This window comes from Colius striatus, chromosome 3 (genome assembly GCF_028858725.1).
Source record: "Colius striatus isolate bColStr4 chromosome 3, bColStr4.1.hap1, whole genome shotgun sequence".
NCBI lineage: Eukaryota > Metazoa > Chordata > Aves > Coliiformes > Coliidae > Colius > Colius striatus.
The window spans coordinates 14,842,298-14,969,070 of record NC_084761.1 but is presented as its reverse complement, the minus strand read 5'-3'; the positions used below and the strand labels follow the sequence as shown (position 1 = coordinate 14,969,070).

At 51.8% G+C, this 126,773-nt stretch overlaps 4 protein-coding genes across 10 annotated transcripts; 2 read left to right on the top strand and 2 right to left on the bottom strand.

The window, feature by feature from the left end:
* Positions 1-8,512: 8,512 nt before the first annotated feature.
* On the top strand, positions 8,513-22,210 carry DHRS7B (dehydrogenase/reductase 7B). Of its 3 annotated transcripts, none has more exons than XM_061993275.1 (7): positions 8,513-8,631; positions 14,844-15,019; positions 16,613-16,728; positions 17,386-17,596; positions 18,245-18,337; positions 19,718-19,870; positions 20,210-22,210. In XM_061993275.1, exons 2-7 carry the CDS (start codon positions 14,869-14,871, stop codon positions 20,413-20,415), a joined length of 930 nt encoding a protein of 309 aa, XP_061849259.1. In that variant the 5' UTR covers positions 8,513-8,631; positions 14,844-14,868; the 3' UTR covers positions 20,416-22,210. The 3 variants fall into 3 exon arrangements, with proteins under 3 accessions (XP_061849259.1, XP_061849257.1, XP_061849260.1); XM_061993273.1 differs by lacking the exon at positions 8,513-8,631 and adding an exon at positions 9,039-9,061; XM_061993276.1 differs by lacking the exon at positions 8,513-8,631 and adding an exon at positions 9,088-9,274.
* Positions 22,211-24,534: 2,324 nt separating this feature from the next.
* Positions 24,535-33,270, bottom strand: TMEM11 (transmembrane protein 11). The gene is made up of 2 exons (XM_061993277.1): positions 33,177-33,270; positions 24,535-25,436 (listed from the first exon to the last, which is right to left on the bottom strand). Exons 1-2 carry the CDS (start codon positions 33,239-33,241, stop codon positions 24,920-24,922), a joined length of 582 nt encoding a protein of 193 aa, XP_061849261.1. The 5' UTR covers positions 33,242-33,270; the 3' UTR covers positions 24,535-24,919.
* Positions 33,271-35,767: 2,497 nt separating this feature from the next.
* On the bottom strand, positions 35,768-49,091 carry NATD1 (N-acetyltransferase domain containing 1). The gene is made up of 3 exons (XM_061993802.1): positions 48,891-49,091; positions 39,948-40,066; positions 35,768-39,204 (listed from the first exon to the last, which is right to left on the bottom strand). Exons 1-3 carry the CDS (start codon positions 48,985-48,987, stop codon positions 39,088-39,090), a joined length of 333 nt encoding a protein of 110 aa, XP_061849786.1. The 5' UTR covers positions 48,988-49,091; the 3' UTR covers positions 35,768-39,087.
* A 3,779-nt stretch (positions 49,092-52,870) lies between these two features.
* On the top strand, positions 52,871-86,789 carry MAP2K3 (mitogen-activated protein kinase kinase 3). 5 transcript variants are annotated; one of them, XM_061993533.1, is made up of 13 exons: positions 52,871-52,952; positions 72,007-72,039; positions 72,983-73,052; positions 74,806-74,854; positions 77,651-77,764; positions 78,247-78,366; positions 78,820-78,936; positions 79,076-79,127; positions 79,928-80,055; positions 80,672-80,749; positions 82,836-82,975; positions 83,580-83,625; positions 84,107-86,789. In XM_061993533.1, exons 1-13 carry the CDS (start codon positions 52,937-52,939, stop codon positions 84,188-84,190), a joined length of 1,047 nt encoding a protein of 348 aa, XP_061849517.1. In that variant the 5' UTR covers positions 52,871-52,936; the 3' UTR covers positions 84,191-86,789. The 5 variants fall into 5 exon arrangements, with proteins under 5 accessions (XP_061849517.1, XP_061849520.1, XP_061849518.1 ...); XM_061993536.1 differs by lacking the exon at positions 52,871-52,952 and adding an exon at positions 53,322-53,605; XM_061993534.1 differs by lacking the exon at positions 52,871-52,952 and adding an exon at positions 53,614-54,177.
* Positions 86,790-126,773: the final 39,984 nt, after the last annotated feature.

The following is a 126,773-nucleotide window of genomic DNA, read 5'->3' as shown; positions in this document are numbered from 1 at the left end:
GATATAACTACAGCTATTCAACAAATGCAATCATGCAGCTTCTCAGCCAACGGGAGATGGAAAAAGTCTGCAGTGTTGGTTTCCTCAGATTCCTCAACCATGAAAAAGCCCTTCAATACTGGTCATTCTCCCCCACACACTAGTAGATTCAAATTAGTGGACTTGCACTCTGGATTTGGATTTGGGGCTAAATAGCTTCTTACACTGAGGTTCTTCTAACTTCAGTTAGAAGTACTGCAGTACCATCCATACACCTTCAAGCACATAACATCTGTCACACCCTGCTAAAGAAAAAAAACCTAACCCCAACCAAACCAAACCAAACCAAACCAAACTTTAGACCTCTGTAAGAAAAGCCTGAAATTGCAATGGAAACCCTGGGTTAATAAAAAAAACTCGGTGCAGACATGCAAGCAGGAGTTGAGATTAACGAGGAGATCCATGGAACTGTGATGGTTTACACTGCAAAATTTGTGCTTCTAGCCCAACTTTCAGAGATAGTGACCAAGGACACTAGAGACCTACAGATGTTTAAGGACCTCAACACATTCCTAGATAAGAAGCAGTTTTCTAGATGTGGCCATTCCAAATTAAGCAACTTTGAAAACACAGAGATGCTGCTTCTTATGTCAGGGCTTGTTGAACCACTGACTTCAGAGGAATTACACCCTGTGTAATTTAGCTGAAGCAATCAGGAAATGATTATGTACAGCGGAGAGTTAAGAGACAGTAATTAAACTGTACAAATAAATAACTGAAGTGACTAAAAAAGTCCACCCAAACCCTACTTTTGGAGCACTATTTAACATAAATGAATCACTTAACAGACAATGCAATGATCATCTGTTCAGCTTCTATTCATTATCAAAAACAATACAAAAGGATTGGCAGGGAATTGCCATGTGCCAAAGGGAGCCCTTTAGGAAATACCACAGAATCTGGACTGGCTTTTCTCTGTTCTTCTATTGTGTTCTGACAATGCTTTGCTAATGAATGTCATTTCGTTGTCCTTTTTTTTTTCCCTCCTCAAAACCAACTCAGTAGTAATGTTGACCTTTCAGAGTGAACTGAAATGCTTGTTCATGTTAGAATGACTTCCACACGTTAGGTATCAAGGTCTAAGAGGCTGAGGATGTGTGGTGTGGGGCAGCCTGGGAAATACCAAAGTAGACAATAAGGCAAAATCCTTTGATTCAGGCAAAAATCCATTCAGTTTGAAAGAAATAATTACTTATCTTTGAAACTTCAAATCTTGCTGAATTCCATACTTCACTGAGTTTTATGCTCCATAAATTTGTCTTTTGTTACTCAATTTATAATGACAGCTACCTCAGTGTAAGAAATAAGCTGCTTTTCTGTAGGGCACATTTCTACTGATCATGCCCAACATTATCTTGGGAGTCATCTGCAGGAAACTAAGCTAAAGGGAATCCCCCCGTTAGGGATCTGGGAAGGTAAATATGCCAGGCAGGTACCTACCCTAGAAGAAACAGAGGCTCAGAAGACAGTATCAAGCATTGAAATACTACCATTATGCTTCAGAACTGAAAATCCACTAGCATTCACATCTCTGAACCAGTTACTGGTTTGGAATATCTGACAGTTCAAACGATGGTGTAGCAGGGAACAGCAGGAGCACCTTTCCTTAGCTGCTGCCTTGGCTCATTCCTACCATCGCTGTCACAACTCCTGCAGTTTTGCTGGTTCAACTCTTTGCAGACTCACAATGTAACAACAGCCTGAGTTGAGAAAAAAGGGCAACAGTGATACACAAAAAGAGAGTCAGGCAGATAAGCAGGCTTTGCTGCTGAGGAAAAGGCATGTAACGGCACCCAGATTTAACTTCTCAAGGTTGTTTCTGAGGCCAAGAAGTACAGAGTTTGTTTTATTTTGTCTTGAAACTAATTCTTAGGCTCCGCAGCCAGATATTATTTTTGTCAAATCCTTGACAACAGAATGTGGGTTTCTAGTTAATGCTATCTAAAATTCAGGGCAGAAATGCACACTTCATAAAATCTTGCTACTAGCTCAGTCTTCCAAATAAAATAGACAGAGATGGCATCAAACCTCCCAGGGCTTATGCCTGCAAAATCCCCAAGTTAGCTGCATAGCTTGGCTTGCACTTTGGGAGTTTTACTCACAGCATGTATTGAGAGGGCCACTGAAAGTGGGACTGCCAGCCCCTACAGGGACTATTTATAAAGTTCCTATTTCCAGCCTCTTCCCATCTTTCAGCTGGAGAACATCACTGTTGAAGCAAATGCTGCAAGATGGGTAGCACGTTTTCTCTGTGGCCATCACAGTTCAGGCTTTGGCATAGTGGTACAACCTGAAACAGCTGGCAGTTCAGATGAATCCATGGGGCTGCAAATGGTGTCATACAGCCCAGCCTTCCAGCTCAGGCATCGGGCAGAGACCTCTGACAGCAGGCTGGAGCAGCAACATGGAAAATCAGCCTGCTTAGAACTGCCAGAGCTCTTTGGGAGATACTATTAGTATTGCAGCTACTGTGGTACTTCAAGAAACACAATTCCAAGTACCTACTAGGCTGAGCTGTTATGCAGAGTAATGAAAATGGGTGGTTATAACACCCTAGATGCACGTTGCCCTTTGACTAAACATTTTTACCACTGGACAGAGGTTGGGCAGGGAGAGACAACTATTCAAACAAGTTTATTTTGCAAGACTATTGCCACCATTTGCACTATTTGACACTTCTTTTATAGCAATCTGTTAAAAGACAAATGTCCTTTTAGAAGAAAACGGATTATGTTAACACACAGTGTGTCTAAAGGCATCATCCTAATACTGGAGTACACTGGGAAGAAACCAGCATAATTAACTCCCTGAAACATCCCCAAAAATGTATTCAGTAAAATTCTGTTCCTCCCTGCTCTGGTAAAGATTTTTTTTTGTTGTTAGTCCCTTGAGTGGCTGCTGAAGTCAGGTCTCACTGTAATTACATACCTCACAGCAGTGCAGGGAGACTTAATTAAGAGAGTCACTGTAGGTGTGTTGTCAGACAGACAGCCTATGGCTGCTGGAGGAGGCACCAGGATCCAGCTGCAGCGGGCATGTTATGGGAGAAGTTTGCAGAGCATTTTGAGATCTTCCTGCAAAAAAAAAAAAAAAGAAAGGCAGTGTGGACACACCCAGCAGCCTTTATTCAAAGCCCCTCAAGTCCATCATCAGGGAGTCTGTGGTTTTAAACATCTCTCTGTACTCACCAGGAGACGCTCTGCCACACCGCAACATTTCATAGTCTCTCTCCCGCCCCCCTCCCCCTTTCAAAAAGTGTGACTCACCAGTTTCAAACGGTGACATTTCATTCCCAAACTATTCCGGGAGCAGCTGGCTCTGTAAGCATGGGGATGTGGGGAAAAGGGAGGAGGGAGGGAAGAGCCAGATTGTAAAGTGAAAACCACTCGTTCTCTCCCCCACGCAGGTATGTTGCTTTTACATTTCAGAACCACATAACAAGGGACACACTGGCAAATTCTTCCATTGGAGGAAAACAGTGAAACAAGCACATTCCACAGAAAAAATAATCTCTACACACCAGTGATGCAATTCCCTCTCAGCCAGGAGGCACTGGGAGAGCAGCTTGCTGTCCAGATCTAACAGATAAGAGGCAATGCCCTGCCTCCAACTTCTCACTCTTCTAAGGAGTTTGAACCCTGTAGTTCTGAGCTGCTCCTTCAAACGGTTTCTCTGTGATGCAGACTCGGGGTTTAGTCAGAAGCAGTATCTCACTAATGATGAACAAACGTTATGTGCAGTGGGAAGATGACAACAGGGGAATGATAAAGCAATCACTGTCAGCTCCTGGGCCCGAGAGGAGTTTTGTGTCACACTGCAGGTCAGCAGAGCTCATGTCCCTGCTCTGGGAGCATCACTGCTGTAACATCCAGCACATGAAGATGGGGCTGCTGCAGGCACTGGCCTTATGGGTTTGTCAGCACACACAAGAAATTGCTGCCACTGGTGCAGTGCCAGAGGTAAAAGCATAATCTAGATTGTAAATGTGTGCGTGGCTGATTGGTGTCAGAGCAGCAATCCAGCCCCGTTCATTAATGTTTGCAAAGTTCCACGGGGAGGGAGGTGTAAGTGATGTAACCTCACAGCCTCCCCGATGGGAGTGTTCAGAGGCACGTCTGTGGAGTGCAAGGCAGTCTGGCACGAAGGCATGGGCACAGCAGGCGGCAGGTAGCCCTGCGAGTCCCTGCCTGTGAACAAACATCATGGCTGCAGGCGAGTGCCCGGGGGGCCTCAGAGCAGCCTCAGAAGGGGCCCAGCAGAGGACAGCTCTGGTCTGCCTGTGCTAGACTGAGGGGCTGGAGCCAGGCAGCTCGCTGTGCCCTGCCAGGGCCGTCATGGCTGGTGACAGCCCACCACCACACACCCCGCTGTGCCTCTTACCGCACCAGCTCCTCGCCCATCCCTGTGCGTGTCTGCACGGAAATGTTTGATTACAATGTCATTCATCTCTTCTGCTGCCTTCATAAAAGGGAAGGCTGTTCCTGTGGCTTCCCCCACCCAGCTGCCGCTTGGGACCTTGCACTGGCAGATTCCAGCCTGTTCCCATTCTTCACCTGTGGAAGCCTTCCTGAAATCAGTACTGACTCGTGGAAGAGGAGGCTGGCTCGCTGCTTGATACCAGCATGCAGCAGCAATGACCTTGGCTAGGTAACCATCTCCTGAATACAAAGATGGATATAAAAGCAGCAATTCCCTTTAAAAAAAAAAACCAACCAACCAATCTTCTGCTAAGGTAGGGAAGGGCCGGGGGGGGGTGTTAAATAAATGCGTCTGTCAGAGATGGATTTTTTTTTCCCAGCTTCCCTAAATACCCTTCAACCAGCAGAGAGGGGGAGGGGACCTGCTCTTTGAAGCCTTTTCCTTATGGGAATAGAAAACACGGAAAGAATTCAATTCTCTGCCACAGCCCAGCAGCACTGATACACGCTTCAAAAACCAAAGCCCAGAAGACAAGCTGGCTGGTGGGTGCGGGTGCTTGCAGCCTGTATTACCACCGGATCAGCCTTGCTCAATATCCAGCATCATTAAGTATCCCCCGTAGTGTTAAAGCACAGAAAGACGAGGGAAGGAATGGAGACCGAGGAAGAAAAATTGTGAAATTCTGTGCAGAAAGGAACTGCTGTTATTCAAATCTTTGATCAAAAGCACCATCTAGTGAAGAACGAGATCACTGCAGCTGGCATGGCTCTCGGGCAGCTGCAGCCACCACAAATGGAATCTGACTTTCACCACAGGTTTGCCTACCAAAAATACCCAAATATCACCATATGTGCAGCCCGCTGCGCAGTATCTCAGTGAACAAGAACACATCCCAAAATTGCTGCCCTCTGGGTAAATGTTTCTCTAGTGGAAGTGTTTTCTCCTCCCATTAGAGAATCTCAGCCACCCTGAAACCCGCAGGGAAAGAGGCACCACAGGAAGAGAAGGATTTCCATGCTATAGTCTGGGAGCTGAGGAAAAGAAAAGGTAAGTGACCGACCAAGGTCATGCAGGAAGCCAGAGGCAGATCCGGGAATAGAGATCAGCCACCCTGGACCCAGGGATGCCTGAACAATAGCACAGCCTCTCCCTCTGTTGTCATTTAACTCCTTCCTAACTCACCAAAAAGCAGAAGAGGGGTAGGCTACACGCTTTTCTGCATATGTGCCTGATGCCTTGAAGCTCTTAGGGTCCCAGCCCTCACACCTTCCCTGCCTTTACCACTCTAAAACAAAGAGGGAAGGCAGCAGGGAAAGATGGGGCTGGAGATCTTTAGATCAGCAGGTAGGAGACATTTCTATTCATCAGGCCTGAACTGTCCCCTCAGCAATTAAAGCAATGGAAATGGTACCTCTGTTCTGTATATGACAAAACTTCACTGTCTCTCTTGGAGGTAGGTGTTCAGCCTGGTTTAAATGGCTGTGGTCTATGTTTGAGGATCTTTAGCTGCAGGAGAAGAGGGTATTGCTCCCTCTTCCCCAGCTTTGGGTTAGCTGCAAAGATCAGGGATTTGCAGCACGATAATACATCACAAATGCAGTCCTACCAAGTCTATGCTGTTTTCATACTAAACTTGGAAATGCTGCAGTGCAGGGTCTGGAGAACACATTAATTATAAAACAACTGGAATCAAACCTCATAGAAACCAACAACAACAACAACAAAAAGACAAGACTCAGGTGAGTGCAGTGAACTGAACCTAGAGGAAGATTCTCCCAGAGAGAAGAGCTAAGAGACTAGTGACAAGGTGTCCAGCAACGGTTCTCCCAAAGGAGCTGGATGTCCTTGAATCAGAGCTCAGTTCCAAACCAGAACTATAACTGAAGCAAAAATCAAGACCATCTTCTTGGCTCCAGTGCCTGGGAGGTATACAGATGACTGATCTGCAGAGAGCTGCTGAGGCAAAGAATGGGAAAATCCCTACAAAGCCCTTCTTCCTCAGTTTTCTCTGTTTCTTCCCTGATTTCCTCCCCTAATGCTCTCATCTGTTTTAACTCACTCCCATAAACCCAATCTGTGCAAGCAGGGAAGGGAGGAGGAGAGTCTGCACTGTTACATCAGACCCTGAGACAAGAAAGTCTTTAATCATGCCACAGCTCTTTGAATATTTGCATCTTCCAGCCAAAGGCACTGTGAAATCAGGAGCTTTCAGTTCAGACTACTTCAAGGATGTTTTCCCTGAGGAAGGTTTTTGTTACCTTGTGGGGACTTCTCCACAGATCTTTGCTTTTGGGGTAAGCAACCAAAGCTTTTATTAAGAAAGAAGCTACATCTTATATTCCTTGAAAAAAAAAGAAAAAAAGGTGATAACTAAGAGTCTGGATGAACTAAAGCACAAAATTGTTGCCCCAGAGAATAGGGGTAAAAGCCTGTAGATCTGCAGTCAGTGATGCCTGCAGTAAAGCAGACCTAACCAAATACAAGTGCAAATAGTTCCTTGAGTTTGGAGACTGTCCTCTCAAAAAAGAGCTCCTGCACTTGAGGGGGGAGTGACAGAACTGCAGGATGTTTGTCAAGGAAGTGTTAAAATGCTAAAAGGATTCCAGGCCCTTGCAGTTCTGGCCTAAGACAGTGAGAAAGAGACAAGACTGAGTGCTAACAAAAACAACAGGCTAGTTTTAAGAGGACTGTACCAACATTTACCACTGGGGCCTGTGTGGTCTTCAAAACAAAAGCCCTAGATTCAGGAGAGATTCCACTTTGATGGAAAGGCACACACACATAAGTCACCTAACTGCCATCCAATGTGCAACATGTGAATGGGCAGGTTTATATCAAAGGTGAATTTGTTGCTAATTAGACTAGGTTAACCTAAGGAAAGAGGAAGTAACAAAGCCAAGCCTTAGTTCAGTGAATTTCCTTCTCTAATTCCAACTCCAGTCTGAGTGACTTGACTCACTACTCAATCACTGCAGGGCATTTGGCTTCAATCCCCCTTGTCAACACCTGCCAGTCTGGTGACAGACTATTCCCTGTTAGAATAAAATAGGCTGGCAGACAGCAGGTAAATGACCACAGGAGCTTGGGTGGAGCTGTGAGGGAACTGCTGTCCTGTAAAAAGGAGAATGCATTAAGCTACAGCTCATCCTACCCCTTTGGTGGGAAAGATGGTCTGAAATGGCTTTTTCCTGCTCTGATTTTGAGCAGACTGATCTGACTGCTGGTAAGGTTGCTGTGACATAAATGGCCTTCTTCTGTTTTTGTTTTTCACTCTAATTTGTGTAAACAAAGTTATTCTTTCCTTTCATTTTGCATAGGTCCTGAAGCCACAAAGTGCATTACCATCAGAGCTTTCAGCATGTGATGTTTGTTTTTTTTTTCCAGGAAGATCTCTAATTCTTTTCTCCTCTTTCCTGAAACATCAATCCCTTCATAATGGCAAATTTACTGAAATGAATTCACAGCTTCAATCTATTTTTCTTATTACAAAAGAGGAGCAGAACACTGTTATCATATGATAAAACTGTCTTTCAGTTGGAGGAGGAAAGGAAAAGAGGTGGAAAAGATCCCTGTGCTGGGATGAAGCCAGGCACCATTTCCTTTCTCAGGCCAAAAGCTCCTTACAGAGTCCAATTTGAGATCCCAGGGGCTTGGGTTTTCCAAAGACCTGGTCAGATTTGTGCTAGACTGGCTTTGTTTCCCTTTATCAGGGCCATTACCGCCAATGATAAGCTTTAAAGCTACAGAAGCTGTCACATACTCAGCCCCCCTTTCATCACAGACAAACCAAAGGCTCCTGTACCACAGCCCGTGAGCATCACTGCTCATATAAACACCGAGAAATCAGGTTTCCCCCGACCGCAGCTTTGAAAGGAACCCTGCAGGAATGCCTCTTTGTCTCCTCCTACAGAAATTCACCCACTGTTCCTCACAGCCACGCAATGCCCAGTCCTGTTGTGGGCAGCTTCTCAACTTTCACACGGAGACATACGAGAACGGAACTCGGGTTGGTGTAATCAGCAACGCGCTCATTAGCTAATGACTGATGCAAACGGGAAGTTCCAAGCCCAGCAGAGATCCCATCTGGAGGACGTACTGGTAATCACAGCAGACTCCTCTGGAAGAAGCCCCAGGCACTGCCCGCCCAGCTCAGAGTCTGTCTCGACCGTGACGGTAAGAACTAGCCTGGGCCGCAGGTTTGGGGAAGCCAAGCTGCCGCCACCTACTCCATCTCTCCCCTGTCCCCGTGCCTGGCTGTCCCTTACCCAAGGGCCAGCAGCTTGTGCAGTGCCGGCACTCCCGGCCGCGCCGGGGGCGGCCCCGGCAGGAGACACGGGGGAAGGGCTGCAGACCGGCGCCGGCGCTCCTGAGCCGCGGGCCCGAGGGCCGGCCGCGACCCCGCCTGCGGGAACCCCGGCCCGGGGGCGCCGCTGCTCATCCGGGCGGCACCCGGCGACGGACCGGCCCGGGACCGCACTTCCGGTCCGCGTCGCGGAGGAGCTGTCATTGGCCAGCCTGGCGGGAAGGCCCGCCTCCCCGGCGGCCGCTCCCGCGCATGCGCTATCGCACTTCCGGCGGTGGCCATGGTGACGACGGCAGCCAGGTGCGTGAGGGCCGCGGGCAGGCGGGTGAAGGCAGGCGCCAGGCGGCCCCCGCCCCTGCCTCACGAGGGGCTGCTGGCTCCCCGCGGGGCCCAGGCGCTGCCCGGGGCCTGCCCACGGGGAGGTGGCGGCGGTGCCGCGGGTGTGCTCGGACCCATGGGGTCTGGCAGGGGGAAGGTGGGCCCCACGCGTGCGGGGAACCCCTAGGCTCTCGGGTACGTACCTGGGCGCTGTTGCAGCCTTTAGATACGTAATTACACGTAAATTAGGGCGGGGAGAGCATTCATCCAACTGCCGTTGTCTCGCTCTTTTAGGCGATTCTGGATTTGGTAAATGTCCACAAACACTCTCTGACACGGGAAGTGCTTTAATTTTCCACTCGCAGCACTTCGATTTACTTTAGTTTCTGTCTCCAACAGTGGTAGAGGATTTTGCAGCGCGAGGATTAGAAATGAAGCGTGTAACTGACCAGAGTGGTGTGGAGGCTTATGAGGAGTGTGTAACTGACCACAAGTGATACGGAGGTTTTTGGGATGGTGATTTCTCACGTCCAGTCTGTCTTTTTTCACAATTACTTTTTTACATAGTTCCTCCAGCCCGGACTGTGGGCCGAGGTGGTTGTTTTGCGTAACAATTATGTAAAAATCTAAACAGGATGCTGCTGGAATGACTCCTAAAATGCAGCAGATGTTTTTCCTCAGGTGTTGAGTCAAGTGATGTTTGTGAGTCTGTAGCTTGTTTAAATTACACTGGAAAGTGTTGAAGACCTCCAAGGAAGGAGCCTCCACAGCCTCCCTGGGCAGCCTGTGCCAGGGCTCTCTTCACCCTCACAGTAAAATAGTTTTTTCTTATATTTAAGTGGAACTTTTTGTGTTCCAGCTTCATCCCATCACCCCTTGTCCTGTTGCTGGCTACAACAGAAAAAAGGGATGTCCCAATCTCTTGACACCCACCATTTAGATATTTGTAAGGTCTCAAGAATCTGAAGGAAAGACAGAAAACAGTCCTTTCTGGTTTAGAGTGTCCACTCTAGGATGTGCATTATAGAGTGTGCACTATGAAATCAGGATATGCCCCCAAACTAATTACAGTCATACAGCATTGCAGTTGATCCACAACTTGGCTTTGTATTTTTAGTGTGGATCAGTAAGGATGCTCTGGATTCAAGACTATAAATTGAGTTATTTAGTACTAGAAAGAATCAGAGTCATCCCAAGATTTGAATTTCACCCGTCTTTGCGATCTGGGGGTTAAATCTCCCCCCCCCTTGGAAGGTCACAGACCGTATTCCTGAGGTTTGTTTTTAGAGGCAGCCCTTGGCTGTGCTGGCATTGGACAGAGTGTGTTTGCTTGGACTGCTGCCAGTTCCAAATTTAAGTCAGGTCTGTCCTGTTGAAAGACCAAAGGGAGACACCACCTCACAGAGCCACTGGCAAGTGAGTTCTTTTCAAAGGTAGGATATTGCGCTTTCTTCAGACTAAAGTCAGTAGCTGATGAAGCTTAGAGCTGCTGTGCTGCTGGACATGGGCTTCCCTAGAAAAAAAACGACTTTTTTTTCCTTCCTTTTATCCCCCCACCTCTTAAATGACACCTTTTGATTTCTGAAAATAGCCTCCCAGTTGCTGCCATTTGTCATATAAAAGACAATGTGATTCTGAGTGGCTGGAAGCTAAAGGAGAATAGGTGGTGTTTAGGGAAACTATTATGCTTTTAGTTTCTTTTAGGACTTGACCTCATCTTTGCTGCCTTTAGTGCACTCCTGACCTTATTAACTAAGATCTTGTTCCTTCAGCAGTCACCATCCTGGCTGTTATGGGATAACATCCAGTTTTTGGTTAGGGGGAAAGTTTAGTTTTGTTTTTTTACCTGGATCTGTGTGATTTATGGTAAGCCTTTCAAAAAGTTTCCAGTCACCTGTATATGCTTATGTTATTGATGTTCTTATTTCTGCCCTCTGATACTCTGCATGTTCCAATCCTGCCTTTGGGGATGGAGAACTGAGACTTACTTGCCTTTATTTGAGCCAGTTATGAGCAGTGGCTTCTCTCCTGGCCATAAGCTGGTGTCATAACCATTGCCTGGTAAGAACTGTTAAGAGTTTTTTTCAGCATGAATATCCCAAATTTTTGAACAAAGGTGACAGTGGGGTCTCAGACCTTTGAGGAAGAGGTCTGAGGATACCCAGTTCAGCTCGCAGTAGGTGTGGAACCCCACGTGTTCCCCACCCTCGCCCGTGGTTTTAATGTGACGTGGCGTTACTTTCCCTGGGATGCCTTTAGCCTACTTCAGGGTGTTATCCATCTTAAGTTGGGCTTTATGCTTTTTATCTTCTTCTCCCAGCCTTTGTCTCACACCTTAGCATTTTTGTTGATGTGAATAGAGTCTTTTTTTTCTATTGCAGCAGTTTTTTCCCCTGGCTTTTGCAGCAAATAACCCTATTACTGAATACAATATAAATTCTCCTTCAGGTTGCAGAACTCTTTCCTTTGGTCTTTCTGCTAAATAACCCTGAAAACTGAATAGAACGTGACTGTCACTGTTGTGGCAGTAGCCTGGCACAGGGCTCTCTAAGATGGACACTGTTAAAACATACTGCTGTGTGCCTTGGGTCAATTTCCATGTTCTCTCTTTCATAGTGATTTTGCTCAGCATGTTCAATATGACAAGCTAGAATAATGACTCATAGGTTTGTCTTATAAGCTGTTCTACAAAATCAAAGCAAAACTTGTTGCTGTAGGTCTAAAGTGCTGTGGAAATTCCTTCTTCTTCCCAAAACAGTTTAGTTCAGCCAGGTTGTCCTCTTCCTCAAGTCTGACTGAACTGAGATTGTTCTGGGGCTCTTTTTAAGGGGCCATTTGAGTACCTTCCTTGGAAGAAGATACTGCAATTGTATGATTGCAGAATCACAGAATCTTAAGGGTTGGAAGGAACCTCGAAAGATCATCTAGGGCAGGACCATTTATGATCTAATAAAAAAGGATCTATGTCTCTGAACAGCTGCTACTTCTTTCTCTTGCTCTCCTCCTTCATCCAGTCTTTCTCTTCTCCTTCCCATATTTCCCCTCCCCATGTATCAGAGGTGGTTACCTGTTGATTTAAAATTCTAGCCTGGAAGCTGCAAAAATGCGTTGCTGCTGTTGACTGGGTTCTTGGCTTGCTGCAGCCTTTGGGCAGAGGTTGGGTAATTTGCCCAGCTCCTGTATCTAGTAAGGGAGAGAAGAAGGAGAGGAAAAAAAAGAGAGAGAGGAAGAAAAACAATCAAAAAATGGGAAAGATTTTTCAAATGAAAAAAGGATTAAAAGCAGACCTTCTTTGTTTAGAAAGTAGATGAATAAGTTCTGTGATTAAAGAATAAGATAAGCAGGTGTAACTGGCTCATACTGATGAGCAATGGATTCTCCCTGACCCAGACAGGGTTAGTGATAAGATGGAGGCTCTTTTCCACCAGCCTCTGTGGCAGAGTTCAGTGCTTTTTTTTTGCCAAAGGTTGTGAAAGATCCATGTTGTAATCAAACATGGAACTCCATCCCATCTCTTGGTGTGGTTTGGCTGGAATAGGTGTGAGAAAAGCACCGTCTTCCCAATCATCTTTTCACCTGCTATGCAGTCATCTCCATTTGACTGAAATCAGAAGTAAAGCTGGTCAGGGCCAGGTTTTTAAAATGCCTAAGCTTCAATGTGGTCTCATAAAGGAACTGCCACTCCACCTGTCAGCTCCCACTTCAGAAACAATGAAAGGTCCTAAATGGGAGCTGAAGATTTTGCATTTCAAAATGTCCTGCAAGCCACTCTGCTCCATGTCAGCACAGCACCTATTGTCCCTGCCCACACCTCATCTGCTGAATCTCAACACATCTTTGAGAGGAGAAAACAAAAAAAGGATAACATAAAGAGGGCAGCTGCTTCAAATGCCCAGCTGAATATGAACCAGCAAGGAGAACCTTCTTCTCCAGCCTAAAGAATGGCCTTCAGAGTGTCTCAACAGCTCTTGCCCAGGAATTATTTTAGGGATGATACACACTTTTACATTAAATCAACTCTACCAGTTCTCTGCTGTAAATCAGTTCAAAATACACACTCTGCCTGCTCTTGGCACAAAGAGGTGGAGGAATAAGATGCTGGTCTGAGCAGCCGAGTGCTGTGCTCATGCACTGCTTCACAATGGAATGGGTTTAATCCTCCTTCTGGGTTTCTTATTTCCTACTTTGGGCCTCCTCCCCATGCCTGGGGGAGCTTGTGCCCTGGATGTCTGACACCAGTGTGCCTGGTGTATTACACAGTAAAGTACTTTGTAGATACAGCTCAGGAAAGGGAAACTCCATGGTACCTTCAGAAGAGCCACAGGTTATCTTGATAGCTTTATTTGTAGATGTTGTCAAACTTATTTAGACATATGTCAGCTATTGTCATTTTGGTGTGTTTTTGTTATATTGAATAAGTAGGCACAGTTACTTCTGTTTCAGCAAGCTAGTATGACTAGCCACTGGAGGAATTCTGTCCAAGCCCTCAATGGAAATCTGGAAGAGCCTGACATTTTCCATATTAGCTTTGTTGTCATCCCCTCAGTTCCACATAAGCTCAGTCCTACTTCATGACACTGAATTCTGGATTGGCATTACTAGTTACCTCTTGTTTTCTGCCACTTGTGCACTTTTGTTTCAAGTAGTCTCTAAGTTTTGTGCCCAGATATTTCCTGTGTCTATCTTCCCAGTAGAGACCTACCTTGCAAGAGTTCAAACTCTGTCTGCACAACAGAGAAGCTACACTAATATTTGAGTTTGACTTTATGTGCACCTCAAAAGCTGTATAGATTCCAGGAAGGAGTTGTAGCTGACTTTACAGTGACATCAATCGTAAAAGCTTGGGGGTATATACAGTGGGAAAATTAGTGACCTTTTTTACAGCAGAAGTATCACTTACTCTTTGGCCACATAGTAAGCTGTAAGATAAACTACTCCCTTGAAGGCAAAGGCTTAGCAAGGAGATCAGGGCTGTGCCTTGGTATCAGAATCCAATTCCAGGATGAGCTAGGTCTCATAGATACCTTTAGCTTGGGTTTCATTCACAGGTTGAATTTCAGTATATCAGAACATAGGTTCATGATAAACTGCACAATTAATGCTGGCATAAAAGCAAAGAGCATGAGTGTAGACTTTAGTCTGCTAGATTGGACATGTGGTTCATTTAACCTCTCTCTGCTAATGAGTCTTGAAAGGCACTGGAGATGGAAGCACAGATTTCAGTGCACTAAGCAAATAATGTGCTCAGAGAGAACACTTATTCTGAGTTCCAGAAGATACTGGCTTATATCCACCTGGAATAATAGACAGTAACTGGCCTCTGGCATGTAGATAGTGGGTACTGGCTGTTCTAGAGAAGTCTTAAGAGGTTTTATTACAATCGGAAGAATGCAGAGACATATCCCAGCCCTGAGGAGCTTCTACTCTACATACACTTTGTATAAGAGAGTGAATCTAGAGCAAAATGGAAAAGCATGTGGGAACAGCATCTCTGAACACAAGTTTGTAAATGACAGCAGTTTCCAACACCAAGTGTCCTGCTGGAATGTTCAGATTAGCATTTAAATGCTTAGAATTGGGAACTGATGTGACCTTTGGAAGTCCAAATGAAGGGATGAGGAAACCTGTTGAATACACCTCTGCCTGGGATTCAGTTCATTGGTGGTCTAAGGCAGGATTCAGAAACAAGAGTTTTTTTCCCCTAGTTATCATGTCTCTTTTTTAATGATGAAATGGTCTGTTTCCTTTTATCTTGTGGCTCTAGGAAGGCTGCTCAGAAAGGAAAACTGATGGATCTCACCAGCACAGTCATCATCCCGCTGCTTTTCGGCAGCCTGGGCATCTTTGCCCTTTTTCGGCTCCTGCAGTGGATGCGGATGCGAACGTACCTGCAGGAAGCGGTGGTTGTCATCACAGGGGCTACCTCTGGCCTGGGAAAAGGTAGGCACGGAAAGAAGGGCAGCAAAGGCAGGACAAGCAGGGGGTTGTGGAACAGAGCAGCAATGAGCAGAAAGCTCCTCATTCTCTGAATGCTGAGACGTAGCTTGCACAGCCGTGTCGGTTATAACTACAGCCAGTGCAAGTTTTCGTGCAAGAAAGTCTCACAATTTGTGAGGAAAATTTTAATCATCCCTCATTAAAGCAAGGAACAAGTTTTGCTGCTCTTGTGCTATCTCAAAATCCTGAAAAAGTCAGGAGGTCAACTTGCTTCTCTTAAAGCTTCCCAGAAGTGGTGTTTCTGCATTCACGTTTGTTGTATTTCCAGGATACCCTGCCATGCCTTTCCCTTCTCCTCCCTGCCCCTTACCCTCAAGTTAAGGAACCTTTTCTCTGTAGTACAAATCCGTCCATTCTAAATTCAGACCTTGTGCAGCATGAACACCAGTGATATTTTTCCCTAAATAAACCCACAGTTGTTGGTTTGGGTTTTGGGTTTTTTTTTCCATATACAGTTTATTCTCTGAGTGGCTACACTCTAATTCTGCTTTCTATAATTGCTTTAAAAGCTTCTTGAAGAGAAGACAAGGTGCTTTCTGCTATCAAGGCACTTCATTAGGATGAGTACATTTATAGAGCAAATAGAGCTTAAATTGATGCTGCCTTTGCATGTGAGTTTGTCCTTAAGGGTAGGGGCATTCAGTATCTGAATGGCCTAAGGAGATTAACTGGTCCTCTCTGCCTGTCACAATCAAAATGCTGGGAGTGGTCACAGAACTTTTATTTCACATCCAGAAGAGCTAGAACTAATACCTCTGCAGAGACTTTCCAGTTGTGACAGGCTGGGCTGATGAAGTGCTGTGGGTTGTGGGTGTACAGATTTCTACCACCCTACAGTGAAGTTCCCTCCCTTACTGGCTCATTGCCAAGATCTTACACTATTCCACTCACTCCCAGTTATTAATACACTTGACCACTTCTAATGACTGTGTGTTCTGAAACACCCTTCGTTAGCGTCCGCTGTCACCTCCCGCACAAGTGAGCCATTTGTCTCCCTGGCTCACAGAGGGGTGGGGTAAAAGAACACACCATTGCCTCAGCAGCTGGTAGCACTGAAAGGAGAACAACAGCATAGGATCCTTTCTTCACCCTTTTCCCGATGAAGAGGGTCACCTTAATGAAGCCATTAGCTCCAAGGCTTCCAAAACCTTTGGAGGTGTTCACTAAAACTGAAACTCCCTGCTGCATCCAATGACCTACACAAGGTAGCTTTTTAACAACAACATATAGTCACAAATTAAAAGGCCCAACCAAATTTGACCACTTGATGAGGGAGGATACGTAAGCAGCACAATAACTGCATAACCAGCCCAGTAGCTGAGCACAGCAGCTGCCTCACTGCCCTCACGTGTTTGTCAAAGTCACAGGAAAATGGTATCTGTCTGCAACTTCACTGTGAATCAGCCCATCACTCGGGAGAAATAAAGCCACCTTAGACCCTTGCCAGCTGAAAGACGTCTTAGCCTGTCACCAGGTATGATGTGGATCTACTGTCTCCATCATTCAAACATCTACTTTTCTCCCTTCCTTCCAAAGAATGTGCCAAAGCTTTCCATGCAGCTGGCTCCAAGCTGGTGCTCTGTGGCAGAGACAGCAAGAAACTCAAAGAGGTGGTGCAGGAACTTTCCACCATGACCAACCACAGAAAGAATGTAAGTGAGGGAGGAGGAGAGGCTTCTTGTGTGGCTGGGATTTCTGTTCATGTTGTTACAGAATTGCTTGTGGGTTGTTCTCTTGAGCAATAGGAAAAAATGCAGCTCTGTGGTTAGGGATAGATACTGCTATAGGAACACACTGAGCTGGCACATTGTGTCCTGTAAAAACCCTACAGAAGTAAGCCATCTGAAAGAGTCCTTGCCCTGTAATGGAAGTGAAAGCACAAGAGTGCAGGGTGCTCAGACCCCTTCAATCTCTATGTCATATACTGAATCTGGAAATGTGACTTTCCTTCTGTTGGCTTTTATTTCTGATGTTTAGTTCTGCTGACAGTGGTTAAGAAAGGTGTTGCTGGCTTCTACAGAAGACACAAGTGAAGTTTTTGATTTCTTCAGATACATTTTCTTTAGTAAAATAATAGGCAACTTCAGTACTTGAGGAAGATCTCAGCTGCCCTTTCCTAGGCTCTGGTATTAAGAACAGGCTGTACAACCTGCTTGTCATGTGTTCCTACCAAATGGAACTGTGGCACTGCAACTGCACAAGGGTTGGATTGCTCTGCTTCTGTGCTTCCAGAGCAGGGAAATCCCATCATGAGCGTGAACACTCAGCACAGTCTGAACTGGTCTTTGCTAACTTTTGTGTATTGGCAGACCCACAAACCTCACACTGTGGTATTTGACCTCTCGGACACTAAAACTGTCCTAAATGCTGCTGAAGAGATTCTGAAGTACTTGGGTCACGTGGACATACTGATCAACAATGCAGGCATCAGTTTCCGCGGCACGATTGTGGACACGGGACTGGATGTGGATAAGAAAGTGATGGAAACAAACTACTTTGGTCCCATAGCCCTCACCAAAGGTACCCGTGATCCAGATTGTAGGGGGACAAGGGGTTTGGTTGGTCCATTCTGCATGCCAACACAACTAAACACAGCTTAACTTCTGCTTGTAATTGTGTTTGGTACAGTACCATATAAAAGGGGAGGAAGGCTGTGGTTTATGGGCAGGCCTATAGGAGATGCTTAGCTAAGACTGCATGGCAAGTACCTGATTTGAGATACCATCCTGTTTAAAACACCTCCTGACTCTAGTCTGGCTGAAGCTTATGACAAGAGATAGAACTAGCCTGTCTGAAAGGATAGAACACTAGAGAAGGCAGCCTGGATTCTAAGTGGAGCTGTAGCTTTCCTTTGGAAGCTTCTTCAGTCACACAGAAGGTTCAGCCTTGAAGATGTCAGCTGTAGGAAACTGCAAGTCCTGTTGACCGTGCCTGTGGGAGACCATAGCAACTGTCAGCCTTTGCTCAGCCTTGCTGGCACAAGGAATCTCCTCATAGGTGAATAGCCCAGACAGACTGCAGCTAAGCACCATCTCTTGCCCAGCCCCTCCTCTGAACAAGGACCCTGTAATTCACTTAGGCATCTTTGAATGTTCTGAGGGCACTGACTCTTCACAGCAGTAATGTCAGGACTGTTATTCTGAATGGGTCTTTTCTGTGTTTTGCTAGCACTTCTCCCGTCTATGATCAAGAGGAGACAAGGGCACATTGTGGCCATCAGCAGTATTCAAGGCAAAATAAGCATTCCTTTCAGATCTGCATGTAAGTACCTCCACAGAAGATGGGGAAGACATATTTGGGGCACCAGACTGAATGAATACTTGGCTACTGCCTCCATATTTAGCTCTCTGTAGAGCTGGCCATATGCAGGGAAGGCAGAGCTGGGCATCATTCTTAGTGTGGTCACAAAGCATTCACAACTGCTGAGCAAGGCACTCACCAATACAAAATCTTAGCCCTGTCCTGAAGTTGTTAAGGGATGGAGAAGGGGAATATGTTTTTGGTGTCTTCAAACCAGCCTGATATTCCTGTCTTAACATTTGAGAGACCCTATGAAATTTCTCAGGAATCCCACAGTGCTATTGCATTTATCCTTGCTGTTTGCCTCATGAGTCTCCTATAAGAAAGTGAAGTCTTTTTCATTTTAACAAGTTAAAACATGCCATAGCACAAGCAATACCAAAATAAGAGCCTAAACAGTTCTCTTGATCCAGCAAACTCTTCCTGCTAAAACAGTTATAACAAAAAATATTGGTGAGATTGCTGGAAAACGCCTTATGAAAGATGGAGGGACTAGAAGGAGAGTGTTTGGTGTACAAGCATCTGTGAATCACTGAAAAGAACCATAAAAGTGGAAAAGTACAGTGGTGGTGGCAGGGCATGATGCTGAGCGAAGGAGAGCCTGGAACACCGGGGCCTTGGGGTCCTGCACACGATGTAGGTACAATTGCACCGAGAAGCGTGTGCTGAGGAGCTGGCAGAGCACTTGCAACATGCCCAGAGCCACAGGGGTCTGGCAGCAGGAAGCTCAGCTCTTGCCTGGGCCCTCAGCCCCTTGCCCAGCTCTCTGCTGCTGCCCTCAGCTCTGCAGCCACACTCAGGTCACAGCAACCAGGGTGCAGCGACCGAGCACGTGGGGAAAGGGAAGGAGCATAAGCAGTACCTCAGCCATTTAACAGGGGGAATCCTGCCCTAGGCCACACTTCTCCTGTCTGCTCGTGTGATCAGGTTTTGACTTGTGTGCAGCCAAGCTCTGAGCCCGCTCTGCAAGTTCATAATGCTCAGCAGGGTACAGACATCACCTTCCTTCAGCCCCAGCCTGTCTTATCGAATGCTTCCCAAGATAGGCCTCATCTCCTTTATCACAAGTGGGAGGCAGCTTGGGTTCACTCCGTGGTGCTTTGGCACAGCTGTGATATTCATCTCAGGATCCCAGCCAGGTTCCAACTTGAGTGTTTACATTTTGCCTTCCTAAATTGCCTCTCACTCCCACTACCTGTTGCTGCCATTCACTAAAAAACCCCCAAAACAAACAAACCTAGAAGCTGGAGAACAGCTGCTGGGTACTTGCAGAGAAGTGGTTGCATTGCACTGAGAAGCCCATCCTTCTGCTTAGAGCATAGTCCTTTTCCTGTTTTCCAGATGCTGCCTCCAAGCACGCTACCCAGGCCTTCTTTGATTGCCTACGAGCAGAGGTTGAGCAGTATGACATCGATGTGACGGTTATAAGTCCTGGATACATTCAGACAAACCTCTCTCTCAACGCTGTAACAGCAGATGGATCTCGCTACGGAGGTGAGACAGGATTTTGTGCCCTGTATCTAAAGCATCTCCATGTCACTGAGCTACTCCAAAGCGTGCTTGCAGCACATGGCCTCTGGTGGGGCCACAGGATAGCCCTGAAGTATCAAAAGACAACTTTGCCCACAGGGTAGGAACAGTGACCCGCCAGCTTTAGCCTTCCTAGACAGCAAATATTGACCTCTAGCTCAACCATGAATTCCACCCGCCTGTGCTCCCATATACAATGGGTGTCAAAACCCCAACTGTACAGTCAGGACAGAGCATTCCTAGGAAAGCACTAAGTGTGGGCTCACCTGTGGCCTTGGTGCTGACTGGGCTTTCCCTTGGCAGTGATGGACAAGAACACGGCTGAGGGCCAGACGGCTGCGGAGGCGGCGCAGGTGGTTCTCAACGCGGTGGGACTGAAGAAGAAAGAAGTACTTGTAGCTGGTTTAACTCCCTCCCTGGCTGTCTACCTGCGAAACCTCTTCCCCAGGCTCTTCTTCACCTTAATGGCAACTAGAGCAAAGAAGGAGAGAAAAGCAAAGGACTCATAGAGCTCAGCTCATTCAAGCAGTCACTGTAGGGAGAGGCTAAGCCCCCACAGTTTGGCTGGGACATCAGTGGAGGTGCTCCTGAAGGAAAAACCTTTCTCAAAATGCTGCAGTTTACCATTGCATGGAGGGTGGGAAGTGGATTCCCTCACATCAGGGCAGGCCCACTTGCTGGAAGACAGCACCTAAACCTCACCTGAAGAAGGGTGCTTGGACAAAGGGACAGAGCTGAGGCTGCAGTGGGGGTTAACTCAAAAGAATGTGCTTTGCAGCAGGGGAAGCCCATGTTCTGGAAGACAGCACCTCACCTTACTCCAGGCATGCTCAGCTTTCCTGGCCTGCTACAAATAAACCCCACCTGTTTTGCCTTCACACAAGCAGATCTTATCCTTCCCCACCCCCAAGCCCCTGTGAAATACAGTCCTCAGCTGGAAGCTCTTGTCATCAGTGTCTCCTTCCCGTTCCACTTAGAACATGTTGCTTGAAGTGGGAAACTTCACAGAGCCTCTGGCTGTTAACATGCCCAATCATCTGCTACATGAAGACAAATCCAGTGCCACGTTGAAAGAAGTAGCTGATGTAAAATTTGAGTTTTATTGGGCAATTCTTTTCTCTTTCTGAGCCATTCCTTACTGATGTACAGGGACATTTAACCCTTGACAGCACAGTACTAACCCCAACACAAGTCACTGCAGGGGAGGCCCCAGCCAGTCAGAGGAGCAGGGGAAGGGGTGTAAATACCGAGCAGCTGCCAGCAGCGCTCCCAGTCCACCTGCAGGGCCAGAGCAGGTGCAATTCTTCAGATGCCAGGCATAGATGGCAAGCAGAGGATCTGTGTGCACAGGGTGGACAGGCCTCAGTTCTCTTCTACAACATCACAGATGCCAATGAGGATCACATCCAGTGGTGATCCATACCTGCCTGTTCATGTATCTGAAGCTTCAGGGAGCCTGACAGCCTGAGGAAGTGCCATATTCTATTGTTTGCCCCTTCTCCTCATGTGAGGGATACCAGCACCACTAGGAAAAAGGAGTGGCTGCACAGAGATAGTCCAGGAAGGACAGAAATCATATTTTTTAACTTACAACTGAAAGCAAGCCTGCTCTCAGGAACCAAGGTCGAGGCCCTGGCTGCTGCCTCCATGCACTTCCCAGCATTTTCCACGTGTACTGCCCTGTATGTCCTGCCCTTGAGCACACATCTGATGACAAATAAATTTCATTGCTATGAAATTAATCCTTTGTTCTACTTCAGCTCCTTGTGGCAGGTAATGTTAGAGGAAGGGAATACAGGAGGGGTTTGGGTTTATTTTCTTACATTCCTTCAAGGTGCTATTGTACCAGAAGTCTTTATATCATCTGCTAACTTACAGCATAGTGTGACTAAAACTCTGACACAGGTGTCCAGGCTCAGCAGGACATTCTCCTTCAAAAGGCTTTTTCTTGACCACTGCAGATCTGTAAAAAAATCTCTTGAGACTCCAGACCAGGATGTGTTTAATGATCACAGCACTGCTGCTTAGCTGGGACATCCTCTACCATTTTCACCCTGGCTGAGGTTGCAGGTTTGTGACATGAAGACCTTGGGTTGAAAGTACAAGTTGAAGCTTTCAGGAGCACGTACGTGTAATTTTTCCTGTTGAAACAGGAACTGGAGGCATTACCTTCTCTTCCTCTCCACAAGGCAAATTCCTGTTAAGTGTTACTTGTGCTTTTCCTTTTGTGTTTTGCACCTTCAGGTCCTCTGTTTCTTGGCAAAATACAGTATTCCTGCCAGTCTTGTCCAGCTGCTCCATCTTCTGGTGTTTCCAGAAAGGCCAAGGGGCTGCTTTGTGTGTTACCATCCAGGGTGCCAACACATCAGGCCTGAGGGGAAAAAAATGATGTGTGGGAGTTACTGCAGTTAGTTTGAACTAGAGCTCCAAGTCACAGGTTACTGAGAGGGTGCACATTCCTCTTTGACAGTAAATTTGCTCTCTGTGATGAGAGGAATGTAGCACACTGTTTCAGAGCAGCTCCAGATTTGTCAGGATGCAGCAAAGCGTTGGGGCCTCTGGAAGGGAAGCTGTCCCCAGTAACCCACAGCTACCATCACAAGAAGGCAGGTACAGCAACCAGCTTGTGCAACACACTGAAACATGGGACCTTTGACACCCCTTTTTGTTCTCCCAGGTCACCTTGCAGAGCCACAGCACTGACTTGGTAATAGCCAGGATGTCATCTGGCATTTTTAGCTAGATTCTCATTAATATTTCTTGGAAAGCAAGCCTCCCATTTTTAAAACATCTACCTGCTGTGACAGCTAAGCTGACTTTTCTCCTTTCTTCCTGCAATGAGAGACCACAGGAAAACTGCTCACTTTAAATTCCAGAGTCAATACAAGCCATGCACTTAGGGAGCCTACCAAGGGTTTGTCCTTCTGCCACAGTGATCATTCCAGGCAAGGGAAAGCTTAACACAGAGAAGTATCAGGACTCCAGGGGTCTGGTGAAGAAAAGGAACCAACAGCCCTGGCAAATATTCTGCACTGGTTGAAAAGGAATGTCTTCTGTGTGGCCAGCACAAGGATATTGCAAGGCCTTCTGCAGCAATACAGCACATATTGGCTACAGCACATCTGCCACTCGTTTAAAATTCATCAAGTAGATGTGATTTTGGAAGCAGACACTGCCAGGAGCCGGCTGCCTGCCCAGCAGCCACAGCCTAGCCACAGGCAGATGGAGGAGTTGCATTTCTTTCCCTCCTCTCTGCCAAGGCAACTGTACATTGTTGCTATAAATAGAGATGCTCCGGAGCACAGCTTCTTTTAACCTTGGAGGGAGACAACTCAGCCACTGTACCAGCAGAAGAGGCAAAGGGTTGTTGCTACCTAGAAATGTCTCAGTGCCCCTGGGGTTTCACCCAGGCCACGGCCCTGCTCAGGACCAGCTGCTTGTGCAGGTGATGAAAGCACCTGGCTGGGAGGTGGCGGCAGAGCCCATCTGCCCAGCACGCAGAGGGCTGGGAGTGTGCCCTGCCAACACAAAGCTGCCTCGGCACAACAACACAACTTGGAACCGTGGCCAGAAAAGCCTGCTGCAGGCTGGAGGTGAGGAGGAGTTCTTGCTGCCTGCTGTGGCAATTTAGAAAAGATAAAGATAGAACTACTGAATTTGGTTTCCAACTTCATGAGACTCCCTTCCAAGGTCAGTGCTTCAGCTGTGGAGGTCAGACTGCAGCTACCACCCAGGCCAGCAGCACACCTGTGTGCAGGCAGTTTTTATTACAGGGCTTTGCTGTTGTATTCAGCTCAGAACACTTGAAGCTGTGCCAAGCTGGCCTCATAAACATAAGCCACACCTGTTCTCCATCTGGGAGGAGGAGACCATAGAAGCAAGCCCCTATCTTTTAAAAGTAACTGGCAGATGAAGCAAAACAGTAAATCCTTCCCACTCTACGAACATGATTTTGACAGTTTGGAGGTCAAAATAAGAATTAATGCACAAGATTGAATTCAGAAGTTTCAGCTAACACAGATACAGTCACGTTGATGCCTTGCAGCAAGAGCAGGTAGCTCCAGCAGCCTATGTTCCAACCAAGAGCAGTGGGATCGTGTGGCACAGCCTCTGAGCAGCAGCAATGACACATACAGGTAAGAGCTCTCACCTCAGCAGTCCTCAGCTACTCCTGGTACAAGCCAAGTCAGTGGAGATGTACCCACCTTAGAATGAACTTGAACAAGAACTGTGCAGAATGTGTAACTGAAAACTTACAGCATTATCTCCATCGTGCAGAGAAGTAGTGGTGGGAGGTAGCAGGGCTGCAGAGGATTTAGACACTTTTAGCCCCAATCATCAATGTTTAAGTAATTACCAAAAAGATATAATCACAGCAATAAAAAGTAAGCCCTCTTCCAGGAAACTCAACTAGTCAAGTAAGAGGGGAAGCAACACTCTGCAGCTATTCCTTGAACAGATGGCTGCTGGGAACATGGATGCTGCTGCCATGGGCCGTGGACAAGAGGAATATCAGGTATGTGTGTGAACATACATAATTACCATCACTGGAGTTCCAGCAAAGCCTCCATCCCTGGAAGCACGCCATGAAAGGGAACTATGATCACAGCAACAAGAGAGCAAAAGCATTTGAAATTCTCATCCTTTAATGGTCAATGATAACTTCTGTCTGGTTCTGTGTAATACAATTAAACAATATACTTAAATGTTTCCCAAAAAAAAAGGCAGCTCTCACACCCCCTCTTTCTCTAGCTTTCTTTCATCAACATGTCGCTGCTGGATTGGACTCCCACGGCCTAACATACAGCTCTCAGGTCACCACACATCCACATCTTAAGTGTAACGAAGAACTGAAAAACCTTGGTGCACCAGTGATGTGTTATTTGAAAAATAACAGCTCTATTAAACCAAATCCTTCCCAGTCTCCACTGCTTCTCAAAGAGGAAAAACAAAATGTTACTGTGGGAGTCTCAATACACTTGTCTTTGTGGGCTTCTCTCTTCCCTGCCGCAGTCATACAGCGTAGAGTTCATAGATCTTCTTTACACAGTACACCAGGGCAGCGAGTGCTATCGTGTTGTGCAGTCTCTTTCTGTGCAGGTCGTCCTTCCTCACCAGCACCACCGGAGTGGAGGAGGTGAGCGTATGCAGGGGCAGGCGGGAAAGTTTATACGCGTCGTACTCCACTTGGTACTTGCAACAGGGATCAAACTGCCAGGAGATACCATAAAGGGTGCAGCAAGCCACGCTCAGCACACCAGCAGGCAGGGAGATGTAGTGAGAATAATCTACTGGAAGTGCCAGGGGGGTGAAGAGACAGGTGGTGCCCGCTAACACGGCGGTCTTGTGCAGGCAGTTCCCCACAGTGATCCAGCGGGCCGTCTCGTCCCCAATGCGGGTGGGCTCTATCACTATGTACTTGTACTGCGCTTCCAGGGCCTGCTCCAGCTCGTACTCAAACTGGTCCTGAGCATTCTCGCCGTTGTAGATCTCATGCACGATGTAGCAGTCTGTGGAGGACAAGGTGACCCTGGTAATGGGAAACAGAGAATTAAAACCACAGAGCTTCAAGACAGCCTTGTCACCCACCCTGCGAGGGCAGGAAAAACACCTGAAGCAGGGGCAGCCCCACAAGGTCAGTCACTGCCTCTGCTCAACTACAACTCACGACTCGTTTTGCATCAGCTCGTTATGCCTGCTCTACATTAAGTCATCCCAAAATGGGACAACATAATTTTTCTGGCTTTTTCCTAACGTGGAGGAATGGGGATGTTTTGAGAAAACAGGATCTTGTTAACAATCCCACAATGGTTCCTCACACTGATACCCGAGCAGCTTCCCTAGAGATACAAGAGGCTGCACACCTTAGAGACCAAACCACATCACAGTGTGAACCACACAGACCTCAGGAGTTTTCACAGAAAATAAGACTAGCGGCTCACCCCTCAGGAGGGCAAGTCACACCGGAAGCTTTTACGAGAGAAGCGTCTTCAGATGAATACGTTTGCTTTCTCCCCTCGACAGCTATCACCTTGCCACAGATGCAGCTTGCTATTTAGTCATCCACAGTAAATGCAACAAAGATGGCCAAAAAGCATTGCTGGAAGTGAAGGTGGAAAAGGTAGCAGTTAATTTATTACAGAAAGGTTCACTCCTCCTGAAATAGGAAGCAGCAAAGCAAGAAGGGGACATTTTTTTTAACAGTGAAGAGCAAGCTGCTCACTACCTTGAAGCAGCTCCCTACTGACAGGGCATTCATGAGGCTTGTACATCCTCCAGTTGAGCAGCAGCTTTTAAATACCTGGAGTCACATCAAATTTCACCTTCCCTCTACCCACACATCACCTTAGCTACAGCTACATTAATTAACAGACTACTAAGAAATAGGATTCTGACTGTTTACTTATCTGGAAAAGAGTAAAAACCTATCCATTAGAGCATGGCAAAATCCTCTCTTCCAAGCAGAAGAAATAACTGTTTCTGACATACTTGTGCTTAACCGGAGCAAAAGTGAGCACGTGGCCTCTAGAGGATAAAAATATCTAGATTCCTTTAGCAGGAGAACAAATCACACACATATTTGACCTAATCACAGCAGACAAAAACACTTCATCCCAACAGCATTTACACCTTCCCCAATACTGGGAGGCAAGTCACTGCTGAGGTGGAGGCTGAAGCCAGCACTTTTTGCACCACGAGTACAATGGTACCTATCTGCATGCACTGGACAACAGTGGAGATCACACGACTGCAAGCTGCTGCACTACCAGACATCACCCTTCCTGGGCAGCTCCACTTGTGCTGCATAGGGCATCAGTGGCCATCTGTAATCAAGAATATTGTTAAATCACAAGCTTTTGCCAGAAGTTGTGGCTTTTGTGAACGGCAGCGAATGTATCAAACAGCAGGACCCAAGATGCGCCAGCCTCTCTCAGAGCAAGTCTGGCTGGAATTTATATGAACTACAAGCAAAATTCAACTTACAAGCTAGTTATTGAGTCCTCTGCAGGGTGTTTCCCCCTTGGCCTGTTCACAGGGAAGAAGAAAAATACACATCCACCTGAATGCCGTGTATGCCGGGGCTCCTTTAAGGCCATCATCTTGTCAGATATTGCTTGGAAAATCAAGATTAAAGCTTTCAGCACAGGATGCAGTGGGCTCTGACATTCTGTAGAGATGTGGCAAGTATTAAAGGAAAAAAAATTGAAGGACAGCAGCTATATAAAAAGTTTACACCTCTGATATTACTAAGTGTATCAGCTAAAGTGAAGGAGTTTCAAACAAAGAACTCCAGGTTAGTTAACCAGGTGTTACACTGAGGACACAGCTGGTAATGGCTTCTGCCAAGGATTTTTTCCTTCATGACAACTATTCCAAGTGCAGCTTCTTCCAAATAAAAAGTTCCAGTTCTGTTACAGAAGATGTGCTGAGAGTTCAGGTAACTCTGTAAAACACCACCAATGACTACGTGAAACTACTTGCGAAGGCATAATGACTTCAGAGAGAAGCTATTGCAGAAAGGCATTTTCAAGCTGGAAGCTGACCCAGTGACAATATAATCCTTCAGATAAAATTAGTACTTCCTACCAAGGAGCATTTTCAGTGTTTTGTAACACATAAGAACATTCAGCATGGGTCTGCAAAGCAGAGAAGCAGAATCCGAGTTCAACTAAGCACTCCATGGAGGCTCAGGAACAGCGTAACAGCCTAGGCAGCCTAGGAACTCCCTGCCATCACTGAGGAAACAAGGGTGAATCAAACCCCTTTCCTCTCTGCCTGTGCAAGAACCATGGAGGGGGAACTGGGCTTCTACTACATTACATGTGACCTCTCCAGGCTCAGTATCAGAAGAGGCAGCACAAACTTATCAGCCTCATTTCTTCTTGCTCAGGTCTTGCCCGCACCTCCCTCTGAATATCCCTTTTTTTCCTTTCACCATCACATACACACACAGAGCCATGCCACGAACAACCTGTCAAAGGGTTCAGGAACCCAGCAGGCTTTTGCCAGAAGTAGTACTGCCCATCTTTTCTAGAATATTTTGGCTTGCCAGACTTTGGGATTTATAACAATAAAAAGAAAAAATCAAGAAAAATCCTCGTAAGCCAAAACAAGCAGATCTCAAAGATACAAAACCAAAATCACTGGGAAATAAAGTGCACAAAGGCTCCATCCCAGGTCGAGTCTGGCCCCTTAATTATGCTCTTTCTCTAGATCGGTCCTGTAACGTGGGAATGAATCCCTTATCACAGTGCTGAAGCTGCAAATGGCAAAGTGGGCAATCCAAAACCGAAGGACACAATGAAAAATCAGCTGCTCAAACAACAGGACTCGTGAAGAGTCAGCAATGTGAGAAGAAAGTCTCTGTTTCTGTGACAGAGGAAGTGGGGTTTATCATGTATTCTTTTCATCCAAGAACTGGCTGCCCCAGGAGGATGACAAACTGAAAACTGCTTTGTTTTCAGATGATATAGAAAGAGATACAGAGACCCATGGGCTCGAGAAGGTTTTAGACGGTGCTGGCATGCAGAGTAGGACCGAGCACCTCCATCCACTGAGGTAATCTCTCCTGACACAGCCTTTCAATTGAACACAGCAGCTGCACACAAACAAATCCAGTCAAAGCAATTGGATTTGCTCAAACCCCAGAGGCTATGGAGTTTGCCTTTTGGAGCTTGTCCCCTACCTCTCAGCAACAACAAACAAAAACACACAGCTCCAACAATCAGCTCCAAACTGGCATCCACCGGTTACAAAGTGCAGTGATTTCATATAAATCCCATTTTACTTAAAGCCATAGTAAATAACTCATGTCAGAGATGACCTAGTGCCAGACGTCATCAAATGCTGTCCCACGTTCAGAAGCCCAGCATGCTATTTGCTACACACCAGAACTTAAACCAGTTGTTACTATTATTCAACCAAATGACCTTCCAGAATCCATCTCTCCACCCTGCTCCTCTCCCCCTCAAAAGAGAAAGGGCTAAGTTGAAAAGTTTCAAGGCCGCTCTGTAAGAACAGTTCTGGATCTTATATCCTAGTAGTTTATTCCATTGCAGCGTTATACATTTTATACTTGAGCATTGTAAATGTCGCATTCCTGGTACTGACTGCATGCCCAAGAGGGAACAGGACAGTACTCTCAACAATTAAGCACAGCAAGATGAAAATGATGCTAAATCATCGGTGTAAAACTCAGGTGTTGCCAAAGTATTCCTTAGTTTTAAGGAATCAGTTGTTAACAGAGGTCCTACCAGCAGGAGGGGCAGAAGTGTCTATCTTAGCTATAGGGCAAGCTTCAAATTACATTTGGATTAACTTCCTAACTTGGGAATATTGGAGAGGACCAGGAGAGGGGTACTGCAGCTGGCTGAACAATAGCAACTCCAGCAGTTTCCCAGGGACAGCTCTCTGAGCAGCTCTATTTCTCTGCCTCCTGCTTGGAAGCAGTCCCCAGCAGCCTGTCTGTTAAATGTCAAGTTTCAGTTGGATACTCTTTATGGATGAAGAAATAAATACCCTTCTAAGGAGGAGGCACACCACCACTCCATGTGAAGAGACCTTAAGTTTTGCCAGGTGCAAAAGAGAAACGAACACAGTACTGAGAACTAGGCAGATGACAACATCATGGAAGAAACCCCAGGCTCCTATCACTGTCCTCTTGCAGGGGAGAATGTCTGAGCCCCATAAGCCTGCTGCCCTCAGCCTGAAAGTGTTCCTCAATCTGCCAGATAGGCTTTCAGTGAGGGTTTGAAGCCATCCCAGTATCTCAGTTCTGCAAAATGCTCAGAATCACCACTATAAACAATCTCAATTGCACAAAGCACAGGTACAGTTCTGTGCAAAAATGCTTTTTAAAACCCCTCCCATAACATGTAGAGCAAGTTTGTTTGGGTGGGGTATTTTTTTTGACAAGAATGTTCCTGGACAACAGCACTGCTTGGAGCACCAAACATACATTCAGATTAACTGTATATGAAGACCAGTCTGATTAGTGGTTAAACACACAGGAAAGCAGAGGCTTGCAGCAGCATGATAACACCCGTCGCAAGCGGCACGCACACCTCACACACACAGCCTTGTTTAGCAACCCAACAGAGGGGCTTTGTGCTGGCTCTGCCAGCAAACTGCAGAAAAGGGACATTACGGATGGCCAAAGCACAGTGTCTAGGGGCATTATTAGCACCCCAGCCAAAACTAAACTTCCCTGACCCCACAGAAATCCCTCTTGAAATTTAACTTCAAGATTAAGAAGTGAGGTGTGGTCTAGCTTTAACTCTCAGTGGAAATAATTCCACCTTAAAGTCATATCCAACAGTGTCTTTCCTTACTCAGAAGAGCTCCAGGATACAGCACACAGAAAGCACCAACCAATCCCAGCTTAAACACATGAAGAATTTCTTTGCTCAATATCCGCACGATCTACCAGCCCCAGGCCATTAGCCACAGCTGTCAGACCTGGGGCTTTAAGAAAGCTGTTCTCCCCAGGCTGTCAGTGCACATGCTTAAGTGGGGGAAGAAGAGAATAAGCGTAGCAATCGTTCTGTTCAAAAGATACACCTGAAATACAAATAAGAAAAGAGAACGGGAAAACATCCGTGAGGTATTCAAGCAGGCTCGGCAAGGGAAGACAACACTAAGGAAAACATCACCAGACCATAACAAAAACTCCAGCTACCAGAGCAAAAAGAGGTGTCAATTTTAAGTCAACTAATGATTAGCCAGGCTAATGGAAACAGGTCAATCATTGCTGTAAGCAAACAGAGTACCAGAAATCCGAGCAGTGCAGGTGGCGAAAGCAGAGACCTCTTTAAGGGTGCAGAGGAGCCAGTACAAGCAGTGGTGATGACATGAAAGCTGTTCTTTCTAGGGTTTGTTAGAACATCTCCCAGGGGAACAAATGGCATTCTGTCTGGCGGGCATCGCGCTGAGTCTCACACAGAAACACAAACGTACCATTCAGCGGCTGTTCTGTATGAAAAACACTTGGTCTGGCCTACAGATAACAATTCCCTTTAGACAGTCTCCATTAAAGAGTCTATCCAGAAGGAAGGAAAAAACAAATATTTATTTGGCTCTCTTCAGTGCTTTGGGTTATTTTGTTTAACGTTATTTCACCCCCAAAGCACAGCACCATCTGCAGCTCACAGCCAACATCCTCTGACATCCATATCCTTACGTTTAGTCCTATGGAGGGAAGCGCTTTTGGACAAAAGTACAGACTTCCTTGTATCAATGAAGCCATTTAAGAAGGGATCCAGTCTCCAGAGATCGAGTTGCTGAGCTGCTTTTTTAAATGAAAGCTGCTCTAGTCTTACGGCAGACAGTATTTTATTCACTACCGACTCTCCTCACACCGCCTCCCTACACAGAGTTGCCTTTTAGAGCAGCTGGCTGACAACTATAAAAACTCCTTGAAGCAGCTCCTTTCTGAGGAAAGCCGGGTGAGCAGATTCAGTTCAAAGGAATGTGTCTTTGCCCAGTGTTAAGAAAACTCTATTCACGGTCTAAAAGGCATCGTTTGATGACGTCACGTCTCTCACAGCTGCCTTTGCCACAACCTGCGTGGCCAGTGGCCCGACAAGACGGGTCGGTGTGAGTCAGGATGAGCCACTTGACAGAGACAGAGAGGCCCTGTCATGCGTATCTCCAGCTTGGCAACTGCGAGGAAGCAGCAGTACCGAGCTGACCTCACGCGACACCTATCAGGAGCGTGATCCTCAGTCACGTTCCTCCGCGATGACACCTAAACCAAACTGCCATCTTTTGTGGGCATTGTGAAACACCAGGCAGCGGGGTACCTGCTGTTCTGCTGCCTTGCTTCTGTGCTTTCCCACACTTCACTGTACGCTTCTCATTGGCAAAGCAAGAACAACACACGCAGCAGGTTCAGGAAGTAACTCATGTTTATGAATATCGTTGATCAGGAGATCAAGAGTAATTACAGCTTAAAAAAAATACCTCGAACTGCCATTAGATTACTGTATAGTTGACAGATTTCAGTTGTGAGTAACAGCTCACTTTGAAGCCCACAACAATTCTCACCCTGGGTAGAATAATTTCCATTGAAGTTGTTAAGTGCTCTTTTCCCTGTTTCCCCCCCTTCCTCTTCTGCTGGGAGGACAGGTCTACCACATGGAAACTCCACAGGGAGACTTGTGCCTGGCGCTGGGGCAGGTGCCAGCAGTTTTACCACCACACCACTGAGCTCTGTGGTATTCTCTGCTGTTTATATAAGCTCTGCTGATGCAGTCATTCCATTGGTTCTTCCAGTTCAATTACTTTTCAATTCCCTGAACACAGACAGCATTCCTGCAATTCACATCAGGGCCAGAATTTTAAGGGCTACTTGTGGCTCTCCTTGGCTCTGCAGACACCACACCAACAAAAAGAATTACAGCAAGGGAACAAAAGGAAGCAAAAACCCCAGAAAATAAATATAGATATGAGCTTCTCTAGAAGGGCATCAGGACAAAAGAAAACTACTCACAGCAAAAACATTGCAGCTCTCAGCAGCTGCTGCTTACATCAGTCAGCCCTGGGGCAAAACGGGGAAAATGCTAACGCATGGAAATCCAGCATTTAACTATTAGGCATTGTAAGTGGGTAAAGAACTACGTGCACAGATTTTAAAGCTGCTCGACAAGATTTTCTTCTGTCTCTTTTTCCAAATGACGATTCCCAAACTTTTACAGCTACTCTGTAGACACATCCAGCACGTCCTGGCTGCTGCTCCGCCCTGACAGAGGCCGAGAGCGATACGGAGCTCCCTGCCAGCGCCGAGGCGGCGAATGGGCCCGCTCCGGCCCCGCCGACCGGGCAGAGCGGCGGCTCGGCGCTGACCCCCGGGCGGGCGGGCCGCCGGCAGCCCGCGGAAGGAGGTCACCCTGGAGGACTCGGCGCCGACCATACCCCGCCTTTAAAAATAGCGGCGGAAGGAGCCTGCCGCGGCCGGCCCTGCACCGCCGCGGCCCCGGCCGCCGCATCCCCGCGGCGGGAAGCGCCGCGGCCGCCGCCGACCTTCCCGCGCCCGCCCGCCCGCGCCGGGAGCCCACCGGCCCCGCCGGCCCGTCCGCCCCCGCTCCGCCTCAGCGGGGCCGCGGCTCCCGCCCAGCCCGGCGCAGCCCGGCCGCGCTCCCCTGCGCGGGGCCCCCGCCCTTGCCGCGGGGTCGCGGGCAAGCACGGGGCAGCCGCAGCGCCGCTCCCAGCGCCCCCCGCCCGCCCGGGGCGCCGCGGCAGCCCCGCGCCCGCCGCCCCGGCCGCGGCTCACCTCTCCCGGCCGCCCCCACTGTTGGTGCTGCCGGGGCCCGCGCGCCTCCTTCCCCACGCCGCCATCTTGGAGACACTCGCCTCGCAAATGTCTCCGCCAGCGAACCCCGGGCCCGCCGCGGCGCCCGACGGGAAATGTAGTGCGCGAGGGGGGCCGGAACCGCTCACCCGGCGCAGGGGAGAGCCCGGGCCTGGACTGCAAGTCCCGCAGCGCCCCGCGGCACCGCCCGCCCGCGGGGGCCTCTGGGACGCGTAGTTGGCCGGGCGGGCGCGGGAGCGCGGGGCTGGACGGGTCTCCCGTCACTGGCGCTCGGCTGCGGCGGCGCCGCGGGCCTCGGCGCGAACCCCCGCTCCCGGCCCCTTCCGCCAGCGGGCCCCGACCGCCGCGGGCTCGGCCGTGAAAAGGAGGAGCGTCCCGGCGAGCCCCGGCCTGCCCCGCGAGCCAGGCGCCGCGGTGGGGGCCCTGCGAGGCCGGGCGGGAGGGGCAGTGTCCGCCCTCGCTGGGGCCGGCGGGCAGGGCTGTCCCGGGGTAAACTGAGCCCCTCTAATCAGCTCTGAAAGAGGAGCCGGGCATGGGGAGGCTCCTCCACTGCTGCATCTCTGAGAAAGGTAACAGTGTGTGGCCAAACGCTTCCCTGGAAAACCAAGTGTGAGTTTGCCCGTGTTACCGATTTCCCAGCGCCTGTTGATCCGGAGGCAGCCGGTGCTGAAGCTGTCGGGGACACACAGCAGGGCCACCCAGAGGCCCCGTGCTGGGGCGCTTGGGCGGCGTCTCCCCGGGCTCCGCAGCCTCTCACAGTGCTGCCAGCTGTCCCTGGCTCCCGGCAGAGAGCACAGCCAGCCTCCCTCCAGCCTAGCAGCGTGTCCGAGGAGAGCAGTCCTCTCCACATCTCCCATCCCTAGAAAAAAACCCCTCTTTTTTGTAACCTTATTCCCAAGGCATTTAACTGAGGAGTACCCTCGCTACCTCCATCTTTCCAGGCATCACAAGGGGCCCTCCTGCCCCTCCATTTTGCCAGCCATAACTCGGGAGTCAGCCGTTTCAGTGGAGGTAGATGGTGCATTTGCATGAGCAGGAGGGGTTGGGGCCGCATGCCCGGCCTGGCAGAGCGCGCAGTGAGCGGCGCGTTGCTGGGACGGGACAGGACGGAGCATCGGACTGTCTGGAATGTGGAATGTAAACAGGACGTGTTACCAGCAACAGCCCAGCTTCGTGCTACAACCTGTGCTGCCGTGCTGTCTCTTGGGAGCAGCGAAACTCACGCTCCTGCCTGCTCGAGTTGCAGCCCAGTGGCCACTTGTCACTTACCGTGTTGGACCAACTCATCCCTGTAAATAAGCTGTGTGCCTTGTCCCCATCACCCACTGAGCCCAGGCCTTCTCAGCTACTGAAACTGGAGCCTCAGCCTCTGTAGAATCTCAGAACAGCGGGGGTTGGAAGGGACCTCTGCAGATCATCCAGTTCAACCCCTTGCAGGTCCACCTAGATCAGGTCACACAGGAACACATCCAGGTGGGTTTTGAAAACCTCCACAGGAGCCTCCACAGCCTGCACCCAGCTTCAGGAAGTAGCATGAACGTGCTGTGCTGGGAGCCCGAGTGCTCAGGTTGTACTCCTGAAGCTGAAGGCCTTGTGCTCCTCTGAGTCACCTGCACACCCGCCTTGTTTTGCCCAGGCATGGCAGGGAACGACTCCACGGGCTGGCTGTTTAAATGTTTTTGTGCCTTAATGTTTTCAGACATCTGAGACCCCTGAAGACAAGCATTGCCTGCCCAGGAGAGGCTGCACCTGCAGGACAACTCCCAAAGACTTTGGCCTGTGATGTCAAGGCAAGACTGGTGCACGTGAGCAGGGGTGGATCAGCCAGCAAAGGAGAGGAACCAGTTGTGACCCCACTCACCCCAAGCTCCACACTGTCATCACGAGGTCAGCCAGTCTTAGGGCCTGAAATAAACCCCAACAGCTCCAGCCCATGCCTCCCTTTTCTCTTTCAACAGGAACATGCTGGGCTCGCCTGGGATGTGGCTCCACAGTGCTCTGTGACAGGAGAAGGGTGATGCAGGTGGTGTCCAGGTTAGGGGACAAAAAGACACAAGTAAGTGGCTGTCCACAAGTCACAGGGAGCCGTAGCCAACACCAGGCCTGGGATGAAGACTCCTTTGTCCTGAACCTAGCAAGCATCTTACGGACCCTCCATCCCTCTCACCACCTGGGTGGGTTCTTGAGCCAGCTCCTCTTGCTCATCAGGGAGAGGAGTAGCATTTTCTCCATTTTTTGGAGGGGGAGGTTAGGCAGTGGAGTAGCTACTGACCACACCAACGTGCAGCTCTGCCACCTTCTGCCTTTTCTCTCACCTTCTGCAAGACACAGACAGATGCATGGTAGTTACCATCCAAGAGATTTGGGGTAGATGTGTTAGAGGATGAGGAAAAGACTGTTTACATTTATGTAGACAATGAATATGCAGCAACAAAAGCAGCAAAAATCATATCCCAGACCTGGACCTGTGAAACAGGCTCCCTGGGGTCTCCTGGCTCTATGAGCACCCCCTCTTGCCCCCCACTAGGAGCTGCACAGCGAACCACTGCGAGTCAGTTAAGCCACACTTTTTATTGTATTGTGTTCCATGCATTATGTTCACGTTTTATAGTATGACAGAGGGAGGGATAACTATAAATGTTAGACATAAACAAAAGCAGAAAGGTGATTTGTAACAGGTCCTGAGAAGGAAAGGCACATCGTAACCACCGAACGCAACAGAATGGAAACCTTGGACAGAGGAAGATAACGCTGGAAAGCAGATGAGGGTTGGGGGTGTTTCAAGTTGGGCAACGTGGAAGCAGGCTGGACAGCAATCTGCATTGCCCACCCACCAAGGTCTGTAGTTCAAATGGGTTTGGGGACCTCAATATTCAACCAAACCCCTTCCACACTCCTGTTGCCAGAGAGAGTCCAGGATCCCCAACTCCTCCAGGCTTAGTCAGCACCGAGGGGCAGAACAGGACTCAAAGCTCCTTCTTGCAGAGACCAGCTGGGAAAAGGCAGCTGGTAGAGGGGCAGGAGGGAGGGCTGCCCAGCACCGAGGAACCCTGAGCCACCCCCTGTACAGGAGCCCCGTGGGCTGCGGCATCGCTGGTGACCTGTGGGTATTGCTATGGGCCAGCAGCGAGGAGCCCGGGCAGGGCCGAGGCAGGGGGCAGGGACAGCAGTGAAACACTTGGCACGGACGCTGGCACACGTCTCCGGCGGGTCGGACACTGGAGGGGTTGTAGCACCTCAAAGGGAAGCAGCAGCAAAACTCTGTGCTGTGCCTGATTTAAGGCAGCGATCGCCGCTTGTGATCCAGCACCGGGAAGCACGAAGTTCCTGCCAGAGCAGAGCAGCACAAAGAGCTCCAGAGCCAGGCCTGTCCGCCGCTGTGCAGCCACCTCAGCACACTCTCCAGCGGGCCAGGCTCGTGCAGCCCACACCACAGGGTACTGCTGGGAACTGTCACACTGGGGAAGTGAGCATGAAACCAGGGCAGAGGCTTGCAGCGCTGGGCTCATGCTCTTGCTCCCCAGAGGCAACCAGGCATACAGCTCTTCCCAGCACCCAGCCCCACTGTGACAAAGATACAATGGTGTCTTATCTTGGTTTGCAAGAGAGGAGATGGTTTAGCTTCACCTTGGCATCAAGAGCAAGGACAGTTCTATCATCACTTGACTGTAACTGAGCCAGCCTTGCTTCTGTAACTCGATGTTGCAGTGTTTTGCATGTTAAAGAGTGAACATTTAGCAGCCCAGATTTCTTCTTGAGCCCTTTTTCTTTTAGTTCATTACCTGGGACCTTTTGCCAGTCCCTCTAAGCCATCCCGAAGGTCGCAGCCAGGCTGAAACAACAGCAAGAGGGCAGAAAGATGAGGCAGTGGCACGGCTGAGCCCAATGCCTTTCCTGAGCTGCATGAGCTGGAGCTGAGACTGCTGCCGGGCACAGGTCCCTCTCCAAGCAGATGGTGGATCCCCTGTGTCAGGGCAAGGGATGGAATCTGGGAGGTTTTCCTCAAGCCTGTGGGCAGAGGGCTGTGTCACTTCAATGGTAGGCAGCCCAAAAGCACAGGCAGGCAGCAGGGCTTCACCTTGAGCTGGTGGTCGGGAGGAAGAAGCTCAGGGCCTCCTCGCTTGAGATCAGGCACAAGGTCTCCATCTCTGACCAACTCAACCAGGAGAGAAGGCTGTAGGAGCTTTTGCCTTTGCCACCACAGACTTTGCCCTGGCTCTGGGAGAGAGCTGAGCTGCCTCTTTGCCGGAGCTTCATTCGGTCCGTGGTGCAGATTGTAAACTTTAGTCCCTGCTGAGAGATAAGGTGGGTCTGGATATGGCCTCCGGGCGAAAGGCTCTTTATCTCCTTCTGCCTGGCTGCAGCCCCCAGCAGCTGCTCAGGGATGGTGTGCCAGCAGCACCATCTCCCTCACCACAGCCCAGCCCTGGGGCACTGCAAAATCCCAAGAGCTGGGGTTGGATGATGCTCTGGGGTCCAGCTCAGTCCCAGGAAAGCCTGGGCAAGGCAGGAGCCAGGCAGTGCCCCATTGTCACAGTGTTACCTCTACATCTGCCTGAGGCAACACTGAGCTGCGCTGGAGGGTCACATCCACAGAGATAACAGCATGACACGAGGGTGTTCCTGCTGCTGAATGAGGACCCACGGTGCTGTCAGCACCCTGGGCTAGGAGCTGCACAGAGGCCAGTGAGCAGACAGACCATGGGCGGGGCCAGGGCCCCTCTCCAAAGGCTGCAAGAAGTGCTGAGCATCGCTGCAGAAGCAGGCAGCTCTACCACCCAGCCCCGGGGACAGGCCAGGAGAGGATCCCAGAGGCCTTATTCCCTTTGTTCTCAGGATGTGATCATGGCTCAGGCTTTACAACCTGGGCTGCAGAAGAGCTGGAGTTGAGGGAGATGGGGGGAGCTTTCCTCTGCAGCTGCAGGAAACCTCCTTGGTGCCTGCAAAAGCATGGGACGTCCCATCGTTGCTTAGGCCAGGGCTGGCTGTTGGAGCTGGTGCTCTTCTCCTGAGCAGGCTGTGTCTACACCAGCATGGTCAACACTGATAGCAGGGAACAGAGACAGGAATGACAGCTGTGCCCTCAGGGGATTCCGTGCCTCTGTGTACAGAGGGCTGGGCAGAGCTGGGAGCTCCAGGGAGCAGCGTCTGAAGCTCAGCCACCTTTCTTCCCCTGCACACTCAAGCTGCATATGCCCTGCCACAGCCCCCGAGGCCAAAGCCCATCCCTCACACGGCTCCTGTCTCTGGTTTGAAGGTGCCGCCCTCCCAGTGTCTCCAAAGCCAATGCAGCAAAGCCTCTGAGACACCATCACAGCCCATGTGTTCTCACCTGTGCCCCACATGGGCTTGGACAAGGCTCAGTGCCAAAGAGGTGCTGCACGAGATGGACCTGCCACGGGGCTGAGGCTCCTCCAACACCTCCCTCTGTCCCACAAGGCTTAATCCACAACATTTCCCCCAGCTGCTGAAACAAAAGGGAGGCTGGTACCCCATGACCACCCCTAACCAACATTCTTCAGCCAGTTCACAGACGCTTCCAAGCAGAAGGGAGAGAATGAGGTGCAGATCGAGTCACCCCCTAGTCTTGTGGTGGAGTTTGTTGGAAAAATCTTCCTCTTCCACCCCCTGGCTTCGGAAGAGCACCAGGGCCACCATGTGTGCTTGGAGCCAGCCTGGCCCAAGGGCTGGAGCCACGCTCGCACGTGGGCAGAGAGGAGGAGGTTGTGCCCACACTCGTGCACCGCATGGATACGCTTTACAAACTGCCGGGACGTGTGAGTGTGGGAGGGGGATTTCCTGAGACCGCAGAGAAGCGAAGGCCGCGTTGAACAGTCGGGGACAGGCGCGCTGCTGTCAGAGCTGCCCTGCCTTAAGGCTGCAAGTGTTCCAGGTACTGCGGCAGCGGGTTCTCCTTCACGTACTTCTGAATGTACCAGCACGTCAGGTGAGCTTTCAGGTCCTCCTCCACCACGAAGTCCAGGGCTGCCTGCAACCAACCAGAGTGGACAGATGGGTTACAGCCAGCACCGCCAGCCCATGCTCTCCTCTGAAACGTCCTGTGGCTCTGGGCTCCCACACCTGACGTGCAGCTGAGGGAAGTGGCAAGTTGCCCTCACACATCTGCTGTGTGAGGCAGCTGAGGGGAGAGGGTGAGGGAGAGCATGGCCATACTGCCACTGGCTCCTCAGTTTAACCCCCAATGCACACAGCCTAACGGATGCTGCGCTGCAGGTGACCCAGCCGCATCACTTGGTCACCCACTTGCCCTGGCTTATGGGGCCAGGGAGCAGCTGTAACCCCAAAGCATCACCCCATAGTCTATCCTGCCCCACCCAGCTTGCATCTCCTCAGCTCTCCCTACATGTGTGCAGACCTCAAAAGTGAGGCCCAAGGGCTCACAAGGGCCTTGAAGCTTTCTGGGCTGGCCCCAAGGAGAGACACTGCATCAGCTCCTGCGAGGTGGGCATGAGGGCTGTGAGGAGGAAAAGGCTGAGCCTGGACGAGTGGCAGGACGTGCTGGCACTCACCCAGTCCCTCTTGCAACCAGAAATAGGAACCTGTCTGACCATAGGTTTCCATCTGCCCTGCCAGCTGCCCCTGTCTCCGATCAGAGCAGCGAGGGTTCCCACAGGGTACACATGCAATTCCAATGTGACAGGGCCTGGCTGCAGCCAGGGCCTCTAGCCACAGCCAGGCTGGCAGCAGCTTTCTGGGTGGCTATGGCTGTACCTTTGCGAGGTGCTTGGCTATTCCTCTCCCTCGATAGGCATCTGGCACTTCCGTATGCTGCAAGTCCACGATCCGCTTCCCCACGTACTCGTAGAGCAGCACAGCCTTGTCATGGCAACCTAGGGGGTGTGAGAGAGGAGTGAGGTCTGGGCTGGCCCCAGGGAGCCCTGGGCTGCCAGCCCACTGCTCAGGGAGCCCACAGCAGTGGGCAGACAGCTTCAGCTCTGCCACAACAGCTCTCGCGTGGCTCCATGCCCCCACAGCAGCAGCAGCTGTGCAGAGTGGTCTTACACAGTGGAAAGTCTCAGCAGAGATTTTGCTTTTGGATTTTAGGACATCCCTGGTGGTGTGAGCAGACGCAGATCTACTTGGCTCTTCCAAGCTCCTGGACCTTTTCTACCCAGCGCCTACATGCCAACACAACACATTTAGGGTAGGAAAGCAGCTGGCAGGAGGAGTGGAATGTGTTGATGGAGGAGTAAGCAAAGAGGAAAGGGGGAAAATCACAGAACCCCAGCATGGTGAAGGTTGGAAGCGACCTCTAGAGCTCATCCAGTCCAACTCCCTGCTAAAGCAGGTTCCCCTCCGTCAGGAGGCACAGGAATGTGTCCAGGTGGGTTGGGAAACATACAGAGAAGGAGACTTCACACCCTCCCTGGGCAGCCTGTGCCAGGGCTCCCTCACCTCAACAGAATAGAAGTTTCTCCTCACATTCAAGTGGAACTTCTTGTGTTCCAGCTTGTGCCCACTATCCCCTGTCCTGTGACCAGGCACGACAGATAAAAGTGTGACCCCCATCCTCCTGACACCACCTTTTAGGTATTTACAAGTGTTGATGAAATTCCCCCTCAGTCTTCTCCAGGCTAAACAGCTCCAGGTCTCACAGCCTTTCTTTAAAAGACAGATGCTCCAGTCCCCTTATCTTTGTAGCCCTCCACTGGGCTCTCTCCAGTAGTTCTCTATCACTCTTGAACTGAGGAGCTCAGAACTGGACACAGGACTCCAGATGTGGCCTTATCAGGGCAGACTAGAGCGAGATGATAACCTCCCTCAACCTGCTGTCCACAGTCTTCAGCCATGAGGGCACATTGCTGACTCATGCTTAGTTTGCGGTCCAGTAGAACTCCCGGGTCCCTCTCTGGGAGCTCCTCTCCAGCAGGTCACCTCCAGCCTGTACTGCTGCATGGAGTTGTTCATTCCCAGGTGAAGGACTCAGCACTTGCCCTTGTTGAACCTCATTAAAACAGGACAAAGCTGCTGCAGGTAACAGCGAGATCGTTTCTCTCTATAGCACAGGGGGGAACTGTCATGGCACATCAGACACCAAGACCCCAGACACTAAGACTTCTTGGCCTGGTGTTGCAGCATTTGGATGGATGTTTTGGGGAAGGTGCTGGGAGAGACAAATCACACACACACACAGAGGAGAGTGCACTGAGGCATAGGAGGCGCTTTGTGCACACACACACTTCCTGTTGCAACACTCTGACCTTTCACAGCAGTTCAGTTACAGGAAAGAAGAAGTTTCAGCACAGGTGTAAATCAGAGAAGAGCTAATAACAGCTCTTCCAGCTTTGTCTGCAGAACCCAAGCTCCTGAAAAAGCAAACATGTAGTTTCTAGAGGGTTTCGGTATTTAAAAGTGAGTTTCAGAAATGCAAGCTTCCAACCACAGAGAAGCTGAGTTACAATAACAGAAGCCTTTCCTTTCCTTCCAATGGTTTTTGGAGGGTGAAGCACTGTGAGGTTCACCTGCATTCGCTACACACTTTAGCTGAGCTCAATGCACTTCATTGTATTGCATTTCAGCTGACAGCTCCAGCCCAGATCACCCAATGCCTGTGCGTGAGAGGCACTAGAAATGAGCCCGTGGGTATTTTGTGTTTCAAGAGAAGCAGCTCAAGTTTGTGTTCCTGCTCCTTTTAGGCAGAGACTCAATCCTCCTACTTTGCATGGAAACCTTAGCATTTCCAGACTGAGTTTATTCCTGCTGGTTTCTACCCACTCATTCTTGTGCCAACATTGTTCTTGGGTGGACATAAATAGTTTCCTCCCCTGCCACCCCCCCAAGTATGTACAGGCATCAGTCCTGCCCCTGTCACACAGCTCACCACAAAGCCAAGCTCTTTTAGCCTCCCTACAGATCACAGATCCCCTCTGTCTTGGGACAGAGGGTTTGGGATGAACCGCTGGGACAGGCAGAGGTAATGGGGCGGAGAGGGGGCAGATGAGGTGCCCACCTCTTCCCTGTTACCAAGACCATTCCAGATGGGATTCTATAGGCCCATTTTACAGCCACAAACCTTTGCAGTGAAAACAAATGTATAACTGCAGCTGGCAGCACAAATGGCTCTAAAATGCTCTTAAACAGTGACTTTCACGTGCTCCAGAACCTTCCACTCTGCTCTCTTCTGGCCCAAAAACTTTCCATGACCTCTTCCTGAAGCCTTGATGGGTTTCAAACTAAATTATTCTCTATGTGATGACAGAGCAAAAGGTATTTATTTATTTATTTAATACACCTTTATAGACATTATCTGTTTAGAAGTATCCCACACACAAATGCATTTTAAATCAGAACATGATGCAGTGTCTGCAGAACCTCAGATCTGCCCTGGACAGACTTTTCCCCTCAATATTCACTCTATCGCAGTCATACCACAGAACCCCAGCCAGGACAGGAGCTGCAGAGCATACAGATGAACACACTCAGAGGTCAGCCAGCTCTGCAGAGAAACTCAGTGCTCCCACTACTGTGACAAACCAGTCCCACATCAGAAAAACATCCTGGTTCAGCCGAGTGCATAAACACATCTGTTCTTACCTCAGTGACGGGACCCTGAGCCACTCAGCACATGAAATCAGGGACACTCATGCCACAGGGCATGGTGTGGGCCCTGAAGTGACACTGGCGGCTTGGGAGGAGATTGCTGCTGCGTTCCCACTCCTGCACAGCCCTGTCCTCACCACTGCACAGCCCCAGGGCTGGGAGTATCTCCCAGTCCCTCTGTCTCCAGCTCCCTGCTCACAGTAGGGCGGTGGGTGATGCAGAGCCATAAACTGAGCACCTGGACTGCGACAGGAGCTGATGTGGGGGGAACAGCCAGATATGAGTGGTTAAAAGTCACCACAAACACACCCTGCAACCCCTCTGGTCAAGAACATGCCAAGCAAAACCCATGAGCTGAGCATAGCTGGACACACAGGATTGCACCACTATGGGAGCTGGAGGCAGGAAGAGGCCCAGATCAACAAAGGAGAAACAACCAGGGATCCGACAAGATTTCGATCTTGTGAGAGAGCATCCCACTGGATTCCCTCCTGCCTGCTGTCAGGCTGTGTGCTCACAGCAGCCCAGCCTCCTCATGGCACAGCTCCTGCAGGAACTGCCTCTCCTGAAGATCAAGATCCCTCTTCCTCTACTAAGCAAGGCTGAAGGTGACCAAGAGCTCACAAAAGGAGAGGAGGGACCAGCTGGTGGAAAGCCTGTTTCACAGAATCATTTTTGTTGGAAAAGACCTTTAAGATCATCAAGTCCAACCCCTCCCCTCACCCTACCAAGCCCACCACTAACCCATGACCCTCAGTACACAGCTTTGCGATATCTCCAGGGATGGGGAGTCCACCACCTCCCTGGGCAACCTGGAACAGTGCCTGACAACCCTCTCAGGGAAAAAGTTCTTTCTAATCTCCAATCTAAACCTCCCCTGGTGCAACTTGAGGCCAATTCCTCTTGTCCTATAATTCATTACTTGAGAGAAGGACTGATCCCCAATTCACTACAACCTTGTGTCAGGGTGCTGGAGAGAGTGATCAGGTCTTCCCTCAGCCTCCTTCTCTTCAGACTAAATACCCTCAGTTCCCTCAGCTGCTTCTCATCAGACTTGTGCTCTGTTGCTTTGTTGCCCGTCTCTGGACACGTTCCAACAGCTCCTTCAGAAATAGCAGCTCTGCACATTCTCTCCACGCCATCCTCACCGGGGCCCACAGCTTCTGGGAAAAGCAGGGTGAGGCTGGCTGTACCCCCAAACCAGGACCCTTCCCGTGCTCTCCATGAGCACCTCCAAGCATAACCCTCATTTTTCCACCAAAAGGCCTTCCCTGGAGGGAGTAGAAAGGGGAGCAGAGGCACCTCACTACAACATGATGCTGGAAGAAGCCAGCCTTGCTGCTACATAGCACCTTGGACACGGGAGGCTGCTCCCAGAAAAGGGAATAAGCTGGAAGCAGCATCACAGGAGAGGCCCAGCCCTAGCTTGTTGTAATCTTCCCCAAAGAGAGGGCACGCAAGCAGAAACCACACCAAAACATGGCCCAAGAGGGATGCCACAAGCCAGCTTCCTGCCTGTCTCATCCCCTTGGACTTCAGGGCAGGGATTTTATCCACCTGCACAGAGCCTGGCCAAACAGGCTCAGGCATGGGCAGGCCCAAGCAGGATCCTGTGAGCAGGGTCACGATGACTGACTGGCAGACACTCCCCTGCACAGCACCTCGGCTTCAGCTTCGAGGCCACCCGGAGCGAGGGAGTCTGAGTCAATGCAAATCAGCACAGAGAGAACGAGGAGCAAGGGGAAACTGCTGAAAATGGCAGCACAGCTGGTCCCCAGCCTTCCCATCACAGGATGTGCAGGGAAGAAGAAGCTTTTCCAGGAGGTGGGTGAGGGATCAGGTCTAAAGTTGCTTTCCATGGAGGGTTTCCATGGGCACCCATGAAACAGGCACTGAGCTTCCACCCAAGCACAAGGGACGGCTCTGGACAGCAGTTGAGGTCCCTGTGCCGGAGGCTCAGCCACACTGTAAGACAGAGGGCCCAGGCTGAGCAGCTTGTGAGCCTCGGGGCTCCCAGCCTCGAGCTGAGGAAGGGACATGGCAGGCACCTGGGAAGAAACAAGCACCCAGCCCATCCTTTGCTGTCCCCCTTTGCCAGGGCACACAGTGCCTGCCCAGTGAGGAGATGCTTCAGTACTAGCCACACTGCAGGATCCATTACCCGAACCCTTCTCCCTGTCCTTCTGCTCGAGCTCTAGCCCACAATACACCATTGTGTGCCCTCAACCAGGGCAGGGGCCTGACGAGGGCTGGCTGCTGCCTGCAGACCAATTTCTGTGCTCATCAGCCTCCACAGGCAGCCCTTGAGCTCCAGCCTCCTTGAGGCACTGCTGCAAAGCCATTCCCTCAGAGGAAGGGGGAAGACAACAGACACCAGCCCCATTTGCCACTCTCAAACCCAGGAAAGCCCAAAGGCAGGCAGCAGCTCAGCTCTTCTGGCTGCCGAGCCAAAAGGTAGCCACTGAAAGCGTGTGTGGGGGGAGCCAAGAGGACAACATGTCCCGAGGAGCTCGCACACCCCAGGTCAGAGCTCACTGCACGTCGCAGGCCGGCCTTGCTCCCTGGGGAGCCACTGGCATGTTACTACGGAGAGAAAACACAACAGTACAACAGAGCCAAGCAGAGACACCATAACCATCAGAGGGGCCTCGCTCGCAGGGGCAGCGGCAGGGGAGGCCACTGGTTTGAAGCGGTTTCCTGTTTAGGAGCTCTCTCTCGGCAACTGCAGCACGGGAGAAGAGTGGGGACATCTAGCAACCAGTTTCCTTCATCCTCACTGCAAACTCAGCTGCTTTGCCCTCCTAAAGGTCGCCTGCTCGAGCAGGGAGGAAAGCACCAAAGCACAACCTGCTCCAGTTCTCCTAACAAACCCGAGCCTGGACTCCTGAAAAGGAGCTCCTGAGACTCAGGTTGGCATCAGGCAAAGCTCCCAGCCACTGGATGCTACCCAAAGCCAGCGGGGAGGAGTGGGAGGTTTGGGAAGTGTGGTTTGCTGCATCCATGCACTGAATGAACGAATGAATGGAGACACCAGCACATCCCCGAGGACCCGGAGGCGCTCAGTGCAGGCGGTGAGCCCATCTACCAGTGAGACAGCATGAGGGGTTCCACGGGCACTAAAAGCTCAAAGAGGCTGCTGCTAAAAGTGCTGTTCCTTTGCCCAAGCAGCTGTGCCAGCAGCTGCACTGACCATCTGACTACTTTGGGGGAGGGTCTCTTTGGATTTCTTATTTTGACCAAAAGTTTAATCTTGCTTATAAAGAAACTCCTCAACTGTTCCTGACAAAACCAGCCTATATGATTCCCATGGAAGTTTTTTAGCTTCAACAAATTGATGTTCTCCACAACGTCAGGAGGTTTCTTGCTAGCTCGTGCCGTTAGTTACACCTTAATGGATGACTTCCAGCCTCCTCTCAGAAGCTCGGTGAGATCTGGTTATAATCAGTTTTACTTTCAGCTTCTCAACGCTTCTTCATTTGGGTTGCAAGGAAAAAATGTGAATGTGTTAAGGTGAAGCACCTGTTTCTGTCAGAGTTTTGGGAGTCATGGGCAGCAATGAGGGAAGAGAAGAGCAATGAGCAAAGAAAGGAGACAGGGCAGCCCAGAAAGCATCAAATGCAATTCGTCTTCCTTGCATACCAGGAGGGAGTCCCGACATGAGGTTATGTAGGAGCACAAAGGCAAACACAGGCCGATGCTGGATACAAACACCATTACAACTAGCTCAGAGCTTTCACTGTGTCTCAGGCCTCCTGCTGCAGGGGTTGCCATAAAACCTCACCATAGAAAGTTTTATACCTGACATCACACTACTATAAACCACCAAGCCCAGAGACCAGCTCTTACTGAAGCTGAGCAAAGCCTGGATCCTTGGTCCACAAGCCCAATGCATCTGTTTCCCCAGAGCATCACCCATGCTCAACATTGAGCTGAAATTAGGACCAAGACAGCGGAGACAAGCTGACCCTGGAGCCCATTGGTGAGCTGCATGTCTGCCCCACAGGCTGCTGTTCAGTAACACAGGACAAAGTTCTCTCAGAAAGACACTAAAAATGATGCTGACATTTGTGCCTGGCTCATTTCTTATTTGCTCCCGTTTGCAGCCAGGAAAACCCGCCAGAGCACTCAGCACCCCTGATGCTCCTCGTGCCAGGAGCAATGAGGGGTGCAGGAAGTAAACACCCTGCCATGTACCCACAGAGATGCTGATCTTCTGATTACCTTTCAGGGCTTGGCTCTTACCAGCAACGTCCTAGCAAGAAGGAGAGACGGATCACCTGCTCCACATGGTTGTAGTCAACTGAGCAGCAGGAATACTGTCACATCAGGATGCTGCTCAGCTCAGCTGACTTATGTAGACAGTGCTGAGCTCACAAAAAAAAAAAAAGAGGGCTCAGGCTCCCTGAACTCCCAGAAAAAACCCACATCCCTGATCACGGGATCTACCTACAACCCTGGGAAAGGCTGTGGCTTCCCTGAGCCGCAGTGCTCCCCTCCTGAAGCAGAAGGCTTTGTGTTGATTCACACACGACTCCCACCACAAGTCCCACACTTGATTCTCTCAAAGTTCATCCTATTCAATCCCAACTCACTCCTGTTGCTCAGCTGCCAAACACTCCTCGACCCACAGCATGGCTGGCAGAGCCTTTATTTGGCAAACCACAATAAAAAGATTACATTTCCCTAATAACTACCAGCCCTTAGCTCTCGCCTCCCTTTCATGCACGTAGGACCTTCATTGGCAGCACTGCGTTGCAGCTCCCGCGATGGCAGCGGGCACCCATCACCCAGGACCTCGTTTGATCTCTTTCTGTTTGAAATAAGCACTTGCTGAAATTGTTTTCTCCGCACCCAGCCCGCACGTCTCCTCCTCCCTCGCTCCACCACTGCCCAGCCTCTGGCATGCACTTTGTAATTAGTGGTTGAAATGAAAATGGGGGGGGGGGGGGGGAAGAGGAGTCTAAAATAAAATCCAGACTATTCCTGTTGTTTTATTCAGGATGTCTCCTACAGTCTGTATAATTTCTGAACTACCCATTTTTATGTAGTTTTAAAAAAAAAGGAACTACCCTGCAATTTCTGTTGGGCAGCAAGGCAGCCTGTTTTCCCCAGAGTGGTTCTCACTGAATATTTGGGATTAACTATTAAGAGGATAGCTGGAAAGGAATCAGTGTGCAACAGAGAAATTTTAGTGGCACCTACCTTTTTCTGTTCACTCCACCCAATGTGTGACAGAGCTGTTGGGGGGGAGGGGGGGGGTCACCAGACCTCCACTACCCTTGTCCCATGGATGCTGATGGATCCATGCTGTGGGAGCTACTGAACCAGGTGCCAAGCACCGATAGTGCCAGGGGGCCCATGGACCCCTCAACCCTTGAGGGGCTTTCCCAGAAGAATCTCATCAGAATCCCACCACCAAGCAGTTCACATACTGGGACACATCCCCAGCACTGACCTAGAGACCTCCACACTGGCCAAAGGCACCTGTTTCTGGGGGGGGGTCAAGCCAGTCTCCCCCAAACCTACCCATGTCAACATAGAGGTCCACACACCACAACCAAGGGAGTCAAGAGATCCCCGCATTTCCCGGGTCAAGCTTTTAGAGAAGGAGGTGGGAAGGATGGGGGGGAAACCAGCAGGAACAAGGGGCGCTGGGCAAGGCACAGGGGTGCTACCGAGGTAGCAGAGAAGGAGACAAACAGTGGTAGGATAAAGCGTACAAGAGAAAGAGCTGTGGGACTCAGTGGCGACGGGGAAGCGACGGGGAAGCGACGGGGAAGCGACGGGGAAGCGACGGGGAAGCGACGGGGAAGCGACGGGGAAGCGACGGGGAAGCGACGGGGAAGCGACGGGGAAGCGACGGGGAAGCGACGGGGAAGCGACGGGGAAGCGACGGGGAAGCGACGGGGAAGCGACGGGGAAGCGACGGGGAAGCGACGGGGAAGCGACGGGGAAGCGACGGGGAAGCGACGGGGAAGCGACGGGGAAGCGACGGGGAAGCGACGGGGAAGCGACGGGGAAGCGACGGGGAAGCGACGGTCTGGGACTCCCCTGGGAGGTGTCAGCGGGAGAAGAGCGGAGCAGGCACCGGGGGCCCGGCCCCCCGCCCCTTACCGTTGAGCCGCACGGTAAACTGCCGCCGCTTGCGATCGTGCTCCACCTGGATGGGGCAGCCCTGCTCCAGGAGGCCGAGCGGTGCCGAGTGCGCCATGGCCGAGCCGCGCCGGGCCGTACGCGACACGGAGCGCCAGCAGCGGCGGGTGGGAGCCCGGGGAGCCCCGCGGGGTGCCGGCGGGAGGCGACGGGGCCGGGCCGGGCCGTGGCGGCGGGAGCCGCGGGGCTGCCACCGGCGCGCGGCCGCAGGAAACCAGCTGTGCGCCACGTGCCCGCGCCGCAGCCAATGGCCGCGCCGCCGTTTTGTTTTGGTGCGGCCGCCCGGCCCTTAAAGGGACAGCGCGCCCACGGGCCCCGGCGCCCCCGCGCGGGCGGGCGCCACGCCGCTGCCCTGCCGTGCGCTGCAATGGCACCGAGGGCCGCGGAGGAGGCCCCGGTCACGCCCCCTCGCCCCCGCCCCCGTGATGCCTGGACCCTCCCGGCCGTGCTCGCCCCCGCCCCGCCACAGTCGGCCCCCTGCAGCGGTCGCTTTCACAGGGCAGCGGGGTCCACCCACGGTGGAAGGAGCGGGGGGTCCGTCACCATCCCTCACCCGGCAGCACAGAACACCCCGAAAGTGCCAGGAGGCTTTGAGGTGTTGGCCTGAGAGGCCCCAAAAGCAAAGGAAACCTCATACATCGGCTGCCACGGGACACCACTGATGCCGGGGCATGGGACAACAACGACATGACATAATCAGTGTCTGTGGGACACTTGCACTAAAGTGCACCCTCGAGCCCAGAAGTGCTTGAGCTTCCCATACCCACCATGTACACCAGGGGCTTCTCAATACTCTTGGTATATTCACCATATGCAAAAACAGGGGAACAAGTGAGGGGCTTTGTCTCCGTGCCCGTGGAGCTGTAGCAGCAATACCTTGATGTGTTGGAACTGAAAGCTCTGGGAGGCAGAAGGTGGGCCCGTGCGAGGCGTCTGCACGCCGGCTGTGCAGCGGGGCAGGCTGGAGGCTGCCTGTGCAACAGGAAAAGCAGCAACACCTAGAATTAATCTGCAACTTGTAATAGTTCACTGGCAGCTACTATGCACCTAAATACCATCTCGTGTAGCTTGGCCCATGTTTACTCATCTCTTTGGCTCCTGTTCCCTGAGTTAGAGTCCATCAGCTGATGAATTCATCACGTCACTTGATCTGTTTGGTTCGTGCTGCTCCACCAGCTGATGCCGGTGCTGGGTGCTGACATTTGGGTCTGTTGGGGTCATGCTGTCTCATCCCCGTCGGGCACAGGCACCCACGGTATCCTCTGTCCCACAGGAATGGGTGTCTGCTAGGAAACAGAGCTTTGTTACCTTCCTCCTCCATGAAAGGCTAGAAAATATCAATGGTGAGATGTCGGCCCTCTCCTCATCGCCCCCCTGGCAGCCTTCACTCTGCCCATGCTTCTACACGGTATGGTGGTGGGGGAAGATAAAAACAGCAAAACAGCAGGAGGAGGGGAATGCAGGGGAAGGCAAACACACTGCAAACAGCCTGCCCAAGCGCTGCTGTGGTTTTGCAAGGAGGAAAATGAGTGGCACAAGCCCGAGGGCAAGGGGGAGCCTGGGGCAGACAGAGCTGTGAGGGAGTGCTGATGGCCTCCAGTACATAGGGATGCTCCAGAGAAAGTTGACTGCTTTGCTAGGAAGCCTTGGGAGAGAGGGGCAAAGGGAAGTTGGTTTTGGACATGTAAAGGTGAAGGCGCCTCTGCTGGCACTCTTGGCAATCCCCCTGATCTCTGTGCTGGGGACACCAGGGACACCCCATCCTGTTGTGGGTGCATTCCTAAAACAGGCCTGGCACAGCCTTGCAGCAAGGGGCCAGTGCCAAAGAGTCGAGCACCTGGCAAAACTCCCAGTGTGTTCAGTGAGGTCTGGCCCCGGGATGCACCCAAGCCTCCCTCCATTAGGCTTTCCTTCCAGTGCCTGCAAACCCACAGGTTTACCTATGGCACCCTGGAAACACGGCCTCCCAGAAATGCCAAAATCCAGCACTCTTGCTGAAATTTCTGGGAGCACTCAGGCTCTATCAGGATGGTTTGCTCTTATCTTTGCCTGTAGTGATTCCCTCTGCCTTGGGCCTGCAGTTACAGCTGTCCCTGATCTCGCAGATACACTTCTCCAGCAGAGAGCCTGCCAGATCCAACAGCAGCATCAGAGTCAGTGAGGAGGTGCAGGCAAAAGGAGCCATGCTGACAGGCACTGAGGAAAAAAAGAGGTGTTCCCAAGAGGTCCCCATGGCCTGCCACCGACAAGGAGGTGACCATATGCTGCCTCTGCTCCCTTCCTTGCAGCCCATGGGAGTCCGTGGGCTCCCAGCCCCAACGCCTTCCCACCCTCCTGGATTTTGAGGCTGAGCGTACCCCAGTTTCCATTCATGCTTCTGCAGTGCCCCTGTGCTGGAAGGCCACAACTCCCCACTTGTGAGGCACCCAGCAATTAGAGACGAGTGAATAAAAGCCAGGCGGCTGTTTCATCCACCCCTGTAATTGCAGCCAGGGCTGGTGGCCATCTCCAGCCACGTCTGGGGATTCAGGCACAGGAATGGTGCAGCACGCCATGTGTGTGGGGACACAGTGTCATGCCCTGCACTTTCAAAGACACCTCAGGTGACACCAGCATCAAGGACAGGGATTGAAGCTGATCTCACAGATCCCCACAAGTCCACCTCCAGCTGAACATTTGCAAAGGTGCTAACGATGCTCTGCTCTGCAGTGGCACTCTAAATCTCACACCCAAACACCAGCCCAATCCAAATCCATTCCAATCAGCCAGGCCAGAATTCAAACCCTGTTGTTGATGCAGAGATTTGGGCTGCTGAATATAGAAAGGGCCACTCTGCTCCCCTCTCCTGCTGCAGAGACATCTGCAACTGTTGCATCAGAGCTCATAACATTGTGATGGAACTGGAACAAAGGTTTTTTAGAAAGACTCTTCACCTCTGTCAAAAGACTTTGAAAGGTGGTGAATCTGCTACATCCCTTGGGAAGGTAATTGCCCTTTCTATTGAAAACCTGTAATTTATTTCCCATTTGAACTTTTCTTGCTTCAGTTTGCAGCTGCCAGATTGTAAGTCATTGCTGCTGGATTTCAGGTCTGTTTGAAGTACTGGCCCTCCATAGGCAGACACAGGCCCCAGCACACCCAGCTATCTGGTTTTGAGGCAGATTTCCCAGCCCTCAAACTGATTCAAAATGTTCCATGAAACGTGAATCTGAGAACAAGCAGTGACAGAATGGCTGCGATTTCACCACAGCTCTCTGCAGTTGCAACCCCTCCATCCCCTCCTTCGTGTCTGTGTGGATCACACGAGGAGTTTCAGCTGGAAAATGTCACTTGTAATCTCTTTTTGTCTTGTTTAGCCATGTCACTCATGTCCTGGTCAGCCACCACATGCTGCAGCCCAGCTCGGGTGTGTGGTGGAGAGCCCTCACTCCAGGCTGTGCCATGGCACATTGGGGCTCAGAGAGATTGATTCCTCTGTGACTCAGAGATTAATAAAGCCTCGTTGGTTTTTCAGCTAGACGCACCGGTGGGACCCACGGTGTGCAGGAGCAGGCACTCGTGGCAGATGCAAAGAGCTGGGTTGGTCTCTACGGCACAGCCCCAGCCTCCCAGCCCTGCACCATCTTTGTCCCCATGTTCTGCATCCCCGTGCCCGGTGCGTGGGGCTAGGTAAGGCGCAGGACGGTGGTCTCCTGCTGCCGTTCGGGAGCCCCGGCGAGATCACGCCGGTGGAGGGATCCGCGGGGACACCCCGCTTGCACAGCAGCGCCACTCCCCCACCCGCCCGCCTCACTTCACCCCGATAGCCGTGCCCGAGAACCACCAGGATTCTTCCCGCGGAGGCGCTAACCACGCCTCCTCCCCTGCTCTAGGCCAATCCCGCCGCGGGGGGGAGGCGGAGCCTGGCGCGTGCCGCCCCGCCCCGCCGCTGTTTGCCGGCGGCCGCCGCGCTGGGCCGCAGTTTGCCGCGCGCCGCGCTGAGGCCGCGCGCCGCGGGGTCGGGAGCCATGTCCCTGCCCACAGGTACGGCCGGGACGGGACGGGGCGGGACGGGGCGGCGGGGACGCGTGTTCCGGGGAGGGGGAAGCGGGGCTGCGGTAGGGCTCGGCCGCGCCATCGAGTCTGGCGTAACCCGCGGGGCCGGGGCTGTTGCCCAACCCGCCGGGCGTAGGCTCCCCGCGGCCGCCGCTTCCTCTGCGTGGTCCCCGCCGTGTGCAGCCCGGTACCGCTGGCTGGGGGCCGTGGGCCGGGCCACCGCGTCCCGCCGAGCTGCACGGTGCGTGGAGGAGAGGGGGCAAGCGGCCCGGCGCGCCCGCGGGGGAGGGAGCGGGTGACGCTGCTCTTGGCGCGGGGAGCGGCAGAGCAACGCGTGCAAGCTGCGTGCACCGCTGCCGGAGTCGCTCCCACGCAAAGGGACCACCCGCGGCAGCTCGGCGAGCGTCTGGCCCTCGCCTCGGCCGGACGAGGCGGGAAGGAAGCGGCGAGAGCCGCGGTGCCCACGGCAAGGCTGTTGGTGGCTGGGGCACAGCCGTGACCTGCCGCCGGCGTGTGCCGGGAGCACCGTGTTGGAGTTTCCATCTGCCTGTGTCGTGCGCAGCTGCCGAACGTGACCGTGTGTCACGGATGTTATTTATAGAGCATCGCCGTCACTCAGGTGGCCCGGTGTCTGTCCCAAGGTGAGCTCCGTCTGGCAGGCATCGGACCAGCATGACACTGCCAGCGTGCCGGGGCTGAGGAACGTGGGGAAATGGCTTTGCTGGTGTCTTGGGGCAACGGGGAGCCGGTTGCATCAGCGTCGTGAGCGCAGAGCGGGCGGAGGAGGGAGCACACGGAGTACAGTTGCTGCTTCTCTCTTATCGCTGGAATAAAACTTGAGGGGTTTTCCTTGCTCGGGAGTGATGCGCTGGAAACTTGAAGTCAGGAGCCATGTGAGCAGATGAACGCACCTCAGCGTGACATTTTTTTTCCCCCCTCCTCTTTCAAATGATCCATGTCTTAACCGGAGGGAATGTGGACCTGAGTTTCCTGTTTGCTGTGTAAGCAGGGTGTGAATCAGCAGCGAAGTACGGTGCTGCTGAGCGGAGCTGCTGACTCACAGGTAGAGCACATGCCTCCAGCCGCCCTCCCGCCTTGAAAGGGATCAACTGAGCTTCTTAAAAAGGTTCTCACGGGGACGCTCCGGTTCAGACCCCTTGCTCAGCTCGGAGGTGCTGTGAGCAGCGTGTGGATGTGTGGATGGAGGGAAGAGGTGAGTCTGGATGGGTGATTGTTTGTGCCTGATGGGAGATGAGGCCTGAACTGGACCTGGAAGGATGTGGGGGGAAGTGATCTGTCTGACAGTGAAAGGCAATGCCTGCAGGAGCACCTGGGAGCGTGGTGCTTTCCTCAGTGGAAGATGGGAACCCTTCTGTGTCTTCACGTTTCTGGTTGCATGAGGCTGTTAGTTGTGACAAACTGTTTTGTTCATGCAGTTACTAATATCTTTTGCTGGAGATGTCATACATGTGCTGAGCGCATCTGGTGTTTGCAGGCACTGGCAGCTCTGGGTCCCCGTCTGACCCAAGCTCCTTTGCCTCTGTTAGGGCTGCTCATTCAGCCTGGGGATGGATCCTGAGCACGTGTAGCACATCTGCCTCTTCAAACCCTGTCCACCACGCTTCTCCTCAGATTTAACACCTGCCTGGTCCGTGCCAGCCCTCTGAGCAGCTTTGCGGGCTGTCTGCTGCTGTGTAGGGATGCTCACAGGTCCAAGTGCCTGCACTGCTGCTGGGACTGTGGGCACTGCTGCCCTCCCCTGCCAGGCAGCCTGAATGCTAAAGGGTCACATTTTTCCATAGGGAAACTTAGGGAGTTTTTGAACTATGTGTTCCTTTTGCTGGTTGCTTTCCCTCCTCAGGCCCGAGTTGCTCAGGGTTGTAAACGGAGGCCGCTGCGTCGAAGCTCTCAGGTTGGCTGTTTCTATGATAGGTGCACCAAAACTCACCTGCTGTCATCTTGGCTTAGTCACGGGGTTGTCTCCTGCCCCGGGAGTTTTTGGGGGTGCGCGTGGCTGGCTGTGACACGCGCAACAGGAATGGTGCTGGGCCAGAGCTTTGCCTCCCTCTGCGCTAAACATAGCTTGAGATAAACACCTTCTGGGGATTATGCGAAGCTTAGGAAGGATTTCAGCTTTCTTCCTGTTCCCATTGCCTGTATCTGCTCGATCCAAATTACCTCACAGGCTCAGGTGTGTGGGAAAACATTGGTGGCTTGGTTTCTGTGTTCTCTTGCACTGTGGAGTCTGATGTTTACTAAAATATGCAAAAGCTCCCTGATGTCTCAGGTCACCAAAGCTCCCTCGAGCTGTGCTGCATGGAACGAGTGGCACTGAGGGAAGGAATTGTGTGCAAAGCTCCGGAGCTGCCCCTGTGTCATACTTGCAGAGCTTTTTTTTGCCTCTAGCTGCAGATTGCAACACGTGGCTGGTCCTGGGCATGATTTTCTAATAGAGTCTGCACTTTTTTTGTCAAATAGTTTCTGTGGAGATGTGTTGTGTCTGGGAGGTTAAAGCAGAGGGGGATGAAGCCTTGGGTCTAAGTTATACTGTGTGAACAAATCCAGTCTTGCTGCCTTTCCCCTGGGGCTTGAGGCACCTTTTTCTGCCTGTGTGTGAAGACCCGTGTGCCCATGACTGTGGCTGTCGGCTGTGACTCAAGTGGCCCCTGATGCCTGGGAAGGCCCTGCTGGAGGGACAGATGGGAATGTGTCAGTGAGGAGGCCTGTGTCTCTCAAAACCAGGGAGTTTGCTGGAGAAAGCAACCTTGCAGCTGTGGTGATGGAGGGTGCATGGATAGGGTCTGGAGGGAGAAGACCTGTTCGGCCTCTGCTGGGCTCACCAAGTGCTGAGTAATTCAAAATCAAATCCTCTTCTTTAGGAGAGACATCTTCCTCTGGGAAGATAGGTGCTGTTGGGGAGAGGGAGCAATATCCAGCTGGAGCCAGGCTGTATTTCTCAGGAGGCAGCTCTCTTGACACCAAGGCTTGACAAAATCAGTGGTGAGAAATGCCAGAACCTGGGGATGAACTGGTACTTGTTCTGGTGGCGTGTCTATTCTGGGTAGGTAAATAAGTGGTGGGGACACATCGCTCCCTTGCCCTGGCTGTGCCCTCCCCAGGAGCATGCCGCCGTTATGCAATTCAGCCGTCTGTGAATCCTGTACTGTCTCGTGTGCCCCTCATGCTCTTCCTGCTGCCACCCCAAAAGAAGGCAGTTTTGCTGAAAGTACACGTGGGCCTGAGACCTGCAGAAGCAGGGCTTTGGCTTCAGGAGCCGCCAGCCTGGTGACCCCTGGGTGTGCATGGGCGGGGGAGTGGCAGGGTTAAAATCCTTGATTGACTCTGATCCCACAGACTAGGGTTTTATTTTAATTCTCGTTGAAGCATCACAGTGCTTGCATGCAGTTAATTCTAACAGTCTTAGAGAGAGCACAGTGCTTTGCTCCTGCCCTCCTCCTCGTGCTGCGTTCTGCTAACATAACGGTGGGCGCCTGGAAAATATCATGTTGGACATGATAGATATTTAACTGTGTTTCAGCAATCCCTTTCTCTCCCTGGAGGGATGCTTCCCTGCTTTTTGTCAGTGGATAATGCTTCTCCCTGAAGACTGCTGCTTTTATTTTCCAGCTCTGGGCTGCAGTCCAGGACTAAGACAAAGTTTGCTTTGCCCTTGTTGTAAAGGTGGTCATCGCTGGTAGAAGCTCACGTGTGTTTTGTAGAGCTTCCCTTTGGGTGCCTGGGAAGGGGTGCGGGGTCCTGATGCCTGTGATTTTGTGACCTGAGAAGCCACCGCTGCGGCCGTGGGGCTCTGTGGGTTCTTGGACAGAAGGTGGTTTTCACTGGTGTTAATAAGATGGTGCCTGGGTGGGCTGTTTGCTGGGGAAAATTGCTGGGAGAGGAACTTGTGTTGGCTGAGGAGGTGATTTTACTCTACCAACAAAAAGTTTGGGGTTTTACTGACATGACTAAGGACTGCTTGTGGGTACATACGGAGCTGGATCTACCCGCCACCTCTTTTGCTGACAAACGTCGGTAGCCCGAGTCAAGTGTTAGCCAAGGGTTTTGAGTGAGGGAGAGGGCAGAGAGGATTGGGTTTTTTTTTTTTTAATGGTGGAAACTGGAAGCTTTTGTTCTTTTTTCAGCCTGGGAGATACCTTGTCTCCCCACAGCCCCTTATCTGCACTATGCTGCACTGATTCAGTGGCAGTCTAAATGCTCACCCCAAGGAATAGCTATAGTTGTGCCCCACTATTAACTATCTTGGATATCGTGGTAGTTTCTTATGGCCCCAATTGGCCTTGGTTTGCAGTGGGTCTGAGTCTCTATTCCCTTGTCTGGAGGTGGGACAGTGCTCCCTGTCTATACCTTTCTTTTGTAGCTGCTCCTCCATCCAGCAAAAGGCAGGAGCAGAGTTGCTGTCTGTCGGATGCAGTGGGTTATGGTATGATGAATGGAAAGGGCAGGATTTGAGGGTCTCGTGGTCCCAGTGTGTAGTGAAGGGAAGGATTTGCTGCCTGATGCCGGGAGAGGTTCTGGATGAGGTAGGATGAAGGTGGAGTTGGAAGTAGACTCTCTCCAGCATCCTTTCCCCTACTAATCCTGTGCTGCATTGTCCACGTGACTTAATCTATGGACATAATACCAGAAGGCGCTTTGTGCACTGCCTACTCTGTCAACCTGTTGCAAGAGAAGAGGGATAGTGCTTGGGAAGAGCACATCCTTTTCAAGCCCCAAGGGCTGGTGGGCTTTCCTGTGTGGCATGACTGCCCTTGTGTGCTGCTGGATCTGATGTCGGGGAGTCCCTGAATTATGGGCCTTAAGGTCAGAAGAGATGACGGCAACATTGTGTTTAGCTGGAGGTCAGGATGTTGTTTCCAGGAATTGCTGCAGCTGGTCCAGTAGCTTTTGGGTGAATTAAGCCAGACTGTATAAAAAGACACCCGATCTTGTTTTTAGAGACCGACAGTGCTGGAGTTTGGTTTCTCCAAAGCATGGGCTGTGACCTCAGGGAGCAGTTTGGCACGCTGGGGTGTGGTGCAGCAGGATGTCTCTGCCCTGCCCCCGGCTCCCTCCTGTCCCTGGGAGCAATGGCTTCAGAGCCCTGCTCACCAGGAAGCCAGGGAAGGAGAGGTGTGAAGGTGGTGGCCTGGTGACCCTCCTCTGTGGGCTGGCAGGGTGCAGGAGGCGCTGGGGAGGGCCCAGCACCCCCTGGGCTGGTGCAGCCTTCATCCTTTTGCCTGCACTGTGCTCTGGGAGGGTCACTACTGTGCTAGGTCTGTTGCATGCTCTAAGCCTTAATTTCATCATTTCAAGTGAAATGCTTTTTTTTCCCATTAAAAACATAACTTGAGTGGAAGAAAAGGCAGGATGGTGAGGAGACAAAACTTACCAGAAGTTGTTTGTAGAGCATCCACTCTTCCTCCCCTGGCACTACCACCACCACCACCACCAAAGAAAAGTCTAGTTTTGGAAAGGAAGAAACCTCAATACAAGTAATTTCCCATCAGAGGCTGCTAACCTGAGCTGTGGTTTGGCACTGGCATCAGCCTAACTGCCTGTCTCTGATGAACCTCTCCAAGGATGGCGATGTTTGCGCCCCAGCCCTCTCCTTCCCCAGGAGCTGCCTGTTGGGCACAGAGTGCCCTTTGTTGCAGGCTGGGCACAGAGTGCCCCTTGTCCCCTACCTCCATAGTGGCTGTGGTATCTTTTTAGAAACTTAAAAGCAGCTTTTGGTGACTGTGTTTTGTTCCCATAAAGAGCTTGGAGATTTTCAAGAAGGAATGTATCACACCCTGCAGCTGGGATGGGGTCCTGCTGGCATCTCTTCAGCGGAGCCCGTGGACCGTCCGCTGGTGACGGGTGCAGGTGGGACCAGCAGTGCCGTGACCCATGGTGTGGGCCAAAGGGACAGGATGGGAAGAAGCTGGTCTGCAGGGCTTGGCAGGTGACAGTCATGTGTCTGACACATCATAAACATGCAGGGTTGGTTATGTGGATGGGCTGGGGGGGGTGATTTAGGGGAGGATGACGAGGTTATCTAGGGAGTGTCAGCTTGTCTGGGCTTGCAGGCCAGTTAGATACTGTTTTGTGGTGAGTGTATGTAAGTTCCCTCGAGCCCAAGTCTCACTGGGACAGCTGACAAAGCAGCCTGCAGGAGTTGTCTATGGTGACTTGAGCGCCGAGGCCCCGCAGGGCTGCAGCCTGCCCTGGTCATATTTACTGGTGTGTGTTAATAGCAGCCCCTGGAGATGGCAGTGTCCTGACCTGGCTTCCTGCTGGAGGACGCTTGCCATAGCTGGAGCAGATGTTCCCTCTTGCTCTGTGCATCTCTCCCTGCAGGAGACTGTTTCCTCATGTGCTGGAGGTATTTTTTGCTGTGGAAGGAGGATTTGGTTTGCTGGGTGTCAGAATGGGAATGTTGAGTGTTGAGAGGGAGACGGTGGAGCAGCAGAGCATACAGCACCGAGGTTGAACCCTCTGAATCAGTCCTGAACGTGCTCCCCGCCTCCGGGCACAGCTGCAGGGGTGTGTGTTGTTCTGAACACGCGAGGATGTCTTTGCAGCTCATCACTAAAAGTGACGTGGCTCTTTTTCTGAGAGCCAGATGTGCTCACCATCAAGGCTTTTAAAGAAAGCTGCTCTGCATAGTTCAAAATCTCCTGCTGTTGCAGACCGCGTGGCTTCTCCTGTGACGTGCTGCCAAGTTGCACCTTGGCCAAAGACGAAATGATCTTGTGCTGATACGTTGCTTTGGCTGCTCTTTGTCATCTTCCAAGCACCTTTAAAAGGTGCTTGGGGGCAGTGGCAGGCCTAGCCTCATGTGCCTCTTTGTCAGACTTGCTACCTGCACCCAGAAGATCCCTGCTGGCACAGGGCAGGGCAGCACTGGACATTTTTGTGTGTGTGCACGTGTGCTTAGGTGGCTTTCGAGGTTTCACTGGTCTTCCTGTGACTGAAATCATGCAGCCTGTGCTGAATGCACAGCTGGCTCACCCGTGATGCTCACTGCCAGCTGCCAGCCCCTTGGGCAAGAACTCACTGGTCAGAGAACATGATGTAAAGGTGCAGAAAGGAGGATGCAGGTGCTGGGAGTGGGAGGTGGGTAATTACACTGCCAGGGCACCAGCGCAGACCTGTACCAGCCTCCATGCTGTGCTCTGGCTGTCTCCCGTTTTCTCCCGTTCTCCTTAAGGCTGGAAGCAGCTGCATTCTGCCTTAAGGCTGCCAGAGAGAATGATGTGGTGGGTGTTTCAGATCTGCTGCTGGTACAGCCTCCTGTGCTCACTCTTCATTTTTCATCTGCAGCCTGTTTCCTCCAGGTTTTTGGTTGATCCCTGTGAATGCTTGGCTGTGGCCATCATTTCCTCAAGCATCAATGCTGTGCGCTGGATAGTGGAGGACGCTGGCCAGGGCTGGGGTTGTCCTCCAAGCCCAAGATGCCTGTGAGGCTCTGCTGTGGCCAGGCTGCCTTTTGTGCTCTGCTGGTGCTGCTTTCTTACCCAAGAGAAGTTTTTTGCAGGTATTAATTACACCTGCCCCTGCCTTGTTTGTTGAAGGATGTCTGGGTGATGAGAATGAAGCAGAGGCTGGAGGAGGTGCTTCTAGAAATGACCGGGCAGAGATTGTGGGTGAACATTAATTGAAGTTCTTATCAGGCTTGTGTGTGCTTTGCTAAGGTGTTAGAAAATGACTCAGCTTTTCCTCCAGTGCCTCTCCTGTATGTGTGGTTTCCTTTTCTGTGTACATTCCAGGGTGCTGCAAGAGTTTACCCTTGATTTTGGATCCACAAAGAATTTCTGATTCGGTAACTGTGGATTTCCCCGTGGGGTTTTACAGTTGCAGCTCAGCGAGGGAAAGCGCTTGTAACCATCTCAGGGAAGAGAGGCAGAGTCTGTTTCCCTTTATCTCAGACAGGTTTGACGTTTCACACGTCTCCTTCCAACTCCTCTCCTTGCTGTTCCATACCGTGCCTGCAGAGCCCCGGCTCCTTCCCCCGAAATGCTGATGTGAGCCTTGCTCTTGAGGTAAAAGGGCATTTCAAAAATGTGTTATTTCTTACTAAAATGGAAAGGGTTCTTGGAAGCCGTGAGCGTGCTCTGTGAGAAGCTGCAGGCTGAAGTGCTCTGAGTCACAGCCTGTGAGCTCTCGAGCCAGGATGTGAGCCGGATGCGCTGGGACCAGCCCCTCTGTGCAGACCGCTGGCTTCCTGGGACAAGGTGACGGCTCTTCAGTCGCCGTTACTGGGAAAAGCCTGCAGCTCTTGCTTCCCCTGAACAGCAGGAAAATCGCAGTGCAAGAGGTGGGTCTGAGAAGATTGAAAAAGGGAAAAAAGAAAGCCTCCCCTGAAGGGAAGCAGTGGGGTGAGGCTCTGCCCTTCCTGCCAGCAGCGTGTGTGATCATGGCGGGACCCCGCGGAGCTGCGAGCACATCGCCTGTGGAGCCCCTGCCTTTCCCAGGCATGAGTCAAAGCTGCTCCATGGGTACTGGGCAAATCCTCCGCAAAAATAGATGTTTCTTTCCACCCAGAGCTGTTGCAGCCTGTGGGGGGAGCGAGCAGGAAGGGGCGATGCAAGGTGATGCTGGGTAGTGGGGCTGGTGATCCAGCCTTTAATTGGGGTTGGATTTCGAAGCTTTGCATTTGGAGGAGCAAAGGAGAAATGTTTGCAAGTGAATTCTGTAAAACAGGGAGCTGAGCAAGTATGTAGTGCTTGTCTGTTTGTCTTTCTAAGATAGATGTATCTAACTTCCTAAACCAGTGAGTAGCAGGAGCTGATCTTGTGGACCAACTGGATGTGGGACTTGTTCTGGGATTGTGGATGGAGTTTGTCCTCTGAGGCAGGGGAATAGCGATGGGAAAGCAAGAGAGATGGCGTGGTTAATGCTGGGAAAAGAGACTGCAGGTCTGTCTCACTGTGACTGAGCTCTCCCGGGACTTTCAGGAGCCAGCTCTCCCCTTGCTACATCAGCCCTTAATCCCAGGCCCATTGTAAGCAGGTTACAGGGACCAAGTGGGCTGCCTGCCAGCTCTCTTGACTTGTGAGCATCTTTAGTGGTTAAGACTGATGCTTTTTGGCTAGATGCTGAGGTTGGAGTGTGGTAACAGGCTTTACATGGAGATAAGGGGCCTGAGGGGAATTGGCAAGTGACATGTTCTCTGTCTGCTCTCAGCCTGTAGTTTTCCTTTGCCTCATCCAAGTCTGGGGAAGCATCTTGGCTCCCCTTCACCTTGTGATGGGGTGGACTTTTGTCTCAGAAAAACTAAGTAGAGAAACTGTGGACTTCAGCTGGCTGAGTCTGCTTTGCACCAGCGTCTGGTGTGATGAGCCCTTTGCACTCGTGTTCTGCCTGGTTCCCGGGAGTGGGGAGGGACAGGGTGAGATGGCTGAAGAGAAGGCACTGAAGGTGCATCAAAAAGAGCAGAGTGTTGGTGTGGGACAGCAGGAGATGTAAGGGATTGACACCTGCTCTGAGAGAAATAATCAAATGGTTTTTCCTGCTCCTGCGCTCAGAGACATGGTGCTGGGTTACTGCTGGAGATAAGAGGTTTTCCTCAGAAAATCAGCAGACTCTGCCTGACCTGCAGCAGCATCCCTGGGGCACCTTAGGAGCAGGAAAGCACTCCAAATCCCAGAGGATAACATCACTGTGAACCACCTCAGCAGCTGCCTGCCCTGTTACCCACTGTGGATGCTGGTCTCCAGAAAGCCCTGCTTGAAGTCTCTGGGCCAGAGGAGCACGTGGGTCAGTCTCTTCTCTGCCCTTCTCCCAGAGCAGGCGGCTGTGGACATTGAGGCCTTCCTTGTTTCTTTTCCCTCTCTGTAAATTCTGTTTTCAGAACAGGTTCTTGCTCTGTCTTACATCATTTGCAGAGATGAAATCATTCTGTCCTTGCCCAAAATAAATTGGAGGGAGGATGGTAGAAAGCTATGGGGTTTTTTTTTTTAAAGAACTACATTAGAAGCAGAGAGGGAATATTTTGCTCCCTTGCCAAGCTTTCAGAGTTCTAGGGACACTGGGAAGTACTTGAACTGCATCAATTTGAGTAGTAAAAGCATGTCTTTTTTGACTCTGGAGTTGTTACAGCTGACAAAAAGTCAAATGAGTCTTTTTCTTTCCCACTGTGTGCCTCCTGTGAAGCCGATCCGTTCCAAAAATGGTTTGAGTTTCCTCTCCCATCAGGAAACTGTCACCAGCCAGTCACATCAATTCCAAACATTTTATTTGTTCATGGCTTTGCCTATGGCTGAGAAATCAAAGGGAGGAGCGTTGCTCTGGGGAGGGCTGGGTACCTGCTGACAGGGAGACAGGCACAGGTCATGGTGGTTGTGCCTCTTCCTCTTTCTCCATTTTTGGTTTAGTTTTTCGGTTTGTTGTTTTAGCATGCTCTTTGCTTTTCTTTAAGCACTGTCTCCGTTGCTCTCTCTTAACAATTGAGGCGTCAGGGCTGGGATTGCCTCCAGACCTTTGTCTCGTGGCAGCACGCCAGCATCTGCAGCTGAGTTGGTGCAGCCCGTGCCTGTCCCAGGATATGGCTTGTGGCTGTGGATTTCCCACTGGCCTTATGTGCTGTGGGCCAGACAGACCCACGTGCTGCCCAGCTCTATGGTTCCTGACAGCCTTGGGGATGTGCTAATTACCCCTGCTATGCATTTTCCCACCACCCTTAGCTAAACCTTGGTGGGTCTCTGTTGGCGTTGTACTGCCACTGAGATTCTGCCACTGGGATTTGTTTTTGAGACAATCCAGTTGGGTGCAGAGGAGGTGGTGTTCAGTCCTGTGGCACTGCTCCCCGCTTGGTGCCTTACCCAAAGAGATGCTCCTGAGACCATAACTACCTTTGCACTGAGGTTTTGCTCAAGCTCTGGTGCAAAGCAGCACAACACTTGGCATGTATATAATGTGTCCTACAGCAGCACAGTGCAAATGCCATCTCAATGGTGCTTTTCATCCTCATAGAGCGAGCCTGGTCATGTGGTGTCTCGGAGGAGAGCCTGTGTGCTCCATCGTGACAGGGCTGCAGGACAGCCAGCTGCCACCTGGAAACAAAACACAACATCAAACAGGTTTTTTTTCCAGTCCTCGGGGCTGTGCAGGTAACCTGAAAATACATCTGGGCTGTAAAACTGGGCGGTGACATCCTCCCGGTGCTGCCGGCAGGGCCAGCAGCTCACGGCTGCGTTATCTGGACACTGCACCGAGGCCGGGTGTGGCCCCGAGCTCCGGAGGTGGCAACGCCAGCATTGGCTCTCGGTAGCTTTGGCTAATGTGCCTATCCCCAAGTCCTTCCCTGGGTACCAGGAGGTCACACCTTTCCCCCTTGCATCAGCCTCCCCCTTGCCTGGCCCCGGTGGCACTGTGGGTGTGATATCCAGCTCCGCTGAAGGTGACGAGCTGCGTATGGGGTCCGTGATGGATCGTCCCCCAGCACTATCCGAGAGGATGAGGACGACCTGGTTTCCTTTCCGATTGGATTCAGTTCAAAGGCTTTGTTTAAAAATAGAGCTGCTGCAGAGTTTCCAGGCTGCAGGTCCTGTGCATGGCTTGGGCACGGGAAGTGCAACTTGTATGTGGAAAGACAAGTGCATCCCAGGCTTGGGGCAGTCCCTGGTCAGTGGGCATCAGGGAGCGTGGTGCTGGGATGGCACAAGCAACTGTTGCATGGGCTTTTCTCTGATCAGAGGGAAGAGGGCATCCTGTGAAAAGTGCCCCCTCCTCCTGGTTAGGCTATGACCTTTCTTTTGGGGAGGCAGAGCCATGAGTTTCTTGCTCGATCCCAAACACAGGCCTGTAAAAACCTTCTTGCTGACCCTAAGTGGGGCATTCCTCTTGCTGCTCACAGCAGAGTGGCTCTTCCCCACTCCCCGGCTGAGATGGTGGCCAAGCCTTAACCAAACTAGCCTGCTTGTCCGCAGGGGAAGGGTAGGGAGGGGGGCCTGGCGTTGGCAGGGCACTGTTTGAGCTCATTGCTGTTTTTTTTAAGTGTTTCACTTATCCAAGCCAGCCCACTGACAGGAGGCTGCTGGGAGTGATGGGAACTATCCTGGCTCTGCCCTGGTGCACCTGGACCTGCAGGGAGTGCCTTGACTTCTCCCCATGGCAGGATTTGCTCCTTCAACTTCTGTTGCCTGTTGTGATGTCCCAGCACCGAGGTGTAGGGAGGCTTTGGTAACACCAGTGAACACCTAATGCCTTGGATTTCTCTGGGATTACCTGCAGCATACAAATAATGTGCATTCTTTCAAGGCTGGGCAATTCCTTCCAGGTGGCAAACTTTCTAAAGAGCTACCAATGATGAGACTTGAAAGGATGCTTGGGTTTTGTTTGGTTTTTTTTTTTTCCTGTTTGGTTTTGTTTGCTTGTTTTTAAAGATGGTTCAGAGATGTTGGGAAGCTTTACTTTACACCACCCCTGGTCCTCAGGCACTGAAACCCAGCGGGACTAATTCAAAGGAAATCGTGTTTCCCATCCCACGTGTTGAGTTAGGGACTTTCTGCTCCACAGCGGCACCGACCTTGTGTCTGTAAAGATCCTTGGAGCATCTTATGTCTGGGGTGGGGAATTAGCCGTCAAGCCAGAGAGTTAATGTTGGGAGGATAACGTGGCATCGTTCTCCCCAGCAGTGCCGGGTACAGGTGACGGTGGCTCTTGGTGCCATATGCAATAGCAGCTCCTGCGTCAGCATCCTTTACATGCCGATGATCTGTGCCTGAAACTATATACTGGGAGTGGAAATGTGCCTGAGAAATTATCTTCTGCAGCCCTTCTGGGGCTTATATAAACACTATTTAAAATTAGAGTCACTCATTATGTTGGTATGTGCATTTACCTTGACCTCTGACTTTTCTGCCAGCAAATGTGTATGGCCCGGCACAGCCTACAAGTTAGGGAATGGCTCAGGGGCAAACCAGAGGCATGGATTCTATAATTAGCTGAAGGTAAAGAAGCTGGTACAGTATCTCCCCTCCAGGCTGACAGGGAAGCTGACAAGACTGCAGCCTGTCAAAGCCGAGCCTGGCTTTGATCAGGAATGTTGGTGCTGGCTTCTGCCAGGCCGATTTGGAGGGAAAGGGGAGGAGCAGCGATACTTTGCCGGGACTTTTCTTGCACGTTTGCAGAGAAATGAATGCTGGCTGTTTTTATCCTCTGCCCTTGTCTCTCTCCCATGCTATTTACCAGCCAGATCCATGCAGTGATTTATCTTTTTTCCCCCAGAGATGCCATCTCGGTTGTCACCCTGGAATAGCTGCTCAGCTCCATGCTGGTATTGGCATGGAACAATATTTCTATTGTTTGTTGTGGTAATAGTCGTTAGTGCCAAAGCAATTAGCGTGTCACCTGCAGCATGAAGAAATGTGACCTCTTTCTATCCTGTCACCTCCTCGCTGCCCAAACCAGCGAGCGTGGGCTTCTCTCTGCTCGGATACTGGGTAGCAGCAGGGCTGTCCTTGAGCATGGGTCACTCCGGTGGGATGCCTGGGGAGGGGGATGGAGGAGGCCGGAGTGGGCTCTGCCTCTCTGCCTACAGACTGGCATGGAATGGTTTGGTTTGTGGGAAGACAAGGCGTCCCACTGGGATGCATTGTAGCGATCTGGCGCTTCAGTGGCTCCCGGAGCTGGAGCTGACTCCCCCCCAGTTTCCTGTTGACGTCATCTGCTATTTCGCTGCTGCAGTTTTTACAACTGTCGAGCTTTCAAGGGTAATCGGAGCCCGAGACCGGCCAACCTCGGCAGCTGCCGATGAGCGAACGCGGCTCTCCCTTCTGCGTCTGCCCCCGCGTGCCTTCGCTGCGGCTCGCAGCCTCGCTCGCAGCCTCGGGGAGCCCCGGGAGCAGGGCCCGCCAGGCGAGGAGGGCTGCCTGAAGCACTTGGGGCCATGCATTCCCCCTGAAAGTAACCCTCCCTGCTTGCAAGAAGTGCCTGTGCTGGATCCTGCAGGGTTTTTTTTTAACTATTCTCCTCCTTCCTCCGGTCCGCCCCCATCCCTCTCTTCTGCCAGGCGTGCGGCACTGTTCATTTCTGGGAAACCATGGACAAGAAGCAAGGTAGATGTTGCAATTTCCAAAGCACGTGGTGGGGGAGAGTGAAGGGCTGATTCTGGTGCTAAAAGGGGTCGTACAATTTTTTTTTACGGGGGGGTGTCAATCCATATGGTTTTACTTCTTGCTTGGGCGGGGGCTGGAGGTTTGCAGCTGGGGATCTATTTTCGAAGCACTGGAAAGTTGCATGTTCTGTGTGGGGTTGCAACACTGGCATCTTAATTGTAGAAAAAAAAAAAAGAAGAAAATCTAGCATGGCTGCAAGAAAAATATTCAGAGGGTAAAGCTTGCTCCTGGCTCTGTTTTCGGTTGCATTCCTGGGACGCACAGTTTTCCAGCAGCTCTGGTGTGGCAGTCCCCTGCTAGAGAGCCTGTTGCTCTGGTCAGGCAGACAGCCACGGGAGCTGGGAGCTCTGATTCAGCGCAGGCCAGCAGGTTGTTCTGGGGCTGCAAGGGGCTTTTTCTGCAGCATGGTTTTTTCCTCCTCCTCGCTGGCCGTTTCTTTTTGCAGAAGTGGTGAGTGTGGGGCGGCGGTGACCTGCCGGAGCCCCTCTCTGCAGGGGGACCTCGGCCGGCTGATGAGTGACAGCTTTCAGCAGGTTGAGAGTCCTTTTTCCACTTCCACAGATAGCTTTTTCCACTCTCAGTGGTGGAAAATAGCACAAAGTGTGCCTGTGAGGAGCTGGCTCTCATGACCAAAGCAACCAAATTCCCCTCTCTGCTTTGCACCCTGCCTCTATTTTCTCTCTTCTCTTTTTTTTCTCCTTGGATGGTTTTTTTTGTTCCAGCTCTTTCTTTGCAGCAGGGCTGGGATCCACCCTCCAGCCTTCTGCCCCATCCATGGCATTTGACTCTTCTCCTCGGACTGAGGAGAACTGGGATGCATCCAAACTGTTTTCCCCAGCGCCGCCAAAGCGTTGCATCTCTGGAAGCAGCCTCCTGTGCTGCAGCCCTTCCCAAGGCTTCACCTGGGGCTGGAACCAGAGCCCTGGGGAGGCAACGGAGAGGTTTAATTTCAAAGGTCAGCTCTGGCAAATAGTTTTATTTACAGTTCTTTAGATTGTCCTGTTCGTTTCTCTCCACCCACACCAGTGGAGTGGGTAGGAGAAATCTCCCAGGGAGAGGTGCAGCTGAATAGTGCTGAAGTTGGTGGCAGCGAAGCGAGGATTCAGATGTTGAATTAAGCAGTTCCAGGAAATGTCTGTGTCAGTTCTTTAGCTGGTGGAGGTTCTCTCATGAGAAAAGAAAAATTGTTAGGTTTTTTTTTCCTTTTTTTGTCTTTAGGAGGAAATGGTTCCTTTCTTAGCATAAAGGATGCAGTTACGTGCCTGCAGCGTCACGTGGGTTACAATCTCGCCCGCACCAGGAACTTCTGTCAGCTAATTTTCCCCTGCCTGGGTGCAAGGCGCTGTGCCGTGTGCCCCCGTGGCCTGGAGCCCCTTTGGCTGCCCAAAGTTCTGCTTGGGGCTGGCAGCAGAGCCTCAGGGCTCAGGTCCCCAAATCACCCTGACCCTCTGCTGCCCATGTGGAGAGATCTCTGGAGGCAAGCTCGGTTCTCTGTGCTTGCAGCCACCACTCTTGCAAGAGCCCAGTTCCCTGGGAAAGTGGAGTGTTTTCAGGGTTTTCAGGCAGCAGAAACCATTCATGTTCTAGCACCTCCTGCACCAACCCTGCCAAATGTGTCCCGAACGTGGAACAGATGGTGCTGAGGCCTGACTGGTGAGAAGGAGCTGAGAGCAGCTGCCTGTGGGGGCTAAAAGCAAACGCTGCCCTGGGATGTAACTGGGACAGAAGGACTTGAATTGCAAGGTCTTGTCATGCCCATCCCACTGCCTTTTTGTTCCTCTCTTTTTATTTTTGAGCCTCCACCCTCTTTCACCCTGAAACAGTGTGTGGGCTTTCCCCGGGGGACTGCAGAAGCTCAGGAGCAAGGTCACGTGCTGGAGGTGACAGGGCCAATTTTGGGGCTTACAGCAGGCAGCCTGGCACTTGTGGGGCTGTACAATAGCAGCGAGGCTGTGGTGGAGCCAGGCTTGCCCCGAGATGACTGTGCAGAGCTTCAGAACTGCTCCTGTCTTTGGGGTTTTTTTTCCTTCTGTATTTAAACTTATTACTTTTCTGGGCTGTGCTGAAGGGGCACTGATGCCTGCCCACTCCACCTCTGCCCAGCTGGACCTGCAATGCTGCCTCAAGCTTGTATCCAGAAGCAGGATTTTGGGCCAGCCTGCAGGGTGCTGCAAAGCTCTTGGCAAATTTTGGAGGAGCTGTAACAGGGTGAATCCTGTCTCTGCTTCAGCTCCCCTGGCTGCAGGGCAGCGTTGTGGGTGACTTTATTCCTGCAGGCATGGTCTGAGATGAGTTTTCCACCAGCGTCAGTGGCCCAGCCAGAGCCTGGGAGGGGTGACAGAATAGCTCTGGTTTAATCAGTGCTTTTTCAGGTTGGAGCTAGGAAGTGCTTTTTGGGGATAGGCAGGACAGGGTGGGAAGGGTGTTGTTGCTCACACCAGCAGTACAATGATGGGAAGTCAAGGTTAGCAGTTTGGGGATATGGGGAAGTGGGCTTATGTGCAGGGCCCCTGTTATAGCAGAGTTCATGGGGAATCACCAGAGCACAGAGGCATTAAATGATTCTCCTGTTTAGTGCAGGGAGTTTCTTGTCCCTTGCAGCCCCTCTAACCCAGCCTTGCAAATCCTCCTGCCTGCAAGTGTGGACCCTACCAAACAACATGCTGTATTGATTGCTGGGTGCTTCCAGCTCCCTCCAGCCTGGCTTTTGCAGCCAGGGCTAAGGAAGGGCTGATGCCACAGCGGGTGGGCTTGGGGAGCAAGTGGACCCTGTTCCTGCCATCACCGTGCCTGGCTGCCATTGTGGCACAGAAAAGGAGCTTTGTGCTGGTGCTGCAGATTTACTGTGGCACTGGGGAGAGTGAGAGCACGCAGATCCAGCAAAACATCAGCCAGGATGAGGAGCATTTCAGGGCTTTGTGTAGAGGTCTGGCTGGTAGCTGCTCTGGGGGAAGGGGCTGCCTGCAAACCACTGCCTGTGTTTCAGAGCAGATCATGGGGGAGAAACACTTGGTGCAAGGCTCCCAGGCAGCAGCGAGCCAAATGCGACCCCTGGGTGGGATGGGATGTGTGCCCATGGTGAGCTCCCTGACCTGCCTGGGTGCAGAAGGACCCTGGGCACCGTGGTTTTTAGGGTGTGTGTCCTGAGCCTGCTGAATAGCAAGAGGCTGGGTGTGTGAAGGGGAGTCAATCCTGAACCTGTGGACGGGATCTTTCCTTTGGCTCTGTTTTGTGTTTCCTCCTGTTCCTGCTCGACTAGGTGCTTTGCAAAGTGTCATCGGGGGGCATGCTGGGCTGTTGACAGTCTCCCTTCCAGGCCTGCTGGGTGGGTGATGGGGAATGCAATCTTTGCAGCTCATGGATGAGAAGCCATGATTGCTGTGGCACGGCCAGGTTCCCAGAGATGGTTTCCAGCCAAGCAGGACTGGTTTAAAGTGGAGCAGCTTGCTGGCTGGTTTCATTGAGCTGGAAGTTCACATAGCTCCTGTAGCTCACTTGTCCCAGACCTCATGGGCTGGCTCAGCTGCAGGAAAGATTTCAGATAAGGTGGGGATTTCCCTCAGCAGGGAGGGATGCTGCTGGGCCTGCAGCTGAGAGCTTTACAATACCTTGCAGACCAGCTTTCACCTGCAGCATCTGCAAGGTTTGCATTTGGGGAAGGACAGGGCTGGAAAAGTGGGTTTTGGGCACCCGTCTTGGCTGAGGTGTCGGGGGCTGAAGGGGGATGGGACCAGGGAATGTGCTGGATGTGCGTTGTCCTTCTGTCTCACTGCTGCTGCAGGAGCTGTCGCATGGGGCTGCGTCTCCTGTTGAAATCCCAGCTCCTCGCCTCTCCCCTCCCTTTCCCAGCAGCCTTGGGAGTGCTGAACTTTGTTCACATGCCTCTTCCTGGGAGCCAGGTGGGTAGGAGCCGTTAGGAAGGGCTGTCCAAGGCCACGCTGGGCCATCTGCTCCCAGCCTGGTGCCTGGAGCACGCCTTGCTCTTTGTGCTTTTTAATGCATCTTCTAGGTCTGTGCAGCCGGGAGCATGTTCAGCTCCAAAGTCCAACTGCCCCCTTGTCTCTCTTGGAGGGATCAGGACTTTGACATGCTCAGCTGTACCACTTCAGCCCCAGTCCTAGCCCTTCATGGTCTGTTTATTCTCTGTGAGCTGGGGTAGGTGAGTGAGCTGTTTGCTGATGGAGGAGTGGCCGGGGCTTTGGTGAGCAGCCTGGGGTCTGTGGCACTGCAGGGAGCTGGTTCTCAGCCCCGAGCAGGTCTCCTGTGCCTGTTGCCTGCTGGCCACCATGCTGCTTATCTCTTGTTGCTTTAATTTTTTTCTGCAAGCTTTTGGCCTGCCCTGGACCTGCCTAAACCACATCTTGGTGGTGTTTGGAGTTGAGGAGAAGTGGGAAGAAAGCACCTTCTCGCCAGTCACTCCTGGGGGAGTTTTGCCTTCTGGAGGAGCCTCAGCCTTTGCAAGCCTGGCTTTGTGGCCAGTTTACTACTGGCTCCTATGGCCAGCTCCTGTCTGGTTTTGGTTTCCTCTTATTGGGTGTGTGCTGTTCCCTCTCCTGCTAGGAGTGACTCTTTGGTTTTGCTTGAGGTCTGGTGGCCATTGCCCTCTGTGCCAAATTGCACCTGTGCTACAGAACGAGTCTGGCCCTTCCCAAGGAGGCCTGGGTGGGTACCAGGGGAGCTGTGGGGCAAGACGGACCTGGACAGGGAGTGTTTTCGGGAGCCTTTTGCATCACTAATGACGTGGGGACCTCTTGTGGCTGGAGACACGGAGACTGGGCCAGGCTCTGAAGCTTGGCTGCCTCCTTCTGCCCTTCTTGAAGCTAGGATTGCCCTTCTTGAAGCTAGGATTGCCCTCCTTCTGCCCTGCATGGGATGCAGGGGTGGTACCCAGCAGGTCTGGAGCATGAAGACTGAGCAGATGTCTCCCTTCTCTCTTTCAGATTCCAAAGGATCCTTGGAGCCTCACAAACCGAGTAAGTGTCCAGTGGAAATTGCAGCTTTAACCCGTCTCCTGAACATCCGCAATTAAAGTCCCTGAAGAGGGGGGACTATTAATGGCCATGCAGGGTAATGAACACTTTTGGGGTGTCTGAGCAGCACTGCAAGGCAGTGCTTGGCTGTGAGGCTCTGAAGATGGTCTCTGTCAGTGCACCCCATGGGATTTCTGCAGTCAAGTGTTCAACAGGGGCACTGAGACACACTTACGCTTCTGGCTTTTGCCTGAAATTTTGGGCAAATGGTCATGTGAGGGGATAGAGTGCACCCTTAGTAAGCTTGCAGATGACACCAACCTGGGTGGAAGTGTCAATCTGCTTGAGGGTAGGCAAGCTTTGCAGAGAGATCTAGATAGGCTGGATGGCGGGGCCAATGCCATGAGTTTCAATAAAGCCAGGGGCTGGGTCCTGCACTTGGGCCACAACAACCCCCAGCAGTGCTACAGGCCTGGGGAGGAGTGGCTGGAAAGCTGCCAGGCAGAGAGGGACCTGGCAGTGCTGATTGACAGCATGGGTCGGTCTGTTCTCCCTAGTAACAAGCAATAGAGAAGACGAAACAGCCTCAAGTTGTGCCAGGGGAGGTTCAGACTGGAATTTAGGAAGAATTTCTTTACTGAAGGGGTTGTCAGGCATTGGAAGGGGCTGCCCAGGGAGGTGGTAGAGTCACGGTCCCTGGAGGTGTTTAGGAGACGAGTGGATGTTGCACTGAGGGAAATGGTCTAGTGGTTGATAGGGCTGGGACAAAGGCTGGGCTCAATGGTCTTAAAGGTCTCTTCCAGCTGAAATTATTCTATGTTGCTATAGCTCCACACTGTAGGAGATCCAGCCCCTGCTTCCCCTACCTGGTGGCTGCAGGCAAGAGGCTGCTTGAAGGAAGAGAAGTACAAATGCCTGTTGCTCACATGTGTATCTTCTCTTCCAGTGAAAAGCAAGAAGAAGCGGGAGCTGAGGATAACATGTCCCCCCATCAAACAGCCTGTTGCCAACACAACGTGAGTGTCTCTGTTGCTTAAAGCCAGACACCGGTTTTCTGCAGCTGGGTTCAAGAGGAGTGGCCTGGATAGTTATTTTTTTTCTCTTAAGCTCTGTCCTGTGGGTGATGAGAAAGTACCTCTTGGACTTGAAATGACTGAAAGGCAAAGTAGGAGGCTGCTGGGAGGCTTTTTTCAGTCTTTCTGCCACACCTGTGCCAGCACCAAAGGGTAAAGAATAGTGGACAGAGCAAATCTACCTGAGAGAAGAGGGAAAGATTTCTAATGCAGGGAGAGAGCAGTGATGGCAGCTGGACTGTGGCAGGAGCTGAGTGATGAGGATTGGAGGATGCCCTGCATGGCAAGGCATCTTCTTCCAAACCTGTGTGTCAGGGCTAGTTTGAATTGTTGGTGCGAGGACATGGGTGTCTTGTGTTGTTGTGCTGCACTCTGCTTGGTGCCAAGAGCTGGTGCCGAGCTATATTTCAAGGCAATTGAAATTTCTCTCTGCCCTGTTTGTTAAGCTGTGCAGGAGAGCCTAGGGTATTGGTGCTTGGTTTGACAAAGAGCAGATGGCTTAAATTCCCTCTTCCATGGTACTCTTGTAAAACACCTTGTGCTAGGCTGCACCTTCACCTTGTTTACTGCAGAAACCCTTTCTAGAGACCCTTCTAACTCCAGGACAGCGGTGAAATCTCCAAAGGGGAAACATCACAAAGGGGCAGATCTGCTGGAGGAGGGGGCAGGGGAACTCTCCCATTAATGCTCTGCAGCCCAGCATGCACGTGCTGAGCCCTGCATGTAGCAGCCACCTCCTTCCCCTGTGGGTACATCTATCTCTGCTCCTGTCAATGTCTGAATTTCCCCTGGAGAAGGCATCATGGAGCTTGCAGGGCACTTGCATGCCCAGAGGCTGGTGCAAACTATCCATGACTCCTTTTCTCAGTGCTTTTCAAGCTGCAGTACAAATATTTGTGCAGTGCAGGGCTTTTGCTGTGAGCCTGAAGTACTTCCTTGAAGCTGGAGGTTACTGTAGTGCTCTGATGGGAATTGAGTGACCAAACTAGTTGGGCAGTCTCCACTCTTAGGAGGTCCCAGGGGATGGGGAGAGCAGAGAACTGAGGCCTGAGGGACAGAATGCTCGTGTCTGCTCTAAAAGTACCATGCTGCCCATAATGGGAAGTGGGCAGCAATGAGGAAAAAAGCCATAAAGCCAGACTTTCGCCTACATGGTGTTGTGCAAAGCATGATGCTGGGGCCCAGCCTGCTCTGCCTGCCACGCTGCCCGCAGCAGGCCTGTGAGTGTACACAAATGACTCACAGGGGAGGAATTACCTGTTGTTCCCTTGGTGTGGGGAGGAATTACCTGTTGCTCCTTCAGCGTGTGTTTCTGGCTACGTGGCTGTCCTGTTACAACACCTGCCTGTCAAAACATGACAGCTGAGCTGCTCTGCCACAGCAAGTTCTCAGCCCATTGGGCCCGGTTCCTTGGGCTGCTCTCTTGAGCAGAGATGGTTTTCGAGCTTGTTGGTTTGATGCATGTCTAACCTTCTGGGATTCTTGCTGTCTGCATGCAGCAAGTGCCTCCTGAGAGGGGGTTGAGGTGTTACTGACACAATTAAAGCAACTGTGTTTGGAAGGGGCTGGTTTGAACCAAACCATGACAAGTTGTGGTACAAAGCAGTGGCTGAAAGTGCTTGAAGGAAAGTGAAACTTGGCTCTGGCCGAGAGGGTGAATAAAGCTGGGCTTTCTCCTGACTCTCTTTTCTTGCAGGCCCCCGAGGAACTTGGACTCCAGAGCGTTCATTACCATCGGAGATAAAGTACGTGTCAACGTGGTTTCCTTTTTGCTTGCTTTCAACTTTGTTTGTCCCATGCTTGGAGAGTTTTATGGGTCATATTTAACAACCTGTCAGTTCAGGTCTTGAGATATGAGTCCCCGTGAAGAGGCTGAGCTCCTGGTGCAGCCTCGCGGGATGCATCTTTGCAGGCACGAGACATCTCACAGCAGGACCTTTCACCACTGGAGCAGTGGGGTGTCTGTGTGTATTCAGAGCAGTGTCTGCTGGGGACCTGAATGTGTCACCCCATCCCTGAGCCTGTGCGCTGGCTGGCTGGTTTCTTCTGCCTACAGACAGTCTCTACAAGACAGACTGGGGCATCAAAGGCTCGCTCTGCAATTTTGTCTGTGGTGAGAGATCACAACCATCCCTTGAAAGCCCTACCAGCTGCCTTGGTCTGAACGGATGGATGGACCCAGCCCATCCACCCTAAATCAAGCATGGCCTCACCATACTCTCTGGCTGCCCCAAATGAAGTCCCCTTTACCCTCCATGCCTGCAGAGCTGTGTTAATGCCTGTGGCCCAGGAGAAGCTGGGCACAAACTCCTCACTAGCTCTCCAAAGCCTATCCTAGTGACCTGATGAAAAACACTGCTAGAAATAGCCACTGTCTCTCTTTTATTTCATTCTCTTGTTACGGACTCTCCTGGGGCTGCAGAAGGCTGTTTGCAAGCAAGCTAAAAATACCATGCATTGGATCAGCCCTATATCTAGCTGCTTAGCTTCCAGGCTGGGAGGTGGCCTGGCTGATGGGATCAGAGTCCCTCGGCCTCAGTGCACAGTTTCAGGGTTAGGTGAGAGGAAAGGAAGCTTTGGCTGGATCCAGGGAACAATTCTGCTGCCCGTGCTGTTTTCTGGCCATTGTGTTGTGTGTATTAATAGCTTGGGGAGAGATGCTCTCTGTGACAGCCTGGTGTGTGCAAGGGGAGAGGGCTGTAGCTTGGGGAAAGCTCTCTAGACTCGCTTCCTTCTCTGCTCCAGTGTTTGCAGGAGGGGTCTGGTCCAGGAGTGACATGATGGAGGAAGAGAGCTTGGGCAGAAGGCCAGCTTTAGGCCCTGGGTGGGGGTGGATGATGACCTTGGGTCCATCTGATCAGTGCAGGTGGTGCTGTGTCTCACTCCCAGGGGAGGGGAGCGCTGGCTCGGTGGGTGCATTGCCTCTGGTTGCTGGGCAGGACCATACTGGTTCCTGGAGCGTGCTGGGAACCGCCAGCTTCTGGGGAAGCCTCAGAGTAAACGCCAGGAAAAAAGCCCACAATAACCTGGAACAGCTGCAGGACACGTGTCCTGAAAAGCACCACCAGATCCTTCCTGGAGGCCCTTGCAGGAGTTGTGAGCCTGCAGCGCTCCTCTGTCAGCTGCCCGGGGCAGCAGGATGGGAGGCTGGACGTGCCCCCTTCGCCCCGTTCTCTTCGTTTCTGGATGCAGCATCCTGCCCAGGAAAGGGCCGGCACCTTCCTGTGCCGCGCAGCACATAGCTCAGTGCTGAGCTCAGGCACAGACCTCTCTTGCTCCCGGCCTCGGCCGCCTGCCAGGCACATCTGGCTCGCATAAACGGAGCTGGGGCTGGCGGGAAGGTCCGGTGGAGCTGGCGCTGCCGCCGTGCCGTGGCCAGTGCTGAGGGGAGCTTGCTGGCCAGGAGCCCGGCAGCCCCATCTCCCAGCGTGGCTCCTTAGTGCCAAAGGCTGTTTCCTCTGGGCTCTGGGCGTAGCTCACAGCCATGGCATCCGCCCTCTGCTCTGCGTGTTTCCCACCCTCGCTGCTTTTGTGGCTACTGGGGCAATTGGGCATCCTGGTATTATTTGTGTTCCCTGAGACCAGAGGAAAACTAGAGGCTGCAGAAAGCCTGGCTAAAAGAAGGCCTGTGACTTATTAGGAGCGATGAACACAGCACCTAAAAATAGCCCATGTCTCACTCAAAGAGTTTGTGCCCTGCCCAGCAGAGCAGGCAGTTACAGGGTAACACCTTTAGGTTCTTTAGGGAAGCTTGTTTGTGGGTTGCCCAGGAGCTCAGTGACACCCTGTTGCATGGGGCACTCGTTTGTCTGAGTGCTAGTGAGTGATTTTTTTCAAGGCTTAATGTAGTTGCACACCCGAGCTCCAAGATTTTACCTTACTGACTGCTTTCTGATGGTAGGAGAAAGAGTTGAAAGCAAGTAAAACCTATTTGAACTCCCTGATAATTAAGAATTGAGTTGCTGGGCTGCTGTGTGTGCACTGTCCCATCTAAGAGAGGCTTTGCACAGTGTTATTAGACACGTGGGTATGTTTGTGACTGATGATCTCTTGGGTGCAGTGTAAGGTGGGGTTCTCCAGCTGCACACAAGAATTTGAAGCTATGGCAGGGGTTCCTGACTGCTGCCCATGTTGGCAGAGGAGCTGTTGAAATCCTGCATGTGATTCGGCAACTTCAGAAATACCCTTGTGTGGGTAATCATAAACAGGCAGAAAGGCACCAACCTTTGGTGCCCTTCCCAGTGGCAGTGTGTCCTGGCTTAAAGGATGAAAGTCCTGATCTCTAGCTGCAGAGAGGGAGTCAGATGACCCCTGGTGAGTACTGAGTGAGAGGGTTTGGGCTCTGGTTCAACAGAGCAGAAAATACACCCACCTTCTCTAGGTGTGGTGCCTCTGTTATGTGTAGGAGCTGGTGGGGTCCTGTAGGTACTGTCGTTTGGAAGTGCTCTGCGTGAGTGAGCTGCAAGTGGTGGGCCTCCACTGATGTCCTTTGCTACTAAGTGTGCTTGTATCTGATGTTTTTGGTCTCTCTCTCCCCAAAGAACTTCGAGGTGGAAGCTGATGACCTGGTGGCCATTTCGGAGCTGGGCCGCGGGGCCTACGGCGTGGTAGAGAAAGTCCGACACGCACAGAGTGGCACCATCATGGCCGTGAAGGTGAGGGCAGCTGCTTGCTGTGGGGATGCAGGCAGCTCCAAGGGAGCAGAGAGACTGCTGAGCTCCACCAGTTGTGGCAAAGTGGGGACAGGCTCGTCTTTCCTTGGCAGCCTCCCATGTTCCTGGTGTGGTTTGGCTGTTGAAGGGTCTGTGCTGGTACCAGCTGCACACTGGGGATTGATCAGCAAGGCTTTGAAATCCAGGCTTGGTGCTTCTGGTTAAATAGTGGAAGATTTGGATGTCAGTGTCTGTCCAGGCTGCTGGCCTGATCCTGTATCTGCTGCAGAGCTTGCCAAGGCTTTGTCATTCATTAAGGTGTTGTCTGGAAGAAGGAGCCTGGGCATCTGCTGGGTGTTGCTGGCTGCAAAATAAGTGTAAATCACTCGCCCTGGCTTCAGAACTGCAGGCCCTGTGAGTCAGACTGAGGGATCATGGTGTTATCCCACCTGCTTCAAACCCCTCTCCTTTCATGTTTGTCTCAGAGGATTCGAGCGACTGTGAACACACAGGAGCAGAAGAGGTTATTGATGGACTTGGACATCTCCATGAGGACAGTGGACTGCTTCTACACTGTCACCTTCTACGGAGCCCTCTTCCGTGAGGTACTGAGCTGGGGGATGTCTGGTGGGGTGCTGGTGGCCTGTGTGATTGTGCTGAAGGCCCTAAACTGTCCCAAACCACATCCGCTTTCTTCAGCCCAGCTGGGCTGTTTGAGATGCCACAGTGACTTAAGCCAAGGGCTTGCCTCCTTCAGACAGTGTTGACCAGGTCCCATTCCTCACTTCCATGGCAGATGCCCAAGCATGTTGTTCATGGCTCGGACTGGTTTTGCTGTAGATCCTCCAAAAGAGGTCACTGCAGGTAGTTTTGGGAGTACCTGGACATTTGTGCCCAGTGTTGTCTAGGTTGGAGCTGGTGTGCTGGTAGGCTGCGTGGCAGGGACTGTGGCTTGCCCGGTGTGGAGAAGGCAGTGGCCATTTGTCTGTCCTCACCACTCCCTTCATCTCTCAGGGGTTTCCAAGGAGTTGCCTCTCAACTGCTTTCTCTCTCCACAGGGCGACGTGTGGATCTGCATGGAGCTCATGGACACCTCCCTAGATAAATTCTACAAGAAAGTACTGGAGAAGAAGAAAACCATCCCTGAAGACATTTTAGGGAAAATGGCTGTGTCTGTGAGTGCTTCTTGGGTTCTTACTTGGTTTTGTGGATGGCCTGAGCCTGTTGGAGGTCTGGGGCCTGCTACATATTTGTAGTGGAGGGCTGGTGCTGTGTGTGACTAACAGGAAACTCTTACACTCTGTCTGTCCCCAGATTGTACGAGCTCTGGAGCATCTGCACAGTAAACTCTCCGTAATCCATAGAGGTAGGTGCTGGATGGGATTAGTGTGGTGTGGCTGGAGATATAGCCTTAAAATAAGTTACGTTGAGGATTCCTATCCAGATGTGTGCTGTGTCCCTCTGGGACAGTCTACAGTGGGGTCTAATGGTACTTGGGACCATAGTGGGCAGATCTAGATGCACAAGCCTTGTTCCTGAGATGTACTGCTCATGTGCCTACTTGGATGATGTTGTTCTCTTCCTCCTTTCAAGATGAAGGGTTCAATATAATAATTGAGTTCTTCATTACCTGTATTTTTATGGGCATCTGTGTTTCTCTCTGAGTGTAAAGGTGCCTCAAGGGCAGTTCTTGGTGACAAAATTCCTGGAAAGGTGAGGGCTGAAGGAGACTTTGTAAAAATCACAGATGGGAGTTGTAACACCCGGATCCCACCCTTCATCCTGGTGTAGTTCCTTGTGTAAAGATCATGATGGGCATGAGACAGACTATCCTGAGAACTTGGTAGAGTTGTGCTTTCAAGGCTGTGTTGGATGCATAAATCTCTCCTGGGGAGCTGAGCATTAACTCCTCAACACGTTATTTCAGCATTTTGGCTTGCCTTGTTAGAGGGGAGGCCTCTTCTGCCTCAAGAGCACGGTTGTAGCTTTAGCTATGAACAACTTTTATTGAAACAAAAGACTTACAGGGGTTTGTGTCCCTTCCCTTGCCCTTCCCCCAGGCACTGCCTGGTCCCCTCCCAGGTTGGCAGGGAATTGTCCATCCTATGTCAGGCTCTGCAAATACCTCTGCAAAGGCCCAATCTGCCTTCTCCTGTTCTCTCTTAGACGTGAAACCTTCCAATGTGCTGATCAACAAGGAGGGACATGTGAAAATGTGCGACTTTGGGATCAGCGGCTACTTGGTGGACTCAGTTGCAAAGACCATGGATGCTGGCTGCAAACCATACATGGCTGTAAGTGTGCTTGTGTGGGGCTGGAGCAGGCAGCCTTCAGAGGCTGCTACTTGGAAATAAATTTTGTTTTGTATCTGTCCTGTCTTAGAAACCATTTCAGAGTGCTCTGGGCTTTCTGACTCAGCAGAGCCCCCCAAGGATGGGATTACCCTCCCTGTAAACCCTGCTGTGGGTTAATCCTGCAGCAGACTCTGCCACCTTGCATTTGCAGAAGGATAAAAGACTGGTTGGTGCTGCTTGGGGTGGTTGGAAGGGCTGCTTCTTGAAGGCTAGAAAATGCTGAGACTTTTCTTGGCAGGATCATTTCATTTCATGGTGCTAATGTCCCTTTGCCATCTGTGGCATCTGCGTGGGTAGCTTGTGCTCCTGGGGCAGGGATCATGCTGCAGGAATAGTACAAGTCTCACTCAGGAGCTGGAGTGGAGAGTTTATGTGGGTTTTGTGGAGCAAGATGTGGCTTTCATCAGTGCTAGACTGAATCTCAGCCCCTGCCTCCGTGAGGACGTGAGTGAGGGGGATCTGCCCAGCCTAGGTTTTGGAGCTAGAGATTTGCTCTGTGGGGTTTTCATGGGGAAAACAGGGTAGAGTTGTAATAACTTCCATTTTGCTCTTACAGCCAGAAAGAATAAACCCTGAGCTGAACCAGAAAGGCTATAACGTGAAATCAGATGTCTGGAGCCTGGGAATCACAATGGTAACATAGAGGGCCCTGGGGTTAGGATGGGGTCTGTGCTGTGCCCTCAGCAGGGACAGCTGGTGGCTGCTCCCCTGGGTGGTTGTATGCCCACCAAATGGGGACAAATTCTGAGTATATTAGCTCTGGGTGTGAGATGAATCACCCAGGACAGAGGGGAACCTCACCCTGGGGCAGCCAGCGTTACCACTGCTGCTGAGGCTCTTGCCAAGTCGCTGGCAAGCTTGCCAGGATGTAATCCATCTTCTTCCCCTTCTCTTTCCTCCTCTTCTTTTTGATGTATTCCTGCTGCATCCTGGGGGATACATAAAGGCCTGTTATTCCCACATGGTTCCCTGGTACCTCTGTCCTTGGTTTTGCAGAGCTACTTCTGTACAATGCTAGATCCAAATAGCTCTGAAGTGTGGTGATGTGCATGGCAGAGTCCCAGGGATAGCACCTGGATGACAGTGGGCTTAGTTGGGCATCCAAGAGTCTGGCTTTTAATTGCTCTGCAGTTCCCCATGTGCTGGCTGGAGGGGTGGTCAGTGGAGCAGGGTTTGCTGCAGCTGGGTCACAGCCTTCCCACATGCACTCCCCCTCCTGTGCTTGCAAAGGCTTGGAGGAGGATCGGGGCGAGCGAGGGGTGCTGTGCGTGCTTTGCAGCAGGTCCTGCCTGCAGGGTAGCTCAGAGCAGCCAACAGGAAGGGGAAATACTTTCAGTTCCAAAATTGCAGCTGCTTGGGATGGTTTATCTACCCCCTGCAAGAAACGGATCTTTCAGAAAGCAGCTGAAAGCCTCTGTCAGCAGAGGACGAAGGAAATGTCAGCTGTTGGCTGGGAGGCAACGCCGCCTTGGGAACAAGTCTCTCACTTTCCAGGAGGCTGTCTCTCTGCAGGTGGATTATTTACAGGAGTTTTTCCTGCACCCTGTTAGCCGTGGCCTCTGTCTTGGGTGCTGCATCCCTGTGTTTGTGCACACTGCACAGATCCCTTGGCAGATACTCTCTCTTCCCCCATCCTGTCTTGTCTGCAGTGCCAAACCCAAGCCCCTCTCCCTGGTGTCCCCGTACCAGTGCACAGCAGAGCTGGGCTGCCTGGCTGGAAATGCCATCAGCTCTGGCTTTCCTCCTAAGATGCAGAAAGCTGTGGGATGGGAGAGAGCATGAATTATGAAATCTCTGAACCTTTCCAAAGCTGGAGGGGAGAGGGACCTTGCTGAAAGCCTGCCAGCCTGCAGCTGGACAGAGCCTCAACCTGTCTGATTGCCTCCACTGCCTTCTTCCTGGGATGGCTTCCTGATGGTTTTTTTATTTCTGGAAGGGTTTGATGTCAGACTGGCTAGGCTTAAGGCCATTGAGTTGTAGGACTAATCCAGGCCATTCTGTGCTGGTGGCTTCATTCGGTTTTCCAGCAGGAGGAGCTGAACTCCCATGACCCAAGCCAAAGGCAGGTGGGAGCACCCGGCTCTGCTCCATGTCCTTTCAGGTTTCTTATTCCTCCCATCCTGTCCCACCCTGTCAGGCCAGCCCAGAGGTTCTGTTGCCCGTTTTGAGTCAGGAGCTGACCTTTGGCATGAGCAGACTGCCCAAGAGCTGTGACAGGGTTTTTCCTGCTTGAATGGGTGATGGAGCAGAGATGACTTGTAGGAGGAACCCAGCAATCAAAGTGGTTTTGGCAAAGATCCTCATCAGTCATGTTCTAGCACTTGGTCTTTCTTGGGTCTGTGGATTTTTTTGCGTGTGTCTGGCTCATACAGAACTAGCCTGAAGCCCAGAGGCTGCCTTATGGTGAGCAGAGCACTTGAGAAGCCAGTGCAGAAATTGTGTGCTGTTGTTATCTTTTCAAATAACCCCATTTTACGTGTCTTTGGTGGCTTCCTGTAAATGCATTAATATGCTGAGCCAGCCTCAGGGGGAAGTCTGTTTGGCCTCTGGGCCTTTGTATTAAAAAAGTTAAAAAAACCCAAACAAGTGACGTGACCCAAATTGAAAATAGTTTGTAAGGAAAGAGATTTTTCATGTTGAATGTGAGCTGGCTGGGGTAGGCAGGCTGTGTGGGGTCATGCCCATCCCCGTGCCTCACACCAGCCCGTCCCCATCCTCAGATTGAGCTGGCCATTCTCCGCTTCCCGTACGAGTCCTGGGGGACCCCCTTCCAACAGCTCAAGCAAGTGGTGGAGGAGCCCTCGCCCCAGCTGCCCGCCGATCGCTTCTCCAAGGACTTTGTGGACTTCACGGCGCAGTGGTGAGTGTCTGGCCGGGGCTGCTTGCTGCCAGCCTGGCTGCAGAGGAGCTGGGGGCCCTGGGGGCTGGAGCAAAGCGTGGGGCTGGCTTTGCTGATTCACAGCCCGTTTCCCCCCACCTCACCATACTGAGTCTGGTGCTCAGCCATGGCAGGAAGCGCTGCCCAAGCTGGTTTTGCTCTCGGCCTGACTCAGCCGGGCTGGTTGGAATGCACAGAGCTTTCTCTTCCCCTTTTGCCATCACCGCTGCTGAAATTTTGGTGGTTTCTGGCAAAGCGGCAATGAAACGAGAAGGAGCCCCTGGCAGCGTCTGGGTGCCTCTGGGTGAAAGCTGATTTGTGGTTTTGTGGGTAGCTGCTCCCCTCGGGGTGTTCCTCTGCTCCCTCAGTGCTGCTTGGAGCTGCCAGGCAGAGGTGAGCCCACCAAGGTGGTGGGAAACCATCTCCTCCCCATTTGTGGTCTGTGTGGGGCGGCGAGGGAGAGGAATGGGTGCTGCCCCTGAGGAGGGTGTCCTGTGGGCTGGGAAGGGGAGATTGCTTGTGACAGGCCACATACAGCAAAAGCAGAAGACCCTACAGGCTTTCTCTCCTGTTATTTTTCTTCCAGCTTAAGGAAGAACCCCGCTGAGAGAATGAACTATTTAGAACTTATGGTAAGTGCAGAGCTCTTTCTACTGGTCTTTATCCCAACATGTTTCAAAGTGAAATGAATGCTCCAGCATTTCCTGGGGAGATGGGACAACAGGATGTGTGGGGGGTGGTTTTCAGGCAGGGAGCAGGATGGGTGCAGCTTGTGGAAGGGGGTGTTGCTTTCATGGATGTTAAGATCAGGGTTTCTAGGTGTTTTCTTCCACTGTCCTGTCTGCTCTTGGCAAGCTTAGACCTCAAGTGATGGCAGCACAGCTGCCAAAGTGGGCTGTCCTGCTGGGGTTGAACCTAGGAACACCAAACCTAGAAGTGGTAGTTCATCTTTAAGCTAAAGGATGGCATCTGTGGGAGCCTGGGGAGGAGGTTTGTAAGGTGGGCAGCAGGTTGGTGGCCACCTCTCCCTCAGCACCTCCCCAGCTGCATGACTGCCTTCAGGCTCATCTGTCCTTGGATGTCAGCTGATGTTGTCTTTGGTCTTGTTGGCAGGAACACCCTTTCTTTACCTTGCACGACACCAAAGAGACTGACATGGCCTCCTTTGTGACAGAGATCCTCGGGGAAGACTCCTAACTCAAACCTCCTGGCTTTGTCCAGTCCCCTCCGTCCAGGCATCCCCCGAGAAGAGCGAACGAGGACTCAAGTTTATGGTGGTTTGCACAAATCCCACTTCCCCGTGGCACCCTCCAGCCTCACAATCTCTTTTCTCCCTGCCCTGTAAACCAAATCCCCCCGGCATGAGCATTTTGAAGCCCAACACCATATCGACTAAGCCATGGAGACCGAAGGCTCAGGAGTTCCCTGCTGATGCTGGCGTGTCCCTCCCGGGGAGAGGGCTGTGCCCACAGCACCTGAGCAGGGCCAGGGCAGAGAGTGCCCAGAGGGCATCTCCCTGCCCTGGGCAGCCTGGGGCACATGCAGGGGGTCTGCAGTTCTTTGCTGCCTGAGGAGGGCAGAGAGAAAAAATGCTGCTGTCCTCACCCCACTCTTCTCCCCTGCCTGCCCAAGCACCCTGCCTGGACTCTGGTCTCGCTTGCCTTCCCTTTGTGCCTGGCTCTGTGCTCCCAGGAGCCTACACAGCTTTTTAGGGGGCTGTGGGGCTCCGTGGGCATGCTGCTGTTCCCATCAGAGGCCGTTTTAATGCCTGGCTCGACATCTTGACCCTTTGAGGCAGCTCCAGACTGGGCACCCCCTCCCTCAATAAATACGCTGCTTCCTTGGGAGGGGAAAAAAAAATGCATCCTTTTTTTTTGATGAACCCACCTTGACACAAGCTGCGACCCACACTCTCCCCACAGGACCTCACCCAGCACACAGTGCTCCCTTCCCGGGCGGGCACAAGGCTGTGGAGGGACCAGCCAGTGCCTGGGCACTGCCTGTGTGCCCCCCCAGCTCTGGGCACCCGATGCCTCCCCTGGCTCCCGGAGAAGATGTCGCTCCATCTGCCTTCCATAGAGCCTCGTGTAAGACCTCGCACTGTGACACCAGCTCCTTTTGGAGGCCGTCCCCTGCTCCCCTCGTGTCCCAGAACTTGCCTGTCACCCCTCCAGCTGCCCTCTGAGGTGGCAGCCGAGTGGAAACCCCAGTGACTCGCCCGGGGGCTGCCACCACTTGTACATTTTTATGTCTATATATAATGGACTTTGTAACATGTTTTCCTAGTTTTAATCTAACTCGCTATAAATTAAAAAGCCCTTGTGTGTGGGAGGAGGGAGGAGCAGTTCCTTCTCCGCTAACAAATCCACTGTGAAAAACCTGATGTGTTTCCCCACTCTCCCAGCCTCCAGCACCCTGCAGGGAGCTCTGGGAGCAACAGGGGTTGTTTCTGGCTTCTACTGTATCTGATCACAGGACAAACGCACCGGCCGTGGATTTCCTTGGGGTTTGGTTGGGTTTTTTTCATAGATTTCAATTTTCAGAGGGATTTTTGTGGTTTTTTTTTCCTTTTCTAATATATAATTGTGTGTGTGTATGTGTGTGCACTATATATATATATATATATTATATTTTTAAATCAACAATGAGCGTGTGAGTGTCTCTGTGGCCAGCAGCTTGGGTGGAGGGGCTAGTGCTTTTCTGGCTTGGTGGGGAATAGGGGAAGGACACCCTGGCCTGAGACTTTTTTTCTTAAAAAAAGAAAAAGAAATGCATCTATTTTAAAACTGAATCTTCAATAAATCAATGTTGCTCCTGAGATTCATGCCCCAGAGGTGTGCATTTCAGGGGGCATTTCCTGGCCTTCAGCATCCCCCAGCCCCTGAAGAATGATGTCCCCTTAAATTCATCACTCCCCACTCCTGCAGCCCAGAGATCCTCAGTCTGGGCACAGGGCTGCTCGACATCATCTCTTCCTGCAAGCTGCTCCCAGGGGAACCTGCTTCAGGGCAATTGGTTCTCAGTCCTTGCTGGCATGGTGCAGCAGCATTATTTCTTCCCCCTATCACCCCCTCCCCCTGTCACATCCCTGAAAGAACCACCCCAGGCCCAGCTGCTCCACTCCGGTTCCAACCTGACACCCCCACCCCACCTCTTCATCTAAAATGAGGAAGTGGGTGATGTTGTCCCCAGCTCCTCCTTGGTCCTGCTCTGCAAACCACCTGCTGCTCTCTGCGTGCACCCGCTTGCTTTGACAGCTTTGCAGCTGATGTGTTCAGTTGTGGGGTTTCTTTCAGTGTTGGTTACTTTGAATTAGGTTTTGTTTTGATGCTGAGCTTTTGTTCTTTTATCTCTTTGTTTTGACCCCTTTCCTCACCTTTTTTTGGTGCTTTGGGGAATAGTGATTTTTTTATTTGGGCATGTGTGGGGTTTTTTTTTTCCTGTGTTTCTCCTGAAAAAGTCCCAATTCCTGTATTTTGGGGAAAGGGAGTATCTGCCCTTTCAGCTACCGGGGCAGTGACTCTGGGCTGGGCTTGGAACTCTGGATGGAGCAAGGCTTGGCTGAAGAGGCAAACTCAACACCTCCCTCTGCTCTGCTTCATGCGGGAGCTCTGCCGTCTTGCTCTTCACACTTCCCTGGTCTCCCTCTGCATCTCTTCTGCTATGGCAAGGGGGAACAGCAGCCCTGGGGGAACCAGCTTGGCTTTAAGGGGGCCAGAAGCCCCTGTAGCCTTATCTGAGAACGGTCTGTACCCACTAACTCCAGTCCTTGTTTTCAATAAAATTCACCCTCCAAGCCGCTGCCGCTTTCGTTGCTGTTTGAGCATCAAGTGTCGGTTTGATCAGCGTCGGGCACGACGGGGGTGCAGCCCGAAGGGGGGAGGTCCGGCCAGCACTCCGCTTTCTCCTCGTACCGTGGGCTCACGCTGGTGCCGAGGCGGGGGTTGTACGAGCTGGGACCCCCGGAGCAATCCCCCCCTCGCCGCCCGGGTCCGGAGCGCTGCCGGGGAGCGTGCAGGGCTCCGTTGCCCCGCTTGCCGGGGCCGGGCGAGAGCTGTGTGCTGGGGCGGGCGGGCAGGGAGGTGCCGGGGCTGCCCGCGGCCGCGAGGGGGAGGCCGCGCCCGGGGCCGGCCCCGCGGGGAGGCGGCTCCGCCGGCGCCGGGACACGGCGGCTTCGGCCCTTGCCCACGGCCCCGCTCCCCAAACCCGCTGCGCCCCCGCTCCCCAAACCCGCTGCGCCCCTGCTCCCAAACCTGCTGCGCCCCCGCCTCGGGCACCGTGCCGCCCGCCCTCGGAGTGTGCGCCCGGCGTTCGGGCCGGCGGGTCCTCGGCCGCCGCCTGAGCATCATCCCCGCGGAGCTGGGGCTTAGTGCGAGGGGCTGTTGTTTCACGCACTCCCCACACGCCATGGGACAAGGAGAAGGGCAATGGCTCGCTCCCCAAATGTTTGCCCTCTCAGTCCCCTCCAGGCACGGTGGGGCCGAGGGGTAGCGGGGCCCCAAAGCACCCCAAACTTGGTGGCGATGCCCCCCTTGGCAATGGCCCTGAGGGGCGCCAGGAGCTCGCGAGGTGCAGCAGCGACCTCAGAACCCATCAGCCCACCCGTATGGAGCTGGGACCTGCTGCGGGGCCGGGGCCGAGCCGGAGGGCTCTCCATTTCAATTACCAGCTTAATAGCCACATCGAGACCCATTAAAAATGCATCAGTGCCTCCGAGGAAAGAACTTCAGGAGAAGTGGAAAATTCATCTCTTTGAGTTCTCTTATTAGGAGAAATGGTGAGTTTCCCCCCCCCGTCGTTTGTCTCAAACACGGGCAAAAAGAGGTGATTTCTGCGTGGTGACTTCCCCATGGGTCTGTCACGAGGTGTAAACCTGGGTGAGGAGGACACAGCCCTCCTAGAGAAGACAAAAAACAGCACAGGGCAAGGACACAGGGGTCTCAGGGGTGAAGCAGCTCAGCCTTCCTCTGTTTCAGAGCCAACAGCTTTCCCTGCTCGTTGCTGAGCAGCATGTGTTGGGAGCAGTCTCGCTAAGAGGTCAGACCCCGCAATGTGCTCTCCCAGTGCAGCGTTTGTACTGGTCATACAGACCCTTTGGTGGGCTGCTGGGTCTGTCTCCAGGAGCTGCTGAGGTGGAGCTCACACCATTCCTGAAGAGCTGTCTGCAGCAGAGGGCTGCCTAATAGCATTAGCAGGGGGTGTGATGATGCAGACAGTTTTCTGGGGCTGCAGGTTATTTATTTTGCTTAATTTTTCTTCTTTTATTTCTGAAGGTGGCTGAGGCTGTATCTAGGGCAAGTTGTGGTTTTTTTTGGTTCAGGTGGCCTGTGGACACCTTCTAGATCGATAGTGTAAATCAGAGAGTTCACGCAGGCCACTGGTTCCTACGAGCTGTGTTCAATCCTCCCCTAATAGCTGTCTCGCCCAGAAACCTCCAACACTCCTGCTCTTGTAGCACCTAAGCGCTAATGAGCTGAAGCTGCAGAATACCAATGAGACCTCAGCAATATGGATCAGCTTTTTCAGGCCCAGCCAAAGGCTTTAAAGCTGTTTCAGCTGGTACTTGCGGGGCCTGGTGCAGCCCCTCAGCGAGGGCAGGGGTTAAGTGAGGTGGGCTTGGGTGGAAGAGGTCTCTGCTGCCTGGGGTGAGCTGCTGTGGATGTCTCCCAGTCCTTCTCTCTAGCAGAAGGGTAGGGGGTTTGTTTTGGGATGAGGAGAGATCACATTCTGGTTTGTTCATGAGCACCCAGGTGGTTTGGTTCCTTTCCCTTTTGTTTTTTTTCTGTCTTTTAATTGGCCACTCCTGGGAATGACTCTCTAGGCTTTGCTCTCTTTTCACCTCTGGCTTTGGTAAAGCATCTCCCAGCCCTTTCTGCCCATCCTAGCAGCCTGGTTTGCAAATCCAGCCCCATCGTGTGTGTATTTATAGAAAGAGCCTCGGGACTGCTCCACGTACAGCTGCTTGGCTGTTGAGTTCCACTGGGACTTGCTCTGAGGCCAGTGGAAACTCCCCATCGATGGGGTGCTGGAAAACTGGGGTGACATTTGTCTGCCTTCAGCAGGAGCTCCAAAGTAGAGGGGAGACTCCTGCCTTGCCCAGCAAACATGGACCCTCCTGGCTTTCCTCTCAGCTTGAAATTCCTGTTTTTTTTCCAGTGGGAAGGCTGGTGGGGAAACATGGGGGTGGGAGAAGGAAGCCTTAGCAGCGCAAAGCCTGCAAATGCCAAAGCTTGAAGCGAGCGCTTTGGGAGGGTCGTGGAGGTCACCTCCTCCACAAGGAGCCCTGGTTCTCTGACAGCTTTGTCTGGAGGCTTTCCAGCCCCCGTGAGCGGTGGCTCTGGCCCCTCACATGCTGCGTTAACCTTTCTTGAAATACCAAGTGGTGCTGGAACAGGCTGTTTGTTTCCAGCCGCCGGGAGCGGCGGTGAGTGCTGCAGGCACGTGGGCAGGGGGCTGTGCAGACGCCTGGTGAGCCACGCTGCCTTTTGCTCTTGATTTACAGCTTGGAGTGGAGGAGATGAGAACCTTGATGAACCAAAGCAGTTACCTTGATATCAGCTGTGTTTTCCGCCGTGTCATTCCCTGCTTGGGGCTGCTTATGTCTCCTCCAGGAGCGATATGCTCTATGGAAGCTGGGATTTCATAAACTCAAATGTAAGGTTTCAGACAAAAGCTCCACCTTGGGTCTGAAGCTGCCCTGAGTGCCATGAAGTGTGCACCGTGTGCGTGGCTTCTCTGAGTATCGTTGGCTTCAGCTCAGTGAGGCCATTATTTCCTAGGTGGTCTCAACCCTTTGCAAAGGCTCTGCAGAATATCACCGCCTGCAACAGGTGCTGTTCAGTCTTGGCAATGGGAAGCTGTTGGAAGAGCTTGAGGATACCCTGGGATGTAACTGTGTGGTGGGAGATGTTTAGCTTGTGTGTAGCTGCCCCCAGCCCTGGGAAAGGGAGCCCAAGGGATGCTCTTTGCTTCCCTTCCTCTCCCGCACAGGGCTTGTAAATGCTGTGTAAATACACAGCAGCTGCCACGCGAGTCGGGCGCTGCCTCACCTGAATCGATACGGGCCGGTGCTGCGCGGCTCCGGGGACAGGAGCCACCTGCCACAGCTGGGCTGGAGCAAAGGGCAACGTTGTTGGGTGCAATTTGAGGAGCCTGGGGTAAGCCAGGGGGATGCAGAGGTGCTGGTGGCTCCCAGAGCTCTGCAAGGTTCAGGGTGCGCAGTGGGGCTGCTCGGGGAGCGGTGCCTCTGGCCTGTCCTCTCACCCCATGGGATGTTTTTTGAGACTTATCTGTCACATGCCAGGGTCCAGGCCTCATGTGGGGACCCTTCAAGGGACCTTTGCTGCACCTCTCTCCTCAAAACCTCAATTCCTGGCCTCTAATCTGGAGGTCCTCAAAACTTGCCTAGATGTGTTCCTGTGTGACCTGATGTAGGAGAACCTGCTTTGGCAGAGGGGTTGGACTGGATGATCTCTGGAGATCCCTTCCAACCCCCACCATTCCATGATTCTGATGTGGTGAGGAACCTGCAGTCCTGTGTGCCTCTGAAGATGTGACCTTGGTTCCTGCAGCCCTTTTGAGTCCAGGGACTGGAGTCTATTAAAGAAGGAAAGCAGAAGCTCAGGTTAAAAGGGACTAAAGGAAAGAGAAAGCATTCTGTGATGGGAAAGGGGATGGTTTGCACCAGTCATGTCAGGATCTGCAGCATCAGGGCTTGTGAACCCACATCAGCTTTTTTTCCTCCTGGGTAGTCAGGAGGGATTGTCCCTGCTGTCCCATGTAGTGATGGGAGTAGAGAAAGCCCTGAGCAGCTTTGAGGTTGACTGAGCCATGACAGCCATCTCTGAAGTCTAATCCATGTGCATCTCTAGGTTTTGAGACTGTTCCAAGCAGCATCCAGGGTCAGGACAGATGCTGCTGCCCTGTCTGGGGCTTGCTTTGTGCCTTCCTGCTGAAGGCTGGAGGATTTTTGAGTGTTGGGGGATGCTAGACAGCCTCTTCTTCCAGGACAAAGAGGTCTTGAGTAGCAGATGTTGATGTTTTGGGGAGCTCATGGGGTTGAGCTTCTCCCCCAGAACTAATGAGATACACCAAGAGCTAAATCAAGTGCTCATCGCATGTTTAGGAGAATCGTCCGTTTGCAGCACCAGCTCTGAGCAGGATGGTAGCAGGGTTGTGCCTGGCTCAGCAGCTGGTGGAGAGACACTGGGAACTGTCACAGCTCTTGGACCTTCTCCAGCCAGACACCCCCATCCTACTCAAGACAGGGAGGGAGGTCTGGTGCTCCTGGTCACCCGTCCTGGCTGGTGATGCTGCTTTCAAAAGGCAATTTTAAAACCAAAGCTTTCACAGGTGATGTTTTTGCCAGAGCACCAGCACAGACCACATTGCAAGGCCTGCTGCTTCCCAGGAGCCTCTCCAAACAGCCCAGCAGTGCTCCCCAGGTCCTGGTGGCATTGACAGCCACCTCCCAAAGGCCATGATGGCCTCCTGGGCTCTGAATTGGCACCTTTTGGCTTGGAAGGGGTGAACTGGGACCAGGACCACGTGCCCTGAGGACCTTCCTGCTTCAGCAAACCTTTGCCTTAACTCAGAGCCAAAGCAAAGGAATTTGGGTTTGATGTAGGCTGGAGTGCCTGCTTGGTTAGTGTGTGGTGAGCCTGGGGGACCTCAGCTGAGACTGAAAAGTTGTTTTTATGGGTGCAGAGAAGCCTCCGTGACCTGCATGTGCGGGGAGTACCCCCCCCAGGGAGGGGGCCATGCCAGCACCATGGGGCTGTGGTGGGGGTCTCCATTCCCCTCGCACTGCCCTCCTGAGCTGAGCCCCATGGCAGCAGGACGTGGCCTTTCTTGTCATCCTGCCCCACCCTGAATTTCTTTAATTACAGCTTTGGGAGGGATCTTCCCCTTTATTCCCCCAAATCTTCTCCTTAAAGAAAATCCCTGATCTGGGCCAGTAAGAAGCAGCTGTTGCCTCTTTGCTGTGTGCCTGGGTGTGTTGCAAGCTGCTCCTCTCATTGCTGGCCACGTAGGGACAGGATGGGACACAGTATGAAGATGGGGCCCAGGCAGAGATGGGGGCACTGGTGTTGTCACTGTCCCACCTGGGTTCTCCAGGCATCCCAAGGTGAAGCCGAGTGGAGCTGGCTGCTGTGACCACCCTTGTGTAGGCTGCAGGAGGGGTGAAATCACCTGAGATGTGAGTGAGAACTGAGCCCCTGATCTTTCTTCATCTGTGGAGACCTTTCCCCTGGGGATGCAAGAGGCTGGAGTGCCAGCACCCTGTGGAGAGGACACTGGGCTCAAAACCAGTCATTTTGGGTTTGCCCAGTGCCTGGACTGGTGCAAGGCTGAAAGATGCAGGTGGATAAAGGTGATTGGGGAAGCTGGAGCTGGGATTGTCAATTGAGCTCAGTTTGTCCCTGGGACTCATGATGTGTCCAGCCAGGGTCAGCTACTCCTCACTCCTCCTGTCATTCGTGCACCCGCTGGTTCAGAGGAGGCATGTTGGTAGCTGTCTGCAGCTCTGCAGGATTGGGATTCAGCACTGGCACCTTGCAGGGCTCCTGGGCCAGCCCTGCCACCCCCATGGTGTCCTCAGCCTCGCCACGGCTCCCAGCCGTTCCCTGGCACAGGCTCTGCAGCTTCCTTATGTTTTCTTCCAGAAATAGCCTGAAGAGGTGACTCTACCCCTCCCTGCCTGCCTGGGGCTGGTGTTTCTGTGGTGATCCATCATCAAAGCAACAGGGAAGTGTCAGGAACAGTTAGTGAACCGGTGGTGTTAACTTCATCAGAGACAGTACGTCTCTCCTTAATGAAACTTGTGGAAGAGGAAAAAAAGAGTGCTGACAACAGATGTATTATTTCCCCTCCAATTTACCATTGCATGCATTTTTCATTCATGAAAGTGTCTGATATGCAGATTTATTCAGAGCAGAGCATGTACAGCCCTTGATGGGATCTGTTATTGCAGCATGCTTAGGAGAAAGGGACCTGGGTGAGCACATGGCTATGCAATGCACTTCCCAAGCCAGCCCCAAATTTTGTCCCCAAGATGAACTAAAAGGCTCAGTCATCTTTCTTTCCCAAATCCATGCTCTTCGGCCTCAATCTTGTTTCTCTTGTTTCTCAGGAGATAGTTCCATTGACCTTTGTGGCTCGTGTCTCCTATGCATGTCATGTGGGGTGGCCTGGGCTGGCTTTTGGTCTTTTGTCAGCTCCCCCCTGCTGGAAGAAGCAGCGCTCGGTGCAGCCCAGGGCTTCACCTCCACCCTGTTTGGAGGAACACATCCAGCCCCAGACAGACCGACAGAGAGGAGGCTGGAATGATTTTATGATCATGTTAAGGTGTCTCCTTCAGGAGACCCTTTTTCTCTCTGTCAGATGTGTTCTGGCTGTTAGGACACCATCACCATCCCATGAGCTTTAACACCAAAGCCAGATGCCTCTTCCTGGTGATCTGAGTTTGGTCTTCAGAAGTGTCTGAAGCTCTTCTCCCTCTATGTGCAGTGTGTTGTTTCCCTTCATGTTTGGGGGGAGTCAGTTCCCTCGTGGTGGTGGTGGAGGACACCCTCTTGAAGCCAAGGACAGTTTCAGCTGCTTGAGCTGATGAAACTGAATCCAAGAAAAACATTGGAAGTCTTTTTCCCTCTCATTAGAAATGGAAGACGGGAGCCTTCTTTCTTCTGGGTACTACACAACCAGCATGAATTATTTAGGAGAAAGCATCACTTCAATAAATAATTTTTTTTTTTGATGGGGAGAGATTCAATCTGGGGTTTGTTTTTGTTTTAAATATAATAACAAAAGCAATTTCTCTCTCCTAAGTCCTCATCTTTCACACGGTCAAAGAGCTCCCTGGCATCCATTTCTGTATTGATCAGCAAATAGGTCCTTGTATAGATTTAGTTCACCCAACCTTGTTTAATTTTGGATTCATTGATTCAATGCAAAGATCTAGATGAAAAGCAAGTGGGCTGTTTCCAGTGCTGGTGATGCTATTTTTAAATGAATCTAGTGCACGCTAAAATAAATATGCAAAGCGTTTTGTAAGTCCATATATGGGTGGGGGAGAGGAGACCAGATGTACTAAAATATTTAACAAACTTTTTCTTGGTTTCTCAAAATGCATGTTTTATTTAGTAAACAGTAGTGAGATGTAATCTGCTCCAGTGTTTGCTGCGACGGGCTGCTCCGTGCCCGCCGCCCCGCGCGAGCAGCTCCGCGGGACCTTGCAGGAACAGGCTGCGCCGCGACATTGGTGCCACATTTAAATTCAAAGCTCATTAACCGTGTCTGGGATGTTTTTGTTTGTTTCTCTGGTTTCTTTTTGTTTGTTTTCACGTTCGTTACAAGAGCAGAAGATGAAATACCCATCTAGAATTCCCTTTCATCTCCGGGCGTGTGGGGCTTGGGTTCTTTTTTTTTCTCCTCCTTCATTGCTCAGATGACAAAGTTTCTCCTTCGGAATTTTATTTGATTTCGAAAGATGAGAAAGAATTAAAAGCATCTCTGAGAGGTTGGGCTCACTTTACTCTCTCTGGCATCCTCCAGAAGGCAGATGTGTGAACTGGCAAAGGCCCCTGGCCCCGAGGGATGGAGTTCAACCTGGGGCCGGAGCCTCGTCGTGGCTTTTCCTTCACCTGAGGGTGCCCATCCTGCAGATCTCAACCCCCTTTCCCAGGGAAAAGTATCCTACTCTGGGTGTATGTGCCTGACTCCTCAAAACCCTCAGCTTTCAAACCAATCAAAGTTAATTGAATTGTGTTTTTGATCACATCAAAAGCAGAGATCTGGCTGATAATCAGATTCCCGTGGGTGACACTGAGATGAGGCTGGTGGCAGCGGGAGGCAACGTGGGGGCTTGTGTACCCATGCAGCTGCTGCTTGGTCCTTATGAGACACCGGAGAAGCTACGTGGCAGCCAGGCTCCATCCAGCCCAGGGTCAGATCTTGTTTTGTGTCTAGGTGAGTTTCCTGCATTGCTCAGTGGGGATGTAACCAGGCAGGTTATGCTGTTTCTGGTTAAAAAAAATCCAGTTTTCTTGGCAAAGTCCTGAAGTGGCTTCATCTCACTGAAGCCAGGGGCTGTTGGAGAGCACCTCCAGCATCCCCCTCCGCCAGTGTTCCAGCACATGTGGGCTCCCTGTGTGCCTGCCCATGCACAGCTGGGGATGGCAGTGGGTAATTACAGGAATTCATGTGGGATTTACATGAATTCACTGGAAATGCAGCCTCTGGGATGGCAGGGAGATGGGGACATTCCTTGTAGAGCCGTGCTGCCCCCTGCTCCAGATGTCTCTCCATCAGCAAGTGTTTAATTGGGCGTTTATTGTGTGTGTGATTTTGGAGGTAATGAAGCAGGCAGGGAGGAGCAAGCTGGCAGCCTGTCCTCCATCCCCTGCTCCTCTGCAGCAGCTTCAACGCAGCAGTGAAGGTGTTGGAGCTCCCAAGTGGGGCTGCTGCCCCTTGCCTGAGGTGCATGACATTTTTCCCCTAGTTTAGGGTAAAAACAATATTCATCACCTTGACCTCAGCTTCTTCAATGAGTTCCCCAGGGCTCAGTGTTGGGGCCTGTTCTGTTTAATGATGAGGGGATCGAGTGCAACCTCAGTAATTTGCAGGTGACACAAAGCTGGGTGGGAGCGTAGAGCTGCTTGAGGGCAGGAAAGCCCTTCAGAGGGACCTGGACAAGCTGGATCAATGGGTGGATTGTAGGAGGTATAACAAGGCCAAGGGCCAGGTTACATTTGGGTCACAACAACCCCAGGCAATACTACAGGTGTGGGGCAGAGGGGCTGGAAAGCTGTCTGGAGGGAAGGCACCTGGAGGTGTTAATTGGCAGTGGCTAAACATGAGCCAGCAGTGTGCCCAGGTGGCCAAGAAGGCCAATGGCATCCTAGCCTTTATCAGGAATAGTGTGGCCAGCAGGACCAGGGCAGTGATTGTCCCCTTGGTGGACACTGTCTTACTGGTGGACTTCTGAGGGAAAAGGTAGAGTTTGGTGGTGAACTCCCTGACAGGAGGTTGTAGTGAGGTGGGGGTCGGTCTCCTCTCCCGAATAATGAGTGACAGGACAAGAGGAAATGACCTCAAGTTGTGCCAAGGGAAGTTTAGATTAGAGATGGGGAAGAACTTCTTCCCTGAGAGGGTTGTTGGGCACTGTCCCAGGCTGCCCAGGGAGGTGGTGGAGTTCCCATCCCTGGAGACGTTGCAAAGCCATGTAGCTGAGGTGCTGAGCGATGTGGGTTAGTGCTGGGCTTGGCAGGGTGAAGTCAATGGTTGGACTTGATGATCTCAAAGGTCTTTTACAACCAAAACTATGATTCTATGACTATTAACAGCCATCCCCCACCCCAGGATGCAAGTGCTGTTTGCCCCAGGGTATGTGAAGGCGAGAGGATGGGGGTCCATGATGCCACCTCGAATACCTGTAGCCCCGTGACGTTGTTGCAATTGCACAAGATCATAGGCCTTTCGCTGAGCTTGCAAGGCCTCAGGACTGAGGCTTGGTGGACCTGCTGTTTCCAAGCTTGTCTTGGCCTTCCACAGCTTTGTTTTACCTGCTTTGGATGTAACAGAAGTTTTTCTAATTAAGCAGATAGCTGTGGCTAATTTACTTCTGTTTATGTGACACAGCCCTGGTTTTATACAGATAACAGTAGCAAGCAGTTATTCTTTGTAAAATGAGATACTTTTTACTCTGATATAGTGATGTGGGATAGAGAAATAGAGGCGTGGTATGAAAGAAGAGGTGGGAGAAGTGGAAATGCAGATGGGGCGCAGAGGAGTGCAGACATAGGATGGTGAGACCTGGGTTCCCAGGGTCAGCAGTGGAGACCCCATGGCTATAAACAACTCATCAGTGGTCAGTGAAGGATGTGCAGAACTGATTGCAATGGTAATGAAAGCAAAGGAATAGTATCTGACATATGCAAATGGCACAGCATTATAGTAAATTCGGATTTAACATGGAGCTGCAGACCAGTGGAGAAAACACAAGCTATAAAAATGTTAGTGAGCATCTGAAAGGGACCCCAAATGGATCCTAAAGTGAGGAAGAAGAAACAATCAATGTGAGCGTTGGGTTCCTCATGTTGAGGACTCCAGATGCTGGCAGGGGACATGAGGTCTGGGGACATGTCCCCTCCTGGCTCCCGCTCCTCCTCTCCGCTGCCACCCCTGCCCAGGCTGCTGGGCAGCCATGGAGGTGGGAGGGAAGACTGGAGGATGCACCCCCCATGCCTGGTGAGGAGAAAAGGGCTGGAAGAGGGTTTCCTGTGGTTAGGAGCCTGTGGAGCAGAGGTGGTAGCAGAAAGTGTTGTGAGCTGAGGATGCAAAGGGTGGGCAGGTTTCCAGACAGTATCTGTGGTCTCTGCAACAGATTCCCTCCCATCTGGTGATAACCAATCCACAAAAATCAGGGTAATTTTCCTTGCCTTTGATGAACCCAACACTCAGATCTCTTGTTTCCACTGACTCATCCTTATCAACAACTGCTAGGAGAAGCTCAGGAAAAATGTTCATAGGATTGTTTTAGTTGGAAAAGATCTTTAAGGTAATGAAGCCCAACAGTTAACCCAGCACTGCCAAGCCCACCACTAAACCATGTCCCTCAGCACCTCAGCTACAGAGCTTTGGAATTCCTGCATGGATGGGGACTCCACCACTTCCCTGGGCAGCCTGTTGCAATACTTGACAACCCTTTTGGGGAAGAAATTGTTCCCAATGTCCTATTGAAACCTTCCCTGGTGCAACTTGAGGCTGTTTCCTCTTGTCATATCACTTGTTACTTGGGAGAAAGGTATGACCTCCCTCTCACCATAACCTTCTATCAGATAGTCCCTTCGGTCTCCATTTCTCCAGGCTGAACACTCCCCATTCCCTCAGCTGCTTCTCACAGGACTTGTGCTCCAGGCCCTTGCACAGCTCTGTTGTGCATCTCTGGACATGCTCCAGCACCTCAATGTCTCTCTTGGAGTGAGGGGCCAAACACTGAACAGGAACACTCACTCTTTTCCCGTGGTTCATCATGGACCTGTGGTGTCCAGAAGTAGGTCTGTCCATCCAAAAGGCTGGGAAAAAAAGGGAGGCTGGGTAGATTCAGGGGAGAAGAGCTGTTTTCCCTTGAATTCAGCTGACAGGGACTTTTTTTTTGTTCATTATCACTTTACATTTAAGGCCCTGGACTAAGAGACTCAGAATTCCTTGTTTCTCAGACTCCCAGTTGCTTGCCTTTCATTGCTGATTGTTTTTTCCCCTCCTTTATACCTTATTTTCATAACTTACTCCTGGGGAGGTGCCAAAATATTCAGATGATAGGAAAGAAACTCAAGACCTGGGCTCTTTCGCTGTGGCTGCAAGTCGGTGGATTTCTGGTGATTTTCAGAGGATATCAGGTTTCAGTGTGTTTCTGCATTCAAGGAAATCAGACTTGATCTCTGTTTTCCCAAGTTTCTGACACTAATTGAAGGTAGCATCTACTCTCTGTGGGCATGCAACTGTGGTTTAATGCATCTGATTTCTTTGGATGTACTTGTTTGTGTTAATTACACCAACACTTGTCAACAGCAATTCTGCCACTTCTTTTAAACTTTTTCCTTCCCTGGTCAGTTTTTAACACCTGACTGCTCTGTCATCAGTCCTGCAGACTGACTGCAGAGCTTAGGCAGGGCATCCAGCACCCATGCACCGATACCATTCAGCCTAGCTCCAGCTGCTCAGCCTGAACTCTGCCAAACAAGCAGTACGTGGCGTGTGAATGTGTCCATTGGCCTCAGGAGAGGGTCACGTTGTGTCCATGATGTCTTGAAATCAAGAGAGGGTGATCCAGTGCATCCTTCTAGCCATGAGACTTCAAAGCTACAGTCTTTCTTGGCTATGAAGGTGACAATGACATCCATTGTTACTTTAAGCAAGGCAGTGGTGGGTCATTTCAGACCTCTGGTACTGGCGGTGGTTTGGCAGAGGAGAACGGAGGGATGTAGTTGTGGAGTGTAAATAGGAAAAGAGACGTTGCTGAAAGGATCCTACAGGTAAAGTTTGTTAGCTCAGTGCAGAAGGTAACAACACATCAAAAGAACCTGAATACCATGTCCAGAAGGACAAGAAAACATTGCCACGTCATGCAACTGTCAAATAGACCAACGCTGAGCCTGGAGGAGACACGTGGAGTCTGGAAAGGAAACGACGAGGTCAAGAAACTGAAGTGTAAGGTGAGAGCTAGAAATAGAAGAGACCGAGTGATATTTGTGTCAGAGCTATCATAGGGAAGGAATGAAGAAATCCAGCCCTCAGATACTCAGCTCCTTGTGCTCAAGCCTTTCCCTTTAACCTGGCATAAACTATCTTAATGGCTTTTCCCAGCTAGCCATGAGAGGAGACAGAGCCAGGCATGGCAGCCTGGTACTTCCACCAGTCCACTGCTTTGGTTCAGATCACTAATGAGCTAATTAGTTGCTATGGAAATGCAATGTGGGAGAACTTTGGGGAGGAGAAATTATAGGTAATTTTTATTTGTTTGGGCCCTGTTCCTATAGCAACAGGAGAACTTGTCACCGACTACCAGTTGGTTTCCATGGAGTTGGCTGCTAGTTCTGGGTTATTAATGCCTCCAAGCATAAAACAGGGCAACTTACCTAGTAGGACTTGTGGGTCATCACAGGCATGGGAACTTTGCATTTAACTTAACTCATGGCCTTGCTTTTGAGATGAAGCAAGCACGCTCCTGGAAGTTGGGCTGGAGTGTTTGTCACCCACAGGTCAAGTGCTAGAAGGATCCATTAGGTTCCCCCTCCCCTGAATTCAAGACATCCTGGAATGAATAATCCATCACTTCGTAGCTTGTTCCACTCGCAGCGTTGCCTGATTTTTAATTGGATTTTCTCTGCATTCAGCTTCCAGATGCTTGGCATTGATCTACCTTTCTCTGCTAAATTAAAAAGTCTTTTAGCACCCGGCAGTTTTGCTGTAAAGAGACTTATAGTAATTAAGTCACTTCTCATCTCACCACAACTGGTTCTCCTGAGTGAAGCCATTTGTTTCAGCCTTTCACTGTGAAGGGTCAGCCTTGTGCACCTCTGACCAAAAGCGATGCAGTCCCTGCTTTGCAGCCATATTGGAGGTCTATCAAGGGACCTCTCCAAACTCCTTCAGAAGCTGAGCCTTGGAACCAGACCAAACACTCCCAAACACTAAAGAGACTGGGTTTGGGGCTGAGATTGGATTTATGCTAGGTTATAATTTCCCTCCCACCAGCTAACTCCTCAGCCTCCTGTAGGTGATAATTACCCAGTAGGAACTGAAATGTCTCTCTCTACTCCCCACTTTATCAAGTCATACTTCACTTTGAAGGCATCAGCCACTTCTCTCTGAAGCATCCTGCCCCGTTCCTGCAGCCGAGGGGAGCTCGGAGCGAGTCTGTGCAGCCTCCCTTGCCTTTGAAGGTGGTGCAACAGCTACTGCCTGTCCCTGGGGAGACAGACCTCGCTCCAGCTTTGAAGGCAAATAAGGTGATCAGCCTGTGGATAAACCTTTAATGATATTTGGCTGAGCGTGCCACGCAGTCAGAAGGGAGGCATGAAGCAAACCAGCTAGCAAAGGGCAGCTACTCATAACCAGCCTTTCTTCAAATCTCTTGGCAAGCTTTGCTCCCGGCCTCACAGCTCTGCATGCTGTGCTCGCAGCTGCTCCTTCGCCATTGGTGAGGCACAACCCAAATGCCTCGAAACAAGGGCGCAGAGGAGGATGGAGGATGAGGCTGAGCTGAGGGCTGGCTTTGGAGGGGAGTCCTGAGACACCAAGGTGGGGTCTGGCTGCCAAACCTGGAGAAACCAAACCTTCAAAGTGGAAGAAAGGCTTCATATGCAAGAATTCCTGTATCTCCTGCGTGCCTTTTCAATGACACATAAATGATGTGTCATTGAGAAACCTCTCTGCAAAATCTGTGTTTGTTCTTTCACACATTTATTTCCAGTGGTGGTATCCATGGGGGAAAGCCCTGGGAAATGCTGTATTTGGGCAACTGGCAACGTTGGCTTTAGTGGGGGGTTGGGTGTTGGATGGAGAGTGTCACCTGCATGGAGAGGACACAGCCAGTGCACCGGGAACCCAGCTTAGGTTAGGAATCCGAGTTGGGGACCCAGAAGAGGAGAGCAGCAGGTGCCCAGGATCTGACATGCTAGCAACATCGTATGGCCGCTGCTATGGGGCAGCTGCTGGGGTCTTTCTGTCCATATCGATGTCTTTCTATAAATAACTGATGGTCTTAGTGGGCAGCTCCAACCCAGCTGCAGCCCACGAGCAGCTTCCTGTCCACAGCAACGCAACGGGCTGACTCACGGCTACGGAGGAATGTTTCGTCCTGACCCCATAGCTCTGCGATTTCACCAGACACCATCATGCATGTGAAAACAAGAGGTCTCCATTTCGGGGCTATAGAATCTGGCTACCATCCTGCAAAGACACACAGCAGATGGTGCTTTGTCCCTAGCTTCACCTGCTTTTCCTCTTCTCTTCCCTTCACTTGTTGGCTGGCAAGAAATATTTCTGGGCTTGACTTGATCTGCAGCTCTCCCAAGTAGGACTTTGCTTCTCCTGCACTGTTAGAGACCCTATCAAAATCAATATTTTCCAACTTAATATCCCAGCCAGGACAGGTATGTGGCCTCACTGAGGTGCGGGAAGGCAGCTGATATGGACATTATTCAGCCATCCAGAAGCTGTTTGAAGCAGCATCTGAAGAAGAGTCTGAGCATAGAAAGTACCCAACACCTGGGAGGAGGGAAAGCAGCCTTTGGAAGGTGGCTGTCAGTTGTGGCACTGATGACTGGAGCTATGCTGCTTTGCTCTGAGCATCTGGCACAATCATGGCTTAGAAGGGGAAAGGATGACATGTGCCATGTCACAAGGTGAGGCCAGGTGCCAGCTGAGAGAGCCTTGCTGGACCCCTCGGGGATGTGATTGCTTCTGTCATGTCTGTGCAGATGTGTCCTGCTCCAGCCCATGCTCATGCTCTGAGGGGATGTGGTGGAGCCACCTCAGAGGGGTGGGATGGGCAAGGTGCTCCTGGCCAGTGAGGTCACCAGCAGCGTGGCTGGAGCACTGTGGTGAGCACTGGAGATACCGCCCAGCTTCGCTGTTAAAGTGGTGAGAGGAAGAAACAGCATTTGGTTTTATGACACATGAGCACATGCTTTTAATCTGAATAACCTTCTCTTGCCTTCTGCTGCGCCCTGCTGTGAAGGTCAGGGGGAGACGTGTGGGACCACGAGTCCCAAAGCATGGCAACCACATCTAATATCCATCCGTGAGAGATGGCAGTGGGAGAGTGGCCACAGAGAAGGTCTGTGGTGGGACAGGCCTGGGTGGGTACTCCTTGTCACCCAGCAGCTCTGCCATGATTGCAACAGGCAAATTTGCATTGTTCTCCACAAAGTGGGCGAGACCTGTTTGGGTACAGTGTTGTCCCACCCTCCTGGTCTAGGTTTCTGCTGTCCCCAGCCCTTTGGGATCATAGAGTTATAGAATTGTTTGGTTGGAAAAGACCTTTAAGATATCGAGTCCAACCACTAACCTCACACTGCCAAGCCCACCATTAAACCATGTCCTTAAGCACCTGATGTTTTCAGCCAGCCCTGTTGGGAGGTTCACTAATGCTGAGATGTCCAGGTGAGCTTGTGGTAAAGCCTGGGGTCCTTTCCACCACTTACTTCAGCCCCCTGATAATTATCCCCAGAATCTGTCCATGCAGTAAGGGTCAAACAAACCTGAGAGCAACTGAAAGACAGCACTGGTGACATAATTCATCGGTTTTCCACCCATGTTGCTGGTTTTAACCAGCCATAGTTTGTAGTCAGAGAACGCTGCATCCCTGCAGAGCTCTGGTTATGCACTGCTTGGTCCTGGCGCAGCTCAGGAGAAATAGCAGGGAGCAGTGTTTGCACAAAAGCCTCACATGCGACCTCACATCTTCAGTCTAAAATAAAACTGCATATTGTGAAGGTGTATTGCAAGGGAAAATACCAGAGCTGTCTAGGAGCAAGCCCAGGTTGGATTAGTCTTGGATGAGAGAGCCCTTTTTCCTCTAGAACAGTTACAGCAGACCCTAACGCTGCAAAGCAGAGAATAAAAGCATCTTGAGAACTGGAGAACTTGCTGGCAGCCTCTTCTGCATTGGCTGTGGTGAAGAGGAGGTTGCATCTGCCAAGGAGTGTACCTCCTGCAGCTTCCCGTCCACTCCCCGCCTGCTGACGGCCTTGCCTCACCAGGAACATGTCTTTCCAGGTGACCACAGCAAGGTGTTTCCTGTGGAGCCACTAACCAGGGGTTGAGCAAGCATTGCAGACTCAAATGCAGGTTTTCATACTTCCCCAGCCCTTTCCCTGCTCTTGATCCATCCATGGGGATCCATCTTCTCCGAGTTGCTGAAGCTCCCTGGCTCCTCAGCCTCACCCACAGAAGAGTGGACATGTCGTGGTTGGCTCTGGAGGCGGGACAAGGTGGTGAGGGCTGGCTCTGAGGAGGTGAGATCTTTCTCCACCGATGCTTTGGAGGTAGGAGCAAGAGGAGAGCTTCAGGAGCCATCTTCAGGGTGTCGAGAAAGAAGGAGCTGAGTGAGGGTGAGTCTATGGGGATGGGATGGGATGGGATGGGGTGGGTTGGGATGGGATGGGATGGGATGGTGTGTGCAGCCTCTCTGGCTGTGCTTCACCTCTCACCATGATCCAAGAGGCTCCTTGACTGCCAGGAAGGGGCATTTGGAAGATCAAATGGGTGATCTCCAGCAGTCTATGCCTGCTGGACGTGACCTAGAGGCTCGGGACACAAACTGGCCATCTCCCCTGGGACCTGGAAGGGTTGGGAGGACATCTGGGTGTTTCTGTCCAAGGCTGGGCTCCTCATCTGCCCCCAATGGGGAAGGGAAGAATGGATATGGCGGCTCGGGGATTATCTCAGTGCTTGAAGGGATGCGGGGTGGTTTCCTGGTCTACCTTGAGGTGCAGCAACGTGCTTCAGCCTCTGCACAGAGATTCTTGTCCCAACTGGGCAACAAGGTGAGAGCAGGTGCTTGTTGTTGGGGCATCCATTTCTGCAAAGGGTTTCCCTTGCTCTGTCCTTTACTAGCTCAGAAGCAGCTTTGCTGTGCCCCATCCTGGGGCTGTTCTCAGCACTCAGGTCTGCCTCTGATGGCAGTCCCCAGGCTTTTGATCACCAACGGGGATTTTTTACTCTGCATATGGACAAGACATTTGGTGTCTCTATAACCTGCAGGGCAGATTGTCTCAAGGATGGTGGCTCGCTGTGTCTCACAGAACCGCAGAATCCCAGAATGGTGAGGGTTGGAAGGGACCTCTACAGCTCATTCAGCCCAACTCCCTGCTAAAGCAGGTTCCCTTCCATCAGGGGGCACAGGAACGTGTCCAGGTGGGTTTGGAAACCTCCAGAGCAGGAGACTCCACACCCTCCCTGGGCAGCCTGTGCCAGGGCTCCCTCACCTCAACAACAAAGTTTTCTCTTGTGTTCAAGTGGAACTTCCCGTGTTCCAGCTTGTGCCCATTGCCCCTTGTCCTGTCACTGGGCACAGCAGAAAAGAGACTGTCCCCATCCTCTTGACAGCCTTTAGGTATTAATACACATTAATAGGGGTTCCCTCTCAGCCTGCTCCACTCTAAGCAGCCCCAGGTCTCTCACGGTCCCAGCCTCTGTATTTGTGCCAATGAGGGGCTCATGGTGTCTGGAGGGTTGAGGGGTGCTGCCACAGGGACCTGACCCTAGGAAGGACCCATGGGACTATGTTGCATCTTTAGGACACCCTGCTCAGTTCTCCCTTCTCCATCTTGTTTAAACTTTCATCACCAAATCAGTTTCTGCAACAGAGCAAACATTCTCCTGTAAATAACATGCACAGATGGGGCTTTATTTGAACAAGCTGATGTGCACTGGCCGCACAGGATGGTGCAGCAGGGTGCTGGGCTGGGGGAGGAGCACCTTGCCCAGCCATGCCCTGGCCTTGTCCTGTGGCCAGGAGATGCCTGGGATCCCCAGAGCTTGTAACCAGTGCTTGGAGCTGGAGAGGTCCAGGGGATTTGCTTCTGCTGCAGGAGAGACATGAGAAAACAGGTCTCATGGTGGTGGAAACCCTGATGGAACTAGGACGGAAGAAGGGAGAGAGAGCAAGCTCCTGCTCCTCTCTGGGGTGCTTCTTGCCTCTTCTTGAGCCACTTGGGCCTCTGTGGCCAGAGCAGGAAAATGCTGAAGTGCTGTCAAAGATTTCACCTGGAAAACCTCAAAGCAAGCAGGCATCTGTATTTCCCAAGGAAAACCACTCCTTTCACAAGCCCTGATTCGTTTTGCTTGGATTCATTTTGCTCCCCTCCTGTAATTATTGCCTCACTTTGTGCCGAATTGGCAAAGAGCTCTTGTTCCCCCAGAACCTCATTTTTCAGGTGAATTACTGTTAACTGATGTTTTCCCCTGCTCTGATTTCAGCAATAGGCTGCAGGGGCTCACAGCAGCCATGGCCGTGGCTGAGAGGAGGCAACTTCCCCGACCCTGTTAGTGCCAGGTGGATTCATTCAGAGCAAACACCTGGGGGAGGAGGAGGAGGAGTGCTATCCTTGCGTGCTTGCTGCTTTCCTATCAGCCAGACCCCCAGGCTGGGCTGCCTGGCAATGCTGAGCCCTGTGTGGCTGGTTTGAGGACTGGGGGCTCCCCTCAGTCCCCTCCAGCTGCCCCAAGGACAGGTGCCACAGGCAGACGGGACCCAGGAGTGCTGTGTGTTGCTTGCCCCTTCCTTGTCCAGGGAGTGCATTTCTGGGGACAAACTGGAAGCTTTATCCCGAGCCCTTTCCCTCAGCCCTTTTCCTGAGCAGCAGAGAGAGCCTGGCCAGGCAGGATGGAGGGAAACCTGTCCCCCAGCTCCTGTGCTGGCTGCAGGTGATGGATGTCACTGAGCCGAGCAGCTCTATGGTTTTGTAAATAGTAGCAGAGCAGTGCAGCGCTTACCAGCCTCAGAGAATTCCATCTACCTGACAGCCAGACCCCAAACCGAGCTGCCCTCCTGCCTGGCCTCGGTTCTGCTTTGCTGATGGCAGCTGGGGCTGCTTTTATTTCTAATAGAGCATTTCTAGATTACAGCAAGTGACAGGAGAGAGATTTGTGATGTGTCAGGTTTCCTGACCTTTCTCTTATAGCCCTGGCCTATAAAAATATGCTCCCACTGGGGCTGCTTCAGTTCCATCTTTGTTGGCCAGTTCAAATCCCTCTTCTTTGCATTAAGGAGGGCTTGGGAAAGCTTGCTGCCTTGTGGTACCCATGCCTAGCAAAGGCCAGTCCCTGCTGTGGCTCCAGGATGAAGAAGGCTAATTTCCAGCCCTGGGGAGAGGAAGGAAAGTGCCCTGTGATGCTCAGGCAGGAAAGGGTTCACACGAACACTGGGGGAGGTGAGACCCTTGCCATCATGCAGTCCAGTTTTGCAAAGACTCACCTCCCTGCCTTGTGTGAGCTTTGCTTTTGCTTTGAAGTCTTGATCTCATTGCCTTTATAAAAATCCTCTGTTCAGCAGGGAATCTGCGGTTTCAGCAAGTGGCATGAAGCTGTTTTTGGCAGGGACTGCTGTTTTTGGTGGGCTGGGAGCCTCATTGTGATGGGCATGGGGCTGGGGAGGCCGGTAGCATCCACAGCCCCTGCTGCTTCCCTGTGCTGTGCAGTGCAGAGCTGGGGCTGATCCACCGTGCCAGGATCCCGGTGACCTCAAATGAGCAATTAGCTGAGGCTGATGAAAGCATCTGAAAGAAGAGTTTGCTTGCAGAAGGGAGCACGGATAGTGCCTGCTGTTCCCCACCACCCTGGCATGCTGTGCTTTGCTTCCCCACAGCTTCTCCCTCCTCTGGGTGATCTCAAAGAGCTTCACAGACATCATTAAATTAAGCTTTTACTGGGGAATCAGGACTGTCTCTGCTTCCCAGACAGGGAAACGAGAAGACAGGATAAGATGAAGTGGTTCACCCAAGCCCATGCAAAACCTCAGCAGTGGATCTGAGTCCCAGCCTGCAGCGTGGCTGCAAATCCTCCTGCTAATCTCTGCTTTATTGAAGAGCACCCAGGGATTTTTAGTGGTCCTGTTTAAATTGCTCATTCATTTTCCTCTCCTTAGTTCCGCTCCACCTTGGCAGAGTCAATTTCCTTTATTTGCTCTAGACTTCCACTGCGGTGACAAAGCTACTGGAAGATCCCTTCCCTCTGCACGCCCTCCTCTTAAAAAACAAATGAAGCATCTTTAGCTAGTGCCGAGTGGATGCGACTGTATTTCCTAGTGCTAAAGGTGCCAGTTCTTCCCTTTGAGAGCACTTTAAGCACTTAACACTCCACCTTTTGAGAGTTACAACATGGGTCTCGCCGAGAGATGAACATTTCCAGAACCAGAAGCAAGGGAGGAGACACAGAGGATGCCATCAGCTGCTCCGGAGAATGCAAGGAGAGGAGAATGCGCCGTGCAGGATGGGGGGGCTGAGCCCCTGAGGACCATCCCAAACAGGTTGGATCTGTTGATTGCTGGCTGTGGCCCCGTACCGCGCTGGGGCCTGGACTGCTGAGCTGGAAGGAGCCCAGAGAGAGAAAATTGACTGGCAGAGGATCTGGCGAGAAGTAAAGTGCTTGTTGCTCAGGCAGGAAATTGCCTTGTCCCCCAGAGCTTGTATCGGTGTGAAAAGGCCCCCTTGGCCGGGGACGGCACGGGCAGCTCTGTGTTACCCAGCCTGAGCACTGCCCGCAGAACCACAGCTCAGAAGCGCTGGGGACGTGCAGGTCTTGGCTGTTGCCAGCTGCAAGGGGACCATGCTGTGATGTCCCAGCGAGGGACAGCCTGGAGTTCGGCTCCTGGAGCCTCTGCCCCAGCAAGGTGGGCTCTTGGTGTGGGGCAGCACCCTCCCCTCTCGCTGATTGGCACCCGGCTTGGGGTGGCTGAGAGGCTTCTGCGACAGCAGGACCTGGCTTTGGGGCTGATCCTCACCTGGCAAAGCTCTGCTAATGCAGCTCCTGGATTGCAGCCAGAGGAGCTGGGGGTGGAATTTCACCTTTCGCCACAGAGGGAGATGCTCAGAGACTGGGATGTGTGCAGGCAGCAGCTCTCTTCTCCTCAGATGTTGATCTGATTTCCTGAGCCAAGCACCAACGGGAGCTGTTTGCCCAGCAGAAGCCACTGGGTGGGACTGGTCTGTGGCACAAACACAGCGTTCAGCCTTCTGAAAGCACTTGGGAACACAAATCCCTGTGTGCTGCAGGCGCGACACGGGTGACTGTGGTGGGCTGTTGGTTGGAATCAAGGAAATGCCTATATAAGCCATGGCAAGGTGGGTGGACAGAGGAAAAAGTATAGGGTCTGGGTTGAGACCCACCACTGCGAGCAGCCCACATCCCCCTGCTCTCCCCTCCGAGCTGTTCCCAGCCCCCTGGGAGCATCTGCTGCTTTAGCCAGTGGTCAAAACCAGGCAGATGTGGAAAAACCTCCACTGCATTTAATGGATTTTATAGAGAAATGGGGAAACTGAGGTGCTGAGGTGTCCTCAAAGTCATGCCAGGAGTTAATCTGAAGTGCTTGGCTCTCTGCTTTCATTACCTTCTTTCTTCTCCCTCTTTCTGTGGACAAGTGGGTCAGGGCCAAGGCACAGTCCCCTCTTTGCAAAGAAAACTGATAACTTCACATTCATAACCTGGGTATGTGGCAGAAACATTTGCAAGATGGAAAGGGTCTGAGAAGGCTGGTTTCCAGGACAGACTCTTGGATGCTGAAGGACCCAGAAATGCCAAAAAAGTCCAATGGCTGTAAAAAATCTGGAGATCCAGCAGGTTCAAATCTGCAGAGGTGGATGCTTTCCTGAGGGGGCGGCAAGTGGATTTTGGGGGCGATCTCCCTGGCAGTTATGCCATCTCTCTGAGAAACTGAGAGCCAGTCTGAAGGAAATTGTGGCCCCAAACCAGTTTTTGCCCCCATGATTAAGCAGGAGAGAATAATGAAAGCACAGTGTCCCACCAGATACGATTAACAGAAAAGAAGAGATTTTTCAAAGTTTGGGTCCTCAGAAAGGATGTTTTATTCATAGCTCAGCAGGGAAGTGCTGGCGGTGCCATCAATTATGGGAGCTGCTGGATGCCATGTCTGCTCCAGAGAGCTCAGTTTGGCCATATCATCCTGGTACCAGCGTGGGGAACTGGGGTGGCCTGGGGAGCCCGTGGGGCCAAGGTGGGAGCTCAGGCTCAGCCGCTGGCCTGAGCCCCTCTTGTCCACCATCCGTGATGCTGGATGTCCTCAGCCCCCCCGCAGGTCCTGCTGCTGTGTGCCGTGCCTGGGGGCCTGAGCATCACCTCAGCAAACAGTGGAGCACGTCGGGGCCCTCAAGTTCACAGCTTGATCAGAGGCCCGAATAAAAAGAAAGGACCATCTAAAAAAGCACATTCAAAGCACAACTAACGCGCTCAGTGGTGCCAGGGCAAGCCAGCAAGGCTGGGGCTGGCCTCTGCCCAGCTTCTTCATGTGGGGTGAGGGTGGTTGCAACCATTCCTGGTCGTGGTGCTCCCCCAGGAGCAGCTCACAGTTCTGAGTATTTTCTGGTTTAGGAAATCTCCCCAGTAACTTTCCAGAGAGGTAAAATATAGAATCATAGAATCATTTTGGCTGGAAAAGACCTTTAAGATCATAATGTACAACGACTCACCTCACACTGCCACAGCCACCACTAACCCATGTCCCTCAGCACCTCAACTGCACAGGTCTGCAATAGCTCCAAGGTTGGTGACTCCACCACCTCCCTGGGCAGCCTGTTCCAATGCTTGATAACACTCTCAGTGAAGAAGTCCCTCCTCATCTCCAATCTAAACCTCCCCTGGCACAGCTTGAGGCTGTTTCCTCTTGTCCTATCACTCACTACTTGGGAGCAGAGGCCATTCCCCACCTCACCACAACCTCTTGTCAGGAAGTTAGAGAGAGTGATCATGTCTCCCCTCAGCCTCCTCCAGACTGAACACCCCCAGTTCCCTCAGCTGCTCCTCATTGGACTTGTGCTCCAGACCCTTCACTAGCTTTGTTGCTCATCTCTGTTGCCCCAGTCAGGGGCCCAACACTGAACACAGTATTTGAGGTGCAGCCTCACCAGTGCCCAGTGCAGAAGGACAATCACAGCCCTGGTCCCGCTGGCCACGCTATTTCTGATACAAGCCAGGATGCCATTGGGCACCTTGGCTACCTGGGCACACGGGTGTTGAGCAAACTAAAGCAGGTGCAAGAACAACACGAGGGAAAAGAGAGCTGTGAAGGGGGGATTCAGTTTCCAGAGGTGGCAAGGAGAGGGACCAGCTTGGAAGACAGGGCTGACCCTACAGCAGGACAGTCCTGTGCCTGGGCAGCTCCAAGAAGGTGGCCTTCAAAATGCAAAGCAACACATTTATAGTAGTGCCACAAAAGAAACCTCTCAAAAAATCTCTTTGAAAGACAAAAGTAGTGAAGCAAGGATGGGAGGTGGGACAAAGGCCTGGGCTATAAGACAGTGACCAGCAGCATCATTAACTCAGCTCTGGGGTTGCACCCCAGGGTGCTGGTGCACACCAGGGCAGGCACTCAGCTGGTGGCATTGCCACCAGAGCAGGGTCTTTTTTGTCTGCGGCCTCTGAAAAGGCGGACAACAAAGCAAGAGCTGCTTGAAAAGGGCAGGGGCATCCTCAGAGGAGCAGATTCTGGATTAATGAGGGAAACAACCTCTAGCTGCCTGGCAAGGAGGGCCAGTCCCTGGGAGCGTTCGGCAGCGGGTGGCATGTGGTGCTGAGCAGTTTCCTGGGGACCTGCCGGGCTCCCCACCATCCCCAGCAATTCAGTGAGCCGGGCTTGATGACAGGGGACAGTCCTGCCTTGCTCTCCTGGGAGGCTGCTGGGACCAAGCACTGCATTAACCCATCTCTTTTAATTGAGGTAATGGTCGCTTGTGCCTGGGCCCAGGAGATGTCATGGGGGAGGATTAATCGCCAAGCCGCGGTCTTGGCACACCAAACCCCAACTCTGGCGACAGCCCCACTCATCTGTGCTTCCTAGTGCAATCAGCACTTCATTTTCAGAGGAGATGCAGTAAGCAAAGAGAACTCAGAGGGGCTGCCAGAGTGCTCCTGGCCCCCATTCTCAGCCCCAAACCAGTCCTGCTGCTCCAGAAACCCAAACCTCCACTGCTCTATGGAGGGATGAGCTCTGCTCCCACACCTACCCCAGCTCCTGGCGGCTGTGTCACGTTCAGTGAAGCTCTAAGAGCAAATAATATGTCAAAAGATATTTATCTGGAAGATCTCATCCTGCAGGCAGGGGGTTCATATCCCCCAAAATGTAGAGAGATCCAAAACCTCTACCCTGAGGCTGCATGATCAAGGAACCCACATCAGCTACCCAAGGGAATGCAATTAGCTTAATTGCTGTGAATATTTGAAGGAAAATGGTGTATTCTGCCCAGCTGAGCCTAAGGAGAGGAGAGACTTCCTCCTCCCCAGCTTGCTGGGTTATATATAGGAGGAAACAAGAGGGGGGGGGGTGAGCTGGATGCTGGAGAACAGCTGCCTGGTTTGGAGCATCGTGGGGAAATGAGTTGTGCAAGTGCTCAGCCCCTTGGGTGCTTCCCCAAGTCCTGCATGAGGGTCTCTGTGCAGCATCGTCGGGGGAGGCGGCATGGGACAGTCTGTCACCGCAGCAGGGCTGGGCTGGCTCCCAGGCATGTTGGCTCCATCTGCTCCTGCAGAAGGGCCCTCCTGCTCAGCCTCCACAGCCAGCCAAAGGTGCATTACAACCCTTGCTCAGAGCTGGCTGCATGCAAAGCCATGTGCTCTATAAAAAGCCATCCTCCCTGGGAAGCTTCCTCACCTTTATTGTGACTTTTTTAGAGACGTCTGACGTTGAGCAAACCTTCACCTGTAGTCTGAGGTGGATGCTCTTGGAAAGCAGACCTGAGAAAATGGGATTTTTGGGGAGGAAGGGGTTTGTCCATGGGAGCAGATGGGCAGGGACTTACTCCTTGCTGCCTGCACTGTGCAGGGTTAATTAATGGCAGTCCTTGCCTGATTCCTCCCATCGTGCTCTGAACGTGAGTCCCTGAAACTTTAATGCCTTTACACTGATGCTTTAATTATTAAGTGTGGCGGTAATGGGAGAAGTTGGGCTGGGAGAGGTGGCTGGGCTCAGCCAGTGTGCGTGCCTGCCATGCACGGGTGCAATCCTGCATCCTAGGCACGCAGGAGGCTGCAGTGTGGCTCTGAGCAATTCAGGGCTGCCGTGCTGCTTCATACAGCTCAGGCATTACTTTGGCCCCCAGCCTGCTTGGCTCTATCCTCAGTGCTTTTGGGAACTTCCCCCAATGTGTTCCTGCTCTGCAGGGACCATGGAGTATCCAGGGATCTTTTACATTCTGCCTGGGATGTGTTTTTCTTGTTACATGTGCCAGAGGGAATTGTTCTTAAGGGGCTGATGGAGTTGTCTGTGATCCCTCTGAACTGATGCCTGTGGCTTGCTTGTCAGAAATTTGGAGACTTGTGAGCTGCCTGGTTGTTTCTAGGGGCTTCTCCCTAAGGTACAGTGTCAGATTGAGATAGAGGGGAACAAGCTACCTGGGCAAAAGCACAAGTGTGCTCAGTGCTGAGATGGGCTTGTCTGCAGCCATGGGCAGAGCCTGATGGTGCTGGGGAAGAGCCTCCCTCTAGCTACAGAATGGCACTGTGTTTGCCAAAAAATGTAAAACTCTTCTGCTAACAGGGTAATTAATTAATTACAACTCATTAGAGGCATTACAATCCCATTAGTACTTTTGGATTTGGTTTGGAGGGTTGAAAGCTGATCCTTGGGGGATGTGAGCGAGGCACTGCAGGCTGCTGAGCAACCCAGCAACACTGGTGGGGTGTTTGGGGGCAGATTCGTGGGGATGGGGTCACACTCAGACAACTCTTCTTGAGGATCCCCAAATGATGGCCAGAGAAGTGTACCTTGAAATTGCTCCTGTCTTCCCAAAGTGCCAGCACCAGTGTTTCCCAGCCTGCTTCCAGGAGCTCATGCAGGGTGTCAAACTGTGCTCTGTCCTGCTGTGCTCTGTCTATGGCCTTTTTTTGGAGATGGCTCATGAAACTCTGCCTTAGGTGGGGATGGATCAGGGGGACAGGTCATGGGGTCCTGGCATCCCTACTCTCCGCTCTCTTTGGGAGCGAAGCCTCCTTTCTGCCCCGCTTCTCCCCTTGAAATCCCATTAGCACTTTCTTTATTCTTTGCTTCAAGGTGCTGTCACTCACTTCTTTGATCCCTTTAACTTATTATTTTTGTTCCAAAGATTTTTTTGTTGTTAAGAAAAGGAGTCTCCATGGGGAAGGCTGGGTGAGCGTGGACCTCGCTGATTAAATATAGCAAGTGCTGATCAAAGCACGCCAGCCTTGGGGTGTAGTGTTTGTCCTCTGTGCTTCTGGGCCAATTCCCACCTCCTCCTCCCCCCACGCTGGGACATGGAGGAGTGCTAGGGCTTGTCACAGGTCCAGAGAAATTGCTCCAGACCTTAAGCCCCGTCTGGAACAAACACCGAGTTTCCCCAATTTCCGTTCCCTGAGCTTGATGCTCGGGATCTGGGCGTTTCTGTAATGCAACAACACACCTCATGAATAAAGATTAAGTTGATTAAAAAGGAAAACCCAGAGCAAGGCAGAATAAAAGTGATTTGCAGAGATTAGATGCTCTGGCACATCAGTAGTTCCCTAAAGGGCTGAGCTAACGTCTTCAAGCATAAGAGCTTTAAGCCCTCTTCCCTGTTTTGTAACTAATGGCTTTGGGTGGGGATGACTAACTCTTCTATTTGATAATTGTCCCCGTGGGACCCTGCAGAGATTTCACGCACCGAAGGACCAGCCTGGACCGGGAGACCAGCATCTTCTATTATAACCCTCTCCCCAGGATGGGCTTTGTGCAGTTAAACAAATGAATCTGTCAAAAAGATGCTCAGCAGCCAGATGTGGGGGAAATGGAGTGAAGGAGGGGTACAAGTCTCTTCCATCCTCCTGCATCCCAAAGCTGGGGCACCTCTTGCTATCAGGTGCTAAAAGAACAGATTTTTTTGAATGAGCATAAGGAGGTAAAAAGAAAGAAATCAAAGTTTTCTTCTTAATTGTCAAAGTGAGGCTGAGAATGCAGCATGCCCAGACAGAGTCTCCTCAGTAGACAGCGTCGTGTCCAGGTCTGGTGTGGTCTGGTCATGTCAGGTCTGGTGCAGCCAAGGCAAATTGCCTGCCTCTTCTTACCATGCATCAAGCTTTGTGGGTTGTCAGTGTCACAACCTGAGCTTTCAGTTCACCACACAAAAGCAAAAGGACATCAAAGCTGCATCCTCCCTGAAAACTGGGAAAGAGGGGTGAAAAAAAACCCCAACCTACTTTTTTTCCTCCAGGGTATTTTCTTCCCCGGATAGCCCCAAGATCAGAAGCACTGGCTGCCTGCCTGTTGCATGCCTGAGGCGAATGCTCTGGCACATGCTGTGAAATGGGCACTGTGTATTGTTTAATGAAGCAGTGGGGAAAGAAACGTGTGTGTGCAATCTAGAAAATCCTCTGTCCAGGATTTACAGGGGTAGATGTAAGGGCAGAATCCAGCCCACTTCATTTTAATGATGCAACCTCTGTCTTCATCAGAATTTATTACTTGCTCTCAGGTCTGTAGCAACATCCCTGTTGTGGGCCAGAACCTTGTTTTGTTAAGCCCTGTTTGACCGAGCAACATCGTTGCTGTACTCGAGAGATTATAAAGTAATTGATCTTTTAATTCTGGCCTGAAAATGTGATGCTTCCTACACCACATTTTTTCCCCATCCTATTTTCTTTCCTCTCTAGAGATGCTGTCACTGTGCTAATGCTGGCTGTGCCCAGCTGGGAAGCCGGTCCTGAGGTGATGTGTGGGACCTCCGTGTGCCCTGATATGTAGGGAAGCTCACACCTGGAGTGGAGCATCCTCAGGGCTGCTGGAAGGAGGCAGCTACAGAGCAGGATGCCAGCAGCGGGCAGAAAATTGAGCTAATTTTAAGATTTCCCTGATAGATTTCCGAATTGGATTATGCAACATGGTTGCTGGTGATGGCAGGGTCTGGAGTTGATGATTCAGGGTCCTCCTCCTCCCCACTGCCTGTGTGACCCAGGAGCCACGACTCCTGCTGGAGTGTATATTTTTTTGTGTGAGCCAAATTCCATCATGGGTAATTACACACTGTCTCTTCAAATTCCTTGGGGACCATCGATGCAATTTGCTAGTCCTCTCCCTGCTGAAGGAGCCTGGAGTTGCAGGGAGGGCTGCACACTGGAGGTAGCCGCATTGCACGCGTGTGAGCCCTGGCAAGCTCCTGAGCCCGTGAGGTGCTTGGGGGAGCTTGTGCTGGTGGGACTGGCTTACTCTCTGGTTGCTTATCAAATAAAGCAAGAGTTTTGCTCCAAGTTTTTGGATGATGGTGGCAGAGGGGAGGTTTGAGGGGTGTACTTGGGCTGGATGTGCTGTGTATGTTGGGGTAGCTGTGCTCGGATGCTGGAGGATGCAGCCCTTGTTTTGGGAAGGTAGCAAAAGCTTTGAATCTAACCGGACATGCAGCCGGTGGAGCAGCAACTCCCCCCTTCTCTACTCACTTCTCCCTGCAGCCACAGCTATTCATCCTGAGCAGTTTTATCCAGCCCTGTATTTTGGCAGAAATTACTAGCCCATCAATCCCAGCAGCTATTTCTTTCCCCCCGTGGCTTCAGAAGGCAGTGAGCCCGCAGCAATACAAATATTGAAATGCTGTGTTGTGGGGGATTAGTGAGTCGGCAATTAAAATGTTTGACCTACATCTCGTAGAGTACCAGCAAGGTCAGATGGAGCCACGCTTCTTCCCAAAACTTCTGCCTAGAGGAATGATATTATTGCAGTTACTTGTATTTGAATGGGCAGTTTGTTTTCTACTCACTATAAAAGGAAGGGCTCAGAGTCTGGACCTGTGGGGCTGTGTGAGGGCTAGACCCATTAGCAACGATTTCAGAGGTGCTGGGAGCAGTCTCTGGAGGCAGGTAGATGATCTTCTCTATAGCACAAACACCCCTGAATAATTACAGGACTCTTCCCACAAACACGGCAGAGAACAAGCATCTCCTTTTGTTCCTGAGATTGTACGTGCTGAGAATCCTCGTCCAAACAAATGAGCAGGTTTTACTGCCTGCAAACATCACAGATCTTTCTTGTTTTGGTTTGGTTTTTTTTTTTCCTTCTCCTTTTCACATGTTGTTCGCTCTTTTCTGCAAACAATGTTCTTTTTAAGCCCAGGCAGAAAACTCTGTCTGTCTTCAGAGCACGATGTGACGGCAGAAAAGCAGCGACGTCCGCTTGGCAATGAGATTAAGCGGAAGTCATTTCTAAAGGTCCTCTCATTCCAAAGCTAAGGGAGAGTGGAACAAAAACACCCCTCCTTCCCCCCTAACACTGCTTGATTTGGATGGCTGGATGTGCAGCTGGGGTGATAGGGATAGTAGAGCATTCATGGACACCTCCCAGCCCAAGTTCTGGCACAAACACTCCTTGGTTTTGAACAGTAGTGAGCGGCTAATGGGGCTGTAGGATAACTCTGAGTTTGCTCTCGTGGACCATGGGCTGTTGGTTCTGCCCCTCAAAACAGCTCATAGGTCTTGCATTCCCCTCTCAGCCCAGGGAAGGGTTTTTGCTGGAATATGGACTGTAGTTTGTGCTGTAGCTGGGATTCCTGGGTCAGCAGCTCTACCCATGGCACCTGCCGTCAGGCAAGCGTCTCCTCTGAGCGTTCTCATCCTGGGAAGTGCTGTTGAAATGCCAGGCTGCAGCAGCCTGATGAGAAACTGAATTATGGGGGAGTTGGAGTCCCTGCCTCCCAAAGCTGAGCAAGGGGGATGGTTGACATCTGCTACATAAACATGAAGGTGGCTGCAGCCCTCTGGGCTGTGAATCTGGGGACTAGCTGTGGCTGCTCTGGGGGTTTCTGCTGGCTCTAGGACCCTGAAACCCTAGTGCTCCTTCTCTGACTTGGTAAATGGGTAGATGCTCAAGGGTGCTGCCTTGGAGGAGGAAGAGAAGGAGGAGGAGGAGGAGAAGTCCACTGTTGCTCCTTGCTGATGCTCAAACCAGATTCCAAGAACCCTGTGCCAGTTGAGCCCACGTGGAGATCCTCACGTCATGTTAAAAACCTGACCTGATGTTTACCTGTCCAACCCAGGAGCATGAGCATTTGCCAAGAGACTTAAGTAACTCAAGTTTACCCAACTGGAACAATGCTGGATTTTGGCATAGGAACAGTTTTGAAATGGGAAGCAGTCTTTGTCATCCTGGAAGTCAAATCCCTTGCCCATCTTCATGCTGAGGGGTTCTCCCAGCCTTTCTGTTGCCTTCCAGTGGGATGATGCTCCTCAAAAGATGTGGGGCTGGGGTGAGAAACTGCCTCTGTGGACTCACCTTAGCAAAGGACATTACTCTGTTGGCAATTACAGTGCCTGCTGGGCTTCCCTTGCCTCCCCAGACTCACTCCAGGTGGGTTTTGATAGCTTATTTTTATCAAGCTGTGCTGGCCTCGGAGTCCAAAGGCAAACTTCTCTTGCAGAGCTGTAAATGTCTTCAGGGCTACCAGCTTGTGAGCCAGCAGGGACTGGGAAATTGCTGAGTTTGGGTAAATTTGTCATTAGAGAGAAAACAGTTCTTCAGGTTCCTCCCTGAGTAATGCATGACTTGAAAAAATAAGAAACAAAACCTCCCCAGCAACACACACACCAGCATGGCTCAAAAGAAAAAGCACTTTTTTTTCCCCCACTCAACATTTTCCTGCACCCGCTCCCTGATTTTCTTTAGAAAATGAACTTCTGGCTAAACCTATTCAATCTCACAAAGCATTTCAATTTTGACAGGAGTGCGTATTCTGGAGGAACGTGGTTCCATCAGAGTTTCTGCAGCCAACTCTAATCCCAAATGCCTTGCTGTGACTAAACCTCATTTCTATGTTAAGTACTTTAGCTTGCCTGTAAGGACCAGGTAAAAACTCAATCAGTCAAGTAGCCTCCCTGCAGCTGTCTTGTTAAACATCGGGGTTTTAAAATGTTTCTCTTTTTTTCTCTTTTTAATGGAGCAGAGGTGGAAGATTCCCTGGGGAGAGGGATAGTTTGATCTCTGATAAACCAACACAAAAACTTACACAGGGAAACTCCATTGCATCAAGGGAGATGAGGGGGCTTGGAGGTCCTGGTCCCTTGGGGCTGAGCTTTGGGAAGCCTTTTGCTGCTTTGTCTTTTATTATTCAGCACACAGAATAGAGGGAAAGAGAGGAGGAAAGTCAAGAACTTCTAAAGACGCATCTCTGAGTGCAGAGTGCCCGGTGTGGCAGGCAGCCCCAGCATGCTGGCTGCAGTCCTTAAGAATATTTATACTTTTCTGCTCTCATGTGAGCATATATCTCAGTCAGTAGCCAGACTACCAGCCCAGAGAGTCTGGATTTAAGGCCCAGGTTGCTGGAGCAGAATGAGGATTTTCCCCTTCTCCCAGTGACCTGGATCACGCCTCCTCTGGGTGCCATACCTCATCTATGTGATGCTCCCTGCTTTGCATGCTTGCTGTCCCTATGTGAGGTGCATGTGCCACCTGTGAATGGCAGAAGGATCAAGTCCCCTCTGAAAGGGAGGTTTTTAGGAAAATCTGCGACAGCAGACAGAAAATTAAGTATGAGCCAGCAATGTGCCTTTGTGGCCAGGAAGGCCAATGGCATCCTGGGGTGCATTGAGTAGTGTGGACAGCAGATTAAAGGAGATTCTCCTCTCTACTCTGACCTGATAAGGCCACATCTGGAGTAACGTGTCCAGTTCTGGGCTTCCCAGCCCAAGAGAGACACAGAACTGCTGTAGAGTGTCCTGTGGAGGGCAACAAAGACAATGTGGGCACTGGAACATCTCTATTCTGAGAAAAGGCTGCAGGACGTGGGGCTGTTGAGCCTGTATAAGACTGAGCGGGAACCTTACCAGTACCTAAGGGTAGATGTTGAGAGGATGGGGCCAGACTTTTTTCTGTGGTGCCCAGTGACAGGACAAAAGGTAACTGGCACAAGCTGGAACACAGAAGTTCCACTTGGATGTGAGGAGAAACTTCTTTGCTCTTCAGATGAAGGGATCCCTGGGAAGGTGTGGAGTCTCTTCATCCGGAGGTTTCCAAACCCTCCTGGACATGTTCCTGTGCCCCTTGATGGAGGGGAACCTGCTTTAGCAGGGGGTTGAGGTCCCCATCGCTGTGGGAATTACCCTTCTCTGGCCCCAAGTCATTGCTTGGGAGCCCCTAGAAGCAGCGGATACCTATCACCTGATGTGGCATGTCATGCAAAACCCACATCCCAAAGAGGATTCCCCATTCATCTTAGAGTGATGAATGTCTAAGGAAAAGGGAGAGTGCCTTTTCCCACCTCTTCATGAACTCCCTGCCCTCAGCTTTGCTGGGTGCTGTATCCCTGTGGCTGGTCTGCAGCTTCCATCCAGCGTGTGCTGGCAGCTGTGTGCACTCAGCATCGGTGCTGCAGAGCCTGGCGCCGATCCCAAACCCGTGTGGTGTTTGGGAAATACATGTGATTGCATATAACAGGGAAGGGAAACATCCAAGAGGATCACAGGGCTTCACCTCAGCTTTTGGAACTGTGAAGTTTTTGTTTCTGGAATAGTCAGAATGCCCTGTTTGGAAAGTACTTTGGTTTTTTTTTAAATCAGGCGTTGCCTTTTCTGGTCTGGAAAATGCCTTTCAACTGATCTACAAGAGAGCAGTGATTTTTACAAATGCATGCAATAGCTTGGTGAGAAGCTGTTTCATTTTACATTGAGCAAATTGTTTTGAGCCTCATGGAAAACTGACTTTGTAATTTTGTCTTTGGCTTAAAAATAATGTCTTTCTCCCTGGATGTTCAGTTTTCTTTTGCTCAACAAGCCAAAGAATAGATCAGTTCTTTATCTGCCTAGCTCTAGGCACCACTGAACTCCTGTTTTCCAAGCCCCCATCCTCCAAATACCTGTCAGAGGCAACTGATCCCTGTTACCAGCTCTCTGTTTCACATTGCCCTCTTGCCATCCTGGCTTCCCTGGCACAGCCCAGCTGTCTGGTGCGAGTCTTGCCTGTGGCTTGGGACAGAGGATGAAAACTGCCATTTGTGAGCTGACTTTGACCATTCCTTCAACTCTGCAAAGTTTGAGCCTCTGGAGCCTGCAGCTGCCCAATATCACTTGTTGCTGTGTGCATGGGGACAGGATTTGTATGTATTGCTGCACCCTGGATCCAGGGACTGTGGCTGCTGGCTGGACCCATTTGCCTTTTCCCAAACCCTGAGCTGCCTGTGAGCAAGGCCAGTGATGGGGCAAAGAGGCCGTGCCAGTAATAGGAGAGCGTAAAGGTTTGCTGATGTGTTCCTCTCTGCCAGCTGCAGTGACAGAGACACAAACTCTCTGTCCAGCTCTATTTTCTACTGAAGCCCAGGGTCAATGGTTGCCTGGCCAGCTCAGCCTGGGAAAGCAGTGTGGATGGAGAAGCTGCTGGTGCTGTTTCTGCAGGGATTGGTTTAACCTTCCTCCTTGTCTAGGACGGCCCTGGGAAGCTCTGGTGGTACAAACAATGCTCAGGCTGCTTTATTTGGCAGCAAGGGCTGGTGTGAAATGCTCTTGTGAAAGACAGGGATGGGTTATCAGTGGTCATGGTGTTTCAGTGACCTGTGGAAGAGAAGCAGAGAGGCTGGGGCAGGCAGGTCATGTCCTGTCTTCTCCCTCAGTCACTTGCTGCCCATGTCTGAGCCCTCAGTGCTCCTCTATGAACTGGTTTGGCAGAAAGGTGATGTCCCATGGATGGGCAAGTCGCCAAGGCTGGTGCTGACAGCTAAAAGCAATAGTAAGGCTCGAGCTCACTTCTTTGTGTTTGTGGATTATTTTTTTTTGACCCAAACCCCTGTGCAGCCAGATGGGTAAATGTCCTGGAGTTGTGAGCGTGGGGGAAGGATGTTGAGGGAGGAGTTAGCATTTGCCAGCACAGCCCCTTGCTGAAGGAGAAGCCAGCACTGGCAGTTTAAATGCTGTAGATACTCATAGGTTGTCTTCTGCAGCCTGCTAATGCCACAGCACAGCTGCCTTACTCCTTGCTGTGTCCATCCTTGAGTTCTCTCCAATCTTCCAACTCCATGGGCTCCAGGAGGATCCTCGGGACAACGTGAAAGCAGAACCTCTGTTGTGCTTCTGGCTGAGCAGAGAAATTTGGGGAACTAATCTGCAGCAGAGGAGACTGGGATCTGAAACTTGACCAGTGGTCAGAACCAAGCACTGTCAGAGGTCTCCTGGCTTGGTGTGATGTTTCCATCACAGAAAGTACTTGAGGCCCAGCCAGGCAGCTGTGGCTGAGTTGGAAGCGTGCCTTGTTCTGGCTCTCCAGGTTCTCTCTAGCTGCATATCTGGCTACCTAGTCCTGGAGGACCAATAGTCTGGTGACTTGTCATTTTGACCCCTTCTCCTGTCTTTTTTTTTTTTTTGCCTTTGGGGGTGAGTGGCTCAATACCCCAGGACTTCTCCTGGAGCCTCTTCTGGCAAAGAGATGGCTCACCAAGGGGTTCTGCAACCATCTAACAGGCCTATGCTGAGGAAAGGCCCTTCTGCCCTTTGGTCCACCTCCTGTGCTCTACCCAGGAGGAAGGACATCACTGTACAACAGGGTTGAACTAGATCTGACCCCAGGCCAGAGGTGTTTATATAAGATATTTACTGTGTGCCCCAAGACTGCCTTGGGAAGAAGCCAACATGCTGATTAGGTGACGTCTGCTCAGGATGGAGTGGATTTTGCCTCGGAGCATCTGCTGCTTGGTTTGGTGGTCTCAGCGGCACTGCCCTGAGGTCGTTTATGTAAGAAGCCAGTTGGGCTCTTCGGCTGCAGTGAGCCCTTTGAGGAAGCTGCTGGGTTATAGGAGGTGCCTGTCTGGCCCCTGGGATGTCCAGCCTGCCTGGACTCTGCTATGAACAGCCTGAAAATAATCCACTCAGTGAGTGAGTGAAAGGGGAGCTGAGCACTGGCAGTGGAGTGAGAAGAGCGGGAAAAGAGGGGATAGATGGCTTCTTCTGGGTGCTATGAGCACTGTGGGCAGCCCGTGGGAGCTGCCCTTCCCCGTCCTTTTTGGAGTATCCCAAATATAAGGCATGTGGGGCTAGCACGAGGTCTAGGAAATCACATCTGCCACCCCAACTCCTCCCTCCAAATGCTGCAGGTCATGACAGCAGCAGATAAGCTTCTTGCCTCCTGCTTTGTCCTATATTTTCTGGGCAGGATCCCAGCATGATATAGTCTCTGGTCTGCTCTCGGGGTGGTGGTATGCTGAAGGTATATAGTTTTCCCAAACTGTGTCTTCTTTCCTTCTCTTTGGCTGCATGTAAGAAGCAGACTCCCACCTCTGGCCATGGTGCAATGCATTGGCCAAGGTCTCCTCAAGTGTTTTTCCCACTGAAATGGCCAGGGCCTCTCTTCATGCTATGAGGCAGGGTCAGCACCTTTGAAGAACGTTGTGATCACATGGAAAGTGTGTACCTGCCATCAGTTGGGGTGGTGTAGGGCCGTGCTTTATGGAGACCATGGTTGCCTGGACCAGTGTTGCTCATGGCGGAGCAAGGAACCGCCTTCCTGAGATGAGCAACGTGTGCACAAAGGAGGAGAGAAGGGGAGGAAGAGTCAGAGGAGGATGCTGGGAAGCAATACTCTCTTGGGACCCTGCTGAAACAAGCTCTAATGGGTGAAATTAAGCTGAATAGAAAGGGAAAATTTCCTGAGATATGTTAAAGGCTCCCAAGGGACACGGTGCAATCCCAGCAGCGTGGTCCCCACTGCAAACACAGGGACGCAAGGGTGGGAGCAAACCTCAGCATGGGAGCTGTGTCCCTGCCCCAGGGCAGTGCCTGAGTTTGCAGGGAGCCTGAAGATGGCCTGAACAGGGCTGTGAGTGCAGTGACTGCGACGGCTGGTGCTGCCAGTGCCCACAGTGTAGCTGGGGCTGGAATCCAGCTGGAAGCTGCATGGAGCAATCCTTTATTAGCAAAATCTGCAGAGTTTCACTGGCTACAAGTGATGTCTCATTCTGTTGGCTGGCAGAAATACAAATGTCTCTTTTTTTGTTGTTTTTTTCTGCCTGTGCTGGTCACTGTGGGGGGAGAAGTAGCTCACCTGCTCCGTGGCTCCCCATGGGACAGATTGGTGCTCCTGGACTGTGGTTCCTTAGGCCAAATCCCGTCTTTGCTTTTCCATCCTGGGTGAGTGGATACAAGGGTGCAGACCCTGGGGAGATGGACCTGCTGAGCTCACAGCCAGGCTGTGGACAGCTGCTCTGCACCCAGGCATGGTGGTGGCTGATACTTGCCTCCATCAGCAACTTCTGGTCCCCAGAACCATGCACATAGTCTCATAAAAGCACCGCAAGAGCTGACCTTGTCTGCTGTGCTCCTCCTGGCTGCAGCCCGACTCCTTCTTTACCCACCCTCCCTCCTGGCAGAGCCAGGAACTGGAGGTGTGCAGGAATACACACTCCTTTTTCCAGATACATCTATGGCAGTACCACAGTTCATTGCTCCTTGTGGCCTGAGTTCAGCTTCCCTGAGCTATTTTGGTCATGCTTCCTGCTAACTGGCTGCTGGCATAGCCGTCAAAATTCTCTGGAGGTGGAGACTAGGTCTGGGCATCAGTCCCTTCATTATCCAACTGCTCCCTGATGCCCTCAGCCACTCTCATAGGCTTGAGATGCCCCCAGTAGCCCCTCATTCCTATCATACAAGTATTGTCTGCACTGGGCCAGCACCCCTGTTTTCTCGCTTGCTGGGTGACCACAGAGCATCCATGAGCACCCTCGGGGAGACACTGATGCCCACAGACCCACGCCATCCGTCTGCCGCATCCCCTGGCCCATTGTCCTCCCGAAACTCCCCCAGGTCTTGGCCCTCTGCACCGCCGTACCAGCCAACAGTGCGGCCTGGCAGAGCCGGCATCCCCCACCACCGGCGGTGCCAGTGCCGGGAGCAGATGGCGGCAGCCGGCCGGTCCCAGCCCTTCCCTTCCCCGTGCTGAGGTGTGGGCTGGGAGCATGGTGGCCTGGGTGTGAGAGTGGGCAGCGAGGTGGGAGCCAGCTTGGCTGGAGAGGCAGGGGCAAAGTGCCTTAGTGGCAAAGAGAATGGCTATTTTTAACTTTGATAGATGAGAGCTGGTTTTCCAACTGGGTTTGTTCAGCGCAGCAGCGTGTGTGACTGTCTCTGCAACACCCAGTGGATGGGGATGGGAGGACATGGATGTTTCAGGTCATTAGATGGCAACCCTGAGCCCCAAAATGGCCTTTATGGAAGCAGAGAGGGGAAGAGAGCAGGGTTCCAGGAGAGCAGAACTGGTATCCTACAGGGATGTCCTGCGTCAGGCTGGCATGACTTGAGTTTGGGATGTCTTGATTGGACTCTGGGACAGATAATGCTTCCGTCAGCCTTGGGTCTTTCTCAGCTTATACTTTTGAATCCCAGTTATCATACTGTGATCTACCATGGGGCTTCAAGCTTATTTCTCCCAGCGCCCCATCTCCCTCCTGCTGCAAAAGCCCTTGGAGCAAGCAGAGGAGATTCCCGTGGGAACAAAACCCTGCCTTGCCGTAGGGAACTTGTGAACGACCCTGCACCTTTTGGGGTTCAGCAAAACCAGGTTGCTCGGAACCCCACCCTCTCCGGAGGGGCCGGAGGATGGTGAGCTGTGTCTCTGGGGCCAGGCCACTCACCACAGGATGGGGAGTGAAGTTGGGTGGTGGCATCTGCTCCAAGCAGCCCCATGCCCTCGGCAGGATGGGTGACTTAGCACGTTTCCCCAGCCCTCCTCCCCCTCAGCCTTTTCCTCCAGGAGCCCTGACACTAATGCAGCTCAAGCGTGGGATTTATGGGCGGCAGCCCTCCAATTGGGCCATCCGTCTTGATTAAATTAGCCCTAATGGCTCTGCGCTGCCTCACGCAGGGCCAGGCGCAGCCGCGCTGCCGGCCTCGGGAAGGGGCCCGGCGCAGACCCCCGGCTCAGCCCTCACTTCGCCCTCCTTCAACGGCTCCTGAGCGAATGGCCAAAGCCAGGCTGGCTGCAGAGTGAGGATGGTGATCCGAGCTGATCCTGGGGCCACGGGGTCCTGCAACCCCAGACGGGCACGCTGGGAGCAACGGGCTTCCCCACCGCTCTCCCCAGCCCTCGGGCAGCGGTGCCTGGAGCCTTTCTGCTCCCACAGTTGGATGAGCCCCTGGAACTTGCTGGGATGGAATTCTCAGGCATTCTTTGCATTTCCCATAAGAAACCGTGGAGTGAGGGGTAATGTACCAGGCTGACAGGGTGAGGGGAATACCAGCTCACCACTTCTGACTGCCCAACTCCATCCTGCCCTCATGGCCAGCCCCAAAGGCTGTATCTCCCCAGAGTGGCCATGTCTACCCTTGCATACAAGCCCCAAACATCTCCCACTTGCTGAAGAAATGCCCTGCTCAGGCAGCTCAAAGTTGCTGCTGACAGAACACAGTGCTGGGGAGCGCCGGGTGAGTGGGGGGCCAGGGCTAGTATCCCAAAGCACTCTCCCCCTCCCCAGGGGTGGCGTCCCTGCCTGGCCCTGGCCCACAGCCAGTTGCTCGCCCCAGCCCTGAAGCTGATTTCTCAGTGCAATAGGTGCAATAATTGTATTTATTGCTGGAGGGAGCCAGGGGGCTGGGTGTGGAGAGCCTGGGGCTGGCACTGCCAGCCGGGCACCGGGATGGGGGTGATCTGGAAAGCTTTCCATGAGTCATGAGCTCAGAGGGGTGACGAGAGGAGCCTGCAGAGAAGAGCAAGCCAGCGTGTGAAGGGATGGCCGAAGGGCTGAAGTGAGCGATGTTTTAGGGTCAGGACACCCCTTGGTTCCCTGGATGGTTGTGCTCATGGCCACCGTGCCTGGTGTGTGGGTTGGTGTCCCCTTCAATCTGCAAAACCCAGATCCTCACTGTTAGCTAGGGGTTTAGGTGTACCACTGCCAGAACAAGGCCCTGCAGTGCTTTTCATCCCTGGATTTCAAAGTGGGGTTGGGGCAATGAGGTGAGATGGGGCAGGCTAAAACGGAGCGGGGAGAGGAGAAAGAGAAAGCTGAGAAGGGAGTGGGGAGACGATGCAAAGGGGAAATGAGGCAGGTGGGGAGGCAGCCTCTTCGTGTGCTGGGGGGCTTTATGGTTTTGATGTCACCTGCCAGCTGTGTGACAGCTAAGCTGAGTGGTGTTGAGGCTAGAGTTTTCCTGACTGCGGGGTGTTTGTTTTTAGCAAAGCCCGCGAATCCCCAAAAAAGGAGCAGGCAGCAGCAGCCCTGGGATCTCGCGGGTGACCGAGCGTGGGGGAAGTCTGGCAAAAATTACAGATGGTGGCTGGTTTGCATCTCCCTCTGGCTGGAAGCCAGCCAGGGTTGTGAGCCCGCTGCAGCATCCCTCTGCCTCCTGCTCCCCTCCCTGGGAGGTGGGGTCAGGGCTGCCAGAGCAGGGTTTTGCTTTGACCCTCTCCAAAAAGGCCTCGCTGTTATAAGGACGTGGTGACCTGGAGACACCCGAAGCCTCCCAACCGGCTTAAAAATAATGCTCACCACCAAGAAATAAACTTAGACTCCAACTGATCCTGAAGAAAAAAAAATGAAACAAAAAAATCCCTGCCTGCAATAAAAAGAAGTGGCTTCTATTCCCAGCCCTCCCTCTGCCCCCGGCT

Coding starts and splice junctions, on each gene's coding strand:
- DHRS7B (XM_061993273.1), top strand. CDS start 9,042: ATGGTGACGACGGCAGCCAG. Junction 18,338..19,717: donor CATTCCTTTCAGATCTGCAT/GTAAGTACCTCC, acceptor CCTGTTTTCCAG/ATGCTGCCTCCAAGCACGCT. Junction 19,871..20,209: donor AGATGGATCTCGCTACGGAG/GTGAGACAGGAT, acceptor TTCCCTTGGCAG/TGATGGACAAGAACACGGCT.
- TMEM11 (XM_061993277.1), bottom strand. CDS start 33,241: ATGGCGGCGTGGGGAAGGAGGCGCGCGGGCCCCGGCAGCACCAACAGT. Junction 25,437..33,176: donor AGTGGGGGCGGCCGGGAGAG/GTGAGCCGCGGC, acceptor TCCCATTACCAG/GGTCACCTTGTCCTCCACAG.
- NATD1 (XM_061993802.1), bottom strand. CDS start 48,987: ATGGCGCACTCGGCACCGCTCGGCCTCCTGGAGCAGGGCTGCCCCATC. Junction 40,067..48,890: donor GTTTACCGTGCGGCTCAACG/GTAAGGGGCGGG, acceptor CACACCCCCTAG/GTTGCCATGACAAGGCTGTG. Junction 39,205..39,947: donor TAGCCAAGCACCTCGCAAAG/GTACAGCCATAG, acceptor GGTTGGTTGCAG/GCAGCCCTGGACTTCGTGGT.
- MAP2K3 (XM_061993533.1), top strand. Junction 79,128..79,927: donor ACTCTCCGTAATCCATAGAG/GTAGGTGCTGGA, acceptor GTTCTCTCTTAG/ACGTGAAACCTTCCAATGTG. Junction 80,750..82,835: donor GGAGCCTGGGAATCACAATG/GTAACATAGAGG, acceptor CCCCATCCTCAG/ATTGAGCTGGCCATTCTCCG.